A 114,208-nucleotide genomic window follows, 5' to 3' on the forward strand; every position below is an offset into this window, starting at 1 on the left:
AATTGGCCGGGAGTCTGCTCATCTGGTCAGAAAGCTCTCGTGAACCCGGGAATCGAAAAGTGGGCCCTAAGGCCTGGGAACACCTCAATCCCTCAGAGCAAGCTAGAAGGCACGATTACTCAAAAGCTGTAGAAAAAAAGGTGATTGGATTCAACTTGAATTGCTTGAATTCAGCCAAGAGGAAACTCTTAACAGCCTACATAGAGCACCGTGCATCAAGAAAACAAGCAAAAGAAGGAAATATTAGATATGTGTACTTAAGTAAGGACTAAAACTGCACAAACCAACCCATATCGATGCTTTCACGTGTGTATCTATTATTTCCAGCTGGTTTCTAGTTTCGAGTCAATATTTTCAATTAAAAGCTCACTGAATTCAGCTTTGTGTGCCTTACATTTGTGGCATGAGGGCTATAACACATCTTGGGTGCATCATCACTTTGGAGGTTTTAAGAGAGACTCCTACTCAGAAGCGAGCAGAGCGTGGAATGTGTGGCTCCTTTAATGGTGGCATTGAAGTCCAGCTCCTGAAGGCATAAAATAATTATTTAGTGGGTGGATAGCAGATAGAGGGATGATTACTAAATTATCATCCTCCTACTTCTATACTGTATGTTAAGATACGCTAGGTGCACTTTCACAGATGGTTTTATGTCCAATTTTACTAAATCAGTAGGAAACTTTGAGACTCTAGTGAAAAGTGCATCATATGTCATCCATCCTCCAGAGCAGGAGGAATCAAGACAGATGGCTTCCACCCAGGATGCAAGAAGCTGAAAGACAATTTAATGGGCAGCTAATCACTAATATCACAGGAGGAACGTGTGCACATCCTTATCAAAACACTTAATGTAACAGCTTGTAGGAATCACACAAATCCTGCAGAGGAAGTCTTTTATTTTAATATGGAGAACATAAACAGATGATTCTTGTAGGTCTGTCACTTTTCACATTAATAAACAAACACTAACTCAGAAAACTACAGATATAAAAGAGGGATTTTCAACTTAAAGGCAGATTTCATCTGATTAAACACCTAATTCATCAGATACAGACAGAGGAGTGAAGTGTTTGAATACAGAAACAGTATGAATTGCATAGTTTACCACAGGCTAGATTAGGAAAAAACAAAATACAACAAAACAAAACATGAGGGCTGTTGCCAAATTATGAACAGGAGAAAACAAAAAGGTTTAAAAACAGAGTGACATCACTGTGGAATGAATTCAACACATGTGGAGTGCAGGTCACACAGAAATACAAGAGTCATCTCAACACAGATGGGCAAAAATAACCCCACACACAGTCAGGTTTTGATGTGATGTACAACACATGCCTAAAAGCTTACGACCATGTGAACAAAACAATTATTCGGATCTATTTCATGGTCTGCTGGATACTTGGATACAGAGGAATGAGTTTAAACTGTCACAGTGTTGCCTCATCACACTGGTGAGAAGCTGTTCCGAGGCTTCTGATCGTTTTATAGATGAATCGTGAAGTTTTCAAAAAGATTAAATAACTTAACAAACCAACTCGGCTCTTTACTGTGAGCCGAGCATTTCAGCTACAATGAAGCAGACAACAATTCTGGTTTTCAAACATCGTCTCCTCCTCTTGCTTTGAAGTGACGACTGATCAATAAAACCTCTTTGCTTCACCTGACAACAGCTTATTGCATTCTTTAAATGTCTGATCCAAGTCTTGGTCTTATTGGACATTTAACAGACAGTATTAACAGAAACAAGGAAAAAAAATACCCACCTATAGACAACAAAATAACCCCATAAATTAAACAAAAGCTCTAATCATAAAACCAACCCTGGAACCTGATTTATAGTGTACTGTGCTCTATAGAGATGATCTGGCATGCACTTTCTAACAAAAGTAATCAAATATAGCTGCCACAACTTCTTATAGTTTGCTCTGTACCAGTGCCTTTATAAAGAAAAATGTAGGAGTCTCCAATTGTTTGTACCTCCCTGAAAGCAGGGAGGTATTTTTGGATATTTTTCAAGCAGCAACTTAAGAAGGTTAAAAATGAAGCTAAAGCTTAAGTGCGAAAAACTGCAGTTCCTTTAGTGGCCATTTGAGACTAAAAATAAATCAATCCCCAGAGTCCCATGTTAAAAAACAAAAACAAACTACTACCTTGGTCTCTATAGATAGTGTGCCCTCTCTGAAAGTGATTACCTTTTTAATTTTTATAATTCATCTGGATAGTGGTAGTGGCAGCTTTGACTGTCGGGTGTTCTGACAAAGGTAGCTAGAGCCTAGCGTGGAATTATAGAATTACAAATGATATTGCGGCGTGAGTGGTACAGGTTATCCAAGAAGTTTGTGCATCAGTTTTGTGAGTCATTTAATATTTATTTGTCTATTTCTTAGCACTAAATGTTCAATATTTGTGTGTCTTACTTTGCATGTGTAAAAACTCTCAATGCCACTTGCTAACTACAGTGGTTAGCGTTAGCTAATGACTTAGCACTCTGCTTTTTTATCCAAATGTAATCACTTCTGCTTCCAACTAACCAAACATGGTGACAATAAATATGCTAAAGTTAAAGCTTAAAGTTACAGTGTGTAAAATTGCAGCTTGCAGTCAACTGAATTCTGTTTTCTCATCTCTCCTAATTCAAGTGACAATTTGAGTGACTATTTGTTCTGGAGGAAACTGTAAAACTTTCTGAAAGGAGTCCAATATGTCAGTGTAAAGTAAAGTTCACTTCTGTCTGATGACAAGGACACTGAGGTCAGTTGTTGAGGATATCGTAAACTTTTCTGCTGGTAAGTGCTGCTGTTTTTGTTGCTGTTAGCCGCTGTTAGCCTGTGTTAGCTGCTGTTAGCCAGCTTTAGTGAAACTTTCTTGAAAGTGGATCTCGGCTAGGTCTTGGAAAAACGGATTTAATCTCAGCGCGACTTTTAGCTGGATAAATAAAGGATAAGAACATCGTTGGACTCAAACAATAAACTCTAATACGGGGTAAAACTCTAATCAAACAGTGGGAAGGTGAATTTTAGCATAATTTAGCATGTCTAACATTAGCTGGCATAACATTAGCTTGTAACCAGCTGTGGAGCACAGATGCAACAGGTGATTTCACCAACGGCTATATCCAGATATGTGCAATGACAATAAAGTTGAATTCTATTCTATTCTATTTTCTAAGATATTCTTACAATGTGGATATATGCCATATCATTTTTTTTTTTTAGTACCATGCTGTTACAGAAGTCTTCTCTTTTTCCTGCATTTTGATAAAGTAACCTTTGTTTTTCTGGATATTCATAAGCAATCCTATCATTCATTTCCAGCCTGATCAGCTCACTTTTACTCATGATGACAGGGCAGCGCAGAGACATCCGCACTCAAGTATCATTGCAAACAATGATGTCACCCACCACGGTGCGTGCTCCACAGGGATTCAGCGCAGTACTATAAATCAAGCTTTTAGACTGCAGGAGTTTGTCAAACTCAACCGAACTGGTCAGGATTATAACGCGGCTTCACAAGATTTTTCACGAGGCCGATGAGATGCAGACGGATGTTACTCTTTTCAAGCATAATTCATCATCGGCGCTGCAGTTCCCACAGAGCGGTTCATAATGTTTTATTCTTACTAAAAGCAGAAAATCGATCTCCATCTGAGAAAATGTGTTGCTTGTCATTCTAAATTTTTCTAAATCACTTTACAATCACAGGAGGAGATCTTGGTAAAAAAAAAAAAAAAAAGACAGTATGGGAATCCAGATTTAGTCGGATCAAGAGCTCGACTTGTAAAGACAGCGCGAGACCATTGGGCAAGTCGAGCGAAGTGAAGCATGCTGACAGAATAATCCTGTAGATCATTATCTGGTTCATCAACTATTTACATCACACTTTGATATCTTTGTGAGATTCCTCGTTGAACTAAGGAGAGGAAAAAGGCACTTGACAATAAGATGCTGCCAGTTTAGCTTTGAGGCTGGCTCCACCAAAGAAAGAAAGAAGAAAAAAAGCTAAATGTGTCCTCCCTGTAATGCAAACCAGCTCACCTGCAGTGATCCATATGCAGCGTGTGTCTGCCCCTGACCCCCCCTGCATTCAAATGCAAATCCTCTTGTTTGTCTGACTTTCCAATGATGCTCGGGGCATTTAAATTCCATTCTGTGCCGATGTAGTAAGCAGTGAGGTCCCTGTCAAGGTGAGTCACAGCAACAACAACGGCGGCAAAATAAAGAGTGACGAGCTCACCTTGCATCAAACAAAAATCTATTCAGGAAAACGTGGAACACCAGCGTTGCCTCCTCTTCCCCCACTTTTCCCAGTTTGGCACCTGCTTCTCTGACGCCTCGGGGGGAGGGAGTCAGTGATCTTCGCCCCGGGTGAGACGCTTTTTCAATGCAGACAGCTCATCAAGGTGAGTGACAAGTGTTGGGGCGGGAACATGAGATTCACTTTGGTGTCTGGAGGTGAAAAGATTCATACCGAGTCTTTCAACTTGATTTTTTTTCCTGGTTAGAACTGCCAGAGTATGATCAACAAGAAGCTTTGAAGCAGTCGCTTCTGTTCGTCGACGTCAAAAGCCCATGAGTCAACAAAATAACTGCTGGAATGATGTCTTACTTTCTACTTTACATCACATCCCGCTGGATTAAAAGTCTAGCTTTTTGTGTTGGAGGCGGGGATATTTTCTTTTAACAAATTATACAAAATTGAAGCCAAACAGGAGGTTTGATGAGTGTTCCAGTCTTCACTGTAACTCAGATTTTACTTTCAAAACAAGAGTCCAAGCACACAGTGAGCTCCATCGAGTACTTGGGTAGGCACACATTGTTTGCTCTCTTGGCTCCATACTCTTATTGCTTTGGATCGAAGCCAGCTTACATGCCAGTTTTACTTTGGTGGGATTCTCAGTTATACTGAAGAAACAGATTGAGTGGACGTTAAACAAAGTTTATGTCCGCGGCCCTCTGGCAGACACAAAATTTTACGAGTCGTGCATCGAAATCCAAACGAGAACAATTCATCATGTGAAATAAAGCCCTACTGAAAAGAAGAGGAATTATTAGCTCAGTCTTTCTGGAACTTGTTCTGCAGTGTTTATAAACCGCCACACAGTTTTGGATTTTCACCAGCTGCAATTTCGCAATTTTGCAAGTAGAAATCAAAAGACAAACTGCCTCTGTGCAGTAAGAACATCTAAAGCTTCAGTGAAACATAAAATCAAAAAAGACTGAATGGAAAAAAACAACAGCATTATTCGTCCTTTTATCAAAAGCTAAAATTTGGATTTAAAGCTGAACAAAAGTTATTTAGGTTTATACGCAACATCAAACTCTTTCCTGTTTGCTAACTTTACTGAGCTCAACTTCATATGAATGTGGTCATTTACTGGGATAAGAATTCGTAAAGGAGGCTAATGCAGCAGACACACACAAAAAGACCCACAGACATAACTGCTCATTTCATCTGAACATATCGAACACCAAAGTCTGAACTTTTTTTATGTCCACATCTTTCAAAATGTCACCAGACACTGGATGGTTACAGTTTTAAAAGGGTTAAAAAAAGTAATAGAAAGAAAAGAACACAGTTTAGCTAACGGTTTAGTGCTGCGTACTGGAAATATTGTGCGATGTGCTCGAAAACTCCCAACCTGCACCCCCATGTTACACCCACACAGGTGTTTTCACTCACGCTTGCCTGATTAGACTCTTTTCTCAAGACCGAGTGGGCACAAAGGAGCTCCACTTGATTGACGTCCCCCACAAACTTCTGCTAATGTTGTTGGACCTTTTAAACCGAGACAACACACACACTTTCTCACAGCATGTGTTTTGACATGAACACGGAGAAAGCACACGTAGTACTAAAAATACCAACAATGGCTCTGTTCTTCTTAAGTGACTCCCGTAAGACGCAGCAGCCAGCGTGAGCAACAGGAAGCTCGATGCTGAAGCAGCCGAATGCGATGCAGCTGAAATTATTATTTTTATTTTTATCATTTACACCTGAGCTCATCGTGCTGTGACAAAAGGCAGACTGAGGTTGTGGTCGAATTGTCAAATATTGTCAAAACACAAAAAAGTGTTTGGCAGCCATAGCTGAGCTGGTTGAATGCCAAGGAAAAGCGCTTCAGTGCTACCTTTATTATTACCTGACTGTTTACAGGCCAAATATGAAGGTTATGCTACTTTATTAAAACTCTTCTTGTTGCTTTCCGTGAAGTGCTTTTTAGAAATCTTCTGTCACTTCATTTCCATGAAATGCTCGCTTCTGGGATTATAGTTAATGCCTTTTCCATGGGTAACCTGTGGTGTGTGGAAGACAGTACGGACAAGTTTGATGAACTGATTAAGCCCAAAGGAAACACAGTGAGTAGAGTTCATAAAGCACTGCAGCGACATGGATGGACTGGGATTCTGGAGGTCACAGAGTGGGTCGGGTCAGAGATGTTAATCTCATATTTCTGTGTAACTTCTTTTGTGTATGTTTGACTTTTCTGAGCTGTTTTGTTTTGTGATATAAAACAAACAACAGCTCACAGCAGATGGCCCCGCCCCTCCCTGAGCCTGGTTCTGCTGGAGGTTAAACGGGAGTTTTTGCTTCCCACTATCACTAAGTGCTTGCTTATAGTGGGTCAACTGAATGTCGGGGTTTTCTCTGCATTATTGTAGGGTCTTTACTTTACAATATGAAGTGCCTCAAGGTAACTATTGTTGTGATTTGGTGCTATATACAAAAACTTGAGTTAACAATATAAAAAACAGCTAGGTTGGTTTTCATGTTGTTCACAGTAACTTTCCAACTTCTGGAATAAATAAAGTCGATCTTATTTCGTTTTACTTAAGGGATGATAAAAGACTTAATAATGGAGAGAAATAAAGCAAACTGATTCTTCAGCAGGAAGAAGTTTTATTATTAATCTATTCATTTTATTGTTGTGATTCACATTCATATAGCCTGCATGAAACAACGTGGTAAGAACATAGATGGCAAAATATCTAAGGAGATATTTCCAGTATTTGATCCCTACCATACAGGCGAAGCACTGTGCTTTCCTTGTACTCAGATTCACCTTCACAACAATTTATACGATTCGGACAACTGCCAGCCTCCTAGAAAACACGCCTATAGTATCAAATCACAATCTACGTTGCTTTGTTCTCAAATTATCGCATTCACAAGATTTTCAGAAAGAAAAATCAGGTCCTGGGACTGAAACTGAAGCAGCTAAATGGAACTGAGTCATAATCATTAGTATTTGCACGTGTGCTCAAACTACCGTTAAGATGTTTTTCACTTTAGTGACATCACATATTTCCCAGCATTACTCTGTACATTTTCACCACAATAAAGCTCAGCATGAGTAAGTGAAAACAACTATGAGGGTGCAAGTCGAGACTAAAACAAGTATTATCAAACGCTCACAGCACATTCACATCAAGCTCTCCAGTGTAACATCAAAGTCATTCAATTAATCATGGAGTCAAAGCGCCCGTTGCTGCTCACTGTACACTCATCCCTGAGGTATGTAAAAAAAAACCTCTAAAATCTTTACATCATCTCATTTTTATTCATCGTCTTCAACACTTCTCTTTTTGGAAAAGAATTAAATATTTAAATATGCTTCTCAAAAATACATTAAAAGTGCATCCCCAAAGTATTTTTTGCAACAGAGTTCACAAACATCTATTCACATAATGTGAACAAAATTAACTTAGAGAGTGAAGGTGAGTACACTGTAGCGTGGATCAGGCTGAAAGTCCCACACAGTATAAGACCAAGTCTGATCCTTTAGGGGGGATTTTCAGTCTTCAGCTCCCTAAGACTTACTTGAGCTGGGGCTTTGTTCCATGGTGATGAAGAAGAGACAGACTCCTGCAGTCAGCAGGAGATGCATGGATTCGTACAGTAATTTGGGTGAAAAGACACTCCATATGAAGAGATGATAGCGCAGAACAGTTACCAGCACTATGTAGGCTGCAGCTGGCACAGACCTCAGCAGGGCCAAACAGTAGCAACCATGGCCGACTGCAACCGGGCTCCTGTGGAGAGGAAAAGGATTCATCAGAGATGCACTGCAGAGAGCAAAGCAGGCGACTGTACTGTGGATAATAGTCAAAACTTCCTGTGTAGAAAAGTTTTGATGTAAGCCAAGGTCATCCGAAGCTGCTTCATGTTTGTCGTGATGAAGTTGACTCGGTAAAAATGCAAACTGCTTAGTGATTCATAGCAGAGGCCACAATTTCGCATTTTTTCCTTTACACGTGTACCCAGGAGAAGACTCTGATCCAATTATCTTGGCACAATAATGCGGATTGCTGGCAAATTCTGATAAAGAAGTTAATGACTCTAAAACCTGCAAGATGGGATGGCGCGAGGAGATTAGGAGATGATGATGATGTAAAGCCAAACACGCACAGATACACAAAAGACTCGGTCTGTAATACACTGAAACACATGCGCCAGTTAGCTAAGGGATCTTCTTCATTACAGCAGGCAGAGTCCCAGCTGAGGGGGAGGAACTTTAAGTCTTTTCACAAGACAGGAAGGCAAACCAAAGGAGTAGGTGACATGCTAGGTAGACCGGTTAGCAGATGGATAGATAGAAATACACGAGTGGATCAAAGACTGACCAATACTGATAATCAATAAAGTTTTACGACTCAGTGGATAACAGAGAAAATAAAAGGCTTGCGTGTATCATTGTTACTGCGCTTTCCTCAGCTGTGGAGGCAGAAATCAGTTGATTAAACATTATTAAAATCTCCAAAAGCCACATCAACATCCACTAAGTAACATCATGTTACTTAGTGGAAGCTAACATTTTCAGAAACTCAGTCTTTGTTTTGTAGATTTTGGTTACATCCTCTTGACATCATACAAGCAACACAAGAGGTTAGGAAACAGTTGTTTGAGTTCACTGAAGCACAGTGCTCCACATTAACTGGCTCTTAAGCAGTGCTCACAGTTGTTTTTTGCACAAAGCAGCTACCATCTCTGTCTATTGGTGTAGCTACACAAACCAAAGTTAACACTAGCTAATATAGCAATAAGTCCCCCATTTTGACAAAAATATGAAGATACCCGCGAGACGTTGCAGTCATTGAGTCGACCATGAATCAAAGTACCAAAGTATTCTAGAGTCAAATGCGAGGCCATCTGTCTGACAGCTAAAGCTTGCCCACAGTGGGTCATGCAACAGGACAATGACTCCAAGCACAGCAGCAAATCTACACCAGAATGGCTGAACAAGAAAAGAATCAAGGCACTGCAAAGGTCCAGTCAAAGTTCGGACATCGACCTGATGAAACGCTGTGGTGAGAACTTAAGAGCTGTGCATAAATGTGTGGCTGTAAAGAAGAGCAGCACAAAATCCCTCCACAGTGATGCCAGAGGCTGATAAAGTCACACAGGAAACAATTACTTTAAGTTACTGCTGTGAAAGGTGGTTCTACAAGCTACTGAATCATGGGGTGTAGTTAGTTTTCACACGTCTGCACGGGACATTTCTTTTTCCCATGATCGTCGAGTATTTGATGAAACTGTAACGATGGAAGTACCTGAATTTAGACATATTAACTATCACACTTTACTGCTGCAAAGTGTTGCTGCTGTGACCTCCTCTTGACTTGAGTTGATTACTTTTAATTGGAAAGCACTAGGTTTGTAACAAGATTAAAATATCCTTGGTGTCATGTAGTTATTGCATAAAAACAAGGTGCAGGCAACTTCATCGCTGTAGTGAACTGCAAAGAAGCTACCGGCATGTTAGCCAAGCATTGTAGTGGGAATACACACACACAGTTTAACTGAGTGTTTGCTTGCATTACATTTAGCGTTGGTGTAAACAGCATGTGTATCAACATAGCCCGAGTGACTGTAGCTTCAGTAGCCTGCATTATGCATGATATGCTAATTAGCCATGTGCTCTTGCTTCTTATGCTTTTAGCTACACCAGCCTGATAAAAGCTTTACACACAAAGCTTGTGATGGACTGATGACTGGTGAAACCCTATGTGTACAGACACATTTCAAACATCTCCAAAGTGACATAAACCACTTCTTTGGAAGTGAAAACAACTATCACGACACTTGAAAACACCCATTATTGTCATTCAATCCAAACTGCTGGCATGCTAGATAGACTACAGTACGCACAGCCTGTCAACGCTGAACTAAAAATTACCCCTGGAAGCTCTAATGGATATTTCCAGGCACTATAGATAATAATATGAACATATTCCTGCTTTTTAACATCACAGTAAGAGGTTGAGATGACATATTTAAATGTGGCTGGTTGCTTTTGCTTTCCTAATGGACTCGTTTTTAAAACTATGACTGACAAAGTCTCTCAGATAGGGAGAAATGAAATAGGTGCATGTCATGTCACAGTAAGGAAGCAGAAGTATAAAGCTGCATAAAAAAAAAGGGGGGAAATAAAAAACTGAACGCCACCATGCTCTGTTTGTGTTTGCTGCTAACGCCTACTTCCACAGAGTTGCTCATATCAAAACAGCTTGGGGTCTATTTCTGTGTGCTGCCTCATAGGCGACCTCTAAGGTGGGTCACGAGAACACACAGACAGTCTGTGAAACCTGTGAACAATACCTATAAAAACTGACAGTTTTCAAAATCACTAAGGGTGTAACTAAGGCTCATTGTACTAATGCTGTGAGAAACTAACTGTAACTGTTACCCAAGTTAACATGTTTATCTGCTTCACTCTTGGTGGGTGTGTTGCTGAGGACCAGAGTAAATCAGTGCCAAGGTTGAGGATTTTTGGGTAAGTGGTTCTCATGTTTTGGCTAAAAGCTGCTCTCTGAGCAAAGCTGTGACCGTAGTCTGCTCCACTCTGTGTGCAAGGAAAGGGCCACACACATATTTACATATTTAAGCATGTCTGTTTTGGCTATCTCCGTGTGTTAAACTCTAACCTAATTCTAAATTAACCCCTAATATCAGACCTAACCTTCAAAAAACACCATCCTAAGACTTACTTTACTGAAGTTTGTCTTGTCTTTAACCACAATCTATTTCAGTAAATCATTTCACCTTAAAGCTCACGAGCATGCAGATGCTGAGAAGACTGACACTTGTCACTCTTGCAAAGTGTCTAAGAAATAAATCAGCGTGAATGTGCCTTATGCTGAATGAATGAAATCTCACAGATTACAAAACCTACAGTGGATTAAGACAAAGAAAAACACACTGTGTGTAAATAATGATTTAGTTTGATGTCATTACTCAGCAGATCCTGAGGACTTCCAGTACCAGCCTCGTGGTCGAGCTGCTGATGCTGCAGAGTGAATTTTAAACTAACTGAGATTATTTTAGCGCCATTAGTCAGAGTACCTCTGAGCACCTATTAGAGGTAAGTCTTTTGTGGATGAGTGATGACAAGCAGGAAAGATGATCAAGTTTCCTGCACTGGAATGCAGTGTGTGATGTTTACCATCAGCTGGGTGGTGTTAACCCCCTCCAGAGGCTGCAGCGTTCATTACAGCCTACATATGAAATTGATGGCTTGCCCACTTGGCTATTCAGAGGATAAAACCACAGTGAACATGGCGAGGCTGCCAGGCACCAAATCCCATAACTGGCTGCAATTACGCCGTCGATCTAAATGGAATTTACCGCCTGCTTTCATTGCTCCAGTTTAGGTTCAAGTTTACAACCGATCAATGCAGGTGCTGCGTTTGAACGGGCTTTCTCAGAAGCAACGTTTTCAGGAGCTATTTTCAACTTACTGTAAATGCAATAATTACAACTAGACATCTCAGGTATCATGCTTTTATTGGATCACGTAAAGTAATTTTCCTTTGCTGCTGTGCGTGTGTTTGTGTGATACTCGATTGCAGGATAACATCAGTTTATGTTGATATTTCCGACCTATTTAGAGCACTTAGGGTGAGATTCCCGTGGACGTATGACCAGATGTTCTCCAAAAATACTGTGATGGACACTATGTGGCTTTTTTGATGACACATTAGTACTAAACGAAAGGTCGAGACAAAACCGACCACAGTGCTGGACTACTTCTACTTCTTATACCCCGCTGAAAGCAGCAAAAAGAAAAAAAAAAACAAGTTGGAAGGATGGAACTTTTTAATCAAAGACCGTCTCAACTACTGAAATGTTAAACACAGCTTATTCAAATGTGGGATCAAGGATTATTAAGAATATAAATCATGTATGGGTATTTTCACCCTCTATAGTCTAATTTCTATGCATTCTTCGTGCCAACAAAATTCAAACGTTTTATTACATAAAGTAACATTTCTTTATATCTCAAGGCAGCAGACTTGCATATATATCTCTGCTTTTTAGTTGCTGGCATTATAACATAGGAGGCAGGCTAAAACGACTCCTTTTACACAAACAGTATCTTTTGTCTGCATTAAAATAGCATTTTAGTTTTGGCTCTATCAGCAGGGCAGCTGCTGCCCAGCCACAGACCTCATCGCTCGGCGCTGTGCAGAGGCCTCACGCTGAGAGGAAGCGGTAGTTATTGGCTGCTTTCACACACATACAGCAGCCCAGCTACTGGCCCCTCTCCAGTGGAGGTCTTCCGCAGGTTAAGCTGTTTACATGCATCTTTGATACCCTCCAAGGAACGCTCCTCGTTGCCACGAGTAAACTAATTAACATAGCATTTCTGCGCGCCAGCACTGTCCCACCCACAGGCTGAAAAAGTATGAAACAAACAAACAACAGTCAAAAGTAACTGTAATAGCGATGCTGGTGTGTGGCAGTGCTGGCACAGTGGGCATAAAAGACAGTGAGAGAGAGGAGCGTGTTTGAATTTGGTTATAACGCAGAGCAGCGGCGCCCAACGCTTTGGCTGACATACCACGATTTGAGGAGCACAAGCGCTCCTCCATCAGTGACACCCACCATGTTCCAAATGTTTTCTCATGAATGGATTACAAACTGGGCGTCGTTTCAAACGTTCGGTTATATAAAAAGTGATTACAACAATGTTTTTATGCAACCCAACTGACAGTGAAAACCTCGATCATTTAGGACTTACGTATAGAATTGCTGTGCATGACTTTGGATTATGGAATCGAAACGACTACCACCTCGTCATAGACGCTGGATGCTTCAACCATTTATCCTTTTCTTTTAGCTATTCAGGTTACGGTCATGCCACCAGGAGCACATACAATATCGAGCAATCCTTGAAGCCAAGAAGGGGGGAGCCTGGTTATGCTGGAGGTTTCTTCCTGTTTAAAGGGAGTTTTTCTTTCCCACTGTTGCCAAGTGACTGCTTACAGGGGGACTGTTGGGGTTTTCACTCTAATATTTATGGTCTTTACTGTGACTGTTAGGGCTGTGCGATATAACCAAAATCTCATATCCCGATATGAGACATTTATTGTCCCGACAACGATATGTATCATAAAAATGTTACATTTTCTGTAAATTCTGTGAATCTTGGGCAACTCGACTTGGTTAAAGTGTTTTCAGCTGGGCGTCGTGTACCTGGAGTCGAGTGTTACATAAGTTGAAATGGCCGCAGTTTTCTTCGAGTATTTATGACACGGCGTGCTGCGGGGAAACGCCTGTTCTAAGGTTTATTTTTTAGCACCTGACGGCTCTTTTTAGCTTCTCGTCCGTAAACACTCTGCATACTATTTCACGTGATTCAGTTTATTTTGAAAAATCTCAATAGGATCTTCAGCTTTATTGTGAAAGGTTTATGTGGAAAATAAACAACCGGACGCCGGAGCCACGCGATGGTTTTACCGTTGTTGTTGCTAACGACAACGCTTAAAAACAGTTGCTTGTCCGTCCGTAGTGTGGTTATATTAAATACAAGAGAAAGAGAGAACTTTAAGAAATTCTACAGTGACCATCAAAATGATGAAAAAATATTGCTGTAAACAGTTTATTTTGCGACACCACGAAACAAACGATGGCGTATGAAACGATAGATGTTTTCATATCGTCATCCGATATATCTCGTTATATCAAACAGCCCTAGTGACTGTTGCTGGAAATTGGTGACACATAAATAACATTTGTTTTCTAAGCTTGGGATAAACAGTCAGCTCACACCAGGAAGGTTCCTGCAGTTCACTTCACTATACACAAATCAATTAAAATGCAGTTACAATCATAATTATGCATAAAACAGTGATTTGTAAAATCCCCAAAAGCCATCCTGAGCTTGTAAACAGGGGTCAAGACATCACAATAAATATCATTTTTAATTCTGTATCCTAATACTAACACAAACCTTTAAAAGCACCTTGAAATTCCTAAAGTACAGTATAGAGATACTAAAACAATACATCCAGACAGAGACACATGGGGAATAACAGTATAAATCCACTGGTGGGTGTATTTTAAATGGAAAGCTATCGAGAATATTTAAAAACCGTGAGTGATGCGGGGTTTTAGGAGTGAACATTTTTTAGTAGCAGCCGTCTTAAGCTCTGAGCGAGATGCTGATTTTTGTAGTGCTCTCTAGCTCGTTCCAAATCTGCATACCTCCAGTCACACTAAAATTTGCTTCTTTTTTTTTCTCTTTTGTGTGTTTACATAGCCAACCATTTACACACAGACTTTCACACCTATGAAGAATTTTGAATTACCAGTTACTTGAGCCCCACTAACAACATCCCCTTGGACTGTGGGAGGAAGCCAGAGTTCCTGGAGAACATGCAAACTCCACACTCCAGGACCTTCTTGCTGCGAGGCAACAATGCTAATCACCGTGCTAATCCAAAAACCAATGAATAGTGGGTTTTAAATTGAAACTTACCGGTCTCTCTCCGAGCTAAGGTAGCAGACGAGGTGACACGCCCAGAGCAGTGGGCCTGCATAAGTGCTGAGCGCTGTTAAGAAGATGGCAGGTGCTTCTATGTAGCTTTCCAGTCCAACGAATCCAACTGAAATGTCGACGGTGGCTATATTGTTGGAATTCCCCTGCAGGTGCACAAAGAAATCTTCTTCAAATAATTTACATTATATACAGACAAAAATAAGTAAACAAAGAACTGTGGATGTGCTTCAGAGCTCTAAAGAACTGGTGCTTTGCTTTATCATCATTACTGTGAGTTTCTGGCCACTTCCCAGCAGCCCAGTTGTTTGTTTTCCAGTCCCTGGCCAGAGCAGCGCACACAGCTCTCTGTCTGGAGCTGGACTTAGTAGCACTCAGACTACTGTATGCACCAGCAAACACATTTTATTTCTTTATTTGAAAAAAAAGAAAGAAAAACAAAACACAGATTTCTGCCTTATTTAACTTTGCAACCAATTTTGAGCTTCTCTGGAACAAGATAAATATGTCTGCAGTAAACTGAAAATATAAAACTTTTGTTGCACTTTCTTTTCGTCGCAGCCTTTAGAAGATATCATCACTGCAATGCAATCAGGATTTATAGCCCCAATCTTCTGGAAGTGCAAATACAGTTACAAGGACAAAAAGACTTTGTTCAAATGAAATAATATATATTTATATATTACAAAAAAAAGGGACACAACAAAAGTAATCTCTGTTCAAACTTATTAAGATTTATAAAATCCCCCCAACACCACAGCATTCACACTTTTCCTGTAACTCAAGCCACTGACCTGCCCCTCTGTGCACAACAAGTGATAATAACATTTTAAACGCACACTGTTTGTTGTGGCAGGTAAAGAAAATGAAGCCCAGATATCAACAGTGTCTCTCCTCTTAAAAGCGAATGCGATGACGGTCCGCAGACAGCAACAAGCATCAAGTCAGCATTTGTCTCCCTCCTGTAAGCACATCTCCGATCACAGAGGAGGAAAACACTAACAGCTGGCTCCATTTTAAACAAACAGCAGACACCAGTGAGCAGGTTGGAGACTGCATATGGATATTTTCTGCTTGCTGGAATCCTGCTGCGATCTTTCAAATGTCATTTGACACCATCAACAAATGTATCACTTAAGAAAAAAAAAAAACAAAAAGAACTGCAAGACGTGTTTTTTTATAGACAAGATTGATTCTCACAAGACAGTGTCGGAGAGTGTGGCTGGACTAATGCGGTTCCTTAATGGAGTCGATATCAAGGAGGAGCAGGCGGCACACTTTCACCGTGGGGGGAAAATTAAAAATGCTTACAGTGGGTTTGCGTGGTGAGTAGCGAGGTTTCGATCACCTGAATAAAAAATATGCGCTCTAAGTTGCTCTGTGTATTCAAGCCCACCTTTTAGTTCTGCTCTCTGATGAATCATGTTTTCCACAGAAGCTTGCTAAATTCAATCTGACTTGTCACTGCTCATGCGGCAACATTTGCACAAACTGGCTCATATCTGAAGAGTAAACACCATCCTTGCTGCCTTGCTGACCATCTGGTTTTGGGGGACAGCGATAAATCCAGAGAAAAATCCGTCACTCCCAACGATCGAGACAGACGATATCACTTTACTTATTTATTGTTACGCTAGCGATGTCTGCCGCTGATGTTACCTGGAATACTTCCCATAATCCTCTTGTGTTTTCAAGCATTTGAATGCCAAAAGAGATGGACTTTAGAAACAAAAGCTTTCTGCCAAAAATCATAACAAATCTTTGGAAAACACAACAAAGCAACTCTGTTTCTAGACTGTTAATGTGTTACAGTTCAGACTCGGTGCACACCGATCCTCTGTACTCACGGATTAGATTTTAATTGAACATAATTTTGGTTATTCTTCACGTCAGCGAGCTTAACTTTTATACTGTACGTCGCTGCTTACACATCCATTATGCTCAGCTGCGCCGAGAACGTTTTTGCTCAAATGCCTGTAATTACATGCCTCGATGCTTAGATGGGAAAATTGTCTGGTGGCGGTCTATTCCCGAGCCCATCACAGCATTAATGACCCGAGGGGTGATGAGGGTGATTAAATTGTTAACGACGTGGAGGTTCGCTGTTGACAACAATGCACAGTCGCTAATCAAATATCTGCGGTAGGTGGAAGTCGAATCAAAAGGCAGGTTTTCCTCTCCAGCCTTTGAGGAAGAGGCATCGTACATCCTCGGGAAGCGGCCGGTCCAGTTGGCCTTCATGGTAGAGCTGGATGAAAGTAATATGATTTATACACAAACACTTCCTCTGCCCAGAACAGCACCTATTACAGTATCTAGCACTTTATCAGTGGCGATAGCTTCCGTAAATGTTGCTACACTCTGTGACAGGGCGTTAAATTAAATGTCTCTTACAATCAAGACACTTGCTGACTGTTTTGTTCTTCGCTGTGCTTCCTTTTGTATTTCTGGGAGGTGTGATTTTCGCACAGCATCACACACGCATCTGAATTTTACTACTCAGCACAACAGTCAAAGTTAATTTGGAAAGGTGGGTAAGGTTTCTCAAGAAAACTTGTTTGATGATACGCTTAAAGGAGACCTATTATGCTTTTTCTTATTTTCTTTTGTATATACAGTGGCTTGCAAAAGTATTCGGCCCCCTTGAACCTTTCGACATTTTGTCACATTACAGCCACAAACATGAATCAATTTTATTGGAATTCCACGTGAAAGACCAATACAAAGTGGTGTACACGTGAGAAGTGGAACGAAAATCAGACATGATTCCAAACATTTTTTACAAATAAATAACTGCAAAGTGGGGTGTGCGTAATTATTCAGCCCCCTGAATCAATACTTTGTAGAACCACCTTTTGCTGCAATTACAGCTGCCAGTCTTTTAGGGTATGTCTCTACCAGCTTTGCACATCTACAGACTGAAATCCTTGCCCATTCTTCTTTGCAAAACAGCTCCAGCTCAGTCAGATTAGATGGACAGCGTTTGTGAACAGCAGTTTTCAGATCTTGCCACAGATTCTCGATTGGATTTAGACACCAGACAGGTCAGGGATAAAGTTATTGAGAAATTTAAAGCAGCCTTAGGCTACAAAAAGATTTCCCAAGCCTTGAACATCCCACGGAGCACTGTTCAAGCCATCATTCAGAAATGGAAGGAGTATGGCACAACTGTAAACCTACCAAGACAAGGCCGTCCACCTAAACTCACAGGCCGAACAAGGAGAGCGCTGATCAGAAATGCAGCCAAGAGGCCCATGGTGACTCTGGACGAGCTGCAGAGATCTACAGCTCAGGTGGGGGAATCTGTCCATAGGACAACTATTAGTCGTGCACTGCACAAAGTTGGCCTTTATGGAAGAGTGGCAAGAAGAAAGCCATTGTTAACAGAAAACCATAAGAAGTCCCGTTTGCAGTTTGCCACAAGCCATGTGGGGGACACAGCAAACATGTGGAAGAAGGTGCTCTGGTCAGATGAGACCAAAATGGAACTTTTTGGCCAAAATGCAAAACGCTATGTGTGGTGGAAAACTAACACTGCACATCACTCTGAACACACCATCCCCACTGTCAAATATGGTGGTGACAGCATCATGCTCTGGGGCTGCTTCTCTTCAGCAGGGACAGGGAAGCTGGTCAGAGTTGATGGGAAGATGGATGGAGCCAAATACAGGGCAATCTTGGAAGAAAACCTCTTGGAGTCTGCAAAAGACTTGAGACTGGGGCGGAGGTTCACTTTCCAGCAGGACAACGACCCTAAACATAAAGCCAGGGCAACAATGGAATGGTTTAAAACAAAACATATCCATGTGTTAGAATGGCCCAGTCAAAGTCCAGATCTAAATCCAATCCAGAATCTGTGGCAAGATCTGAAAACTGCTGTTCACAAACGCTGTCCATCTAATCTGACTGAGCTGGAGCTGTTTTGCAAAGAAGAATGGGCAAGGATTTCAGTCTGTAGATGTGCAAAGCTGGTAGAGACATACCCTAAAAGACTGGCAGCTCAGGGGGCTGAATAATTACGCACACCCCACTTTGCAGTTATTTATTTGTAAAAAATGTTTGGAATCATGTATGATTTTCGTTCCACTTCTCACGTGTACACCACTTTGTATTGGTCTTTCACGTGGAATTCCAATAAAATTGATTCATGTTTGTGGCTGTAATGTGACAAAATGTGGAAAAGTTCAAGGGGGCCGAATACTTTTGCAAGCCGCTCACATTAAACATGACCACAAATTTAGAGGAGGTCAAGCAATCCTTGTGATCCAAGATCTCAGGCTTAGGATTGCTCAAGTGCTCTCTTCGTGATCTTAAGTGGGTTAAAAATGCTTGAGCTAACAAACTTGCAGACTACCATTATGGACACTGTAGGCCCACATGTGGCAAACTCTGGGGCTAAAAAACAAACATAAAGCCAACACAGAGGTGCCAAATACTTCTAGTGGACACTTTATGTTGGCTCTAAAAGCAAGTCAATCCCAAAAAACTCCCATTTTAAAAACCTTAGGTAGAACAATGAATGAGATGGTGCAGTAGAACAATTTGGATCTGGCAGGATTTGTGATCCCTGACTAGACTGGGATCCAGGGATTTTTAAACCAGAAGAAACAGGCACATATTGTTCTGCTGGGAGAGACCACTGCCTTTGGGGCGACGTGCTTGGTTTGTAACAATGTTTAGGCACAAAGTAATCGCATTAATCCAAGAATCCATGTTTTCCCAACAGAGCTTTTCTTTTTTGTCTTTCGGCTGCTCCCTTTAGGGGTCTGCACAGCTGATCATCTACCCCCATCTGTATGTCCTTCTTCTGTAGGTCTTCCTCTTTCCCTCCTGCCTGGCAGCTCCATCTACAACATCCTTTGTCCAGTATATCCACCGTCCCTCCTCTGCACACGTCTAATCTGTCTCAGCCTTGCCTCTCTTTACTTTGTCTCCAAACCGCCCCCTTGGTACTAATTTCTAATCCTGACCATCTCAGTCACTCCTAAAGTCTTCACACCTCCAGCTCCACCTCCTGTACTTTTGTCAGTGCCAACGTCTCGTCTCCAAACAATACATCACAGCAGGTCTCACTACCATCTTGTAAACCTTTCCTTTCACTTGTCACTATGCTTTAGTCACAAATCACCTCTAACACGCAGCTCCACCCACTCCACCCTGCCTGCACCCTCTTCGTCACACCTCTTGTGTCTGTTGCATTAAACGATTGACCCCAGGTACTTAAATTCCTCCACCTTTACTACCTCTGCTCCTTCATTGCTTCACTGTTACACATTTCAAAGAAGAAAACCAACAAAACAAAATAAAGAGTTGAATGTTTGAGCAATTCAAATTCATGCAGATTCTACAAGACTGAATGCAGATTATACTTGTGCAGTATTATTTGATTTAAAAAGAATCAACTTTAACCAGCTTACCTGAAAGTAAAAGAAGGCCTGACCAAACCAGTAGTGCATGATGGTAGTCTGGGCGGCATCATAATGGAGTTTCTTCCAGATAAACTGAGCCATGAGCGTCTGGATCAGCAGGCAGCAGCAGAGGACTGGCAGATTGTGAGCACGGAAGAGCAGCGAAACCAACAAAACCAAGCCACTGTAAATCTCCCATAATCCCCTGCTCTTCAGTTTGGCATCTGCTGTGATGATCTGGGATCGCAACAGGTCCTTGGTGCCCGAGAAGAGGATCCCCAAAATGAAGACGTAAACAAAGCGAGCTTCCACCGTGCCCCTAAAAAAGAAAGATCAAACACTGAGTGGTTTGTTGCATGTGCAGGAAGCCTGAACCGATTTTCCGTTAAACTTCTCATTCATCATTCAAGTAACTGTGGCAAGTGACTCTGGGATGTGTAACTATCCAAGTGTTTAGCAGTTAAATATCAGGAGAGGGGTTTGGGGGCATGAGGAAAGGGAATGACTTAGATCTTATGTTGCAATAGGTTTTTTTTTAAAGTTCACCACTTTAATTAATTTCATATTCCTGTCTCTTGTTACACAGGATTCCTCACATTTCTGTGACTCATAACCCTCCCTTCATTCAGTATGCAGTATGTCAATGTAACATTAATTATTAAAGCTATGAGACTTGAAGACAGAACGAATCGCCGCAGGAAAACAGACTTCCTCGCCATCACGGTGTCTGTCGGGGTTCCTGCATCGCTATAATTTGATGCTATTAACATACTTTGAGTACATTTTAAGGTCATGTGACATTTTATCTAAATTGTCCTTCTTCGGTGGAGCACTGCTGCGTGTAAGAAGCAAGCATACTGATGGTTGCTGTTAAACACACTACTCCTGAAATTGGCTTGGTTATTTCATGAAAGCTGATTTGTAATGGTAAAACATTTCTCAGGAATAATTTTCATCTTTCTTTTGCCAGTAATGACAAGGAAAAGTCCAAACTCAGAGATTAACTATACGGGTTGCCACAGTTACAAAACTCCTACTACTGTATATCAGGTTGACTTTTCCCTTGGTCCTCACTGTTGTCATCAGATGATATGTAGTGCTGCTTTAAACACACAGAAATGTAGCACACAGTGGTGGTTATACAGGTACGTCCATATGGTCTCTTATTTAAAATCTAATAATGGTGCGATGGTGGTGTGAAGGGCAGACTTTGAACTTTAATCATGGGGTTTAGGGAAAGTATTTCATTAACTGTTTGGAAATTAGAGCCATTTTTATGCACAGTACCTCATTTTCAGAGGCGTAAAAGTATTTGAAGTTTTGACTGACAAGCATTTAATGAAAGGAATGTGTGAGGTGAGGCCTGCTCCTTTCATCTTTCATGACAAATCAAGTAGATAAAAGATCTGGAGTTGATTCCAAGTGTTGAACTTCCATTTGGTAGCTGCAACATTCAATATTATATAATAAAATAAATATTCTATTATTATATATACACGATGTTATTTCCAAAGAGATGTCAATGCACCAAATAAACTTTATGAGACTTTATGCCATGTCCTTAAAAAGAATAAATGCATTGGTCAGCTCACCAAAAGATTTTGAGTGCAGATTCTTTCCTTGGTTAAGAAAAACCATTCACAAAATCACAAAATTTAGCCAAAAACACACCAGAGAAGGTAGATGCATCACTGTCAAAGTCTGCAACTGAGATGCCTTCACGAAAAAGTGCAAACCACTGGTTACACTCAAGAAGGCAAGATTAGGGTTTGCCAGAAAATACTAAAAAAGCGTCTGATCCGGAAAATGAAAAAATATGGAGAGATCAAACCATCAGTTAACTAGTGTTTATGCTATGCTGTCTGCTCAGATTCTGAAAAATGCTGTAAACCTGATAATGATCCAAAGCACACTCTAAAAGAACCCGAGAATTTCAAACCAAAGAAATGAGATATTCTTTAAAAGCCAAGTTAGTCATCTGATTACAGCCCAATAGATCAAATTTTCAGATACTGAAGGCAAAACTGAAGGCAGCAAAGCCCACAAACAAGCTGAAGGCAGCTAAAGTAAGGGCCTGACAGAGCATCAGCATTTGGTGAGGTTAATGGACTGTCATCAACTCCAAAGGTTTTCCATCCAAACATTAAAAATCAATCCTTAACTTACGATACTGATCTTGGTGCCCTATTACCTCCTAACTGTTAGGCCAATGTGAATGAAACTTTGCATGGTAAATGGTAAACTTTGCATGAACAACTTCACGCATATATTGATTTATTTATTATAAATCCCAATTCTTTGGCTTTTTCACATGAATTATGTTCATCTCATCATCCCTCTGTAAACGCTCTCGGTTTGCGTTTTTTCACGAGTCACCTTCGATATACATCGCACACATGTATGTTTAAAATTATGTTAATTTGTCCAGTTAATTTTGAGCCATTGAAATTGGGGGACTGTGTATAAATATGTGTAATTCCTAAACAGTTGACAGTTGAATTAAATCTGAAAGTCTGCCCTTTAATCAATTCTTGATTATTTTTGGTGCACAGAGACAAAATCACGATTGTAGATGACACTTTATTTTCCATATTTCCCAGGGCCTGAAGTAAAAGTTTAGCCACCCTGTATGGTCAGACTGTTTTATTTTTGACTTGGTGCACTGGTGTAACTTTTAGGAAGCTCCTCTTGTACGGTTTTAGGATTGCTTAATATCATTTTCCCCTTATGGAGCCACGCTTATGTAGTTTAAAGGCTATGAAGTAAGGACATTTCTTTGACAGATGTTCTGGTTCTTCTGCACTTTTCTGATATTTAACTGAATCTATTCTGTCTCATAAATCAAGGCTTTCTTTGATTTACCTTTCTAAATAAAAGCCTGCATGCAGTTCTCTCACACAGTTTTCTTTGTCTCTGATACCTCAACTTGACCTCCACCGTTCCTGTTAAGTACCATTTCTTACTTGTATTATGAACTCAGGAACTTGCTACTTCAAAACAATTTTCTTTCTTTTTGTAGCTTTCTCCAGCTTTGTGGGCATCAATTATTTCAATTTTCAAAGTGCTAGGCAGCTTCAGCGAGGAGTCCATGGCTGCTGATTGTTGGGAAATGGCAGAGAAAGTATTTAGAAAGGTATGAAATTTGTATCGTCTGACCTTTCCTGTTAGATACTGTGAAAAATATATACCACATACTTTTTTTTTGACATTTTCACTCAAAAAAAACTTTACACAATGGACAAAATACACAAATCTTTTTCTATTTATCTTCTATTGACAGTCCTCTTTGTCCATTCCCTTGCATGTGGCATTTTCTCCATTTTCTATCCTCTGTCCTCTCTTTGCACTCAGGCTGTACAGGACTGACCCACCACTCTGGGACCTCTCTGTTTTTCTGGCCTAGCTATTAATGCCTCCAGGATATTCACCCGGTCCAGACAAAGGGTTGAAGTATAGAGGCTCCATATGCTGTGCAGAATGCTCCTCGAGACAAATGCGTGATTTGTGAAATGGAGCAACATCAGTAAAGCTGACTTACATTCTTGTTGTTTTGGGCTTGCACCTGAGTTCTGGAGGTAAATACTCCAGGTGTTTGTTTTTTTTAAACTTTACCTTCTTATTTGGGAAGATGCATTACAGCAAAATAAAATCAAAAATAGAGTACATAGCTTAGATTATACATCCATAAAATTACACTCTGCTAAGAGTATGATGCCATAACATAAAATCAAGCATCGAGCATACCGTGTAGTCCAGGGGTCGGTAACCCTGGGCACGCGTGCCACAGCTGGCACGCGAAGGGTTAACTCATGGCACGACCATAGCTGGACTGGCCATCGGGCATACCGGATGGTGATTTTTCGTTTTTATGGGCCGATGATTTTTTGGGGTTTTTTTTTGCAACGGTATAAACAATAAAAGGTGGTGGATTGGCCAGATGCTGGCCGATTTGTAAAAATAACTCAGTTGTTTGGTGGTGGCTATGGCGGAGCTTCCACAGAGGCCAGCAGGTGGATGAGGGAAAGGGGAGGCAGGAGGAGGAGAGACCCGAGGCGGCCGCCGGTCCGAGTGTAAGGTGAACTGAACTTCAGGTAAGAAGTTATGACCTGCAGTCTATCTGGGTCAGATATAAACCAAGTTTAGGTGGAGTTTATTTTCGTTGTGCTGACTTTTTACAGTCAGTTACAATAACTCGTACTGCGTGCTAGCTAGCATGACGGAGTTTCTATACAGCTGGGTGGGTGATGTGATGTTACTGATAGTGAACTTTATTTTATTTATAAGGTTAGTTAGTAGAGTTGCCAATCGTCCCGTAAAAACGGAATCGTCCTGTATTCAGAGAAAATATTACACATTTCGTGTTGAGCTGAGAAGGAACACAGTTTGTCCCGGACTTCAGCTAGAATGAAAAAAGACACAAAGCTGGAATTATTCTGTCTTTACGCTGTCAGCGGCCTCTTCTTCTCTCATTCTCCCCCCTCCCTCTCCTGTTTCTACTTCAATCATGAAACTCATCAATGATCAGCTGATCGGTATTTCTGTCGCAAGTCCCGTCTTGCTTGCTTGTTTATCGCCCACTTTGCGCCAGAAACAGGAAACCAGCGGATGTCGCGCTAAACAACAGCAGCACGTTTAAGCTTGATCAGCTGTTGTTAAAATTTATTTAATATTAATTTCTAGTATCAGCTGATGTTTGCTGGAGCCACAGCTGTAAAAGCTGCTGGTCATGATGTCGGTTTGGTTATCTGGTGAGAGGGAAACATGAAGATGAAAGCAGGAGATGTCCTTACTGAATCATCAGAGCTGAACAGGTGATGGAGAAACAGGTTTACCTTTTAGGTGACATGAATGAGTTGAAGGGAAGTTATGAACTGTTTCTGAGAGACAAATAACACCAGGATCCTTTTCTAAGTAGCTGACAGCCGGTAACTGTGCAGGGGCGGGTCTAGCAAAGTTTTGCCAGGGGGGCAGGTAGGGCATTAACAGGGAGAGGGGGGCACAAAGAAATACCTTTCTTTCTTATTCTCATATAAAGTGTTTCGCTTTTATTAAATAATTATCTGAATCTTACAACCAAAGTTTTTATCTGATGTAAAATGTATAGAAATCATACATATACCAACAAGACTGTACATCACTGTCACAACAGCGATTGTTTTCATTCAAAGGCTTTATGGCTTTAATACCTGGTGGGCCGGTCTCTAGTCAAAATGCCCGGGCCGATTTTTTGTCCCAGTCCAGCCCTGGGCACGACACGCAGTGAATTAATCTGAGAGGGTGCATTAAAAAAATAAATATCCGGGCTAGCGGTGCACATCACAAATTAGCTCGCATAGACACATTAGTTGTGCCGTTTCTTAATGACGGTATCTTAGCTAACAACCCCAACTACCAGATTCAACTTGTAATTGACTAAAAATCACTTAGCCTACCGGTGAGAGGGACGTTGCTAGCTGTCAGTTTTTTCAAGCGATGTTGAAATTTCCACATTCCAACACTTCAAATGCTTCAGGAGCTGTTCGCTCAGCGCAGCATCAGCACCGTGGAAATACACGGATACATCCGTAGACTCGAGACAGAATTCACAATGTGTTTTCGGGACTTTCAGGTGTATGGACCAATGTTTTCTTTTCTGGTCAAACCAGAAAGGTTTAATGAGCAGCTGGATTTGTCTCGCATTAATGCCAGTTAATGCGACATTGAAATGCAGTTGATTGAACTGAAAAGCTCGACTCTGTGGGGGTTAAAGTTTGCAGAACTACGAATGCAGCTGGAATTCACAGCTGTGCGTGTTCATGGAGCTGCATTTTCTCCTGCTGGACATCACTACCTGACAGGTTTAACTGTCTTCAGAACATTGCAGAGGCCTTATTGACAGTATTTGGCTCTACATATCTGTGTGAGCAGATTTTCTCTCACATGAGTGTCCTCAGGTAGCCGTCTGACTGCTGGACACTCAGGGACCTGTGTCTCTGAGTGGGAGACCAGAGATCACATTAACATGTTTATCCCTGTATTAACAAAAATGCCATAATGGCCCAGTTTATTTTTCTTATCATTGTTGTGAAGAGACCATAAATAGCATTTGCATTTTCTGTTGTACAGTTCATTTGCTGTTATGGATAAATAGTGTCTTTTTTTGTTTCAAAATAGCTGATAACTATTCGCTGTTAGCTGCAAACATCTGCGAACAAATATAATTCTATAAAGTTGTTCTATATAGTGTGTAACTGTTCATATAGAGCGTTATTAAATTTATTGCTAATGCAATCATATGGCACATTGACTTCTGAGGAAATTTTAGATGGCACTCATCATCAGAAAGGTTGCCGACCCCTGGTGTAGTCTTTCTAAAACAAAACGCTACACTGCATTAACCTCCTGTTCATTTAGCTAATTATGATACATTAAAATGGAAAGATTTCACACTTTCTTCCTTCCTTCTGTATTCTGATTTTGATCCACGCCACCGTTTTCATCTTCTTCTCTGTAGCCCTTTGACAGACTGGTGGTCTGTCAAGGGCGCACCCTACCGCCCGCACCATGACAGCTGGGATTGGCTCCAGTGACCCTGAATTGGATAAGATGAAGAAGATCAATGGATCTTCTTCATCTTGGCAAAGATATAAGTTGTTTTGTTTAATTTGAGTTAAGTGAAGTCTAGCCTAAGCCTAACAAAAAATAAATACATCTTTCCTTTACATTGTTCCATTATAACTTTTAGCTTACACTCTAACCTCCTTCTGCATAAAATATTGTCATCACTGGATGCACTCCGTGTCTATGAAATGAGGGTTTTAGTCAGTTTTAACTGTGTATTTTAAAATGTAACATTCAAATATAATCATCACTACATTACGGCCAACATGACAGATACCACATTTGATACGTGGACTGGTAAGGTGCTCACAGCCTATTCTTGTTTTATCTATTATCTAGCCTAAGTGAAATCTAAGACAAATTATACATGTAATCAATTAGATTACAATTTAGCAAATTTATATTGCTGTACTTAAAAAAAGGACTAATCTTTCCATATATAACTAGGGTCAGTGTCACTACTGGTAGCATGAGGTGACACCTGGACCCTACAGAGGTTGCACAGGTAATCCAACTCATCCAGGATGGCACATCAATACGTGTCATTGCCAGAAGGTTTGCTGTATCTCCCAGCACAGTCTCAGTAGCATTGAGGATATTTCAGCAGACAGACAGTTACTGTAGGAGAGCTGGACAGGACCATCAGCAGGACCAGTATCTGCTCCCTTGTGCAAAGAGGAACAGGATGAGCACTGCCAACTATAAAATGACCTTCAGCAGATCAGTTGTGTGAATATCTGTGACCAAATAATCAGAAAAAGACTTTATGAGGCCTGACATCCTCTAGTGGGCCCTGTGCTTGCTGCACTAGCGAGCTCAACTGTCATTTGGCATAGAACAACAGAACTGGGAGAGGCAGCACTGGCACTCTGTAATTTTCACAGATGAGAGCAGGTTCACCCTGAGTGCATGTGACAGATGTGTCACCTCTCTGTGACCTCTCTGCATCGAATCATATCTGTTATTAATCTCTGTCTCTCTTCCACAGCATGTCTTTCATCCTGTTTTCCTTCTTTCACCCCAACCGGTCGCAGCAGATGGCCGCCCCTCCCTGAGCCTGGTTCTGCCGGAGGTTTCTTCCTGTTAAAAGGGAGTTTTTCCTTCCCACTGTCGCCAAAGTGCTTGCTCATAGGGGGTCATATGATATGATTGTTGGGTTTTTCTCTTTTTCTCTGTATTTATTATTGTGCTATCTACTGTACAAAATAAAGCGCCTTGAGGCGACTTTTGTTGTGATTTGGCGCTATATAAATAAAATTGAATTGAATTGAATTGAATTGAAAGGGTCTGGAGAAGCCTTGGTGAACATTGAGGTGCCCGTAACATCGTTCAGGATGACGGGTTTGGTGGAAGGTCATGTTTGGTTTGGGGAGGCATATCCATGGAGGGACACACAGACCTCTACTGGCTAGGCAACGACACCCTGAGTGCCATTAGGTGTCGGCATGAAATCCTTTGACCCACTGTCAGACCCTAACGCCTGTCCAATGGGTCCTGGGTTCCTCCTGCTGCACAATAATGCACGGCCTCATTGGGCGAGAGTCTGCAGGCAGTAACTGGAGAATGAAGGAATTGATACCACTGACTGGCCCCCATGCTCACCTAACCTAAATCCAACAGAACACCTCTGGGACATTATGTTTAGCTCCATCTGACGCTGACAGCTTGCACCTCAGACAGTCCAGGAGCTCAATGATGCACTGGTCATTGGAACACATGATCTAAATATTCATTCAGCTGCCAATTTATCAGATAACTAAGCTAAATTTATCACTAGTGCATTCTCTTGTTCACTGAATCATTGAAGTATTTTCAGCCTAACTTTATTGATATAAACGATTCTGACAAAAAAAGAAGAAAAAACATATATTCAATCCCATCACAAACCACCACCAAAACAAAGATTTCCCAGCACATAACACATTTTCCATTAAGGTTGCTCACACCCACACGTGTTTTCAATTACTCTGGCTAATGGGAGCTTTGAGCATGTCGAAATGTAGTGGAGCTGTTAACCAATGAGAAGGTTAATAGGGTACGTAGTCCTGCCCTGCAGTGTGCTATAAAACCAACATGAGTGGGGTAGATATCACTGAAGCACAGGCTGTCCACATGAACACTCACCCACCCACCCATTGTTTTATATGTGCTAAACAGTGAGCTCACTAAGTAGTAAGTTCAAATGTATTGGTCACCACCTTAAAGTACTGATGTTACATAATTGTACCCATGGTTATTTAAGTACGAGTCACATGAACAAACATCGGAACCAAAGCACGACAACTGAGTTCATGGACACAACAGATTTGCTATTTTTCTTTAAATCTGTACACCAGTAACTTTAATTTGGCTAAACTGTATCCACCTTCAGTAGCGTAGAAAAGTTTTGAGCCACACATCATTTCTTTTTATTTTGCTTCCAATGACCCAGAATTTCTTGCCTTTTTTAAATAGTGATAGAATTTTTTAAAACATTTTGCTTGTTTGTTAATACACTTAACACTGAATGAAAACATTCAAGCATAAAACAGGCAGCTAACTCAAGAGATGAATTAGTGCTGTGAACAGAAAACTTACCAAAGAACTGATTTTAAGAGAATCACTATGTTACTCTGCTTGTTGCAGAAAGACATTACTTATTAGCTGAATCACAGAATAATGCCAAAGACAACACAGTGTGACAGTCATAATATTGTATTTTTGTACCAACAAGACGATTTCCAAAGAGCTATCGCCTGAAAACTGGTACATCCCAGCACGGTGTGCAGTGTGTCCTTAAAAAGTCGGAGGAAACTGGACAAGTTGAGGAGAAAAAAAAATAAGTGGCAGACCTAAAAACGTATCTATAATAGATGAACAGTATGTGAAAGTTGTCGCCTTAAGATATACAAAAAACCCCGCTACCAGGCTCAGGGAGGGTCAGCCATGTGCCTCGACTGGTTGGAGGGAACAGAAGAGAGAAAAAACGAGCTCTTACAGGGACTAAAAACAAAAAGTAAACTACAGGAGAGCGAAGGCAAAAGTTCAGAAACATGCAGTAGCAGCACACACGGCACATGAGGAATGAAAAGAAACGAAGAAGGAGAAATGATCATTGCCTCAGCCGGGGCCTGAGCCTATAGCATGACTAAAGGAGGGTTCACCTGATCCAACCCCAAGTAAGCGAGGGACTTATATCACTAACAGAGCAACTGAAGTCTCAAATACAGCTCTGGTAGGTGTTCATTTAGTATTTTGGGGGTGATTTTTTTGTCCTGCTGCTCAGGGAGAGGAGAAAATGACACCCTGCATGACTATTGAGACATCTGAGGAGGCACTCCCAAGGCACTCTCAACAGGTAAGAAAACCATATTAGCTCCACATCTGAGGCTTCTGTTTATTCTTTCTACAACACAGAGGCTGGCTGCAGGGCTTATATCTGATGGTCTTGGCAGATGGATGTAGTGTGCAGCTTCTTTTGGTGTGTCACATGAATATATTATAGTCATCTCATATCATGAAGGGTGAGATTTTGAACTGCTGGCACTATATATGGTTACTTCAAATAGACCTACAGTCTGTGCAAACTCACACTGCTTACCAGAGGCAACCCAAGTGAAGCACGGGCTATGCGTATGTGCTTTTTATATAGCAAAATAAAAACACCACATTTAGAGTTCTGCAACTTTCAAGCAAAAGTCTACAAGGTCTGTTGCTAACTAGCCTGAAAACAAACTGCAAGCATGGCTTATTTGTCATTTTTATCCAACATTTTTTCTAGCTCGTCTCTTTAAGTTTACAAAAAAGGAGGTTCCCCTGAACGCGAGCATGATCAGCGAGATTCAAAGGCAGACGAGGCCAGTAATGCGTGCCCTGTGGTGCACGACGGTGAGTCTGGATCTAAAGTCTGAAGCTACCGCAAGGTTAAAAACAGGTTTCCACAAGCTCCTCTTCTTCTTCTTCTTCTAAAAGGCTTACTCCACAAAAAAGCCTTTTCAAGCTATCAATAATTTATATACTGAAAAAGTCCCAAATTGAAGCTTTAAAGGAAAAGTGCTTTCGATTATGAAGGCAATTACATTTAGTCTAATTTCCATTTCAGGCATTCAGCATTTTCTCTTATCCAGAGAGACTTAAATGAAAAGATTTTCCCACTCACATCTGCTCTTTAATTAACTTACATTTATTAATATTTGCCCTAAAACAAGGACTAAGTAAATTAGCCTCGATAAAACAAAAACAGGCAACAAAAGAGTGGACAGAACTGTGACGCGAGTTGTTTTTTCTTCTACCCATTTCATAATAGATGAAGGAGAAATAAAGAGTATTAGGAGGTAATGAAGTTAAGAAAGCCACTGAATATTAAAGCAGTTACAGCCAGAGGGAAACTGAGACTTAATTTTGTTCTCTGCAAACATGTGAAGATTAACAGTCATTAGGATGACGGTGCCTTGAATATTCTCACCTCTGGACCTTTTTGACATCAGATATCTTGAAAAGCACAGCTGGAATTAAACACATTCATGACTCAATTCCATGAAGTCTCCCAGTAAGCTGTGCTAACAATACCAGGAACTTCTCTGGCTGAAAGGCAGCCTTATTAATGCGATCAAACCCATTTGTATTTTTCTTTGACAAGCCAAAATGGCTGTTGTGAATGAGCTCCATTCACCTCCAAACAGCTGTATAATTTTCAGAATAATATCCACCATTTTTGCTTCTGATGATATTTCCAAACTGCAACAGCAGCTCAAAAAGCTCTTTGCACATTTAGAGCATCTCCTGCTGACAAGCACGGGTGTCTTCAGTTGAAGGAAATCGCTCAGTAAACGAACATTTCTTTTGCAGCAGGATGCAGTCAAAGCCGCAAAAGTACGACAGGATAATAGCTGACCCTGAAGGAGCTGAGCAAGTATTGGACATGTATTATTAATCAGGTTTTATGGAAACCTGTTCCAACAGAAGAAAGGAGCAGAGTAATATGCCCCATACAGCACTATTCCTTATTATTCACAACTCCCTTAACAATATGCCAGGCATTGTATTCATTATTTTTTTATGCACAGGAAAAGTGGAAAATCCTGGCCTGGATTTGATTTTACACGAGGACAGGGATGGATGTGAGCTGCTGGGTTGGCATAATAACTATCTAGTGTGGATGGCAAACCTTTCATTCTGATGTACAGATGCAGGAAAATGTTTGTGAGCCCTCTGGAATGACCAGGATTTCTAAACTGATTAGAAAACATGGCCTGATTTTCATTTAAGCCACAAAATTATAGATAAACACGATCTGACCAAACTACTGTTAAACAAACAGTGCAGAATATTGGCAGAAGCTCTTTTAGCAGCAACAACTTTGATCCCAGAAACTGCTTGGGGAGACCTGCAAAGCCACAAGGAGGAATTCTGGTCCAGTCCTCCCCACAAAACTGTTTCAGTTCACCAGTAACTCTGGGAGGTGTTGACTGAACTATCCAGGTCATGCTAACCATCTCAACTGAGAAAAGGTCAGCAGACTGAACTGCTTATTCTAAAGCTGATGTAGAATTCTGCAGTAAATCTATGCTGTAACTTGTGAACTAACTGGAACCCCCTTTTAACACTACGCTGTAACCTTCCAAGTGCGTGCATTAAAGCTGAGATCAGATCTTATATTGGTGTACAGTGTTTTTTTAACTGCATTTCAAACAAAGTGGTGGTCACTTTTACCAGAAATGCCAAATTCTGCATCATCGTGTTACAGAACATTGCAGCACATGTGTTGCACAACTTGAGGTGACCTTTATTTGTTTATTAATCTATAAGTGTTCTGATTATAGACTCTCATGTCTGCATAAAGCCTTTTGTTTCCCTTTCTAGCTTCTAGCTCCTTAATGCTCCTGCTGTGGTGCTGTGAAAGTTTCTGTGTTCACGGCACGGCTCTCCCCAATCAATCTTTCTAAAGAAGAGCAGACTTTGTCAGTAGCAAGACATTGTGTGCCTTTATTTAGTGGGAGAGGCATCTTTACAACCCACGCTTTCAATCTCATCTCCTTAATTGGAATATGTGATTCTAACTAGCTTTTGGAGAAGTCGCCACACAAAGGTACATTCATGTGAAGAGGAGTGTTTGCACAGGTCTCTAAGCGCTTCTGTAGAAAACTAATTACACCTGATGATTCAGCAGTTTTGGGACCCACCTTTAGTAGCAATTACTTGAAGTAATTGTTTTTTATATGACTTTATCAGCCTCTAACATCAGTGTGGACGAGTTTGCTCCCACTCTCCTTTACAATGTCCCTTCACTTCATTGAGAATTGTGGACATTCATTGATGCACAGCTGTCTCTCGCCACAGCATTTCAATCAGTGGACTTTGACTGGACCAATGCAGCAACTCAGTTCTCTTGTTTGTCAGCAAGTCTGTTGTTTTTCAGCAAGTCTGTTGCTACTTTGGCTGATGGAAAGATGGCTTTGACGTTCTCCTGAACTCCTAATTGTTTTGGTATCTAGAGCAGTTCATGGTGGACTGCAAGGTGCCGAGATCCTGTGGCTGCAGAACAAACCCAAATCATCACCCCTCCACTGTGAGTCCTGTGAAAACTTTTCACATAAACATCCTGTTCGCTTCCCAGCCTCAAACGATTACTCAGTGTATTCAATAAAGACTTGAAACAGCTGTTATCACTTATTCAGGTTGCATTTGTTTCTTATAACAAAGTCCAAATTCTTTGCAGAAATTCTATTAATTATATAGAATACTGTACAAAAGTCTTGAGCAGTGCTTCATTTCTTTAGGTTTAGTTTACACGGGGCCAGACTTGGAGTCTTGAGCAATGGTTCTTTAGGATTTTTGTAGGTCTTTGACATTTTAAATCAAGTTCTTATGTCTGATCATTTTCAGAGGAATGCTTTTTCTTTGACCTAGGAAATCATTCAAGCATAAAAAAGGCACATAAGTCAAGGGATGAACCAGTGTTGTGCTACAACATTAAATTGTATTTTTAGGCACTTGTACCTTTGTACCACAGTTGCAGCCTGTCATGAAGACACATTTGCTCCAATTTCTTTAAACGAATTTCCAAATGATGTCAAAGATAACACAGCTACACACCAACAATGAGATTTCCAAAGAGCTATTAACAGAAAACTTGGCATATCTCAGCGTGATGTTCAGTGTGTCCTTAAAAAGTTTGAGGAAACTGAAGTGGAAGACAAAAGAAGACGTGGCAGGCATAAAAAAAAAAAGACTATCTACTAGAGATGGACCGGCTCGGTCACTCAGGCGCAGCCGGCTGCCGGCGGAGCTCACGGGCACGTCACTGCAACCCCCCCTGGCCTCTGCTCCGCGGCTGCTGAGTGACCCCTCATCTGGGACTCTCCTCAGCTCTTTCTGGGACAGTGGCGCGGCTGCCCCTCTGTTGGTCTTCCTTGGTCTCTTGTGTTCTGGGGGCCTCTGGATGTCTGGAGTTTTGATCTCCTCCACACCTGCTTCATGCCCTGGAGGACGGGGCAGTGGCCCCCCACACCCTCTAGCAGATCATTACATGAAGGAACCTTTTAAAAAAAATCAAGCGCGTCCATGTCCACAGGTGTACACACAGGTGATCACACACACAAACTACACCCTTTTTGGCTCCTACCTCAAAGCACACTGTGCGCTGTCGATCTTACGTGCTGCACAACAATGTTTAACATTTAGTATTTACTGCCATATTCCCATATATCATTGTGATGTTGTTTATTCTATTACTCTTTTCTTCTGCTTGTTTTCTTTTTTTCTTTCTCAACAGGTGATCCAGGTGGTCAATATGTATTTTTTTTTTTTTGTCTGCTTATTCTGTTGGTTTTTGTTTTTTGCCCTTTTTCCCCGTCCTTCTTCCCAGCTGTTTTTCTTTCCCTCCTTCCTTCTCCCCTTTCTTTCCCCCAGTAAAGTCTGTCCCGCATACAACAAGTGAAAATAAAATAAACAATAAAAGGTGAATCAAATAGACCATTACGGCAAGGCTGGGATGGTCCATTTGGTAAAGTAAATCCGTTGGGCATCTTTCTTCGCCTTTAGACAATAATTCTAATGGCAAAAGATCCAAAGGGGACAGGCAAAAAAAAAAAAAAAAAAAGAAAAGAAAAAAAGAGATGGACCGATCTGATATTACGTATCGGTCCGATACTGACCTAAATTACTGGATTGGATATCGGAGAGAAATAAAAAATGTAACCGATCCATTCAATATCACAAAAGCACCTCACAAACCTGCGACATAGCGTAACCCAGCTCATAACCTCAGCACATCAGAGGAGTATGCGTCTCGTGATAGAGCGGCTGTGGCGTGCGAGACCTGTCAGCGGTCTGGTTGAGCATTTGGAGCCTCGCTACGTGCTTCCAAACCGGCATTTAATCTCCGAGGAAGTTCTCCCAGAGAAGTAAAGCAAGTGTGTAAGTTCATCTCTGAATGTTTGTAAAGCATTCCCAGCGAATGACTGCCTCTCTCTCTTCCTCCCTCTCCTGCTGCTACTTCAATCATGAAACTGATCAATGATCAGCTGATTGGCTTTTCTGTCACAACTCCCGTCTCTCTTATTTGTTTATCGTCCACTTTGCATTAGAAAAAGGAAACCAGCGGATAAACAACAGCAGCACGTTTAAACTTGATAAGCTGTTGTTAGAATTTATTTAATATTACTTTCCACACCAGGATCCTTTTCTAAGTAGCTGACGGCTGGTAACTGTGCAGGGGCGGGTCTAGCAAGGATTTGCCAGGGGGGCAGGTAGGGCATTAACAGGGAAAGGGGGGCACAAAAACATACTTTTCTTTCTAATTGTCATGTCTAGCTTTTAATAAATAATTATCTGAATCTTACAACCAAAGTTTTCATCTGATGTAAAATGTATAGAAAACCATTACTGTATATAGGAACTATTATAATTATTATTTTTTTTTTTTTACATGTGCATTAAATTACAGTCGATTATGTCAATTAAGCATTAGAAGGCAGAGGGTGGGGGTGGTTCCCTATTTTTTTTTTTTTTTTTTGCTGAGAGTTGGCAACCCTATTAGTTAGGTTGCTTAATATTTCTACTAAGTACTCTTTAAAATACCAGAATAGGGAGGATGGTGCAGGTTTAAGTTTATTAGATTGATCAGTTTTGCTGATCTATGAAATATTTTGGGTGTAGTGTATTTTTTGCATACAGGTATAACAGAATAGCTTTATTTTAGTTTAGTTTTTTAAACTTGAGTATGAACTTACACAAAATGCAGCAAGATATTTAAACAAAACATTTTATTGATTATAAAATATGCTATATCGGATTTATATCGGTATCGGACATAAAAAAGTGGTATCGTGCCATCTCTACTATCTACAGCACATGAACAGTATGTGAAAGTCATGTCCTTGAGAAACAGGAAAATCCAGCAAGAACCTGACACAATACCTGAGAGATGGAAAGCTGTCACCTAACTACAACCACCTACAAAACACAGTGGAGGGTATGTCATGGTTTGGAGCTGCATTTCAACCTTGTGGTGTTAAAGATCTTGTCAAAATTAATTAATGCAGAAAATTACAGATTATATTTTCTGCATTCATCTACAACGCAATAGCATTTTTAAAGCATCTGATTGGCAACAGCTTCATTTTGTCAGCATGACAATGATCCCAGACACACTGACAATGCAGTATAATCATACCTTCTAACAGTTAGAAAAAAACAAAAAACTTTTCTACGTATGTTTGCACTTGTTTCAATAGATCACTGAAACCTGCATAGATGACTGCAGGGCTAATCCACATCACTCTGACACAACAACCATCTTCCTGAACTGAGAGGCACAAGAAAGTCTGAATACTGAAAGGCATCTTGTTTGCTCTGACATTTTCAAAGCAGAGTGCACAAACTGTCCTTGTTGTCTGAGCAATACAGGCTCTATGTAATGTTTATATAATTTCCCTAACTGCAGGCCCTTCAAAAAGTGGCTGCAGTGATTTTAAGAGTACCCTGATTATAGCATGTCATGCACAGTTTTTTGGTTGAAGACATGAATGAGGCTGATTTTAATCATCAGATTCTTTAACTTTCCCAACTCTCATGGCATGTGTCTCAGAAGGCATTGTGCCATCCACAATTTCCATCCAAACGTAAAGACATGCAGCCAAAATACAAAGTGCAGCAACAGTAAATGGGACTCCTGCAGCCCTTCATATCCCTGCTCTCTCATTCCTTTCGTAACTCGTATTACAGTGGTCCCGTAATAGATATGAATAAAGTCGTGGTTTTATAATAGAAACAGTCTGACAGACAGTTTGAGATGCAGTATAGAATCATTGAGATAATAACAATGTTTATCATGTTGCTGTTTGGTGGTGGATGCATGCAAAGGATCCTGGAACTGCAGTCGAAGAATTTTTGTTCCAGATTACAGCCAGTGAAATTGTAAAGTCATTAGTATTGACAATCCATGCTATCAATCCTCCTCAGAAATAATGTTATTTTGTAGTGAATCATTTATAAAAGTCTGCCATTCGCCTTCTGGCATGCATTAACTCAGACCACTAAACAAATGCAAAGCTTGGAAGAGGAAGCTTGGTCTTATTACAGAACAATAACACAGAATATTCCAAAGTTGTGTTCAGCTGTGTCTTCCAGAGGAGGTCATTCATCAGAAAGAACAATGCTAAGAGTGCATTTTGTTACTTCTGGTGGGTTTTTTTTGTTGTTGTAGAGATTACTTTTGGATTTGAGAACTACACCAGGAAACATAATGAACACTTGAATTTTCCCAGAAACAGGGAGATGGCCATTCATAGGCCAGTAAGCATTTATTAGAGCAGATAGAGCAATACTGTTTCCTTATTCTGCCTTATTCTAAAAACTGCATTACTAACATACAGATTTGCTTTGGTATTACTTTCATAAAGACATTACATCTAATTTATTTCAACATAATTTTTAAATGATATTCCTCAAAACCAGTTTCTCTCAGAGATTCTTCACTGGAAATGTTTATTTCAAGTCATTCAAAATAATATTTTTTGTCTTAGTATCTGCTCTTCTCACTGGTCTTAAAGGGGTGGGGCTCAACCGGTATCTACCATAGACTGTATATAAAAGATGGCTCTAGCTTCAGGTAAAAAGAGAAGACAGAGTAGAAAATCTTAGAACTGCATTCTTTCAAGTGTCCAGCAGGGGGCAACTTCTGTAGTAGCAATAAGAAGTCACACCATATAGAAATCAACAGGATGAAGGCCGGCAGCTCCCTTTATCAATAACCTCAGTAAATATTTTCATGAGTTTATGGCCTCAACTGCTAGTTTCAAGTCTTAAATAAAACAACATGGTGTTAAGTTTTTTAAATGAAGACGCCATTTAGTCAAAAAGTAGGATAAAGCAAGGTACCCTGTGGTTCCCTGTGACTGATAGTCACTAGCTGTACTTGAAGAGAGCAATGTCCTCAGTTTCCCAATCAGTTCTGCCCACTGGGCCAGATTTACTAAACAGGGCAAAATATCGTGTAAGCGCAATCCCTTAAATAGCGCTCTTAAGTGTGGTTAGTTTTATGAGTGATTTACAAAAGTTGCTGTTTTCTAAAAAACTGGCACAGTCAGTTCATTTCAACATCAAGCACAAAGAATAAGCCATGCTTTTAATCAGAATTAAATTTTGGCATAATTAGCAGTAAACTACACGTCTACTGCTAACTGAAAACTTCATGTTTGTGCGCGACCTTCTACACGCAATATCGTCACTTTGTAAAAATGAGGTCAAATTGCATAAAAGCTCATCAGGAAATGACTCTTCTGCTTCTTTGCTCTATGACCAGTCTGGTCATCTTTATTAAAACATAATGTTTATTATTCTAAATTATGGTTTTGGTTAGGGTCAAAAAGAAGTGCAGTACGTGTCACAACTGTGAATGAAAAGTAAGTAGCCAATAAAGCAAGCAAGCAATTTATTTATATAGCACTTTCCAAACAACTCTCAGCTGAAAACAAAGTGCTGTACACATGACATAACAAAAATAGTATATGTAAAAAAAATAAAAATTAAATTAAATAATTTTTTTTTAAAAAAAGCAAATTTAATTAGACTAAACACACAAAGCCCATTGATTTTGGTCAGATTTAGCTCATGTCTGTTTGCAAAAACTGTATAAAAAACCCCCAAAACAAACCCAAAACAAAACAAAACACCTTTGATGATAATAGATAAAATGCTCAGCTTGATGCTTCAAAGCAGGACTTGCAAATTTCAAAGCAATGGCTACATCCATCTATTACATACAGTCTATGCTCCCCACTCTATACCCAGTGAACTGAGACTAAGGAATTAAACCTGTTTCTATAATCAACAATTTTAGCAGTTACACAAGAAAAATGTGGCAGGCTGACTGTGATGAATCCAGCTCTGTACTCTCCCTTCACCAAAACAGTTAAATGCTTTATTTGAATCAAAGGGACTTCTTATTGGATCATTTATTCATGTTTCCAGGCCACTGTCACTCAAATCTGATCAAATCACACCGACCTCACCCTGAAGAAGCAAAACCTCCCCATATTAAACTCCTTAGCAATAATATTATCAGAGTTCCCCCCAACCTTTGACTTTGATTGTTCTATATTTAGTAATGAATATTTAACGTGAGTGAAAGAAAAGATGTCTCATTTGAAACTATGTTTTTTAGGGGTGTTAAATCCTTTGGGAAACCTTCACATTGCTTGATGAGGAGGTGCAATCCAATCAATTTCATCTTCTTATCTGCTGGATTTTTTAAAAAAGGTTAATAGTAGTAACAGTGGACAGAAAATAGTAGCTTGTCAAGCTGCAGAGCTGCCTGGATTTCATGTTACCTTGGAAACAAGCACTGGCGCTCCAGCAAGTGAATAAGAAAAGGTAAGACTATGTCCAATCCACTTAACATGTTTGGTAGATCCCCTTCATCAATCACCTGCATCAGGCTAACACTTACAGTAAATCAGCCAAAACAAGTGATTCAGTGCCAGAGGAAAAGCTTTGAAGCAGACGCCTGAGAGCGAGCAGGACCTGCCCACTTTGTCTGAGCCCTGACTTTCTGCGGGATAAAGCTGAGCCTGTCGCGGTGGCGACTGCTAAAACGCCACAGGGACCGAGGAGAAGACTTTAAAACAATGGTTACAGACACAACATCTAATTACACAACAAGCCACTAGATCAATACCTGCTTCTCTGGCAGCATGTGTTGATGTCCCCCTTTCTCTAGACTTCTACTTTGTGTTATTTCTTTTAAACAATCCTGTTTGTGCTGAAACAATAGAAAGCGGTTTTTACGTACGCGGCTCTGGCAGTCAGTGGAGGATAATAATTTGCTAAATGTTACCACTGATATATTGTAAACACAGAATTGACTTTGAAACAGGGTTATAAAACACTTTACCTCCTGGGTAATAAAACTGAAAACTGCATTCTGTGTGTGCCTGTCTGCATGTGCGTGCGTGCATGTGTGTGTGGCAGAGGTTCACAGGTGTTTTGAGACGAGTTTGAATACATTTCCATTTTTAAGCGGGATCGGTATGCATGAATATTTTTAAATTTCGAAACTGCGCAACAGCCCCCTTTCGAGATCAAGCAGTACACGATAAAATGGGTCATGTTTTGTGCAGGTGTGAAGCACGCGCGCTCACACGCACACACAAACAGAAGCATAAACATTGTAAATGCTTCTAGTGGCTTTGTGTTCAGTACAAAAAAAAGTGCCATAAATGTGGAGGGGGGGACTGAAACAAACTTTGGCTATGATGCATACAGCCTCAGACAGGTTTGGACCTCAGCCGGCTGCTTTGATGTTCAGCTACTTCCTGCTGGAACGCTCGCTCAGAAAAATTTCATTCGCTTCCGCTTTTGTTACCTTAATTGCATCTTCCTGTCTATAGTTATGTGTTGTCAGTGCTGAAGCGGTAATCAGCCACCTCTCAATATCTAAATAAATACAAATAATTCAGAGTATATACGTGCCCTGTCGCCTGACTGTTAGCTTTCTATTTTTAGGTTCATTTGAGATGATGCCATAAGGAGGGGCGTGTGTGGGGGAGAGGAAAACTGAGAGGGAAAAAAGACAAACTGTATCCACAGTGACATCAATCCAAGCGAGTCTTTGAGCCCTTTAAAGTGAGCAGCGTTGGCTGTTCTCAACCCCATTAGCCATTTTGAAAGATGCAGCAGCGCAATTAGGCAGTTGGCACGAAGGGAGGTGAGGAGGGAACCGGGGAGTTGTCAGGGGGCTTTACTCTGATAAAACACACAGAAAGAGTAACCCGAGAAGACCAGACTTTAAACAGGGTCATTATACAAAGCTGCTTCTTTTTAGATCCACATTACAGCATTGGTGGGGGGTGGGGGGGTGGGCATTTTTCATCTCAAAAAGAGATCTATCTAAAATTGCCATAGCTTTAACTAGATGGCTGTTTAAAAATGGCCAAACAACAAAATATAGACCCATGGGAAATTATTTGTCTCAAATGTTGGAAGCTTTAAGACGATAAAATCAAAGTTCTATTTTAATTGGCCAAAAATAGAATCTCCTTAGCAAGCAATGAAAACACAGAACCTGAGCTACACGACCTGCTGTCGTCAAAAATAACAACACTTAAGTTAGTCTATAGGAAGAGCTAAAGAAAAACTTGAGGTGATGCACAATCATGATCACTGCGTGTGAAAAGAAACACTGAAGCACTGGGTCGAACATCGGCCATGTCAATTATACAGTCGGTCAAAAGGAGCCCAAGTCACTGCACGGCTTTAGTAAGGTGTCTTTGTTTGGCTAAGGGTGAGAGGTTGAGATTTTAATTAGGCAAGCAGGTAGGCGAGCCTGCCAAGGAGAACAGAAAAGGTTAGGGAAGGCCAGGTACTGGTGGTAGATGAAGGGAGGTCAGGAAAACTAGACAGGAGAACCGTGTGCAGTCCTGAACACTCATCATTTTCTGACAGGGGTTAGTAGCAGGTAACTCTGTGCCAAGCTACTGGCTACAGGATGAAAAATTACACCACTTAGGTGGAAAAATCCTCTCTTTTCGGACAATGCTAACAACAACTATTACAGACGGACTGTGCTAAAGGATAAGATATATACACGGTGTAAAGAGGCTCCAGTCTCCAAGAATACTAATGCATTTAAAGCCAAACCATTAACATGATTTTTTTTTTTTACTCAGGTTGAGTTCAAGGACACACAAAATTTCCTAAATGCACTGGATGCTGAGCAGTTGGCACCAGATGAACAGTTTTATCATCAGCTCTTTAAAATGAAAAAGATTATTATGCATCTAGGTTGCTTGATTAAGACTTGAGGGTCTTAGCAGGGAAGAGTCTTACCCTCAGAGGTATACTGGAAGGGCTTGAATGCATTTTCAGGCTTAAGAAATGAAAACTCTTCTCAAGATTTGTTTTTAAATGACAGCAGGGACGACTGAGGACCATTTAAAAAAAATCTGAGATAAGAAAATCAACAGGCCGGAAAAAAAGCATCATCCTTGGAAAACCTGTCGCTGTTGAGCCAGTTAAAATGCCTCCAGTCTTACTGTTGTCATCACAATTGTGCACGCAATTTGATCCAATCTCAATACACAAATCAGTTAGCCGTGGCTGGCTGACTTGTCAACAAACATGACCCCAAGACGAGGAAAACAATGCTCTCCACGCGTCCACTTGAATGTTAGGCTTTCAGCCTTTCTTTACTACTAGAAAGAGGCAGCAAACTTGATTTCTTTAAAATATGGTCATGAAGTAACAATTATAGTTACACCTGCTGGCATCTGATCATAACACAGCTTTAACTATCTCTGGATCTGCCGTTACTTACACTTTGCATCAACATGATTTTATTTTCCTGTTTTTTAATTCAACATAACAAATGTCATAACTGAGACATTTTCTGTTTTGCAAAAAATATATCTTCATCTTAAACAGGAAGCTAGCAACACATTTTGAAAATGTGAGACGGGGGAGGATTACCATTGTGCTGCCTCACATCTGCACTTTTTAAAAATGCGTAGCCATGCCACGGCACGATGTGGACTGGGACACAGTCTCACTGAAACAATTAATACCCTGCCTGTAAAACATATTGGAATGACAGCATATGAGGCTCCAAAACCTGTATGTAAAGCCGGCTTCAGCATTAATGGTGCCTTCACAGATGTTATGGTCTGCCATGTGCACTATAAAAGTAAAAGCGACTGAGCGTGCAACAGCCTCAGCCTCTGGGTGATTGCTTTGCACTGAAAGGCGACTGCACAGCTTGCCTGGTGGTAAGCAGCCTGTCTTCAAACAATCACAGTGTGACTTGGCCTGGCTGCAATCACTCTCAGACCAACTGGTGAAGGTTTGTAAATAAATGCAGTCTAATTTAAAAATGCAGACAGTTTGCAAACACATTGTAATCAATCTGAGTCTGTGACACGTATATTTGCAAAGGGGGAATCTATTCAACTGGTTGGCAACAGGGTTGTATTGTGGTTATATTATATGAAAGCATGGCTACTGTGCCCCCCCACCCCCCATGTGATTTTAATGTTAACTTGTCATCTTGAGCAACTACGTCACTGTTTGTGGAGGAAGGTCTGTTTCAACTCTGTGTGAATCAGACTGGAATTTAAATTTTAACCTCCTAAGACCCAAACTCTTTCATGGCATGCATTTTTTATTTCTCTTTGCTATTTTGGCTGATTGGGACCTGATGAATGCAAAAACAAAAAAATACGTGATTTATTTTTTTTTTTTACCTGATTTTTGTTTCTGAGAAAAATGAGATCCACACATGAGGACATTCGCTTTAAATTTCGATAGAACAGTAACAGAATACTGTCCTTGTAAGTGGACATCGGGCCCTCGTAGAGCAAAATTTAGTATTTTGGTCTACACAACCCAAAATGTGATGTCCACATATGTGGACGCCAGGTTCTAGGAGGTTAAATCAGTAACTTGAATTTCTGTGTATGCAGACGGCAACAGATTTGCAGTTTCTTTGATTTATCACAGTTTGCCGCCGTATTATCACAAACACATTGCACAAAGTTGCCAAATTTACCCTAGGCAACTGATAACAGACTGACTCGTTTTATTGCTATATGTTCGTCTTGACATTCTGAAGTTACTTTGGTGATGAGAATTGGCTGTAAGCGGAGACCAGAGACAGCCACGTCATCTCTGTTCACTCCAATGGACCAGCAATAGTCCATATACTTTTATAAATACTTTTGAAAGTTAGAAACATTAGCTGCACTAAAGTGATGTAGTCGGACAAAACTTTGAGATGGAATTTTAAAATGTAAAAAGGTAAAAAATAAGTCTGCATGTTATCCACTAAACACGTACTGGAACTATCTGAAGGCTACATGAACCAATTGACAACCTTAAATTCTGACGCCCCGCTGACACAACTCGATCTTACTCAAGGCCTCTAGCGGCGACCTGGTCCCCTTCTTCAAGTCAACCGCTTCAATGGTTAGAGTGATTTACAAATCATTTTGTTTTTACATCATTTTTCACAGCAGCTCCACTCTTGTGGCTATGCAGTGAGGTTATCCATTTAAAATTATGCTAACTAACACTTAACAGAGATACAAAGATAAATGAGGCTGCTGGGCTGTCATTGGTTTTGGTCTTAAATCAAGCTATCTATCCAAAGTCATTACAAGTGGTAAATATTAATAATGTGCATCCAACATGATAGCAATCCATCCAACAGTTGTTTAGACATTATACTCAAAACTACAAATATGAACCTCACTTTCTGGCCTGCACAGCTCTTTGCTGCTCAGGAACAGAGACAAACACATGGATTTGTATTTCAGTCATGGCAGCTAAAAAACTCATTTTCAAGCCAAATGAAAAGCAAATTTACTTACAAAAATGATTCCAATATTCTGCATGGTAGTCTATTTCTTCTGTACTCACCACTCTAATTAAGTAGCTGTGTTGTGAATGTGATACTTTAGTTTCATAAGTTACCGATGACATGAGGGGAGAGTGGTGATGCGGCCGTGCCAGAGATGTGTTGAAGGAGAAAAGACCTGTCGATACTTCTGCAGTTCCCACTGGCTGCCAATTTAAATCAACATTTATAGATTGCTTGATGCCTCTTTTAGTGTAATTAATTTAATTTAAGACACTGTCAAAACCGTGAGGACATGACGTTACACTGGGTCAGGGAGATTTACTGTAGGGTAGATGTAAAGGGAAAAAAACTGTACTGCAGTTCATCATCACAGTAAGGGATTGTCCCAGATGACACGAGCAGCACTAGAGTCTTCACGCTCATCTGCATCACAGCACAGCCTGGCACTCCTGAACTTTAAATCAAGTCAATACCAGGGGATAGCAATTTGCCAGCTGTTATGGTGAATGAACTCACTGTTTCGTGGTTCACAAAGACTTACTTACTTGGACATAGTTCGACCAGAATGATGCCAGGGAAACAGGACGTTGCCGACAGCTGCCCGATAGCTGTACACGCCCAAAAGCCCGAGGGCGAGGGCGACCTTCGAGACCCACGAGCACCGTCTTTGAACCAGGAAGTAGATGAGAACCAAACAGAAAGCGGACAGCAGGGAGAGGACCACCTTGTGCTCAGAGCTAGAAGAGAGAAAATGGAAGAGAACAGTCACGGGCTGAGAAACGTGCCAAGCACTCAAATGATGAGGAAGGGATTTGGAATTTTCACACTGAAGTTTATATATTTTTAAAGTAAATGCTCAAAGTATTACAGTTGGCCAAGTAGTGGCTTAAGGCAAACCACATCTATGGTCAGTTTATAGATATCTATATCTATCTATATCAATCTCTCTCTCTCTATATATATATATGTAAATGAAAAAAATGTAACCTGTCCAGGAATTACAGATTTAAATGAGCAGTTTACCCAGACTGTGCATTCCACAGTCTGGGTGCAACAGCTTGGAAAGATCGGTCTCCTCGAGTTCTAAAACGAGTGTTTTGATTCGATGACCTCAGGTTACGAGGTATGTGTACGAATCAAATCAGCAGTATAGGGAGGGGCCTGTCCCTGTAATGCTGTAAAGGTTAAAACTAGAGTTTTAAAATGGAACCTGAATCTGATTGGGAGCCAGTGTAGCAACTTCAAAACAGGTTTCATATGAGCGAGTAGCCTCGCTGCAGAGTTTTGAACAACCTGTAGACGAGCTAGCCCTTTCTTGTTTAGACAAGTAAACAGGCTGTTACGGTAAGAGAGCTAGAGTGGCTTTGCATTACACACTTCAGGATAATCCTTAGTATTCTGAACTGTGAATTCCTATCACCTATCAGTTAATTTACTGTCTAAAAAAGGCTATTTTCTCCTTTCCTTTTAAGGCCACACTCTTGAAAAACCAGATGTCTTCTGACTGGGCTGCCCCTCACAGCTGGCTCCAGCCACGGGTGGGTGGGGCTTCTGTCGTCACAGCCAGAGACGTGTGCCTGAGTTGACTCGACAAATCCAAGAAAAGAAAAAAATATTGATAGACCAGCTGATTAAAGCAGTTTGAAGCTTTAGCTCCTGGCTCTCAGGGATTACTTGGACATACACTCACCTCATTACTGTGAACTGACTGTCTTTAATATGACGGTTCACCAGTGTAACTGTATATATAATAACACATGAAGAGAAAGCATTACAGGTTCTCATTTGAAGGCTGAAGGTGAGCATTTACTTTGATGAGATGAAATACTGTCAGTCAAATCCTCTAGCTTCAGGTTAAATTTAAAAGAGGCACAGCCCCTCAATTGTTCACTGGATTAAAGTCTGTAATTACGCCACACTGAGCACCGATAGGAAATAGTAAGACATCAAAGGACATATCAAAGTTGAAGCCGTGTATTTAGCCATTAGCTGGATCAGACTGGCAGTGGACGTTGAATACTTTGAGACAAGATGAGGCATAACGCTACCTGGATCTCATTATCCAAGCAACAGGCACTGCAGGTAGGAAGAAAGGGCAACACTGGACAGGGAAAAGGTCAGAATCCACATCTCTGTTCCACAATGTGATGAATGTTAAAGAACAAACTATAATCCCCCTGCCTCGCACTGCTGTCAGAATATTAATGGCTCTGAAAAAGCCACAGTTTTTACAGAGAAATCACAGTTTTCCTTCAGTCTGGGCAATCTGAAGACGATTTTCTCTTCTTGAATCTTTAAAAAAAAAGAAAAGCTAAGTGGGTAGTCCTATCAGCTTCTCAGCTAGAAAAACACATTTAAAATGTTTTAGTGTCAGAAGAAAAGACTTGCTCTGTGTGTTAACACCACACAGCTTCCATTAGATGTCTATATCTAGCATTGAAATCTAAATGTATTGTTCACTCAACCGCTTTCATTACGTCTACTACAGTAAGCAATATCCTATATCACGGCTTTCCCCAGAGAACATCAATGAATTTGCTACATTGATCTGTTACATTTGTGTGTAGGTGGAGAAACAAATTGAGATTGAAAATCTTGTTGCTGCACTGCATTTTAGCCTACTGAGTATACTGTCTGCAGACAGATTGCCTTTCTGCAACGAATGCATCCCCATGTGACGGTTGAACTTCTATCCTTAAACAGTGAAAGACGCCTGTTCTTTTTTTAATTCTGTTTGATTTGTCCTAAAACATCAAGTGTAGTTTTTTTTTCAAATTGTAGTTGTGTTGGAAATAAGTTCCTGTTATGTCCTGTCACCTTCATGCTGCCACATATCCACATAAAAAGAGAAATATACCATACAGCATGACACAGAACTAATGGTCCTCAGCTTTGCTAGCACCCCACCGTTCATTACAACACCAACAATACAACATTGGTTGTCAGAACAAACAACATAGTGAAAATTTTGCTGTAGAGCCATATCAGCAATCAGTTTACCACTGTAAATTTTGCTTTGAGTAAAAGAGAGCAAATCCACTTGAAGGGATTTATGCATGCATGTAACAGATTTCAGATAAACTTCTGAACTTAGGTGTAATCGCTTTTTGTACCCGGCCCTTTTGTACTGCTTAACACAAACACATCAGAGACAGAACCCTCTATCCTTTTGCTATTCATAGAGTCGTCTGATTTTCCCTTGAGGAGCGACTTAGGAATAAAAATGCTGCCAAGCTAATCTTGAATCAACCAAGAAGCTGTTGCTGTTGCCACTCTCTCTTTGCTTTGCTGCCTAGTTAAACAATAAATGTGCACAAACCAACAGTGATGGTTAGTTAGGTAGTACTACCAGCTTTCATGCATTAGAATTAGAATCAATGTTTCTGTAACAATGGAAAATATGACTGTGCAAGAAAAGCATCACTGTAGTAATAGAACTATAATCCTCCACATTTCTCCTCAACTATTTACAGTTTTATTGCCCTTTCTAACATTGGTTGACTTTCACAGCTGTAATTACTAACAATACAATGATCACTATCTGTCCAACCAATAATTACACAAAGTTAGCGACTACTTAATAAACATAGTTTAGCATTTAGCAGATAAAAACACTTGTCTTGCTATCCAGGAGGTAGCTGGCTAATCTACTAGCAACTGACCACTTGCTAAGAGGAAATATGAGTGCCTTTGGGTTTTTATTCAGGTAAAGGGACACACTGGAATTGGGAAACAATCACTGACCACTTAATAAAATACACCTGTTCAACTGCTCAGGAATGCAAATATCTTACCAGCAGCCTGTCACATGGTAGCAACTTGTGGATTTAGGCAATTTAAGCATTTAAATGATAGTCAGAGAAGAATGGTCAGACTGCTTCACGCTGATAGGAAAGTACAGTAACTCAAACACCCAGTTGTTACAACTAAAGTATGCAGAAGAGCATCTCTGAACACAAAAGCAGTAACTGTAACTGCGGTCAGCTAGCAACAGGAAACTCCAAAATTAGACAATTGAAGACTGATGAGTCTAGATTTCTGATGCAGCATTCAGATGGTTGGGTTCAAATTTGGCAGTGAGTGTAAATCCACTACTATATGGCATTAGGTGATGAATCATCAGTGAAACCAGTTCATTTATACTGTTCTCCAAATACTGCCTGCATTTTCTTGATATGAATAAAATACAGTGACTCAAATATTTAAACTGCTTAAAATTGAAGCATTTATCAAAGTTAATATTAGATCAATAAACCCACCTGTTGAGCCAATGCCCAACGTCAGGGATATGAGCCCACTGCACCCCAGTTTGGTTGAGGGAGCGTAGTAGCCGGCAGCAGAGCAGAGTGAATGGTGGCGTGGCTAACGCTAACCACTTCTCTGAGAAAATCTCTGCTTTGGGGTGAGCGGAGGGATGACGGTCTTTGGAAGGGAGGATATGCTCTTCGTCATCTCCAGAGCCCCTCTTCTCTCTGAAGTACTTGCGGCAGACATCCTGGAACACGGTGAGGCAGAGCGTGTTGAGCAGAAAGTACCAGGTTTGGTGCTCTTCCTCCACGAAACTGCTGGCCGCCAGGCTGAGAGTGTGACCGACGGTGCCGGCCAGCAGCAAAACATCCAGCTCTGACAGCGACCAGTCAACCTCACTGCTCCTCAGAGGAGACTGTGAAAGAGAAGAAAAGAGAATAAAAACCAGGAGATTTAGAGCAGGCTGTAAAATCAAAAATAAAAGAGGCCCCCAATGTGTTTGCTTGCACTGCAAGGAAGGCATATTTACTGACAAAAGAGTGGCACACTGCCCTGATCTGTCCATCTTTTTCTCAGACAGGTGACTAATAAATCAAACAGATAAACACGACAATTTAGAATTAAATGAAAATAATTTAGTTAAAGATTCAACACCTGAGATGATTATTGGGTTTTCAGCCACAGCTATATTAATTTACGCACCTCATTCTGTTAAATTTAGGATCATTTACATTGGACACAATTTAGATAGAGAGGAAAGAGCTATTACATCCACACAGGCCGACTACATACTCAACCTACTTTCACCTCGCCCACTCCAGAGTGATGGCATCACAATTCTCAGTGGGACAATTAGATGGATGAAACTATTGCTTGGGTGATTCACACTAATATAGCACAATACTGAAAACCTCATCTCGTGACACTCATTATATGACTCATGCACTTCACAATACTAGGATTACTGCCTCGTGCTTCTACCAGTCATGTAGCAGTTTATAACAATGAAAGCTTTGACTTGACGCTTCCTTTAAAAAAAAAACAAAAAAAAAAAACTTTACCTCATTCATTTATTCCGTAATTTGTAGGAAATTCTGTCAAAATTAGCAAACAGATTCTTAAATCGGGGCTGTGAGGTTACAATGACCGTGACCATGACCATCAGATCTTAAAGTCCAATTAGATGTTTGTGCCGAATTTTAACAAATATTCCCAAGGTGTTCCTGAGAATTCACGAGCTAGGCATGAGTTATGCCTAAAAATGGCTGTCGTAATAATTAATCTGAATTACTATACTCCTTTGAGATTACCCATGATGCATTGAGTATTTCTTTTTCAGTTACTATGTGTTAATAGACCTCTCTGCATTGAATCATACTTGTTATTAATCTCTGTCTCTCTTCCACAGCATGTCTTTATCCTGTCTTCCTTCTCTCACCCCAACCAATCACAGCAGATGGCCCCGCCCCTCCCTCAGCCTGGTTCTGTCGGAGGTTTCTTCCTGTTAAAAGGGAGTTTTTCCTTCCCACTGTCGCCAAAGTGCTTGCTCATAGGGGGTCATATGATTGTTGGGTTTTTCTCTGTATGTATTATTGTAGGGTCTGCCTTACTATATAAAGCACCTTGAGGTGACTGTTGTTGTGATTTGGCGCTGTAATAAATAAAACTGAATTGAACTGAATACACAAAATGGGTTTAATTAATTAATTAACTAACTGTGTTTTATGCTGGAAATGTAAGGCAGAAAGAGGCACTTAGGTACATGCATTATGGGAATGTTCCAAAGTTTTTCCTGATTGGAGAAATGTTTTGGAATAGATGGGCCAATGGTTGAAGTGTGGTTTGTCCAGAGGCTCATGCCAGACTGATTCTTGTGATTTGGAAATAATCTCAAACCCTGATGCTAAAACTGTGGACTGAACAGATAATGAACACTGCTGACTGTGAGAAGATGTTGGGATGGCTTAATTGTGAAAATGAGCTGGCCTAAGAGCAATGGGTAATGGTAATGGGTTCTGTGACTTCAAATTCAAAGTGAAAACATAACTTGTGTGTACTGGACGTTCGCCAAATCAATATTACCCAACAACTTATTGCACAAATTGACTTATATACCTCACTTTATGTCAGTGTATTGTTCTGCCTTGTTCTGTGTTGATGTTTTTATGTCTAATTCAATAAGATCTGAATTATAAAAACAAATAAATAAAAAGGTGTCATGGGGTCACGCTGACCTTCGCCTTTCACACCCAAACTTAGCTCATCTCTGAGTCCAAGGGAATGTCTCTCCCTAACTTGAAGAAATCTCTGACGGCGTTCAAAGAGCTACACCGTCTTCAAAAATGGGAAAGACACAAAGCATTATGGACAAAATAATGCCTCCAGCTACAGCTGTCACCAGCGGGAGGTATAAAAACAGTTCAATTTCAAACCCGTTATGCCTGCTCTATTCACGCAGACCAAAACGAGAACAAGCGTTAACCGATGCATGTGCTATTTACACTCAAATTTAAAAAGGTACACCGTTCAGACTCCTGTTACGATGAACAGAAATATTACTGCCAAACATCAGATCATCCATCACATGTCACTACTGGATGTACAGCAGCAGGTTCCTGCCTTGGCACTGCTGACAGTGACCATGAGCTGTCATTCATAAATTGCAGTCGGTCTGTTATGGATGCTTCAATCCCATTTTTAAGATTGCTGTTTGTCCAATCGAACACTTGTATGCAAATGATTTTATTCACTGAGCTTAAGTTCAGGTTGAGTTCAGCCAGCCTCTTAGCTCGACAGCAATATTTTAACCTAACAAACAACAGACATGCATCTTTGCCTGTGTTCACCTTGATGACAAAGACAGGCTGAGATGATATATTCAGCACCTCCAGGCTACAGTGGTGGCTTCGCTGTGGGACCGGGCTGTTGCCGAATAATTTCCCCTTACACCAGGTTATTGTTATTGCAACCTTTACACCTATACCTCTTTAAACAAGATGCCGGGTCATTAAATATTTGGTCTGGCAGTTATGTATACACAGAAAGAGAAAAACATTACTTAACTCTGGATATAAAAGTCGTGGGTGAATACATTTTCATATATTAACAGTGCACTAAGAGCAGGTTGCATTTTTATTAAGCTCTTTTCAGGTTTTTACGAATATCTTCTAGATTTAAAAAAAACGGCGTGTTCCTAAACTCTCCCAAAATATAGTTCTCTACGAGTCCCAAGTAGAGATTGTTCATCTGTTCTGTGTACGAAACTATAAGCCATCCATGCGTTACTGAGAAAAGGACTGATGGCCTTTATGCCTACAGCTCCTGTTTTTGAGATAAAACATGTCACATCCCAAAGGAAGCTGTAATATATTTTTCCAGCTTCACTGCTCCTTGCTCTTTCCTTCAGTGGCTGGCAAATTGTGAAATCAGAAAAGCCTGCTGCATACTAATCTGTGTTCATGGCATGGTTTCAAAGTAGATGGATACATACTTAATGAAAGTATTACTTAAAAAACAGCAAAAACAAGTAGCAACATTTACCCAGGCTAATATAACCAAGTGATGCAGGATAGATACAACTTCACTAAATCCTCAAGTATACAACTTGCATGCCTTAGCAATACAGCAGATGACACATTTATGACTCAAGTTAGTCATCAGGTTTAACAGAAAAACTAGAGCAAAACACTCAAGAGGTACTTCAGTTTATAGAAAAGTTATTATAAAAAGTATCACTGGCATACGTATTCAACACCTCCTCCACTGTGAGTGGAGGAGGAGGTAGTCACTGTTCATTCAATGACATTCGAATGAACGCTTTCCAGGCAAAATTGCTATTCAGCTATTATTAGAAAGAACTGCTTCTTTTGATGCATTCGGTCATATCCTGGTCTTGGATATTTTTGAAAAAAAGGGTTGAGACTGGACCCGTTGAAATACTAGTGCCTAATACACCCTAGGCTGAACTCAACTCTATATTGCAAAATAAAGAGTCTACAATTATACAGAGAAAACCCCAACAATCAGATGACCCCCTTTGAGCAAGGACTTGGCAACAGTGAGAAGAAAAAACTCCCTTTTAACAGGAAGAAACCTGCGGCAGAACCAGGTTTAGGGGAGGGGCAACTATGTGCCATGACTTCTCTGTCTGCTCTTTTTCCCCAGCAGGTCAGGGAAGATGATTTCATCCTCCTAAGTCTTTCCTTTCTTCCTCCCCATCAAGGTTGCTTGATGTCACCAATAGTCACCTGACTATTGGTGTTTTCTCTGTAATATTGTAGGGTCATTTTCCTACAATATATATTTATAGAATATATTGAAAGAAAACTGGGACGACTTTTGCGATCCTACTTGGTTCAGATATCACTTGCAGGACATGACTCATTTTATCTCAATTTTGTTCCCAAGCACGTCACCCGTTAAATACAAGAAGGATCAGTACATTGTCTCTTTCTATACAAGCTAAACATTAGGAATTTTCTAGATTTGGTGGTCCTATATGAATTGTAGCCTCACTTCCCTGTTCTTAGCTGACAGGAGTAGCACCTAGTGTGGTGTTCTGCTGTGGCCCACTTAAAGTTTCAATGTGTTGTGCATCAGAGATGCTCTTCTGCATACCTTGGTTATAACAAGTCAGTATTTGTTACTGTTGCCTTTCTGACAACTCAGAGCAGTTAAAGCTATTTTCCTTTGACATCAACAAGGCACTTTCCCCCAAAGTTCTGCTGTTCACTGCTAATTTCTCTTTCTCAGACCACTCTTTATAAACCTTAGAGATGCCTGTGCAGGAAAATCCCATTAGATCAGCAGTTTAGACCTGCCTGTCTGGCATTAACCTTTATTCTAATGCTGTTTGAATTGTAGCTGGTCGTCTTGACATGTGTACAGTTAGATTTTTGTCTTAACAAACAGCTGAACAGGTGAACCTAATGAATTGCTGGGTGAGTGTAAATTATATCCCGACTTAGTTTTCTGTGCTTTTGGCTGGTCTACACATCACTTACTGGGTTAGAAGGAAATTATACTCCCATCATGTTCTTTGCTGAGAGTCGAGGAAATTTAGTCGAGAAACAACCATCATATATCTTGTAAAAAGGACGTTTTAGTTTATACATTTAAAAGAAACCAGTTAATTAAGAGAGCTTCACAGGGCTGTTTTTATTTACTAATGCTAGGGTTATAGGTGTGGTCTTACATTAAACAAACATATCAGGGTTTTTGTTCGTCACATTCATCTGCGAACCATGAAGTGAGCTACGATATGGTCGTCTACTGACTTGAGCAGATCATTCTAAATAATGCATAAATATTCTCTGACCATGCTGAGGGCCCATGTAGAGTAGAACATAAATCAGGACTTGACCTGAAGCCTAATGTGCTGAAGTAGAATATTGCTCTGCCCTGCCAAAGGCCTTTTCATGACAAAGCACAGCTACTGATGTAGCAAATGACCGTTTAGTCGTTCTAGCCTAAAATTATTGGAGGGTCTTTGATGCCACCGTTGCATCTATGCCACTTAACATCACTTTTCCTGTGAAACCGATGTGTCCAGTGTGTGTTTGATTGATCATATTCTGCCAGCTGAACCTGCCTTTCCATCACGCAGCTGTGAAATGGTAATACTGACTCAGACTGACTTCTGAGCTCTGCCATTTAAAATATGACTTTTTCCACTCAGGCATAATAAGAAATCATATTAAACTCTCGTGCTGGTGACAGACTAGAGTAAGCTCCTTACAAAAGTCATGAGAGACTCAATTGAATCATTTATTAAGGGATTCTTAGCCTTTTTTTGGTTGTTGGAAAAATATAAGCCACTTTTGGCTGTTCTCTTACCCACAAGGGGTCTCCCACAGCAGGTAGCACCGCATGTCTGAGTTGGCAGATTTGTTTTTTTAACGCCGGATGCTTTTCCTGACGCAACCCCAAAAGAATCAGTGTCTCCTCCTGGGATCGAACTGGGAGTCATCGCTTGATAGGCGAATGCATAAACAAGATACACATTCCAGGTATTTCACACTTCTTTACACCTCCTGTACAGAACTACTTTTTTAAAATGACCTCACCTTTGGGTCATTAAAACTCACTTAAATGGAATTCTCATCACATTTTTGCTGGAGCAGCAAGTTTTTCTCTTCGTTTCCACCTTGCACTGAAACTAATGAGGACAGAGTGAATATATGTTTTGGACAGTTTCCCCAAAGCAGTTATTTGTCAAGTCTAACCAGACACAGCTCTGCACTTAGATCCAAATGGATTCCTGAAAGTATACAACATTATTGTGCCTTAGGATTATTTGTCACATTTTCCAGCACTACGTGCTACATCTGGTAGTAGCTTCAAACACACTTTTGTGTGAAATCTGTCCAAAAGTTTGTAATTTTGAGCAGATTTCCTCTTGTCTGACAAATATTCAGGGCTTCCTGGGAATTCATCAATTTCATCCTTTGATACTAATACAGTTTAACAATAAAGCAGCTTTATTATTTAATCTCAGTATCAAAATGAGTTTGTCAGTCATGACTTTGAGGACACAGAGTCCACTAATTGCATTTCCTCCCACAGGTTATTAAAAAGATCTTGGCTGTGGCGATGGGCCATGATTGTAAGCGCTTAATCACCACTTTTGGAACGAGAAAAAAAAACATGGCATGATACACAACGGCACGTTTATATACACCCTAGAGTGGCAGCAGGACTAAATCCATATGTAGCTTTTAAAGGAATCAATAACTTTTAAAATCAATTCCAACATCAACAGGAAGCCAAATTATGGAAGCTCAATACAGTTGTTCTATGAATAGTTAAAAACATTTCAATATATCTGTAGAATGATTTAATACCTGACATTGATTATACTGTGTATGAAAGACTGACTTAGCTTCCAGGTCTTTAACCTGGATTCTTTCTAATGGCCAGTAGGCGGCGACTCTTGTGGCTGAAATGATATCAGATTATTATCAAAGTCGTTGGGTGAACGACCCTCCAGCTCCCTTCATGTATGACGTCAGTAAACACTTTTTTAAAAAGTTTTTAGAAATTGAAATGCCAGTTTGACTTCTTACTGAATATAACATGATGCTCATGTTGTGTTCCCTGTGAGAGTCAAAAAGGAGGATAAAGTAAAATATGCTTTAAGGTGAGCCTATCGAGTGACTGACAAGTTATTATATTGTCGACGTTATTGATGGGCCTCGGGGATCCAGGCACACCCAGTAATCACTGTGCCTCCTCAGCAGAATCCTACTGATGCACTTCAACTATGAGTTACACCAATTCATCAAATGTGGTAACGAAAGTTGCTGTGGTCACATTTCTCTCAGCGTGTACTGTGCATGTGTGCTTGTAATTGTGCATAATGTTTTGGGGGGGGGTTTGTAATAGCAAAGTGACTTGAGCGAATGCCCTCTCGTTAACGTTGGCGGTCCATCCAGTTTACATGGTCTGCTGCCAATCCTGCATGAGCATGCGCTGTTCTTCGATTTCTCATTTAGCTCCACCCCCTGCTTCTTATGACTGGTTTTGGAACACCAAGACCATGATGGAGAAAAAACTCAGCTTCACAAATCCATGATCGTAATGGTGCGTAACTATGGACCTGATTACAAGTTTACATATAATTTAAAATTTGTGGGTCTGTCAATCAGAATCCAGCACTGAGATCCTTCACCAGCTGTTTTAATAAGACTTTTTAAAGACAAAAAAATCCATTACATAACAACCTGAAAAGATCTGAAACGTCAAAGTCATCTATCAAAGCTAAATGCCAAATTATTTTCAGCTTCAAGTCTTGGGATTTGTTACTTTTTCTGTTTTATATTGCTTCAAATCTCACATCTTTGAGTTTTTGTGTTGGAAATTCACCTTTCACTGGCATTTAATAAACTCAACACCAATTCAATTAAGAAGGAAATACCTCCTGGCTAAAAAAAGAACAAAAAAATTATTAGCTGCAGCCATAATCAGCAACAAATATTTGTGTTTGTTTTCATCCACTCTGAAACCCTCTAAATACTTTGAGTTTGTTGCACATACAGCAGTACTTTCGATTTATGAATGACTTTTAGCAGCCAAAGAAACGACACTGCTTTGGTGTTTGTTGTGATCAAGCTTTGCTTTTATAAGTGCATTCTCCACTGGGCACATGCTCACACAGCCTTTCAAGGTACTTGGCAGGTAGGGTGTTTCATGGATCCTGCAGAATTTCAGTTCAGTGGCTGAAAAGAGCTCTTTGAGATTTTTGTTTCTACATGAGTTGAGCTTCAACAGTTTGTCTGTTTGATTTTTCTGACCAAAGTCTGGTAATTTCACAAAAATCTGCTGCTGGTACAAAAGCACATTTGTCATCACAGGTCATCATCATTTCCTGCCAACTGAACTATGAGCACAGTTTTTTTTGTTCACTATGACATTTGTACGACTCAAAAGAAAACAGTCTTTTTACGGTCACTCGAGCCAGAGAAGAAACACCTCCAGTACTGTATGAAATCCTCCACATCCTCCAGTGTGTAGAGTCGGAGAGTTGATTTCCTCTCCCAGCCTAATGACCCAAGTGGATTCTTCTGACTTTTTTTTTGCTACATCAGCACTTTCTCAAGAGTTCCCAGAAGGCAAATGAGATGTAACCTTTACAGATAAATTAATAATGAGCAAAGAGTTGCAGCAGCAAAGGGAAGCTACCTTTAAGGCCCTTTAAACAAGCACTTATGACTCAAAGCTTCCACTTCCATTTTCCACTGAAGAACCACTTCAACCTTTCTATGATTGATAACTTACTTCAACATATTGCTGGGAATTACTTCAATTTGTTGAAGGACAATTTAACATTGCAGTGATGGAAAGAGGAAATTACTGAAACAAATTTAAACTACCCAAAACCTTTGATAGCACCGACAAGAGTGCGTTATCATTAAGGCTTAACAAATACACCACTTATCTTCCAACTGCACCAGCAGTTAGAGTCCAAATGATGGACCGTCTTTAGTTTTTGTTCATTTTCAATTTAGATTCACAACAAGAAAAAATCCTGACTGTCTTTAAACTACCTGAGTGATGTTTTTACGTCATTCTCCTAAAGGATCCTGGCAGTGCATATCTTCTAATTTACTATTTTAACTGTTAGTCAGACATCTGTCCACTGTGTTAGTGTCTGTTTTATTTACAGAGTTCGCTGTTTTATGGGCACAGTCAGCAACTTTTCTTCCAATAAACTGGACAGTATGTTGAGAAACGGTGTTTACTCGCCTAATAGAACCACAGTCTACTGATGCGTCTATTCATATAATATTTTATAAGACATTTATATACTAATGTAACTTATGCAGAAACAGCTCCACTTTCCCACCCTCGGAGCCAAGTTTTGGTAATAAAGAGGCAAAAATTAAAAAGTGATAATATGCAGCAATTGTACATTACATGGATTGAATTCTCCAGTCAGGTCCTGTATGTGTACATGAATCAAATAAGTGTTTTTAATTTGTTTTATCATCTTTTAAATAATTAATGGAGGGCAGTTGGTATATAACGCACTTCAGATTGTGTAATATTCTAGAAAGTTTTGTGTGTTTATGATGTTATGTATGGCTGTGCTTTTTAGCCTTGTTAGCAAGCTAGATGCTGTTTTTGGAGACATTTTTCTAATGTTGCCTCTGTACATGAGCACAGTGGATTTAAAATCAAAAAATTAAGTTGCGTTTGAAGATCAGATTTTGAGTTTTAATTTACAAGCTTTAACAGAAGTGCAGAATTTACTGTTGAGGAATAACATACGTTTTTATACACAGCGCTCCGTTTTCAAAGGCTCATGAGTACTTCGACAATTGATTTTATATGAAAGTTTTATGTCAAGGGGAGGCCTGTTCCCTCGTTATTCCATAAAAAATTATTCAAAGAAAACTGGAGTTGATTCCAAGTGTAGTACAAGTGAACCTGTATTTGGTAGTTGTGTTCAAAAGAGAGGCTGATGCAAGGGAAGGAGGCAATTATTAGTCTGAAAAACCATTTAAAAACAAACAAACACATAAAGCCATTTGAAAAATGAAAAAATTGGAAAAAGGCCAAATCAACAATCTGGTATATTCCTGAAAAGGCCAGCTCAGCAGCTCAGGAGCACCAAACACCTTCAAAGACCACAGAAGATGAAAATAATTCAAGAACGCTCAAAGAGGTAGCTGCATCATTGTCAAGGTCCACAAGAGACGCCTTCGTGAATGGAGACAACAGGGTGCAAACCTCTGGTTACACTTAAGAACTATCAGAAAATAGGAACTGTGTATAAACATGGCTATAATTCCTGAACAGTTAATGGAACACTTTTGTTAAACTTCCTGAATTAAAGTTGAAGAGCTGCACATTAATTGCATCTTGATTGGTTAACTTAAATCCCACTGCAGTCATGCACAGACCACAAAAATTGTGTCACTGCACAAGAACTAATGGACCTAACTATAAACCCCACCACCTGACAGTGTAGACAACACTGCTACAACAATGCTTCAGTTTGAATAATTATTTCTGTGTAGCATGGAAATGTTTCACACACAGGGTAAACACACTAACACCACAAACTTCTGGCATGTCAGAAGTCATGATTATGTGATCACTGCTGTGTCCAAAAATATTGTTTGTGTTGCCTTTCTGCGACTCTCACCGTCACTCCGAGTGCCTGACTCACAACAACAACACAATATCATTTGTTTAAATGCACTACTATTTCTCACTTGTTTTCTTGTGCGATACTGCAGAGTAATCAAAGAGTAATTATTGCAGCTCTTTACAATCTCTGAAGCATACAATTGTTGCCTGCAGTTTTAAATTGACTAAGAGGCACTTACTCAGACACTTCTTTTAAGCCACTTTTTGGCAGAATCTTTTTTTACTTGTCAAAGTGAAAATACACTAAAACTTTTTTCTTTTTTCTGAGACCGTTGAGAAGCACTCAAATGATTTAAATCTGCATCCTTAAAGACTCTGCAAACTAAATCACTAAGTGAATGCACAACAGACAAGAGCATGCCACCCCATTCGCTCCAGTATATTTAGCAGGTTTGCTCTCAAATAAATTCCAAAAGTCTCTTAGGTAACGTTTCTCTACCTACAGGAAGTGAAAAATTCAAATACAGCAACACAAATCTGTTTGACAAGCAGCGAGGTTTCTAGAGAGATAGATGGATTCACTAACATTCAGTCTTTTATCCTCAGTGTCCCTTTAAAGCAATCAGAGAGCAGCAGAATGGGTTAGCGCATTAGCTTGTGCATTCATGCTTTACATGCGGATCCACTGTATGTAAGTATGGATCTCTGAGGGCTAACATCTGTTACAATATGTACCCGTGTTTCACTGCACTTACTCACCTTCCCATGAATCTTTGCACCCAGGGGGAGTCTTCGTGTTGCTATAGAGACCAGAATACAAAACATTGCTGAGGAGAAGGCAACGGCAGCAAACACGAGACCCCAGGAGAGGCTGCAGAAGTAACAGGAGCTCTCAGCAGATGTGCACACCAAGACGTGCACTGAGGCAAGAAGCAGGCACAAGAGGTAAAAAGGCAGGGAGAGCAGGGCCGAGAGGATGGGGAGGTCCACTGCTGCGGCACCGCTGAGGGCTTCAGGCATAGCCAGCAGTAAGACCAACAGGAGCTTAAAGGCCAGGAGAGAGGGAGACAGAGAGGAGAGAAAAAGTCTTTTACAAATCTGATGCAATCATTGTAATCTCCAGTTTTATAACCTCCCCAATTTATGTGAACAGTGAAGAGCAATTTAATAACAAACATAATGCATGCATGTACACGTTTAACTGATTTTCTAATTGAAAGAGACTTATGATGCTTTTCTTTTATTTATTTTTTTTATGCAGTCGTGCTAAAAAGGTTTTACAGATCAGGACAGATTAAAAATCATCTGGTCCTTAGTAGGTCTGAAAATTAGGTAAATACAACCTCGGATGAAAAACAGCAAATGATAAATTACACTGTTTCATTACATCCGTCCATCATCTTATCTAATTCAGGGTCGCAGGGGGGTAGCCTATCCCAGCTGTCATGGGGTGAGAGGCTCGGTACACCCTGGACAGGGGTCATTGTATATTTAAGCAAAAGTGAGCTCAAATTTAGAAGCAGTATGTGAAAAACTAAGTGCATCCTTACTGCTTCCTTAAAAGAGTAAATGGCAGCCGTGTGCTGATAATCAAAAATATTATTTCAGTAAAGGGAGCACCTCTATAAAGTTTTGGCAGTTTGATGGTCTGGAGCTTTTAGATGTGTGTTAACACAATGCCAAACAGCAAAGCCACAGCAGTGGTCTCAGAGAACCAACTGTTGCTCTCCATCCATCTGCAAAGGGTTATAAGGCCATTTCCAAACATCATTCTACAGTGAGAAAGATTATTCCCACGTGGAGATCAGACTGTGCAATGTTCAGAGAAACTGCAAAAAGCCCAAGAGCTCAAACTGTTAAATGTTAAAGTTCATAACAGTACAATAAGAAAAAGATTGAATAAGTAGGTCTTGTTTAGAAAGGTTTCCAGGAGAAAGTCTCTTCTCTCTAAAATAAAGAATTCAGCGTGTGTGAGCTAAAAGCTCAGCTATAAACGCTCATTTCAGATGGTTTCATGGCTGTCACTGACATCAGTAGAAGGGGATATCCCTAATATGGTCAAATATTCTGTTGGAGAGGGGTAGAAGAAAGCCGGCTTAAAGGGTCAGTGGCCTTAATGGAAGAGGACCTAAAAGAACCAAAACAGACAGTGGATGAACTAATGGGTTGTAGCAAGGCCCAGTACAAGATAAACACAATAGATCCCCCTCTAAAGTAAATCTATCTTATGACAGCACTTTCTCCTCTGTCTTGTTAGGACAGCTTCATTGTCACAAATATTTCCACTATCAAAAAGAAAGCATGACACTTGGTGAGGGTTTAGTTTTTACTTTTTGTTGCCGTGCACCTCACTGCCATACTCTAAAACTGATAAGCAGCACACCAAACTATTACGAGTGCAGATAAAAAATACAATGATCCGGTCCTTACCTGAAAGACAAACACCATGCCTGCAATCATGGAGTACATGTCATACTTGCCCAGCTGTTTGCTCAGAGCAGCGCTCATGGCAGCCAGGGCCTCCAGATACTGCCTCAGGACCTTTTTGCCCACGTTGGTCAGCACCTCGGAGGTGTTTCCTTCCAGGTAAAGCTTCATCCAGTTCCCGTGAGCCTTTTCTGCCACACGAAACTGCTCAAACCCCACCTCTGGAGTGGAGAGAAGTGGAAGGGAGAACGTTTTAAAGCACTATTATTTGCAATGCTCCAGCTACTGCAATCTAAATTTCAGGAGGGAGGGAGCGAGGAGGACATTTATAGCACCTGATTTTTTAACAGTTTATGAGGAATTTCATTAGGTTTACAGTTTGATTCTCACATAATTTCTTGGTTTGCTGCCATGTGATTAATCAGGACAAACCTTCTAAAATACAAAAACTAAGTTTTAGCTTTTATATAGAGGAGAAAAACTTTGCTGCCTGGATCTCTGTGACCTAAATGAAATATTCCTAATGTTATAGGATAAACCAACTGTGGGTATTATTTCCTCATAATAATGAGCAATTTTTCCCCATATGCTGACATATTAATTAATTACAATGTTAAGCCACAGGTGGCTGATACTGGTACAGCTTGCGGAGTATTTTTACTACGAGCTCATTAAAAACCCAAACTGATCCATGACAAATGTGAAGAAAAGGTTTCATGTTGCTGCCTACGCTGTTGTAATTTAGCCGAAAGAAAATGCAGACATATTCCAACTGCTTGTTTTCTTAGAAATGAGACTATTTATGAGTTCATCAATCATTGATGTTGAATTCTGTTTTTCAGAAATAGAAACCTATTAAATTTCAGCATTTTCTTTTTCCCGCGTTCTTGTGTCAATAACGTTCGCTAAATTGAAAACAATACGCCTGTGGTAAAACATTTAGTTCGGAGCAAAGCAATGTACAATTTATCAAGATGCTAACTATGACAAGCTGTGACTCATTCACATGTTTACAGATGAAATTATGCTCCCTTTCATTTTACTTCAGCTGTTCAAGGACGAAGCAACGTGTAGGCTTTGAGTTGTGGTATACTTCAGTGAAACACACACACACACACACACACACACACTACTAAAAACAATCACCTATCTCAGCAGCATAGGCAGAGATGATAAATAGTCACTGTGGCTTTGCCAGACAGAAGGGTTGGTTGAAATATCAGAACTTTAAGCCACAGGCATGAATCATGCAATATCAATGGCCCTGGCCATGTTTCATCTGTCTAAAAGTACAGGGATTGGTTAATGGCTCTGCAAGACGCCTGAGGTTACACGCACGCACGCACGCACACGCACGCACACGCACACACACACACACACACACACACACAAAACAAACAAACAAACAAAAAAAAAACAATATGAAGATTGAAGCAAAGCAGACAGAGAGAGAGTGAGGCAGAGAGAGTTTCTAAAGTTTGTATTGCCACAGCTGAACTTTATAAAGTTGCAGGTTAAGTCTACTTTAAGTCTAAGAAATGCGACTGCAAAAACAGAGACCCCCCCCCCCAAAAAAAAAAATATCATAAAATATTCAACTAGTGCACCAGACTGAAGCTGAGAGTGGCCGGGCTTTATAAATCCTTGCTAAGTTTTTTCTCCAATGAGCTACTTTTTTGTCTTCCTGATGAAACCACATTGAATACTGAAATCAGAAACAGACAGAAGGCTGATTTCTCCTAAGCAACTCCTCACACGTAAAGATTCGACCCTAACAAATGTGCAACAGGCATGCTACTTAAAATAACATCCCCGGCGAATTTCCCAGCAGTGACAACTATTACATCCTTTTGCATAACAGCTTCATGATTACCCAAGTGGACGAATACAAAAAAAAGGCAACATATCCAAATGTAGGTCTGCTGAGATAATTTCCATTTCATCCCATCTCTATGGAAACCAGGGACCAAAATAAAGTGGAAAAACTGCTGCCAGTGCTGAGTGTTTTTTTTATGTTACAGGAAATAGTAGTTGTTTTGAAAATGCTGCATTTACTTCATGTAGAAGTTTGCTTCGGTTCACCACATCTGTTTTTTACATGGGTACATTTGTGTACAAAGTGCACAAGGGCTATCATCACATAAATAGGTTTAAATGTTTACACAGGCCTAGAGATTGGTTGGCAACCCCTGGAAACCTCTGATAATTAGTAGAACCCCCCACAAGTAGGGAGATCCTGTCTGTAGCATATTGCTGTCATCACCCATAGTTTACATGGAGGATGGCAACTTGTCAGCATTTAGTCTCCGACCTGTAGCTGCGCGTTTTAAAATCTGCTGAATGAAACGTTAAGGTACAACTTTTACGCTGAAGCCAAAAGGTCTCCGTTTCCAGTTTGCATCACACATTTTCACAGTTTCACTATCACTTAGTAAGTAGTTGGCGAGTGTTTGCAGACCCACAGTGAGACCAGGAGGCATCCTTGTCAGATGCCCAAAGAAGTTCAGTCATCCGGGAGGGGCTCAGAGTAGAGCCGCTGCTCCTCTACATCGAAAGGAGTCAGTTGAGGTGGTTCTCTAAGGGAGAGGCCAGCCACCCTTCGGAGGAAGCTCATATACTTGTTTCTACACTGTAGCAACTGCCAGCAACCACTCACCAACTAGTTGTGGAATAACATAGTCTTCTCTTGTGACCAGTGTTTACATGTCAGGGAGCTACTGACATGTCTCTAGGCCTTAGTTCTTCTAGGCCTTAGCAATCAGTTCCACAGTGTCTACCAGCAAACTCCAATAACTGGGGGTTAGCAGATGTCTGCTGACCAGTCTCTAGGCTTGTGTGATTGGGGCCTTAAAGGCCTGGAGCTGAGTCACACTCAGTCCACTGAGATGAGGACACAGCCTCCAGTACATGGGTCGACCAGTACTGATAACGGTCCTTAAATTTAAGAGATCACAAATCTAATAACCTGTTTTTCAGATTTGACATTTCAGAGTTATTTCAATGATGTGATAGAAGAAAAGAAAGATGATAATTAAAACCACTGCAGAATCTCTCTGGTGACACTGGGTGGAAAAAACTATTGCAAGGCCATAAGACCACAATTATTGCATGATCACATGATGAATAGCCTGTGGCCATGAGTTAGTAATGCATAGAAATTGCATAATTGATTCTTAGTCTGTTCACAGAATATAGAATACAAGGGTAAGCGCAACAGGGGTTTTTATCACTCAAAGACAGCAACAATTTAATTTAACTGTATTTTATTTTAATTTTTGAAATTTGAAAGCGTATCCTGGAGAACTTAAGACTTCATCTTATCACAGCCTATAGTGATAACTATAGCCTGTAATTACAGGTTCCAGAGGGTGCTCTTCAAGGAGTTTAGTGGAGAGAAAAGTCATCTAATGCAAAGAAATGCAAAGGATCCAAAGTGCATTAGTACTCGCTGTAAAAACAAAAAAATGTCTTTGGAAACAAAGCATCAATCATTTAAATTTAGAAATCAAAGCACTTACTACAATCAATTCACATCATCAGGAGTTGCTGCACAGGAGTACCCTATGGACTAGGGCTGTGCGATATGACCAAAATCTCATATCCTGATATAAGACATCTATCGTCCCGATAACGATATAAATCAAATGGGTGTCGTGTACCTGGAGTCGAGTGTTTTAACCGATGCATGACATAAGTTATAACGGCCGCCGTTTTCTTTTTGAGTGTTTATTACACGGCGTGCTGCAGGGAAAAGCCTGTTTTAACATTTGAGACTAAGGTTTATTTTTTAGCACATGACGCATAAAAACAGGCGCTTGTCCGTCCGTAGTGTGGTTATATTAAATATAAGAGAAAGAGAGAACTTTAAGAAATTAATATAGCCACTACAGTGACCATCAAAACGATGAAAAATATTAGATGAAGGTTCATAGTTACTCAGCTTCATGGAAGTAAATAGTATGATGGACTATTAACTTCCATCCAGTCAACTCCCAAAATGAAAAAAGTAAAGACATCATCTGAAACTCAAATGTGTTATGCTTTTCTGGACTTTTTTCCCCCTTTGCTCACAACATTTTCTCTACGATAGCATGCTTAGAATACAACTTAGTCAGCAAAAACATTTAGGGAAAACAACTTCTAAATAAGAAAATGCTATGTGTCAAATTATTTATGTAGTTCTATCTCTGCCTCTTTGGGATACTTTAAAAAGATAAGATAAATTACTTCTGACTGACGGTAATTGCTGCTGTTGGTGTATCGAATGCTTCTGAAAGTGAAAGACGGCAAGAGAAAGAGTGGGAGACAGACAAGAAGGGTGGGGGACAGACTCAAAGATGGATAACTCAGACAAACCGCGTGACCCCGAGATGCATTAGGGAGTAAAGCCATGTTTGAATATGTGCATGCATTTGCACAGAGATGCAAATGCATGTACAATGCATGTTGAAGATCAGAGCACAGACTTTAAGTTGTGATAGTTCAGTTTGTTGTCGCTCCCACGACAACAAACTGAATAGTATCTAATGTTTGGCAAAAGTTAGTGCCTTTTTTGTCTCAGACTCTTATATCATTGTAAAGCTTTAAGTGCCATACGGTATGTCTGCAAATTCACGCTGGGTTTATCTTTGACAACCAGGAACTTAAAACTCACTGTAATCACAGACATTTAGAGGATTTTCTAACTGTAAGAAGAATATTTTCTTAACATCTGCTAAACACCATTAAGGCCCATTAGTGCCTAGTAAAACCGCCTGTTTGAATTGGTTCAGTTTCATCTGACACATGTTGAAATATATAAATTATCAAGTCTGCATTTTTGCTCAGGATTATAGCCTTAATTAAGTTGAATCTTTTGAGCTTGTTAGATGATGCGATGCTGCCTTCACTTTAATCAAACTGCTTCAGGTTAAACCATCTAAGAGGACGCTTTGATGCCAAAACACAGAGACAGACTCAAAGTAAATCACTTTTGAGCCATCTTAAGTCTGTACCATCTGTCACAACTGTTATACGCACAAAACTGAGCGGACTGCAAATTAAACTGTAATTTAAATGCAATAATGACAGTGTTAGCATCAGTTAACATATGTTAGCTCAACAGCTTGTTGAAATTAGCTTATTTTACTACTTGCAATAGAATTAGCAGACTCATGTTGGTGTTTACTCTTCTTTTAGCTCAGTTCTTAATCTGTGATTATGTATAAAGACAGTATAGGTCTCCATTAGTCCGTCACTAGAAACATCCCCTTTCACATTATCCTTACTCACTGTTAACATCGGAATATTTAAATGTGCAGCTTTAAGCAATGAATAGGTTTGCAAGTAGCAGGCGACAAGTATGCCTCCCTTAACTTTAATAGTTTAGGAGAAGGCTGAGGAATAGGGAATGATGGGAATTGATGGATGTTCCAGCTTCAACAGAGTTCTAACTGACATGAGGTGAAGAAAAAGTTCCACATCTCAATTTTGGAATAACTATGCCTTAAATTATTTGGCATATTCACCCTGCTGTGTGCAATGAAAAAAAAAAGTAGCTACTGACACCATCACCAGCCAGGAAACAATACAGCATAATGATGAGAGTACCTGTCAAACAAGGTCTTGGCTTTTAACGAGTCCAGAGGAGGAACACAGTGAATCTGCAACCCACCTTTCTCATAGTCGGATATGCTGTCTTTGAGCAAGCAGCTGAGCTGGTGGCCATTGAGATGCAGGAAGCGCAGCTGGTCTCGCAGTGAGGTTTCCTCCAAGACACTCTGGATCACGCGGCCAACGCTGTTCTGAGATATGGGCAGGCCAAGGCCTAGGGCCAGGGTTGGGGTTAGGTCAACCTGCTCCACCACTCCTGGTTTCTCCATTCCCGCTGAGAAGACAGGGCAAAAGGGCAAAGAGTAAAAAAGACACAGCTGGTGCAATGGCTGATGGTGAAATAATAACTGGCATGTTTTTGGCCCAAACAATTTTGATTTTGTTTTGAAAATATTTATTACCCACAGTGATTGCTTTGCTCTTTTCTATTTTGTCAATCTATCAACCTGAATCTACGATCTATCTGGCTATGCTACAGCTGTCCAAGGGAAACAGTAGTTGTGCGTTCTCGCGTCCAAATGATTGCTTTGAAGATGGGGACCAGTCTGCAACCACTTGCAGTCAGCTGCTTTTTTAAAGGGACTTAGGGCGTAAAAAATGCAATAAAATTCTGGTAAGACAGTCTGCTATTAACTTCTGATTGAAAGAGGTCAAGCTGGCAACTACATGCACCAAAATTGTACCAATCAAAACAATAACTTTGGTTACTAGCCGATGGTAACAGCTGTCTGAGGTTTTAGATTTGTGTCTGCAAATACTTGCCAACTACGAGGTAAGTGGATAACACAAACGGAAGAAGGTTTGTCTTCAAAGTAAAAGCCCAAATGTGTCAACACGGACAACTTTTACTTTGACTGTTTGTGGATCACTATAAACAGAAGCCTAAATCAGAAACAATAAAATGAACAAATTGAAAGAAAAAATATCATTATTATATGATTTGTGGTTGTCATTTCTTGAAGCTTGTCAGACACTTTTAAGTTGATACTTGGCTTCCTATCCTGAGCTTTCAAGTATACAAACAGAGAGTGGGAGTATTTTCCCAGATTGTCATTGGAGTGAAGTTTTCAGGTTACAATGATGAACTAAACTGGTGTGTGATATATTCAAAAATGAACAAAGCAAATCACATGTGTGGGGAAATGGGAGAGCCACATACTGAAGCATGAGACAAACCCCACAGCTATGATCTAATTTTGTAATTGGACACAATGAAATAAGCCTGGGAATTATCCATTTCATATTAAAAGGAGATGGATTTGCAACAAGACACGGGCTTTACTGTATTAAGCTCATAGCTATTTGGGATAATGCCACAAAGCTATCAAGGATATCGGCCTTGTTTAAATCTGCTAGTTAGCGATAAATGTCCCAAAAAAATGTCCAAAAAAATGATAGTCTTCTTCTCAAAGGCGAGTTCTTTTCAAACCCGCTGGAAAAAATTAATTCATCTTATCAAATGTTAATCCCACATTAACTGTGTCTAAAACCACACATTATAATTTTACAATGTTGGTTTTTGTTCTCTGACAAGCAGTAAGTAAAAGCCTATACAGTTACGTCCAATGAAACCTCTTTAGAACAGTACCTGCTTGGTTTGCACTGTAATTTTTGACTTACACAGAACGTTCCCACAGAATAGATGTGTCATAACTCAGTTAAAGGTTACAGCGGCTGAACGCTGATTCATAATTGAGAAAACTGCAGCTGGTGGAAATTCAATGTGCAATCCAATATCTGCCTTGCTAATGTAAAATACAGCCATAACCATTCATACATTTTTGAAATGGTACAGTGAGGGATCATTCAGAACTTCTGGAGGTCACAGTTTGAGCACTAGCACATCAAACCAAAACAAATGTGTGTGTCGACCATGTTTTTTCATTTATGACCACAAAGGTTGCGTATATTTTTTAAAATCCAGCTCAAAGAATGTATATAAAAGATGAAGAACGCCATAACACCATCCTAGCTTTTTGAAACAGGATGTGAGGAGCAAGAGGTGGATTAAATCTGAATAAGAAAATGATGGACACTGCACTTTCACAGGGTCAGACACAAAGTAGGTCCGCAATAAACAATATCCTGCTTTGTGCCCCTTTATGACTCTAAAGCTGCGTCCGTGCTGGAAGCAATTCACAGTGCCGAGGTAAAAAGTCAACACTCAGTGACTATGAGGTTAAAAAGCCCGACACCAAGTGGGTGGATCCCAAGATAAATCTGATTCAACTTTGAGGGGAGTGATTGAAGCAACTACCAATAAGAGCACAGGGTATTGCTGACTGATATATAACCTGGTAGTAAATATATTAAAGGTTTAGGCAACCAGAGTCTGTAATGCTGGCTTCACAGCGATGGGCGAAAATCCAATTGCTCCCTGTGTGGCTGCAGCCTAATGGGACCATAATTTACAAGATGAACATCATATTGTATTCATTAAAATTTGTAACTAGTGACTGAGACCTTAATATTATTAGTAAAATAATTATTGAAGTCACAAAACAAGAGAGTCGATGGTAATTTCCCCATTGAATTCTATTTAATTTGACCTCTTTTAGAAACCAGTGTAGTCACCCCAGTGTACAAAGGACGACCTTTTCATTTTAAAGTAATTGGAAAAGACATCAAATTAATTGCCAGGAGAGGCCTGTTCACTCGTTATTTCATCCCAGATTAAGCAGAGAAAAGACCTGGAGTTGATTCCAAGTGTTGAACTTGGATTTGGTAGTTGTTGCCTGAGGCTCTCAATAGGAGGCCTACAGAGAGCGAAGGAGGCCAAAGGAAACAAAACTGAAGGCAGAGGTCGACAAAAAAGCAGCTGTAGTAAAAGCCTACCAGAGCATCTCAAGGGAGGAAACACAGCATTTGGTTTATGGGTTCCAGAGACAAAGAGTCACTGACTGCAAAGGATTTCCATTAAAGTATTAAATACACTCCCTATATTTATAAGGATGCTAGTTTGTCCAATCACATTTGAGCATCTGAAAATGGGGACGTTGAATGAAAAGTTTGTAATTGCTACAAATTTCATTTAAAACTCTTGTTAAACTCCTTGAATTAAAGATGGAGGCTGACCATCAATCACATCTTGATTGTTTGATTTAAAATCCACTATGATGGTACATGGTGCTACAACATTACAAAAAAGGTCTCATTGTCCACAAACCTATGGACCTAAATGTATGACAATAATCTGCTAAATTAATACATTATTAATTATGTGTTATTACAACAATGACAAAAAACTCCAAGTGTCTTCCTGATAATCTTTAAAAAAACTTTTTTTTGCACATTTCCTTGGATAAAAGATGGCTCCTTTGCTGAAACTCCTCTCATAATGCACTCCATCTGCAATGCAGGCTCCAAGTTTCCACAGCACACTTTTGTTTTTAAAATTGTCAGACCAGTTTCCTATAAAGTCACAAATCCACCTAGATTTCATTTGAGCAAACACAAACTTTCCACTGTCAGGAGAATTTAATAAAGCATTCTTTCTGTGTCAAAATCCAAGATAAATACAAATTATCAAAATACATTTTCTAAAGAAAAACCGAGGAGGACGATTACAGAGGTAAACAATAACCAGAAGATTTCTGATACCAACAGTGTCTTATTAACGCAGCTTTGCCCCAAGTAACGTCAATTAAATGTGCTGTCAATCTGCAGTAAGAGGGTTATTTTCTCAATGATGCATTCAGATTAAAAAGTGAAGCTCAGGTAGTGAGGTGGTACTAAAGTCTGATCGTCCGCAGCATGTTCTAATGAAAACAACAGACAGATGAGCTCTCTGCTAATGACCTATCATTCTCACAACGTTCAAAATAAAGTTCTGCTAATGAAGGCCACTGATTGCACTAACTGATGCATTAAAATAGAACACACTTGCATCAATATATTTATATCTAAAGTGGTAATGAGGAACAAGTCTGTGCCTACAGAAAGAAAAAAATCAAGGTACAGAACTTTAAATAGACGTCAGTGTCCTCAATTTAGTTCAGTGATTCAAATAAATAGATAATAACATAAAAATGTCCCCACATCAAGGAACTATAGGGATGTTTCATGATTGCTAGAAATCCATCCATCCATCCAGAGAAGGACTGTTCAGTTATCAACTAAAGCTAACATTACTGGTTAGTGAGGGGCATCCATAAACTATACGGGTGAAACACACAGACACACATATCTGCTGATAGGTTCCAGGTAAAAGGCTACTTGAATAAAATACTAAAATGTCACTCACCAAAACTGAAATCCAAACTTCTGATGGGTGGCATCACACCACTTCCACACTGGCTTCATTGTTTGGCCCTGAAGGCTGCTTCTTAGTTTAACTACCGTTAATCGAATTGTCTCAATAGGACACAGACATTCTACAAACACTGACGGCAAAAGACCTCGTGATATTTTTTGATCGTGCTCATTTAAACTTACATATTCAATGTTTCAGACATGTTTGGATTTTGTTTTATGTTCGTTAGAAAAACTTTAAGGTACAATTTTTTCCACTCCGTGTTTGGCATAGAGATCACCGGTTTATGAATGAACTTGAATGAATGAATTCATTCAAAAGAAGAGTTTATTTCATTGAAGAAAACACATAATTTGAGATGTACTTCATCAACTTTCTGTGGTTGTTGCATGTTTAATATTTAAACCAAAAACCTCTGGTGGTTAAGAAAAGAGTCAGTCAAACTGTGAGCCCAGCAGGAGGCATAAAGTACAAACAAAACCACACACGCTGTAGCAACTCCACTTAACTGTTAATGATTAATTAAGGTGAATGGTTCACATATAAAAAAATAAAATTAAAAAAAGTAAGTGCCAAGACAGTTTCAAAAATAGACTTGGCTGAGAAAGAAGCAATTATCACAACCGTGCTTTCACACTTAAACACATTCATCGCTGCAAAATAAAGTTCTGCTCATAAGCCTCTGTGTGCAATGACACTGTTCCTCACACTAATGAAATGTTATGTGTGAGAACTCAAGAAAGGCTGTAGCAGCTGGCAGACACATTACAAAAATCACACAAGCTCTTCAAGTTAATGGCAAGTCTGCTGCCACCTGCATCCTTTAAACGTGACCTGTTCTGGTCACTTCCAGATCCATATTTTCCATTCTTGGACACGAGCAGATTTGATGACATTTAGTCTTCTCATAACATCCTGCAACTTCCCAAAATTGACATCATTTACTCCGTGCATTACCCTGCTAATGTCAAAACCTCAGATTCCTGGCTGCTGCTACTGTTGAAGTTTTAAACCAGCTCACTCTGGAGAGCCTGTTGTTAATTTCATGAACATTGTTGGGCTGTTCACAGCTCATTTGGATTCTTATTCCAATTCTCTGCAGTCTAAGATATGAAGTACTGAGTAATCAGAATGCATAAATGGTGTGGAATAAGTCATTCTAGCTCCTGTTACCCTCCCTTTAAGCCAACTTTCTTATGATTGGCTGATTTGCAAAGAGAAGGCCTGAGCTTCCGTGGCCAGAATATACCCACTACAAGGTGTTTTACAGAACAAAAAAAATAACATGTAAACTGAGCATTTAGTACAGTCTGAAGTATTTGGCTCACATGGATTACTTGAACATGTCCTGAGCCATATTTAATACGAACATCCACTATATACACACAGTCACAGGTGTTTTAAGTAACTCTGAATGTAGCGTTGTGTTGGTGCCAGACGGGCTGGTTTGAAACTGGTCAGAAACTGCTGATCTGCAGGGTTTTTGCTACACAGCTATCTCTAGGGTTTATAGAGCAGGTACAAAAAATACAAAGAGAAAATGTCCAGTGAGCAGCAGTTCTCTGGGTAAAAATGCTTGGTTGAAGCCAGAGGGCTGAGGTGAATGGCCAGGCTGCTTCAAGCTGATAGGAAGAGAACAGCAACTCAAATACCCACTAGTTACAGCCAAGGTATGCAGAAGAGCATCTCTGAACATGTTAAGCCCTGCCTTCCAAATGCAGAAGCAGCAGAAGACCACATCTGTCAGCTAAGAACAGGAAACTGAGGCTACAGTTTGCACAGGACCATCAAACCTGAGGAGCAGAAGATTGAGATTCTGACCAGGCAGCGTTTCTTCAATCTCTGCTGCGACATTCAGACGCCAGAGCAAACAACATGAAAGCATGGATCCCTCCTGCCTTGTTTCAATGCTGCTGCTGGCGTAATGGTATGGAGGATATTTTCTTGGCACACTTTGGGCCCCTTCGTGCCAACTGAGCATCATTTAAACATCACAGCCTCCCTGACTATTGTTGCTGACCGGATAACGTGCCATGTCTCAAACTTCAAATCATCTCAAACTATGAAAGTGCAGTGTCCATCATTTTGACTATGACAATGAGTTCATCCCACAGTCACCACATCTAAAATCCAACAATACACTGCTGGGATGTGGTGGAACAGGAGAATTGGATCATGGATGTGCAGCAGCAGCATGTCAATATGAACCAAAATAAGGCAGCAAAATGACGTCCAAACTGGTACTATTAAGATGGACCTAAAAAGCGAGTGCATATGACAGAAAATAAGGAAACATTAAAATTAAGCATTAAACACTAGAACAGTTACCTTTTCTTTTGAAGGCTGGACTTATGAGAACCAAAGGTGTACTGACTTCCGGCTCCGAAGAGCCTCCGTGGCTGCCGGTCTCCGACATGCCGTGGTCTCCACACAACACCAGCAGGTAAGGCAAGGATCCCTCGACTTCCTGAGAGAAGCAAACCTGAAGGTTAATGGCACTCCACTGTAGATGGAAGGCAAACTTTAAAGCTCTGAGATGGGATTTATTCAAGCCTGGAGCTAAATGTGTCTTGTGTCAGCTAACAAAATAAAAACGATACATCAAGTTTGGAAAACAACAATTCCTTAAAATGATGGCTGCTGGGCTAATGGATTACTTCTTCAGATATCTTTTCATTTTATTACGATGGTGAAATTCGACAGCAGCATAAAAGGAAGGTATTAAATAATTACTTGTAAAAAAGAAAGCCGTAACAAACACTCTGAGGCCGTTTCATACCATCTCCAAAAAAACACACAGAAAACAAATAAACACAGAGGGTGAATCGTAAGTCGAGGATGACAGACTTTGATCAAGCTTGGTTTCTTCCTTAAGTAATTCCCTTTCAACTAGACTCACAAGAGTCTTCCATTGACAATGAATTCAACAGGGAAAGCCTTATGAGTCATAGCAGTGGGGCTGGTTTAAAGGCACGACTGCAGATGTTAACAAAACAAAAGCCAGATCCTACCACATATCACCAAAAGACACTTCAGTTCTAATGTTGTATCATACCCACAAACAATATCAAAGGCCATCATTTATTATTTAAGAGTGAAAATTGTAATCCATTAAGCAAGACAACCTGAAAGACAGACAAAGTAATCATTAATGAGGTAGCTGGGATAAACCCTGCCAAGACGACTTGGATAACACGAGTATCCGAGCAGAGGAGCAGAAAATGCTGGTGTTTTTGTAGATGGAGCTATTGAACGAGAGAACTTTCGGATACTCTCAGACTGTTACATAAAAACATGAAGAATGGTCTGAGCCGAGGCTGCAGGTGGAAAGCCTGCGCTGAACTGTGCCTTTGCGCTTTGCTGAACAATTATATTAGTTACTCAGCACAGCAGCAGCAAAAGACTATCCTCTGCCCCAGATTTTACCTCTTGGATGCTTGTTATAGGATGGCACTGGACACAAGGGACGATGGGGGGAAAGAAAAGAAACTAAAAACCACCTAGCCACACGCTGAGTGAGCCTCTTTTCTGTTTAAGATAAGTCAGAGTTTTCTCCTGGATGAAAGCACGACGCAGACCTCTTCTGGGAGACGTTTTTTCACACTTCATAACAAACCTTTTTTAAGCCAATACACTGTCCTGAATCAGACATTTGCTCGTGTTCTCCATGAGTAAGCCAGGAGGGGAAAAAAAGCTTCACTTTACTCTGAAATCATGTTTTTTGATCTGGTAAATCAGTGATTCTCAGCCCATGGGTATTTTAGCTGTTAGGAGGGTGGAAAGCTCAACTAAATAACTCATAGAAGAAAAAAGAAATTGTACTTTGATTCCACGTTATGGCAGCCATACATGCCCATTCCTACATATATGTTTAAATGATGATGCATGAGCTGTTTATTTGCTCCCATAGTTCTGGTAAACTCTTGTTTTTCTCCAGAACTGTGCAGACTCAGATGTTTTCTCATAAATCCGTCTTGTTCTTGGGTGTAACCAGTGGATTGCATCTTGTTTCTCTTGACTAGACTCTAACAATGATACAACTACCTCCTCAAGAGTGTTTCTGACCTGGCTATGGAGGTCAAACACAGGAAGTGAAGATCTCTGTTATGACAAATGAGGTATTATGTCTCATCTGGTCATGAAACTGCTGTCTGTCAACTGTCCAGTTACTTTTAAGGTTTAAAAAAAAAAGTGAAACTGCATATAAGTAATAAATTATAAATCCTTAACAGTTTATACATTTTTTTTGTTAAACCCCTTAAAAAAAAAAATCAATCACATCTTGATTGACTGTGTTACATCCACTTTACGCTTTACATCCAATTTCAAATCCACTGTTGTGGTGTACAACTTAAAATATCACAAAAATTGTCTGGCTGTCCAAAAACTTCATGACCTAACGGCTCACACAAAGTGCCATAAAAAGCATTTCATTTTTAGTCCAATCATAAGAACAGAAAAAAGAAACCCCAGCAATTAACTGTACATTTCAGATAAAGGAAAGACTGGAGCGATATAGCTCAGTAAAAACAACAATATTCAAGCTTTCTGTTTGAACTTAATAAAGAAAACTGAAATAGACACATGAAACTATTTCCAGGTATAAATGTTTTTTTCACTTGTCTCCCTGACAGGCCTTAGATCACTTGCTTGTTCTGCAGGTCATATTTAAAAAGTTTTATACTTTAAACAGCAAAAGTAGAAACCAACCCGTAAAATTTGAAATATATAGAAGAGAAGATTGAGGCCATGAGCTCTCCATTAACACAAAGGTCTTACTGAGGTCTTTTTGACCAGGAGGTCCTGCTTTCCAATCATGTTTTAATGGAGAGTGTTACGTTAGTCCGTGCTGCAGGTAAAGAATTTCTCTGTCCCTAATTTGCGCTCGGTTAAATAAGCCTCTCGCTTCATTTTGAGGTAGCCTCAAAACAGATCTCTGAGGCTACCTCCATCTCGAACCACCGTCCCTTTAAGAGCATCAAGGAGCGGCGGCAGCAAATAACACCCAGCTTACGTGTGCAGTGAGACATCCTGATACCTCAGTATCATAAACACCGGATATATTAGAAGCATGTGCTGATTGAGGAAACGTTGTTTGGTAGGAGCTTCTAAGATATCCTGCGGGACCCCACTGGGCTGTGTCTATATTTAGGTCATAGTGCTGCTAGAAGAAAAAAGAACAGGCACAGCTTCCACTAATGTGACTGAAGCAAGACTTTCAAACAGGTTTCATTCAAAGAGCTCACTGGGAGCACATGTGAGGCTGCCTACAGCACAGAGATATCGCCATGAGCCCGGACAGACAGTTTTTAACAAGACAGCATTAAAAACTTTGGGATCTGGTGAAATGTTCAATCAACTTATCCAAAGGAAGGAAATCTTAAAGGGTCACGTGCACTTGGCTTCTGTTCTCTCTGTCATTTCAAATATACAAAAGCAAAAGGAAAGAAGAGGGAGGTTGTAGTCTCATGTAGACATGACTTGACAATCTAAATACAAGCTCCATAGCTGAATGACAGCAAGAAAATGCCTATTAGCAACACACACACGGTGCAAAGACAATATGCATGCACAGCTGCCAGACCATGTGAAAGGAGGGGGGGAAAAAAACAAAGGCACAAGACCTGCACACTGATCAAAGGCAAAATTAAAGATAACAAAAGCTTAACAGTTTATTAAATCTCTGGTGGTTCCTGCAACAGATAACATAATAAATGCTGGAAACAGTGCAAATTCTCTGTGTAATTAAATGCCTACCTAAAAACTGATAGTGTTAAAAAAATCACTGATAGCATCATATTAATATATTAACCAGTCATTACTTCATATTTGCATATTTTTCTGTCTTTACTTTATTATGACACTAACTAGATTTAAACAACCATAAAAAAAGAGTTATTCTATAAATTTATTAGAGACAAACAGATGTTGACAAGCAATAGCTAATTTCAGTTCAGTCTTACAAAGCACATCAGTCCCATTAGCTTCACACGAAAATCTGAAGGCAAAGCACTAAAACAAAATATGGGGAGAAAAATAAAAGTCTGTCCTACATTCACCTCTCTTTAAAATGGCTCAAATTATATTAACAATGAGCAGCAACAGCACTGATAGTCCAATAATCCCTCATCTCTTCTGAAGCTTAATGCTCCATGATGCTCAGAACCGAACAATGAAACCCTGGACCCAAAACAAAAGACTGAAAGGAGGTAAAATGCAAAGCACATACATGTAAGGTTGCAGAAAATGCAGAGTTGGATCTTTTCGAGGGTTTGCCAAAATGAGCCACCCCTTACACATTATACACAGTCGTATAAGTTTCTTGGAAGTGGTTCAGGCCTACCTTTCAACTGGGCTTTTCAGGCCACAAAAAACTACCTCAGGTATTCAATAAGGTCTATTGGATTTGTGTAAACATCTTTTGTAGACTCCTTCCTTATTATTTACCTTGAGTCCATCTGTGGCAACTGGAGGCTTGTCCGGGATATTTAACAGGCAACAACAGAGCTGAAGTACTTTAGTACTGCTTAATTAATGATTAAATACTTTGCCCATGTTTGTTAGATGTTTTTGAGTGTTGCAGAGTCCATTATTTTTGTTATGTTTTGGTTGTTTTTGGAAGAAAGCAACAAGACTCACATTTTATTTGCTTGGCAAACCAATTTTTGAGATTTTACATGTCTATGGGTTATGTATGGCCTGAAGTAGGCTGAAAGGGTTCCACAGGTTTCAATTAGAGAGGAACTATGCAGCTGGGATGCAGTATGCCCATCAAGTTGGGCACTGGTATCGTCATCACACAACTACTTTTATTTATGTTCACCCTTAAGACGCAAGTAGCAGCTGCAGTATCTTCCCGAGCAACAGGTGTCACCACTCAGACAACAGTGCCACATCAGCGCTAATATAGGAAAGGAACGAAGTCAAAACCGAATAATTTTCCCCAAAAATTATTTCTTGAAAGTCTTATCTTTTCAAACTGTTGACCAGGGCTCTAGACTAACTTTTTGCCATGGTTGCACTGGTGTACCTAACTTTTTTTCTTAAGTGCACACAAATTTTTTAACCACATTGCTTAACACCGCAGTTTTACATGTTCACTTTTTTTTTTTAATTAGAGGACAGGGGACACTTGGGCAGTGCATTTATCGCAGCATATAATGTGTTTTCTGGATACACTGTGCTTGTTCAGCGTTTCCATTCGAAATATATTAGCACCAGTCACAAACGCAGTATTGCCGGCCATGGTCTTTCCACACTCACGACAGTAAAAGCAGTGCATCATTCTGTCAGCTTTACTGTATCTTAGCCAGGGAAACTGGTCAAGCCACTCGCTTTGAATACATGTTCCCCCTTTAACTTTCAGTGGGCTCTAGCTCGGAGTCGATCGTATGTGGCTCGTTATGTGATGTCGTCTCCGAACCAGTGTTAGACATAACCTGAGAGGTTGATGGCTTAGTTCAGGGGCCGGGACCCTGGGCACGCGTGCCACAGTTGGCACGTGAAGGGTTAACTGGTGGCACGACCATAGCTGGACTGGCCATCGGGCGTACCGGGCATTTGCCCGGTGGGCTGATGGTGATTTTTCGTTTTTAAGGGCCGATGATGTTTTTTTTTATATAACCGTATAAACAATGAAAGGTGGTGGATTGGCCAGATGCTGGCAGATGTGTAAAAATAACTCGGTTGTTTGGTGGTGGCTATAGCGGAGCTGCCACAAGAGGCCAGGTGGATGAGGGAAAGGGGAGGCAGGAGAAGCAGACCCGAGGTGGCCGCCGGTCCGAGCGTCAGGTGAACTGAACTTCAGGTAAGAAGTTATGACCTGCAGTCTATCTGGGTCAGATATAAACCAAGTTTAGGTGTAATTTATTTTCGTTGTTCTGAGTTTTTACAGTCAGTTACAATAACTCGTAGCATGACGGAGTTGCTATACAGCTGGGTGGGTGCAATGATGTTACTGATAGTGAACTTTATTTTATTCATAAGGTTAATTATTAGAGTTGCCAACCGTCCCCTAAAAAACAGAATCGTCCTGTATTCAGAGAAAATATTACGCGTTTCGTATTGAGGTGAAAAGGAACACAGTTTGTCCTGTACTTCAGCTACAATGAAAAAAGACACAAAGCTGGATTTATTCTGCGTCTTTACGCTGTCAGCTGCCTCTTCTTCTCTCAATTCAATCATGAAACTGATCAATGATCAGCTGATCGGCTTTTCTCTCTTATTTGTTTATCGCCCACTTTGCGCCAGAAAGAGGAAACCAGCGGATGTCGCGCTAAACAACAGCAGCACGTTTAAGCTTGATCAGCTGTTGTTAGAATTTATTTAATATTAATTTCTAGTATCAGCTGATGTTTGCTGGAGCCACAGCTGTAAAGCTGCTGGTCATGATGTCGGTTTGGATATGTGGTGAGAGGGAAACATGAAGATGAAACCAGGAGATGTCCTTACTGAATCATCAGAGCTGAACAGGTGATGGAGAAACAGGTTTACCTTTTAGGTGACATGAATGAGTTGAAGGGAAGTTATGAACTGTTTCTGAGAGACAAATAACACCAGGATCCTTTTTTATGTAGCTGACAGCTGGTAACTGTGCAGGGGCGGGTCTAGCAAAGTTTTGCCAGGGGGCCAGGTAGGGCATTAACAGGGAAAGGGGGGGACAAGGAAATACCTTTCTTTCTTATTCTCATTTAAAGTGTCTCGCTTTTATTAAATAATTATCTGAATCTTACAACCAAAGTTTTTATCTGATGTACAACGTATAGAAATCATACATATACCAACAAGACAGCGTTTGTTTTCATTCAAAGGCTTTATGGCTTTAATACCTGGTGGGCCGGTCTCTAGTCAAAATGCCCGGGCCGATTTTTTGTCCCAGTCCAGCCCTGGGCACGACACGCAGTGAATTAATCTGAGAGGGTGCATTAAAAAAATAAATATCCGGGCTAGCGGTGCACATCGCAAATTAGCTCGCATAGACACATTAGTTGTGCCGTTTCTTAATGACGGTATCTTAGCTAACAACCCCAACTACCAGATTCAACTTGTAATTGGCTAAAGATCACTTAGCCTACTGGTGAGAGGGACGTTGCTAGCTGTCAGTTTTTTCAAGCGATGTTGAAATTTCCACATTCCAACACTTCAAATGCTTCAGGAGCTGTCCGCTCAGCGCAGCAACTGTTAATATAGAGCGTTATTAAATTTATTGCTAATGCAATTATATGACACATTGACTTCTGAGGAAATTTTAGATGGCACTCGTCATCAAAAAGGTTGCCTACCCCTGGCTTAGTGTCACAGCACTGGCTATGAATTTCGGGCGGATCAAGTCTTAACTTAACGAAAAAGTTATCAATCGCTCTTTTCAATCCTTTCTCATTACCCACAGCTGCATCTACTTCTGTCGGGCCTAGGCGACTCACCTCTTCTTTCGCCTGCACTTTCAAACGTACACACACGTAGGACTACAGGAATATCTGGACCACGGCCAATCAGAGAGGTCCCGCACTTGACCATCTCTGATTGGTTTAGACCATGATATGCACAATGTGGATCTGTTGTTAACCACACGGAGACTTTCAGAGTTGCAGAGACTATTTTTTTTACTCAAACGGCTGGGACCTAGGATTGTTTTTATAGTCGTACCACTGAGAAATTAGGTTGCATGTGCGACCAAATTGGTCGCACTCTAGAGCCCTGTTGACACATCTCCCTCTGTATAATCTCTGAGGTTCTGTACTGATGGTGGTAAAAACTGACACGACCGTGTCTGCAACCCAGCAGTGAATGCAGTCGAGGGGCACACCATCGGCAAAACAGCAGCCAGCAACAGCAGATGTGAGATCAATTTGACGTCAGCTTTGTCATCCGGTGCTCTTCCCAAGGTGGAGAATGTTGACTATGACAAAGTCTTGGAGGTATTCTCCTGAATTCTAAAGATGTTGTCAGTTCCTGACTACCTTTGTTTCATTTGGAATCCATGCATCTCTCTAAAGACTCGGGTTGAAACTAGTTGGTAAATATTGCTAGTTAGCTACAATTAGGGGCCTTGGGATAAAAAGAATGAGGTCTCATAAAAGAAAGCTTACATTCTAACCCAACAGAAACAAAAAGGAATTCTTCTATAACAATGCAAATGATGTACATAAGAGTAGAAATTAAGAAAATAAATTACCTTTGAAATGAGAGCACTATGGATCTTCTTCAGGATGTCGTCCATCTCCATCAGTTTGGGTTGGATGAGTGAGCTATACGGTCCACTGATATGACCAATGTGGTCCAGGCCTAGGTAGTGGAGGATTAAAATGTCCCAGTCATCTCTCTTTAAGGTGCTGTCCAAGTGACGGGTTACATTGTTGTCAACCTGGAAAGAAGGTGACGCACGTCTTTAGATACAAGATTTAAGTCATATTTAATTTAGGCTTATTTTATTCAAAATTCATCTCCATACCAAGACTATCCTCATTAAATCTGAGCTGAGAGGAAATTTTTCCCAAACCTGTGGTACCCTTGATAAGTAAACATCCCTCCTATCAGGTAATGAACTCAGAACCACCAAAATCCTAGTATAAACAAGAACAGATTGCAAACAGTCCCACAGAACATTGCCGCTAAGGCATATGCAGCTAATAGATGAGCAGTTTTGATGTGATGCTGGCTGATCAGCTGCCTTTATCCCTTGTATGACTTGGATCATTTTTATGTATCATTTCTAAAATTCATGTACCACATCAGCAACCAGGTGCTTTCATTCTTTTTTTCATATTAGCAGAAAATTACATTATATGACTTTTATAAGCAAACCCCAACGGCTCAACTCACACATACCTCAGTGTAGTCAGACACGAAAAAGGAAGTTGTGCCGTCATATTCCATGAAGTGTTTTGGGAAAAGGCGCACCCAGGTGTCATCCCCGTAGAAGACTATCCTCTTCCCTGCAGTTTTGGCTTGCCAAATGAGGTTGTCTTCCAACAGTGCAGGAGAATTTAGGTTCATTACCACATCAATGAAGCCTGGGATACTGCCAGTGGTAAGAGCCTGGGGAGGAATATGTTTTTGTCATTGTCCTTTGAACAATAATTGTCTTTTAATGGTGTTATACAACCTTACAGTTTCATCATATTAACCCCACTAATTAGGATTTGTGCTGCAGTACAGGGATTGGTTAAAAAATGTATACATTCATTAATTTATTTTATTATTACGGTTAAAAAAAAACAGTCAAATTCCCATTAATTTAAATGGCTACTACACTGATCTAACATTAGAAATTAAACCAATTCCCACATCACCAAACCAATCTTGCTACCACAAATGGAAAGTGAAAGCTGAATCAGGTAGACACATGATATTTATGAAGTATAGTTTCTACCGATTTCATCATGGAATCTGAAATAAAACAACATCGGCCTCCATTTGACTGACAACTATAACGCAGCCTATTTTGGAAGCCAGGAAAAAGCTTGGTGCATCGTCGAGGGGGAAAGTACAAAGGCCTTGTCTTTATGCAGCGAAGTAGACAAGAGATTGTAGATGATGGCAGGAGACACTGTTATTTAACACCCCCCCTCCATGTGCTGCCTGGAGCACAGCTCTGAATCCTCGGGCACACTCAAAAATCCAGACTAAAATGAGTAGTGACCAGGATTTATTATATGAGAAAAGCAAGAGGGAGCTGTCAAGGGGTCCAGGGCCAGAAAATTCACTGTCATCTATTCTTAAAGCATCGTCCCTTATTGTGTTTATGTATTCATCTGATCAACCCTGATCAGATGAGGCCACATCTGGGTATTTTGTTCAGTCTTTTTAGGGGTTTTTTTTTGCTTACAAGACATTTTCAGCAATTTATGCTATATCACTGTATAGGTGCCACTTCTCTATCGCAATTCTATGGCTTCTACACAGGAAAACAAACTAAAGATGTCACACTTCAAAAAATGGGGGTAGAAATGCATCAAGTATCATGCATCAATGTCACAAGATTCAAGCTTTTCTTTATTTTCAATCACGTTTTGAATACTAATGCCAGATGTGAATTTCTATGCCAATGCTGACACAGAGGTTTAGACTAATAATTTGGTGTTTCATGATTTTTTTTCTGTTAGCATATTCTTTATTTTATTTTGTTCATCTTCATTAATAACCACAACACTCCTGGTTTAAAACCTATTTTACTATTCTTTAACATTCCTTCAGTGCAAAATTGCATTCGAAACAACTGTGCAAAAGTCTTGAAAAACCCCTTATTTCTTAATATTGCAGTAGTGCAATGTTTCTATTGAAACATTTGCAAACATACATGGACACACAGCATATAAGGCAAAAACAAACTCTGAGAAATACTAACCAGGCTGAAAATCCATATTTGGTTATGACCACCTTTATTCTTCAACAAAGTCTAAACTCTCTTAGTGAGCTTTCTGACTAAAAGTAGTCTTCAGGAATAGTTCTCCAGGCTTCTCGAGGGACATTGAAAGCTCTTCTTTGGATGTTGGCTGGGGAGGCCAATCCATGACTGTGTGTTTTTCTATCCAGGTATACTTGAATACACACTGACAGTGAGCTTGGGATTATTGTCATGATGAAATATTAAGCTGTTGCCAATCGGACACTTTCCAGATGGTATTGCATGGTGGATCAAAATCTGACCAGACTTTCCTGCATTAATAATTCATAATTAAAATAAGCGAAATTCACCAACATCCCCAGCACTACTGGTTAAAAGGCAGCTCCAAACCATGACAGAGCCTCCACTGTGTTCTATAGATGCTGTACTGTTTTAGATTATAATGACAATTTTGAAACAAAATTTTCACAACTGGGTTCATCACTCCATCAGTCCCATTGCCACCAATTTTCACACCAGCTCTTAAGTAATTTCCCTTCCTTACGATTGACTTCTTGACAGACAACCTTCCACTGAGACCATTTCTGATGAGGCTTCAATGAACAGGTGATGGATCAAGTGAAGGGCCAGATGAATCTCTCAGGTTCTGTGTCGGGTCTTTGCTGGAGTTTTTCATATTACTTAAATAGCATTTGAAAGGCATGTCGTTAAGTGGCTTTACGAACAAAAGATTCTTCTGAAAATTGTCAGGGATAGGGACTTGACTAAAAATGAGTGAAAAGCAGCCATAGTCCCCCCAAGAAAACGATCAAAACTTTGAAAGACCTTAAAAAAGCCTGAAGAACTACTACTCAATGCAACCTTTAAAAAATTACAAGGAATTCTGGAGCCTTGGAAGCAAAATACAAAGAAGTCACAGTGGTTTACGCCTTTTGCACATCCTTGTAAATAACAGCCAGTTATGCATACCAATATCTTTTATGTTTTTTAAGAGAAATAAGATTCTTCTTAAAATATTTGTGTCTCCCTATTTAAAAATGACAAACTAATACACAAACTCTGGTACAAAGTAACCCACTAACAGCAGAAGCCTCTCAGTTGTTTCTGTTTATTCACAGGTGTAACAATTCCGAAACCCATCCTCTGAGCTCTGTTCCTGAGCTCAATTATTCACAACTTCCTTCCTTGCAATTGTTTTGCCTCTGCCAGCGCAGGTGCTTGTTTCGGGGAGAGATGGATGCTTTCTGCTTCAAAAGCAGGCGTCGCTTTCAGTTTGTTCGCTCTCAGGAAGGTCCCAAGTCTATTAATAGGGACAGTCTGACTAATGAAAACAGTGCCTTGGACATAAAAAAGGGCAAAAATGATAACACTGTTTGCAAGAACAAATGAAGGGACATAAGAGTATCTAGACGACTGCACAGTAAAGAAAGATCAGTTTGAAAGCTGTGCAGAAAAGTTCAGCTTAATTAGGCTACATCTTAAAATCCTTCTTGATGCCAAAACGGCATCGAGAAGCTGCCCGAATGAATCAGTGATTCATCAACGTACTAATTACTGTCCCACAGTATGTGTCTAGGCTTGCGATGCTACTGCTTAAATGTCAAATACAATATCAGTGGGGTATAGAGACACTCTCTGGCATAGTGATGAAAACTTGTCAAGGTGCCAAAATGCAGACGGAAGGGGGCTGCGATTCTGAGTCCTCGAGCCTGGAAGAAGATTTTTCAGTTTCCTCCTCAGTGCTTACTTTCTCTTGACTCGTGAAAGGAACACTTTCTACCATTAACTTGAAACTATCTAGAATTTCTCAGGCCTTATTACCAGATAATACCTATGGAGGTTTAAAACGAAAACCAAAACATCTATTATGCCTTGCTGTGTTCTTACTACCCCGGGAGATACCAGCCTTTGAAACACCCACAGCGCATTGCTGCCACTGCTGCTATGATTAACTGAATGCACTGTCCAAGTCCGGCATCTCAGTAATGTCCACTGACTGCTGTGCCGGTGGGAGAGTGGGGCTCTACCGGCCACATGTGAATGCAGGACTGGGGAGGGAAACTAATTTTCTCTGCTTGCGATGGTAAGAATGAGTAACTAAACTGGGGATCATCAAATTTTGTAAAAATGACCCCCATGGTAGAGTTTTCCTTCATAATAACAGTTTGTTTCCCACAAATAAAACACAACACACAAAAGAAAGAAGACTCTAAAACCTCACTGTGCACCAGACTTGAAGTCAACCATGCAATATATCTCCATGGAGATATACTGTTATATTATTAGAAACTGTGGAGGTAGTCGTGTGTAAATTAATGGCTGTGACACGGAGAGATTATGATTTAGGTTAGTTGGCTGTGTCATAGCAGTTAATTGGGTGCAATGCAGTGATAGTGGGCAGTAATAGGCAGTTGGTCTGTAATGCCACCTACTGGTGTGTCATCAAGCCTCGACGATGCAACAGAGCACTTTGTTTGGACAACAGAACTTCTGAATCACTTCAAGGTTAAAACTGACCAGCGTGGTGACCGCAAACAAATCTACGCGTGCCTCTGGGCCCCGATGACTACATGCCTGTTTTTGTGTGACGCACCGGCTGCAGGGTGACAGCAGATGCCACTACACTAGGCCCTGTTTTTCTAGTTTTCTATCGGCTCCTCAATGAAAAAGTCCAGCTTGAAAGGTAGATGCCAATCATTCAGGATGTTATTGTGGAGAGGTGTGTTGAAAAATGAAGTCACTACATTAAGCCCAAAATGCAAGGTGAGTTACCTTGAACCTAGAGTTACAGCCAAGCTCTCTAAAAAGTGATTAAGTGGCCCTTCTGCAGGGCTGCAGATGAACCACAAATCAAACTTGCATGTTTCTGGGCAGCCGAAGGACGTGCCATCTTGAATTTTCCCATCTCCTCCGTGTCCATACTACACGCCTCTGCTGCAACGTAAACCCTTCACACACGTGCTTCTAAATCTAAATTTCGAATTTACTCTTATTGATCTCCTGCTATGGCCGCCTGCCCCACCCCCTCTCTGGTCCTGTCAAGAAATCTTTTTTAAAAAGGTTCAAATCCGGGACTGTTTTTCTAAGCTGTCTTTTCTCCCCATCGCTACCACATCCTTCTCTAAATCCGGGGATTATGGTGAAACATCTGTCTCCCTGCAAGTCCACCTCAATCTCGCTCCACTCTATCCTGTCAGCCTTCCTCCACATCACCAATGACATGCTCCATAACATCATAACCGGCTTGTTTTTTTCGGGGGGTTTGTTTCCCTTTCTCTCACACATTTACACAAAGTTTACTTTCTTCTGTTTAATTCACTTCTACCTCGAAGTATATTTTTACTTAGCAGATGTTTTTGGCAACAGAGACATAGAGTAAAAGCATTCAAAACCCTGAATGTGAATTAGCAGATCAGCAGAACACCAACATCAATCACTCAATTAACAGAAAAACCCAGGACTTCATTACTTTAGTCATCTGCACTTCCCTTTTGCCAAGACAATCTAGCCACCTGACAGGTGTAGTGTATCAAGATGGTGAATTAATAGCGTGGTTGCTGCACAGCTGTTTCTTCAGACGGTAATAATAAAGGTCGCTCTACATTTTGCAGTGTTATCACAGAGCACAAGGCCACAGATGATGCTGGTTTAAACAGAGGGTGCAGTTGGGATGCTGATTGCAGGAAAATGTGCAGATTTGTCAGCTTAATGTTTATTTCACGACCATAACCATGTAACCAAAGCAACCCGGGACCGCCACATCCAGCTTCTTCCCCGGCAGAAGCTGGAAGTGGCGGTCCAGCCAATGGGACAGCTTTTTTGCACAATCAGAGAATTTCCTGCAAAACTCTCAGAAACTGCTATTCTGCATGCTCATGGTCCTCACCAGTGATCACCTTTGATGGCAGCTGTCATGTTAGGGAAGTGTTCTCTTCAAAGATGAATCCCCAGGGTGGGGGATAGGGTGGGGTCATGTACTATCACAAGTTGTAGCAGGATGATGCTCAACCCCACAGTACAAGGATCTGTACACAACCCTTTGAAGTTGAATCCCAGTCCTTATACAGCCTGCCTACTCACTACACATGACCCCCTTTGAGCACATTTGGGACACTTTTCAATGGGCATGTACAACAGCCTGTGCAACATCCTGTCAATTAAAATTCAGAAAGACAAGAGCAGTAGGCCAATATTCCACAGACTACAGACTGCAGTCTTGAAAGGATTGTCAAGGACCGGCCATAAGTACTCAACGACTTACAGACTGTGGACTGAGTTCTTAAGTACTTAAGTACTAGTCATAATTTTGAACTTCATATGAATGGACTGAGTCTGGTGACATTCAGTGCCAACATGCACAGATGTCTTCAGGAAAGGGGCTACAACTGCCACATTCCTAGGGTCAAACCACTCAATTAACAGAAAAGTACTCCATGACTTCATTAGTTTAGTCATCTAGTCTACAACGTCAGAAGTATCTTACCTAGGCTAAGAAGCCACTTCTGACTTGACTTCTTCTAAGAAGAAAAAAAACTGGAGTGCTGTTCAGTGGTCCAAAGTGCTCCTTCAGATAAAAGCAACTGTTGCATTCATTTGGAAATCAAGGTGTTAGAGTCGGAAAGAAGAGCTCAGAGGCACAGAATCCACGGTCTTTGAAGTCCAGTGGAAACTTGTGCAGTCTTTGATGATTTGGGATGACATGTCCTCTGCTGGTGTTGGTGGTGGTTAGTCCACTGTGTTTTATCAAGTCCAAAGTGAGCACAGTCACCTACCAGGAGATTGTGGAGCACTTCATGCTTCAGTCTGATTTCTTTTTCCACCAGGACTTAGCATCTGACCAAACAGTTTGCCGACCATGTTATTACTGAGCTTGACGGGCAAACCAATTCATCTGACCTGAAGCCCACGGAGAATCCATGGAGTACTGTAAAGTAGGAGATGAGAAACACCCGACCCCGAAATACAGACGAGCTGAAGACTTTTATCAAAGCAACTTGTGCTTCAGTAACACCTCAGCCTCCATGTCATAACACACCCATGCAATAATTTGTGTTAACAGAGGCCCAACCATTGTTGAGTGTATAAATAAACTTGCTTTTCGAGAAGTTGGACATTTCTTTATTATAAATCATCCACTGATTGATCTTATGAAATACTAAAATAATCTGAGATAAGTCAAAACAAAAAAAGGATTAAAGTATTTCCCTTTATGTTTAATAAATACAGAACATGTAAATGTTGACTTTTTAGAAAAAAAAAAACTCTTTCTCTACCCTCCATTCTCCATACTGGTATCCCACCAGAGTTACGTTTTTGTGCCTCAACCTCTCATCCTGTCCACTGCCTAACCAACACATGCTCTCTGTCATCCTCACTAACCTGAAGATTGCCGAGTCAGCACTCTCATGCCTCCCATGCCAGATGCTACAGAGGAGAACTGTGTCCATACTGTGAACCTTCAGCAGCACGTTTCTCCAGGTCTAAGTTTGTATTGCAATCTCCTTCTGTTAAAACAACTCGATGCTGTCAGCACATCCTCGATCCTCCCACCGCAGACCGCTTCCTCTAAGGCACAGGCTCTGCTTTTAATTTTGCCCTCTGACACTCAGGCAGACATATTCTGCTTCACCTGACAATTTCAGTTAGATGCCTTCCCCCAAGCTTAGCACTACCCGACACCTATGGACAAAAGAGGGCTGCTCTTTTCCCCCAAAAATGATTCCCTTTGCAAATCTCTTCAACACCACTGACAACAGAGCCTGACTGAAATATCAAGCTGTCGACTGTGGCCTATCACAAACATACAGGTAAAGGTTTTTATGTTGTCCGTTTTGCACCAATATAAACACCTTTCATATAACTGCAGATTATGAAATGGTTAGCCCGTCACACAGCTCCTGTTTGCAGCACATGTAGTACCGATCACAGACGAGCAGGGGCAGTTTACTAATAAACAATGACTCCATCTCTCATTTGTAACTGTATATATAATGCTATTGGCTGATGATATCAATATCAGATATATTCCCTAAAAAGTATCAGCAAGGGCTCCAGGCAGGCTTTAATTGGTGGTGTGCTCTCTGTCTGCCTGCGATGTTAACGTGTTACAGCACAGCAGACTGTCATGAAAGGTGCACATGACATGACTCCAACTCCCTCCTGGCTCCGCTCCCAAAATACTCTCGGCAACATGACACATCATCCAAATGTGACAACACACCATGTTTTCACGCTTTCAGCCATCTAACCCTATTTTCAGACACGGGCTGAAAACTTAGAGCCTAATTCAAAATGTTCCTCACGGGTTCTTTTTACAAGCTTATTCTGGGCTCACAGAAGTACTGCCATTTCTAGCTTAAACACCTCTGATCATGGACTGAATGATTTAAATCCTTCTCAATACAAGTCAAACTTACAGTCCTGGTCCTTCATCAGTTTCACGTTTGTCTACAATCAAATTATTAAGAATCTGCAATTCTTAAAGGTGCTTTTGGGTAATTGCACTATGTATATATCGTTGTATTACCAGATCTTTGCACACCTCAATCACAGAACTCTTTTAAACTGCACTAATAAACCAGGTTGGCACCAGAATCAACCTTCTCAAGACGTTCATCCATATCTAAAACAGCGATTAAGATCCTTTTGGGTGAAGATTTGGAGCTTTTCTTCATCTCCACCCCAGTGACCTCGGGCGTGAACTTTAGGAGCTTTTTTGTTCACTTTAGGCAAAATTTTTCATGAGCACAATATCTCATTTTACTGTTATGCTAACATAAAACAAATATATCTAGCTTTTAATCATTAGTAGTCAACCTGCATAAGTTTCATCCTTAGCTGTCTCCAGGAATCTCTTCTCAATGAAGTGACAAATAAGACAGAAGATATTCTTTTTTTAGTCTCCAGCCACCACCAAAAAAATCTACTGGCTGGTGCTAAGTTGTTTTTTCAAGCTGAAGGAATTTTCCTAACTTAAGTCCATCCGATCTCTTAAGGATATGAATACCAAAAGTGAATACGCACAAATCTGTGTGTAAATCATGCATACGAGCATTTCACACACAAATCCATCAACAAATGTGAATCCTGTGTACAAACAAATGAAAGCCTGGCTTCCTTAGGAATTTAAACACAGGTCTTTAAAATGAATACTACTACTACTACTACTACTACTAATAATAATAATAATAATAATAACAACTTTTATTGTTGCCTTTTGGTTATTATTTATAGTTTCCTATAACAGCATGAACCAGAAAATGTTCAAAATTGCAATAAAATTGGTTTTTTTTTAATTAAAAACAAAATACTAAATGGAAAGGTGCAGGCTTTAACTTTTTTGATTTAAATATATTCCATTATCAGGTATGTTATCATATCTTAAATGTTCTTATCTTTCATTAAAAATGGCATCTATCATTGCTAGATGTCACACACTGTAGAATTTCTTGGCACTATTCCATCGATGCTGAAGATCTGGATTTTTTCCTCTTTCATTGCAGTGATTTTCTCATCTGAGCTCTTAGATATTGCCAAACAATTGTTTCACTATCAGTGATAGTGCGCAATCAAATGCTCTCCATCCACCGAATTTATCAGAAAGATTTGAAGACATTTATGTTTTCTATGGTTTTTGCTCACTTCCAGTCGTCTAGCTATTTTCTTTTAAACAAGACTTTCCACAAGCATTTTAAACTGTTATATTTTATTCTTCCTCCATATTGTTTTATTATGTTTCCTGTCTTAATTTCTCACACTTTTTTTAACTGTCTGTTCATTTTGGATGTTTTTAAATGTACTAATAACTCCTTTAATACATTAAAAAAAACATACACGTCCAATTTTCTCATTAGTGTGAATCAACAGATTTCTATAAAGCACCAAAACAGATGAGATTTAGGGATGTTGTTTAAATCTGCATTTGAGTTGCAAAGCGGACAAAATGGACAGTAAACTGAGCCTGGGTTTCATGCCTGTAATGGAAAATATTACACACCTTCAGCACCATAAAGACAGCAGAGAAGTTAGTGTGTATTTAAAGGACTACCACATTACAGGGTTAGGTATTAACAACAGAATATTCCTGGCATCATCCGTGGCATGTTTTCACTACATAATAAAGTGCTAATGTAGAGTTTCAGAGATGCAGATTTGTGCGTGGAGTTGGAAAGGATTTGAGAAATGCTGATAGTTTGGATCCAAGTGGTTGACTCACTACAGCAAACGCTAATCCAGAATTCTAACAGACACACGCCATGATGAGAGACAGTGGACAGATTTGATGGGTGAGTTCTCATTTCAACATCATGCTAATTACATCCTACCTTGATCCTGGGCATAGTGACTGTAGGTGGTCTCGCCTTGGCCACAAAGCTGTGTGATGAGCCTCTTTCCACCACGTGCCTTGTGTAGGGCATATACATACGACCATTGGGTCCAAACACAAAGTCCTCTCGGAGGGCATCCACTAACATAATAACCACCCTTTTAAACAGGGGCTGCGGGAGGCGAGATGAATTAGGAGGGCTTCCTGTGAGGTTAGAAGAAAGCTTATGAGTTTTAACAGATTTAAGTCAACAGTACAGGCAGAGGAGAGGAGTGTGAGCAGATGTGGATGAGGCTGGACTTACCTGTCAGCGGCTCGGCTGGCAGATCTGACAGCTTGCTCTTGGATGAGAAAGAAGACTTGACAGGTACGGGGAAAAATCCCCGCAGGAAAAGGGCAATGCCAATCACTTCCAATATTAAAATAAAGGAGGCAAAAACAGACGAGCGGACCTTCATGGTGTTGGCTGACGGACACTTTAGGTAAACAATAAGTTAGGCTACAAAAATAACTTGCTATCTAGCAACCAATATAACGCTCTCTACTCTCTTTAATTAAATAAAAAACAGCAGTAAAAGTCATGGTATCCCATTTCAGGTGGAAGCGCTATGAATCAAAATATTATAAAGCTACGTGTCAATGAGTTGCGTGTTGTATATGTGGGCGTAATTTACAATATACACACTACCAGCGGTTAGCACTGTGTTCATCCATACATAGCTGCTTCCGCATTGATAGCACGAAACTACGGGTGGGACTTGGAGCCAAACAACACCAAATCGCGTTTCCTACGACGCTTGCTTGTCAGAGTGACACTGTTATTGTAAGGTCTTCACCTTACAATATAAAGCACCCTGAGGCAACTGCTGATGTGTTTTGGTACTTTAAAATTGAATTGAATATTACAGTGTTGTACACACACACACATTATATATATTTATGGCTTTCTGTTTAATTATAAGGAAAGTTTTCCATCTGAGTGTTTGCAATTATACTGCAGTACTGTTTTCAATACCTTCCATCTCAACAGCAGAAGCAGTTGAAAGCTCTTACTTGTCTGACAGCCACATAAAAACTGCCTGTTGGCAAACCTATGGCCATTCATTCCCTACGTTCCTGATTAATGGCCTCATTAGTCATCCGTCGTATGTGCTCTCCCTGCTATGCTGACAAAATGTGAAGGAAAAACAAGCCTATAATCTGTAATAGTCCACGCAGATTAATAAGAAGTGTTCCTCTCCTGAATCCACTACACACGCTGAAGTACACTTTGTGAGCGTTTGTCCTCCTCCTCTTAACTGCAGCAAAATGCCAGCTGGTCCCTGAATTAGATTTGCTTACATTGCCTAAGTACAAAGGACTGCACTTAGAGGCAATGAGATACTTTCATCAGGCAAATGAACTGCTGGGGACAGTGTTGGATTTTTTTGCACAGTTTAAATGTGACACTGATGTGGTCTGACGCTGATGAAGCCTGATTGGACATTAGCTGGGGATGGAATTAACTTCAACCTCGTGGTGTGCTTGAGCTCCTGCTGCCATCTACTGGAAAAACAGAATAGACAACAATGAATGATTTAGTTTTCCCCTAGAAACGCAGCATGAATGACGCAGAATATAAATTGTACTTTTCTTTCATCTGAAAAGATCTAAAAAAAACAACAAATAAAGATGTAGTAAGTATGAAGGACTAGGTTCTAAATAATATTGATAGGACCATGGGGTAAGTTTAAAGTGCAGGTTGTTTTCCTAAACAAAGATGGGTTGATTTGAGTTATGCATGTTGTATTGAAGCACTGTTAACTGATGAAAATGTCCAATCAGGCTTCAGCAGCGTCAGACCATACAGTATATTTGTTCATAGTACATCTGTATATTTGCCCGTCTGTACAGCAAACTGTATTTCTTTACCAGTATTTATACATGTGTAATGACAATAAAGTTGAATCCTAATCCTAACACATCTGATGAAAGCCATTCTTTTAATGACCAAAACTGTCAAACAAAAATAATTTACATAAATCTTTTATGAAAGAAGGACAAGCAATCATGTTATTCGCTGTGTAACTCTAAAAATCAGAATGCTTATATAATTGTGGAGGTACTACTTCATGTCTTCTACCAATCTACCAATTTACTGAAAATTTTTCTGGCCAAGCCATCCTTAGTACAGTCACCCATCACCAGTTTGTCTCTTCTTTACTGTGGGAAGCCCTCAAACTGTGTTTTGTAAAGTTGGGGACGATCCCCTGATTAGTTGTTTTCTCTAACTAAAGCTTAGAAACAGTGAAGGTGGTTAAAGTCACTGATGTTTGTTACCAATAAAATATGTGAAAACTAGTACTTATCTAGTTATACCAGAAAATATTTTAAAATTGAGTCATTGCCTTTTTGGAAAAGGTGTCATTCCTGAAGTATTAGTGATCCCAACTATCAAAGCATTTTCATGGTCACGTAAAAGTGTCTTCTAGGACTACAATAGGACAATGGCTGTCAGCATTTACTACCAACTAAAGCCAAACAGCCCGCGAAAGCAGTCTGATAGTTTCTAGTCTGAGAAGTTCCACATTAAGATAATGAAGGATGGAAATGGCATCTATGTTTTTTTTTTCTTTAAAACGACTGACAGTGTCAGTGCCTCCCTAGATACTGTGTGGTACTTGGAAAAAAACAAAACAAAAAAACATTAGTAACTGCTGTATGTGATGGCACCAAAAATAATGCATCATTTTCAGGTGTAACAGAAAGCAAAAGTGTATTTTTCCCGTAAGTCCCTTTGACATACTTGAATCGAGTTGTCATGGCGACCGTGCCCTGCTGAACTGCTTGGCCTCCTCATTGCGGCTCCCAGTTATATTTCTATATAATTCTATAATTTGATCAGGGCGCATACTGAACAATATAGCAGGTAGATGTTGCACAGAACTGTACTATGTGAGCTCCTCTTGTTTTACTTCCTGTTGAACCAGTGTGGGGTTTTGACATTTCAAACATCTAGTCATTCTCCTGATTGGTTTCAGACTGCATTATGTAAATGTTACAAGTATAACTATAAGTTATAACTATAATGGTCATGAACATGAAGGTGTAATGATGAAAGAATGGTTTGTAATGCTGGTGTTGTCTGAGAGAAAAGAGCCAATAACTTGTGACACATGTACAAATAAGGATTTTCACTCCAGTTTGCAGCACTTTATTCAAAGAAAACGTAACAGAGCCTTTCAATAACAAAAACCTGCTCGATGTTGTTTAATACGTAGTGTCACAGTCTATTTTTCTTTCCTCTTCAGAACACTAATAAAAGCATCTTTGGGAACTTCCACATTGCCGATACGCCTCATCTTCTTTTTACCTTCTGCCTGTTTCTTCAGTAGCTTCATTTTCCGTGTAATGTCACCTCCATACTATCGAGACAAAAAAAAATGATTTCAAAGCATCAGTGGTATATTTGGACTTTTCTCAGAAGAAAGAAAAAACAAACTTTACTTACACATTTTGCGAGAACATTTTTTCTATACGCCTTTATTCTGGAAGAGACACGTTTGGTCATACCACATATTAAATACAGTACTTTACATCTGATTTCTACACATCATTTTAACAAAATCTTAGCTCTTGTACTTACGTTTCTCTTGCAATGACCTTACTTCCAATAGCTGCCTGTATGGCAATCTCAAACATCTGCCTTGGGATGGAGTCCTTTAGTCGCTCACACATGGCTTTCCCTGTACTGTACGCACGCTCCCTGTAATGAAAACACACTTATCAGAACAAATCATAAAACTGTTAAAGTACTGACGGGTGCCCATATATCAGCTTCACCCTGACAGGTAAAGCTGATGAAAAAGCAAATGAGAGCGGAGCAGAAAGTCCACTAGCCTCACCACGTCACCTTAAAATACAGTAGTGAATACTGACATGCCCGTGTGTCATTTACAATTAATCAATAAGTGTTCTGTTTGGGAGGTCAGCACAAAATCAAACCATGGTTGAAGCCAGCGGGCTCACGGTACTTTGAAATTTAAACATTTGTCCTTAAATCTAGAGTACTAGCTTAACAACAGACTGTGAAAAAAGCAGCATTATTGGTGGTACTGTCTCCTAAACACTGCAGAATGCAAAGCCGAATTTTCACCAAAGTTAGTTTGACACTTGAAGTTTCACCAAACACTATCCAGACCAATACAATATTTGGTGATCCAGTATCCAAAAAATCCAGTATATGAAGCTGATATATTTTTCTTTCACAAAACAAACTGATTTCCTGAACATTTGATATGTGTAGTTATTTATGAGTCCCTAATAAGATAATATGACAACGCAATTTAAAGTTTGGTTGTTTTTATGGCTTTAGAAACATGTTGCCCACAGGGAAGTTGCAGAGTGCCCTCTGGTGTACAAACTATGCAACACCAACAGTCCTAACATGAATGAAGGGTGTTTCTCCCATCCCCTCTTCACTTTTTAACTTTGCTTTTATTGGTTGTTATAAATGCAGATACCAATTTATCAGCAAACAGCTGATATCGTCTGGGCTCTAAGCTGTTTGAAGTAGGTCTAGGTGAAGTTTTCTGTTTCAGACACACCAGTGCTGGTGCAAGGAGAGACTTCTGAATGCTTTAGCTCACATTACAGAGACAGACATCAGCTGAGCGATTGAAAGGAAACAGTTAAAAGTCATAACATTTGTCTGATTTATTTTCTCACGCAATTATCTTATTTAGAATAATTATGTTGTGCAAACTTATATCTCTCGGCTGGCCTGGGAACGCCTTGGTGTTCCCCTGGATAAGCTGGAGGAGGTGGCTAGGGAGAGGGAGGTCTGGGCTTCTCTGCTTAGGCTGCTGCCCCCGCGACCCGGCCCCGGATAAAGTGGAAGAAGATGGATGGATGTTGTGCAAACTCTTTCAGGCTGTTTTTGAACATGTAAATAACACTAACTAGAAGATCGATACATAAGCATACATTCTCAAAAGCTTCAGTTATGTGTGCATACCTTTTTTCTGTGTTTTGTTTTTTTTTTTCCTTTTTTACACAACAATCAAACGTGATATTTGCCTAATTTAAAACAGCGCTACTAAGAAGATACTCCAAATAGCTTGCGTAGCTCTGTCCAAAGTTTTAAAATTATGCTTTATATTAGTATTATGTAAAAATATAATGTCTGTGAAGGTTCTCAGTCATCCAGGTCATGGTAATCTAAGGAGCTTTAAAAGAAAAGCGACTGGACTACTTAAAGTTTCTTGAAGACATTTCATCTATCAGCCAAGGTTTCAGGTGAACCCACTGTGACACCTTCCCACCCTAACCCTTTTGAGATCCCTTCCTAGACGCCTTAACGCCCACTCGCATAAGTCACATTGTAGGGTGGGGCAAGGTCTCACAATGGGTTCACCCGTATAGTGATCCACATCAGTTTTCACACCCTGGCTCATGTGATTAGGCAGATGATCAATGGGTCAATGACCCTCTTAAGGACACTCCCAGTAGGGTTTAAAAATCTGGGACTCTCCACCAATTACCCTTAGAACTGAAGAAGGTTCTCGGATGAGAGGTGAAACGTCTTCAAGAAACTTCAAGAAGTTCAGAAGCTCCTTAGATAGTAATACTTATTAATAATATATATTTACTTGTTTATTTGTAAGATATGTTAAGCCTGTGTAAAAATGAAAAAGCTTTCAGTTTTCTCGTGATTGGATAAAATGAACTAGCTGTAATGGGTCAGCTAGCTCCATCCTCTCAAATGAAGCATGAGCTTTATCACCAATCTCTTTGGGAGAAACTGGATTGTACATTTTCTATACATCTGTTTTCAAACTGTAAGGTATGTTAATGACTTCTCTACTTGAAAAGGCGTAGAGAACACGCCTCCAATAAAAGACATTCTGCTCTGTGATTGGTGCGTTGGCCTTAAGGAACAGACCGAAGCTTTGCTCGAGTCGGCTCAGCTCCAAGGCTTACTGTATAAATCGTCTGAGAGTAGCCATCATTGGCGAAGCGTAGCGCCCTTCAATTACCTACGTCTGTGCTGGCTCCTGTACCGGCTTTGCTAGTGAGTACATTACACACAGATCTTGCTGAGCGTCATCACTTTTCTTCTATAAAGTTACTCCTTTGTCCTTGTCCAGTGTGTAAAGTCATGTTAACAGCAGCTGCCAAAAGGCCTTTTTTTCTTAAATGTTAACCATAGTGCTGAATACATTTCATGCTTCACAGGCAAAGAGTAATTACTATAGTAATGAAGGACTATATACTGTAACCTTGCCAGTAACAATAACAATGAAGGTAAGAATATGACCAAAAAAATTCATAACAAGGTGCTCTTAAGTAACATCAGAGTCACATGTCCTGGCCAAAAAAAGTAAATTATTCAGTGAAAATTAACACAAAAGTCTCAATTTTTACCTCAGAGCATTATCTGAAATGTACCTGTGTACAACTGTGGTCAGCTCTTCTACTGGGCGTCCATTCAGCAGAATATCCATCTTTATCAAATCAGCAGCCTGGTAACCTGCATTCTCATAATCAAAGCTGCGCAACATAAAAATACATAAGGTGCACAGGAGAGGCTACGCCATTAGAGTGCATGGAAAAAATTTTTACACCAAAATTAAAATGAATTAATAACTTAATGTGTGAAACCTTTTTTTAAACTTGTAACATTGGATACTTTCCATAATCTACACTTTCCTGAAAATTATACCTTCTATAACTCTTAATACCTAAATACTGCAGATGAAACCTACAAAATCTATAAAAATCCATTACACAGTGTATTTACATAACACTTTGATGGCTTTACCTGGCGTATCCAGATGAGAGTGATTTGAGGAGGTCATAGAAATCCACCACAATTTCATTTAAAGGGAAGAGATATTTCATCATGACACGCTGGTCATCTATGTACACCATGTTCTTCTGGACCGCCCTGCGATTCTATAAGAACACAAACCGTTAGTCTGACATGTTATTGATACACCAGCTATAACTTTATTGGTTATTTCTGAAACAGAGGAAGGCTGCATGGAGACAAAAACACCTGAAAATGTCAAGTTTCATCGGAAAATAAGTTTTTCATAAACACAGATGGAAATTCGTTCTCCAGTTTACAGTAGTATTGGTCCTCTTTGTCATCAGACCAGTTTTTAAAGAGTTAAAAAATTGTTCTCCCACAATTTAGATAAGATGTTTACAAAGTAGAGCGATGTTATAATGTTAAAATAGAAAAGTAAAATAACTTGTACTGAGAATAAATTCAGGTTGAACTGCAGACGGAGGTTTTCTTCTATATTCCATCTGCATTTTTCCCATTTCCTTCTTACCAAACACAGAGTCATAATCTTGCCAGTGTAAACGTCTGGAGTGAGAATGGTCCCCAGGACCATGGGCTCCAAATACTCTGACACGACCGACCTGTCGGGGAACTGAGCGGGATTCACAATGGTTATCTCCTCACTGCCTTGTTCCTGTAAGCAGAAGAAGGTTTGAACATTGTAAACCATATTTATTTCTATTTTCTGAGAGTTTTAATAATTTGTCACAAAATAACAGAAAATCATTAAAATATTTACTGACAGTGGGATAAGAAAGTTTCCCAGCATTACACGTTGTTTAACGATCTGACACATTCTTAAAGTGAATGAGTGCACTGGGCAACTAAACAACATCAAAAGCCTTGAAAGACCACAGAGCACAACTAAAGTGAATGATCACAGAATTATTTTCTTAGTAAGAAACAACTTAACAGCATCTAACAAATTCAAGAACACTCAAGCAGATAGACATAACATTATCAGGTGACGCCTTCATGAATGGACATACAGAGGATTTACAACAAGGTTTAAACCTCTGGTTTCATTCAAAAACAAGAAGGCCAGATTAGACTTTGGCAGAAAACATCTAAAAGAGCTCTGGAAAACAAACAAAAAAAAAGTGTGGAGATATAAAACCAAGACTAAATTGTAGCTCTTTGTATAGAAAAGGAAAGAATAGCTAATGATCTGAAACAATCAGCAGAGGCATATATGACTGCCAGTGGATCCATGTCACTAGTGTTTACTGATGATGTGACCTGATATGAAGTATCAGGATGAATTGTGAAGTGTACATGGCTGTACTCTCTGCTCAGATTCAGCTAAATGCTGCAAAAAACAATTGTCCAGCCCTTCACAGAGCAAATGAATAACAACATATAGCATACTGCAATACAAACCAAGAGTTTTTAAAGCAAAGAAATGGGATGTTCTTCAATGGCCAAGTCAGTCACCTGATTTCAACCCAGTAGAGCTGCTTTTCAGTTAGTGAAGACTAAAATGAATGCAGAGAGACACAAGCAGGTGGCAACTGAAGGTTGCTGCATTAAAGGCCTAACAGAGGATCTCAAGGGAGGAAAGGATTTTCATCTGAGAAAAAAATCATTATATTTAAAATTATGTTAGTTTGTCCAGTTACTTTTGGGGCTCTGGAAATCAGAGGCTATGCATAAATATGGCTGTGAATCCTAAAATGTTAATAAAATATCTTTGTTAAACCCCTTTAATAAAAACTGAAAGTCTAAACTTTAATCACACTGTGAATGTTTGATTTAAAATGATGCAGAGAGGCGATATTACAAAAAAACATAATAAAACGTTTAATGGTCCAACTATTTATAGAGCTGAGTGTACGATAAGTAACAGAGGGACTTCAGCATGCTTTGTGTTTTCCCATTAGTGTTAGAACATTCTGCACCATTTCCCATCAGGTAGCTCCTAGACTATATCATTTTACAGGAAGCAAGCCAGTGACACCAGACAGCCTTCATCCATAATCAATTTCCAAGTCAGCTGAAACGTGCTTTTTGATGAAATCAGCGTGAGCCAAGCTCTGCAGCAAGGCTAGAAGATATACGAGCGAGGAATGGCTCTTACCTTGATGAGTTTGGCCGAGGAGAGCACAGCCTTGTAGGGCACGGTGGGCGCAGTCACAATAACAGAAGCATTGTATTCCTGCTCCAGCCTCTGATTGAACACCTCCATATGGAGGAGACCCAGGAAGCCAAGTCTGCAGGGGGACAGGAAGGTCCATAGGTGCACTCGAGCTTCATAATTGATATTCAGGCTTTTAATTAGAAAGAGGCCGTTTGGAAACAGTTCAACAGTAAGTAAGACTCATTGCTATCCCAGCACAGTGTTGTACATTTAGATTGTCTAAATCACGCCCACGAACAGAATCAAATGTACATCATCTGGACTGATAATGTGACCTGAGATAATAAACAGACTCGTACTTGGCTGAGTAATCTGGCAACATCCAGTATGTCCTAAGGAAAGTTATGTTTCCCCGATTAATCATTTGTTGTTAAAGTTTGTGAACAAACTCATGACAGAATATTAAACTGGATTCAGCTCATTCATTTTCTCATCAATAAACACACAATAGTCCAAAGTGACAAAGCAGAAAACAGCTGTTGTAAACTTTTGCGATTTTTTTTTCAGACTTCGTTTAAAAACTTTATCAACCAGAAAGCTGGGCATTAATGGGAAATGAGGATTTTACTGTTTGGGACGGTCATGCTAACTGCCACATTCTGCCACGGCAGATGGCCCCGCCCCTCCCTGAGCCTGGTTCTGCCGGAGTTTTCTTCCTGTTAAAAGGAAGTTTTGCCTTCCCACTGTCGCCAAGTGCTTGCTCATAGGGAGTCTTCTCGTGTTGGGAGTTCTCTGCATTATTTTAGGGTCTCTACCTTACTTTTGACTTTGACTGTGATTTGATGCTATATAAATAAGATTGAATTAAATTGAACTGAAAATGTTGTGTTGCTGAGCACACGTAATTCCAGATTCTTGTGCATTACAGATGATCATTTAATACACATAAACACCAAAAAACACAACTAAATAACGCCAATCCAGAAAAAAAAAAAGTAAGCTGTCAAGCTATTAGCATCACAGTCTGTTTCATTGATGTTTCCTGTGTCCCTCTTTTTCTCCTCATGTAGTCAATATGGAGACCACTAAGGGCAAACAGCGCACAGCATTCTAGAGACAACGTTTTGACTAAGTACACAAACACAGTCTGTGTTTGTCCTCCATATCTAAGTGTGGTATCTTTGAGTTGATAGTGCGTGGCAGACTGACAGACAGAACTCTGTCAAGACTCAGATCAGAGGAAGATAAACAAAAATGAGATGAAGCTGCCCAGAGAGTGTGGCAGCCTCTGACCTTCTCAAAGAAAAATCTTGACACACCAACAGTCCTCGAATATCTGGCTGCCCAGCTAGTCTAAGTAATCTGAGACAAATCTCGGTTGTTGCTGATGGTCAGTTGCTAGCAGACATTCCAGTCTCTGGTTACCAAGGTAACCCCATAATGCATTTACCACCCTATCGTAAGTGAATCAGTAACAGTATCTTTCACTGTAACTGGCAGACACTTCAGTCGTTCGCCCTGAGAAAAGTTTAACTCTATCAAAGTCCTCTGGTTTAAAATGGATTACTCTGCCACACTCTCACACATCTCGGTGGCATGTGTTGAGGAGACCAGCCTCTGATTGTCACCTCATGTGCTCAGGAGGACCTCAGGCTGGAGCAAAGGTTTACATTTCAAGAAGATGATGACCCCACACAGACTGCCAAGAAAACATGAAAAACAGTCCTGGTGGTGTCCCAGCTAGAGTCCAGAGTCTGGAAAGTTGATAGAGAACCTCTCGAGAGACCAAAGGCTGCGCACTGACCTACCTAACCAATCTGGTTAAGCTTAAATGACTCTGCCAAGAAAAATAGAAGATATTTCCAAAACTGCAGTGTGCCAAGCTTGTAGGGGTCATTCCAAAAAAGCCGTGACGCTGTTAGTGGTGCCTGCTGCCAAAGGTGCTTTCACCCTGTACCAAGTGCCTGAACACTAACATAAATGGGAAATTTGAATGTTTTCAATACTTTTACAGTAACCTCCTTAAAATCCCGTAACTGGGAACTAAACATTTGTATGTCCACACCTCAGTGTCTTAATTACCCAAACACTTTGTTTCCATTCACCCCTACATTACACCCAACAGCCCAATCCTTGGCTGGGTATCATTTTTATTCTAATTCAAAACATTCATGCCAACCTCCATCCTGCCCCCAGGGCCAGACTGCTGTCTCTTTGCACTGTGACACTCGAGTCATTCAGGGTCAGTCTTTCAATGGCGCTGCGGAGGCCAGTGTATTCTGACTGGTCCATTGGATACATGCCTGAGGGACGGGAAAAATAGAGAGTGTCCATCAGCAGGAAACAAGACTCCTGCATCACAGTGGAAACACAAAGTACACCTAAGGAGTTTCATCTTTATCCAGTTCTTTTGAAGTACTCAGGACTAAGCTTCACATTATTATCATCTCACAGTGTTTATGTAGAAATGGTTACATTCGCTCAAGTTCTTAATCTTTATTTTTTCATTGAAACAGAAAGGGCACTTCTTACCAGCGAAGACCATGGCTTTGGCAGGTTTGAATCCAGGGAGAGCTTCGACTGGCTGCTCCTGTAGGTGGAGTGTGTCACCGATCTGGGCCTCTTTCACATCCTTCATCCCTGCTATGATGTAACCCACCTGACCTGCAAATCTACAAAAAAGACAACCTCAGAAAGCAACACTAATTTACAACCTTCAGTCTTTATTTTGCAGAAAACCTCTGCACGCCTGTAAATGAAACTGATTTTTTTAACCTGTGGTTATTTTGGAAATGTTGGTCTGTATATTCAATAGTTCAAGTAACTGATAAAATAAAATAACAGTAATTATTGTCAAAGGTAGTCTCTGAGAAATCAGAGAAAGCATACAAAAAATAATGATAAGGTGTGATCAAAATGTTTGCCGACTCCCACCATAAAATAATAAATAACAATTTACCCAGTTTAACCTTTTAAATTTGGTTGATATCCCACATAAGGTCATCTCACTGTAAAGTGCTGTGAGCATAACCTGTAGATAAAAGATGGACACAGCCTCCATGTCTTAACAGTAAAGCCAAGAAGAAGTGTGTTTTGTGTAGTGCGGTGAATTTTGCGGTTTTAAAAAGAAGTCTACTTCCAAGCTCCAAGACTTCCAGTAAACACGTTCATGATGGGTTTAGAGCAGCGGTCCCCAACCCCCGGGCCATGGACCGGTACTGGTCCGTGAGTCATTTGGTACCGGGCCGCGAGAGTTGAGGCTCAGGTGTGAAATTTATGGTTTTCGGGATTTTTATCGTTAACTCGGTTTCCCTGGGTCTTTTCCCGTGTTGTAGTTGTGTGTCTTATTTTGAAAGAAATATTTACGCGTTACCATAACTTTCAGTGTTGTTGGCGCATTTCAGGAGGACGCTGCTAATAAAGTTACACAATTACACAGTGAATTCACATTTATTATTATGTTTACAAAATCCCACAGTTTTTGTCTTGGTCGGATCATTTTATTTTGTTGTATTTATCCGCGACACCTTAAAGGCCGGTCCATGAAAATATTCTCTGACATTAAACCGGTCTGTGGCGCAAAAAAGGTTGGGGACTGCTGGTTTAAAGTATCAAATGTTACTGCCAAGTCATACTGAATACAACAGAATTGTCATTAATGTCCAGTAGGAGCATAAAGCAGAGTGTGCTCTACCATGCTGGTGGCATGTCGTTGCCATACTGCTGTGCAGCGTCCCTCGGTTTCTGTCAGACCTGCCCATCGCTCAAAACATCAAGATGGCAACAGTGGAAATGCTCAGCTGTAGGTTTTACTAACCAATTAATGAGTAGGTCCATCTTTTATATACAGTCTATGGCATAAACATTCCAGGGCTCCTGCTGTATTTTGATTGTTCTTTGGAGGTTCTGTTCTGTTTCTGTTTCCCCATGGGCTGCAAACTCACAGAGAGGGTAAACATCAACGTCAGTGTCAAACTGACTCCATCTTCCTGCTGACAATTATCACTTTCAAAAGTGTGCACGTGAAAAATACTGAAGGCGGCACATCGAGTCAGGAATCAACCTAAAATGTTCTTTAAAGCTCACACTCTCAAGTATAACATCTTCACCTCCGTCCTCACCATCCTTCCTCACCTCCAGCACTACTCACTAGATTGGGCTCCCTAGAGCTTCATCGTTCTGAAACTGAGGATGACGGGTCACTGTTTTCTCACAGTGTAGGAGTTGATTCAGCACACGTCAGCTGATCAAGTGAAAGCGGTCAGAACAGGATCAATCAGGAACTCTTAAAACAATCGTGAGCTACGTGATAAAAAACCACCTTTAAGGGGACAGCAGCCAAACTTAAATCAGGTAATCTGGTAAGTTTTCATCCCTTGAGTTGGAAACTCTTTTTCATATAAATTTGCTGAAAGTAGTTTAGTTTTTATTTATGTAAAACGTTACGATCACTGACTGTAGCAGAGATCATGAGATGAATCCTAAAGTCAGTTTTAGTGGAAATGAAAAGAAATGTGGAGGATTAACAGAGCGTACAGCTTCTGCGTTGGGTGCTCATCTGGCCGGAGAAGGCCCAGCTCGTTGACCTCGTAGGCTTTTCCGAGATGTGCCGACACGATCTTGTCCCCTTTTTTGACCCGACCTCCAAACACAGCAATGTTGGCCACGACTCCTCTGTAGTGGTCAAAATTGGAGTCAAACACTAAGGCTTTAAATGGGTCTTCAGTGCTCGCTATGGGCCTGTGAAAAAGTAGTAACATTTTACATTTGTGTTTTTGTTTTATATCAAATATTTTCAGATAAGGAGTAAAACCAGCAGAGCCTTCTTACGGTGGAATCCTGTTTACAACAGCTTGGAGCACCTTGTCAACATTTGTTCCAAGTTTAGCTGAAATCTGAAGAACACACGGAGACATTTCTCAGAAAAGTGACTCAAAGCAAAGTAAAGAGCAGCTTTTGCAGCAAGTGCTCACCCTGATGCATTCTTCGCGTGGAATATCAAACACCTTTTCAATCTGTGACTCCACCCGCTCTGGATCAGCATTTTTCAAATCAATCTGAAGGAGACGCACCAGAATCAAACATGCGTTCGACTATAACGATAGCGTGTAACAAACCCAAACAGTGGAAGGCCAGATCGTACCTTATTGATGACGGGAATGATTGTCAGCTGAGCTTCAAACGCCAGGTAGAAGTTAGCAACAGTTTGTGCCTGAATGCCCTTCACACGACAGCAAAACATTAAAATCTTCACACATATGCAGCAAGCACATGACAAAGAAAGCATATTTTAGTACCTGATTAGCATCAACGATCAACAGGACACCCTGGCAAGCAGAAATCGAGCGAGACACTTCGTAGCTGAAGTCGACGTGACCCTGAGGAGAAGATTCACATGCACAGCTTGAGCAAAAACTTTACAGAAAAATGGCATGTTAGACCGGGGATCACAAACTCATCTTTGGGCCACATACAGCTCATTTTGATTTTAATATAAGACAAAGAAGTGCAGTTTCAACAGTATGTCTGTAACTATGTGGAAGTGCTCTTAAAGAGTTCAATATCTCCTCTGCAGAAAGAATATACAGTCAGGTCCATAAATATTGGGACATCGACACAATTCTAACATTTTTGGCTCTATACACAACCACAATGGATTCCAAATGAAACGAACAAGATGTGCTTTAACTGCAGACTGTCAGCTTTTATTTGAGGGTATTTACATCCAAATCAGGTGAACAGTAAAGGAATTATGACAGTTTGTATATGTGCCTCCCACTTCTTAAGGGACCAAAAGTAATGGGACAATTGGCTTCTCAGCTGTTCCATGGCCAGGAGTGTGTTATTCTCTCATTACCCCAATTACAATGAACAAATAAAAGGTCCAGAGTTCATTTCAAGTGTGCTGTTTGCTTTTTGAACCTGTTGCTGTCAACTGCCAGGATGAGATCCAAAGAGCTGTCACTACCAGTGAAGCAAGCCATCATTAGGCTGAAAAAACAAAACAAACCCATCAGAGAGATTGCAAAAACATCAGGCGTGGCCAAAACAACTGTTTAGAACATTCCCAAAAAGAAGGAACGCACTGGTGAGCTCAGCAACACCAAAAGACTAGGAAGACCACGGGACACAACTGTGGTGGATGACCAAAGAATCCTTTCCGTGGTGAAGAAAACACCCTTCACAACAGTTGGCCAGATCAAGAACACTCTCTAGGAGGCAGGTGTATGTGCGTCAGAGTCAACAATCAAGAGAAGACTCCACCAGTGTGAATACAGAGGGTTCACCACAAGATGTAAACCTTTGGTGAGCCCCAAAAACAGGCAGGCCAGATTAGAGTTTGCCAAACGACATCTGAAAAAGCCGTCGCAGTTCTGGAACAACATCCTATGGACAGATGAGACCAACATCAACTTGTACCAGAGTGATGGGAAGAGAAGAGTATGGAGAAGGAAAGGAACTGCTCATGATCCTAAGCATACCACCTCATCAGTGAAGCATTGTGGTGGAAGTGTCATGGCGTGGGCATGTATGGCTGCCAGTGGAACTGGTTCTCTTGTATTTATTGATGATGTGACTGCTGACAAAAGCAGCACGATGAATTCTGAAGTGTTTCGGGCAATATTATCTGCTCATATTCAGACAAATGCTTCAAAACTCATTGGACGGCGCTTCACAGTGCAGGTGGACAACGACCCAAAGCATACTGCAAAAGCAACCAAAGAGTTTCTGAAGGGAAAGAAGTGGACTGTTTTGCAATGGCCAAGTCAATCACCTGACCTGAATCCGATTGAGCATGTATTTCACTTGCTGAAGACAAAACTGAAGGGAAAATGCCCCAAGAACAAGCAGGAACTGAAGACTGTTGCAGTAGAGGCCTGGCAGAGCATCACCAGGGATGAAACCCGGTGTCTGGTGATGTCTATGTGTTCCAGACTTCAGGCTGTGATTGACTGTAAAGGATTTGCAATCAAGTATTAAAAAATGAATGTTTGATTTATGGTTCTTATTCTGTCCCATTACTTTTGGTCCCTCAAGAAGTGGGAGGCACATTTGCAAACTGTTGTAATTCCTACACCGTTCACCTGATTTGGATGTAAATACCCTCAAATAAAAGCTGACACTCTGCAGTTAAAGCATGTCTTGTTCGTTTCATTTGGAATCCATTGTGGTGGTGTATAGAGCCAAAAATGTTAGAATTGTGTCGATGTCCCAATATTTATGGACCTGACTGTATTTCATACATGCAAACTTTTGAGCTAAGACAGATGGAGGAAGCCATGCTCTAAAATTACAGCAGTGCAAACTGTGTGTTCACATTGTTATGCGAATTTGCATGTATTCAGTTGGTGATGCAGAAAATCTATAAATGTTTTTATTCTTGGTCCCAATGCTGCAGAGGCTCTTTTACGCAGATAGATTTGGAACAAACGAGCTCAGACTTGAACATTGATCAGTCTGTAAGCTATTTATCACCAAGAATACCTTTTCAATCAATAAGATAAATTTCACTTTGACCTGATGGCAAATGTCACATCGACTGTCAGGAAGCGCTAAAGTAAATATATTATACTAAATATTCTTTTATTTCTCCACTAAGTGAAGTGGTGATTGGTTAATGACTTTTCTCAGCTTTACTCTCATCATACTTGCAGCAAGTGTTTTATTTGAATGCTCATTATAGATCTGCAGCACCTGTTCCTCTGATAATGTCTCTGAGTGGAGAAGGGTGTAGCTCTTTTGATTTGGTGGAAAAAGAGAGTGAAACGATGCATGCAACAGCTCTGTGAGCACACAGAGAGCCTGAAGCAGAAAGATAACAAAGAAAGCTGATAACTGCCACTGTGACACCTGTCAGCTGTGATGGGGGTTTTAGGTTCGTCGCGCCAGTTAACGCAACAAAGCCCGGTTCTATTGAACTTGCTACTTAGTATACCAACGTACACCTCTCCTTACCGGGGTGTCAATGAGGTTCAGGAGGTACCGCTGCCCCTCGTGGTTGTAAAACAAAGACGCTGTCTGGGCCTTTACGGTTATCCCCCTCTCTCGCTCCACCTGCAGCTTGTCCAGCACCTGTTTGTTCTTCTCCGTCTTCGCTATAGCACCTGTTTGTCAGTCACACCATCAGTGAAAATGACATGAATTAGTTTCAACATATGCGACACCAAAAAATGTGAACTGCTGACGGGCGTTCTCTGACGTGTGTGAGAGGTGCTATCGGGCCTCCAGCTGCAGGAGTAGGGTGACCAGGGGTCATACTTTAGATTGCTCATACCACATCGCTCATATACTGACATAATGTCCCAGGGAAGAATATGAACTTAAGTCACAGAGTACACGTGAGTCTCAAATGAAGTGTGTGTGAAAAAGGGTAGCAGTGATGTATGGTGAACTCCAGACTAGGCAGCAGCTGAAAACAGCTACAACACGTTGACAATTGTAGAAAGCCATCAAGTCACGCTCTCCTCAATCCTTAGTTATGCTGAAATGAAACCAAAGTCAAATACAACTGATTTGTCCTCACACATTAAATTCCAAGTTTCTCCCGTTTTTGCATGCGTTTATTTCTCAAATTTCAGACCACCTCTTAGCATCAGAAACATGTGTCACATTGCATCACACAACCCTGCTCTTTGCCTCACATTTGTTTCTTTGTTACTTTTACCCTTAACTAGAGAACACTGTGGAGTTTCATACATGGAACACTCTCGACAGGAGCAATATTACAAGTTTGTGTCATTAACTTCTACCTCCTGGACGTTTAAAAAAATAAAAATAAATTATGATTTGGATTTGCTAAAAAATGAAAAAGTGAAAAGCTGACAGTGTAGAGTGTGGAGAGCAAACATACCAGTCATTTCCAGCAGTCTGTCAGCCAAGGTGCTTTTCCCGTGATCAATATGGGCGATGATGCAGAAGTTCCTGATTCTGTCCACAGGGAATTTGGACAGGTCCACAGCATCCTTAAAAGCAAAACAGCAGAAGCCTGCTGACTACTGACAGGCACTGAACAGTTGTATTATGGTACTCCACCTAAAGCCATGCTGCACACTTGGTTCAGTAACTGCAGCTTATGGTTCTCTGGGGGCGACAAACAGAGAGCTACTGGCTAATGGAGGCAACAACTTTATGACTGTACAGCTTCTTGGCTGTACTCTCAGAATCCTTTCCAAACTGTAACAACAGTGTACCTGCTTATTATTATTAATATTATCATTATCAATGTTTATTGTATCTAGTTCACACTGACAGTACCAGGTCCCTGCAGTTTATTACCTTGTCGGACTGGGTGCTTAGCCTCCTGGAGCTGCTGCATAGCACAGGCAGTGCTTTCATCCAGCGGTGTCTGAACACTGTGTAGGTCACATTAGAGTCTTGACTCTTCCTTCTGCACATTTTAAACTGCAGCACACGTCTAAACAGGGGCGTCCCACAGCACCGTTTCACCATAGAAAACGACATGTTTCGGTTCCGCTTGTAGCCTCACGCCATGAAGAAGACAGGGAGGAGAAATAATGATGATGTAATGTTCACACGATAAAATTAAATATACGAATTTATATATATAAACGAAACTTTAAAAGAAAGAGCACTGTAATCATAATAACCCCGGCGCATTTGCTTTCAGAGGGCTGACATTTTGGGTGACAGGTCAGCGGCAAGGACTTCTGGGAAATGTTGTTCGTTTATCAAGAGAGGCGCAACACGACAAGAGGAAGCCTTACAATAACTTCCGTTTTCGTTTAGTCCAGCACAGAAAGCAAAAGTATCTCTTTAATTCAAATGTACACTCAGCAAAGGTTAGCGCACTTCCCTTATAATCTGCCGAGATGACTCTAATGTCGATAAAGCTAGCTAGACTGCTGCTGTTCATGTGAAAGGCTGCAAAAAAAAGGCTAATACGACCCCAGGTCAGGCTAATGCTTTTCTAAATATTATACAGCAGTGTCCATAGTGATTAATGTCGCAATAATATTTTTACACTCACGTTTGAAACCTTCGAAAGCGTCCAGGGGTCAACTATCACCGCATAAGAATACCTTTGGAAATAACTGACAGGTGGAAGTCCCGCCCACTCAGGCTGTCAGATGAAGGATAAAAATGGATATCAGTTGCTATGACAACGAAACTGCCTCTCGCACAAGAATAGATTATGCCTCTCTTCTTTGTGCCAGCACAGATAATAAGCCTCTGCTAGTCCCCGCTTCTGCCTGTCATGCAATCATCTTTCCCCTTTTCAAAACGTGAGACTTTTAAACTGAGCGACGCGTTTGATTGAAAGCTGTTTTGCTTTCGATAATAAATGGCAGGCTTTTAAATGTAACGTGTTGCATTCATCCGTTTCAAAGACAGCGCCTCATTCATCAAAGGCGCTTCTGCCTCGTTTCTCCCGCATAATAAAAAATGATGCCGGTCATAAATCTCTCAGAAACAGGACTGTCTGTTGGTATGCAAGACATCATGCACGTGTAATTCTTTGCAGTGTTAAAACTTTAATATGACGTAACAAGTATAGTATAAAACTAGTGTAAAACCAGGGGTGCAGTCATGGGGGGGGGGGGGGAACATGGGGGTCAAAGGCACCACTCCTCTGGTCACCCAACACAAACAATGTTAATGGCTATTATATACTTGTTGCATCAAATAACCTATTTTTTCCCACTATTAGAACTTTTTTTGCAGAAGCATTTGTCTACATGAGCAGTGCTTAACTGCAGAAATACAAGTGCAGCTACTATGTTTGCTCAGTTAAACAACAGAATTGGAACACGCTAAGAGATTATAAAGAAACTTGGCATGTTTATGACCTGTAATAATGTTTTTTGTGTGTTCTTCAGGTTACATTTGAAAGAGTAGAAAACCTCTCTGGGTACTGAAAACCGTTAGGATTCAGGAGACAAGGATTTAGGAGCCTAATTTTATAAATAAAACTGAACTTAATTGAACCGTTATGTTATCTGGCTGGATTTTTCCACCAGAAAAATCCAAGTGAGCTTCCTGTATTCCAAGAAGACAAAAAGGAGGACCTTCATGTGCACTGATTACTTTCCACTCATATGAATCTTTCAGCCTCATTACACCATTTTTAGTTTTATTGTGTAAAATGGATGTAGTGAAATAAAATGATAGCTCCTTCCTTTTCTCACCTGTTCTGTTAGTGTTTAGACAAATTTCCAGGATTTCATTTCTTAAATATAAGAAATGATTTCATTTCTTATATATAAGAAATGAAATAATTAAGCGAAGCTGCCTTTAGACGTTGGGTTTGTTTCATGGAAACCAGCTGAAACTTCATATTGTTTCAAGAAGTGAAGATCAAAATAGTTCAAAACAAGTAGCTTGCATGAGGTTGTTAGGCTTTTTTTGTGAAATTGCTTCAAATCTGTCAATCTGATGTTTACAAAAACATTAATTGCAAAGATTTCTCAATTTTTTGACAACTATGCAAGCAGCTCTACTGTGCTGTCCAACCAGCTAGATACCTCACGTCCGTCAGCACTGATTTCTGTCAGACCACGGCTCACCCACAGTGTGGATGAAAAAATGAAACTTCAGCGAGCTTTGCATTAACAGCTCAGCGCCACAGGGCTTTTTGTGGGTTTTACCAACACGCTCATAATGATAGTTCCTGTCAGCCGAGGAGCACTGGTTGACAACAAATCCTCTTCTACTGAGGAAGGGCCGAGTTGCATCACTTGTGGTCCCAGGAGCCTACAGAGCTGTTGTGAACTGAGCTACAGTTGAGAGCTGTTCTCAAAATACTAATATAACACATTTCAGATTTATTTCAAATACCATCGAACTTGAATGGATTCAAGAATCTGCGCTTTAAAGGATGCACCTAAATGATATCTTACAACCCCTGTTATTTGTTTATATAGCAATTCCCAATGCTGACATGTTAACTAGCTTCACTGAAAAGATATAGAAAGACAGAATCCGACTTTCTACTAGGTCTGAAATATGAAATAAACACTTTGTAAAATCTATTGTTTCCCTATGAAAGCATGAAAAACGGTGACCTCGGAGATGGAGCCAATGTGGCAAGAAAACTAGTTCTTTGAATGAGAACCTGAGGCTGAGTCAGTCCCATTAGACTAGATGTTAAGAAGCCCTAGTGTAACAGCAGAAATAAACATGTTTATAACCTGCTACAGAAAACCTGGTGAGTTTTAGTCTCTGGTCTATAATTTAATTTCCTGCTTCCCTTCACTTGTTTAAATTATATTAAGCATTGAAGTGGATTATAATGCGCAGGAATGCTCTGGCTGACAGGTGGGTTACAGGCAGCTGTCTCTTAGGTGTAACCTCAGCAAATTCACTCTGAACTGATTCACTGAACTGGATCTTTGAACCATATTTGTGGTGTCTGCCATTTAGAGCACTTTAATGCAATTATCTGACATAATTTGTTTGATTGTTGTACGGCTCATTGTACTAATAGAACATGAAGAGGTCTGTCCTCCAGTTTTGATGAGGAAAATTCTAGTGGGTTGTGTTTTTTTGAGTGATATACCACCAATAGCAGGTTTTTGTGTCTGTGTGATCCACCCATACATTCTTTGGATGCACCATGCTAACCAAGCCAGTTAATGTTAGCTAATAACTCCACCCTCATCTCCCAATCCAGTCTTTAAGTCTGACGTCATTAGCTGTTTCTGGGTCCAAACTCTGCTTCAGGTCCCAAAGTCAAACGAACACTGGCGCAACACACAGTTATAAACTGTCTGAATTCTTTCATCTTTAATAAAATGATCAGTGTGGCTGCGCTGCCAGGCGTAACAATTAAGTTTAAAATCCAGGCATCCATGAAAACAGAATTTATGAAATTTAACGGAGTTAGAAGTTAGCAGGAAGTTAGCTCGCTAGTTTCCACCTAAACATGATATAGCATGTT

At 40.3% G+C, this 114,208-nt stretch overlaps 2 protein-coding genes across 3 annotated transcripts; both read right to left on the reverse strand.

The window, feature by feature from the left end:
• Positions 1-887: 887 nt before the first annotated feature.
• Positions 888-93,118, reverse strand: pigg (phosphatidylinositol glycan anchor biosynthesis class G (EMM blood group)). Of its 2 annotated transcripts, XM_063499592.1 has the most exons (13): positions 92,706-93,118; positions 92,400-92,605; positions 82,557-82,766; positions 81,904-82,092; positions 74,058-74,196; positions 67,539-67,751; positions 61,889-62,106; positions 60,218-60,502; positions 48,877-49,280; positions 45,163-45,354; positions 20,194-20,503; positions 14,759-14,922; positions 888-8,030 (listed from the first exon to the last, which is right to left on the reverse strand). In XM_063499592.1, exons 1-13 carry the CDS (start codon positions 92,857-92,859, stop codon positions 7,808-7,810), a joined length of 2,907 nt encoding a protein of 968 aa, XP_063355662.1. In that variant the 5' UTR covers positions 92,860-93,118; the 3' UTR covers positions 888-7,807. The 2 variants fall into 2 exon arrangements, with proteins under 2 accessions (XP_063355662.1, XP_063355671.1); XM_063499601.1 differs by lacking the exons at positions 888-8,030; positions 14,759-14,922; positions 20,194-20,503 and having other exon boundaries at positions 45,256-46,356.
• A 2,465-nt stretch (positions 93,119-95,583) lies between these two features.
• Positions 95,584-110,962, reverse strand: guf1 (GTP binding elongation factor GUF1). The gene is made up of 17 exons (XM_063499612.1): positions 110,587-110,962; positions 110,162-110,273; positions 109,267-109,415; positions 106,608-106,688; positions 106,454-106,531; positions 106,284-106,367; positions 106,141-106,205; positions 105,847-106,050; positions 103,843-103,982; positions 103,490-103,613; positions 101,311-101,443; positions 99,724-99,867; positions 99,204-99,337; positions 98,831-98,932; positions 96,027-96,146; positions 95,892-95,928; positions 95,584-95,805 (listed from the first exon to the last, which is right to left on the reverse strand). Exons 1-17 carry the CDS (start codon positions 110,770-110,772, stop codon positions 95,671-95,673), a joined length of 2,028 nt encoding a protein of 675 aa, XP_063355682.1. The 5' UTR covers positions 110,773-110,962; the 3' UTR covers positions 95,584-95,670.
• Positions 110,963-114,208: the final 3,246 nt, after the last annotated feature.

This window comes from Pelmatolapia mariae, linkage group LG2 (assembly GCF_036321145.2).
Source record: "Pelmatolapia mariae isolate MD_Pm_ZW linkage group LG2, Pm_UMD_F_2, whole genome shotgun sequence".
Lineage (NCBI taxonomy): Eukaryota > Metazoa > Chordata > Actinopteri > Cichliformes > Cichlidae > Pelmatolapia > Pelmatolapia mariae.

Excerpts from the sequence above, each read along its gene's own strand:
- pigg (XM_063499592.1), bottom strand. The coding sequence starts at position 92,859 with ATGAAGGTCCGCTCGTCTGTTTTTGCCTCCTTTATTTTAATATTGGAA. Across the intron at positions 92,606-92,705 it reads GCCAGCCGAGCCGCTGACAG|GAAGCCCTCCTAATTCATCT; the intron begins GTAAGTCCAGCC and ends CTAACCTCACAG. Across the intron at positions 62,107-67,538 it reads CATATCCGACTATGAGAAAG|AGGTGGGGTTTGAGCAGTTT; the intron begins GTGGGTTGCAGA and ends TCTCCACTCCAG.
- guf1 (XM_063499612.1), bottom strand. The coding sequence starts at position 110,772 with ATGTCGTTTTCTATGGTGAAACGGTGCTGTGGGACGCCCCTGTTTAGA. Across the intron at positions 106,532-106,607 it reads TGATCGTTGATGCTAATCAG|GGCATTCAGGCACAAACTGT; the intron begins GTACTAAAATAT and ends TGTCGTGTGAAG. Across the intron at positions 106,051-106,140 it reads GTTGTAAACAGGATTCCACC|GCCCATAGCGAGCACTGAAG; the intron begins GTAAGAAGGCTC and ends ACTTTTTCACAG.